This window comes from Silene latifolia, chromosome 3, assembly GCF_048544455.1.
Source record: "Silene latifolia isolate original U9 population chromosome 3, ASM4854445v1, whole genome shotgun sequence".
Classification (NCBI taxonomy): domain Eukaryota; kingdom Viridiplantae; phylum Streptophyta; class Magnoliopsida; order Caryophyllales; family Caryophyllaceae; genus Silene; species Silene latifolia.
This window is the reverse complement of record NC_133528.1, coordinates 13,210,538-13,354,716: the sequence shown is the minus strand read 5'-3', so window position 1 is coordinate 13,354,716 and position 144,179 is coordinate 13,210,538. Positions and strand designations below refer to the sequence as shown.

The window sequence follows — 144,179 nt, the reverse complement described above, 5'->3', positions numbered from 1 at the left end:
CATTTTTTTACCAACCACTTTCTTATATTTTTTACTTGGTTTACTTTTAAGGCATTCCGCATCCTTAATTCTATTTCGATTTTCAAAATCTTTGTAATCTTTTCTCTCGATTTGTAAGTTTTTATAAAATAAATTCGGAATTCGATTTTAAAACCTGTAAGTTTACCTTGACTTTGCATTATATTTTTGCTCTCCCTTTTGTTTTTCATTTTCCCTTTTCTTTCTGTATTTTGAGCTGTGCGCTCACTCATAGACAGTTCTAAAGAATGATTCATGTCAGCCGACCCCAAATCATTTTGGGATTAAGGCTCTGATGTTGTTGTTGTTGTTGTTGTTGTTGTTGTTGTCGTTGTTGTTGTTGTTGTTGTTGTTGTTGTTGTTGTTGTTGTTGTTGTTGTTGTAACTCTGTAATTAATGTTCCAATTGAACGTACAAAAATTCTTGTGTACTCCGGGAGTACGGTACTCCTTACACTCAAGCTATTAAAATATTCTATTTTGTGAATTGCTTTTGAGTGTAAGGAGTACCGTACTCCCGGAGTACACAAGTATTTTTCTTGAACGTATTGCATCTTCTCAGTTTGTGTGTGTAATTGTAAACAGACACGGTTGTTTTCGATCAGTATAAAAGAGAAAAAAATTGATAGAGTAATAAAAATGAATAGAAAAGAAATGTTATTAGATCGTCAATTTATAGGCCATTTTTCATGGTAGTTAAAGTATGCGAAAAAGGCTCATTTAGAAGATATTTTATTTAGGCGGGAAAACTAAGAGAATTTTTATTCTCTTATTAGCAAGGGAGAAGGGAGATGATTTGGGATCGGTTGACATAAAATGACAACTATCCGCAAATGAAGAAGCACTCTTTATGTGCTTCAAACAACCGTGCCCGTTAATGGTCTTGGGAACGATCATCTACATCTACAGCAAACCGAACAACACATTGATACAGAGGTACAATCCTATAGGAAAGAACCAGTTCAAGTAACTAGTAAGGTCGTGACGTTTGATCAGTAATGACAGTTATAAACATTAGCATGGTAATGTACTTTCTGGTGTGGGAGCTTGCTAGTCTGTCACTTTCCTTCATGATATTTGATCCTCTTCAAGTAAATAAACACCATTTAAACAGTTTATACCACTTAAAATATGCAATTTCCAACACATTAAAAATCTAAAACTGTCAAAGAATATACGGTGTATCACGTACAGCTTCCATTTCTCAAGGACGTACGTTGGAGATAATTTTGCAATGTAAGTATGTAACAATTTTTTTCTTTTTTTTGATCAAGTAAAGAAATTAGATTGATTAAAAATCAACCTATACCATCTTTGTGGATGGAAACGGTAAAAGAAAATCAAAGATTTTCAATTTACGAGGTAGTAATCATAAAAGAAAGGGCATAAACAAGACAATAATAAATAAAAACTCAAGAAAAACTCTTCTAAAACCTGAACGGAATAATAGTAAAAATCTCTAACTGGAAACAAATAGATCAAGAGATTTTACATATCTATAGTTTACTATGTCAGATTAGTAAAATTAATGATGGACAACATCAACAATATAAAAAGCAGGAATAAAAAAACTAAATCGGGTATTGCGAGAGGATTAAACTTGGTATACCTTCTCCCATACCAGTTTTCCCATTTTCATTTCAAAAACAAATCCTTTATAGATTTCAAAGGAAATCCAAAAGGATAAAAGGTCCAAATATAATATCATAAACTTACCTTCAAATATCAACAAAGATGTGGTAAAGTCAATCAATTAGAAAATACATTCTTGAAATATTGCTCTTTGATTCTTGAATTAAACCTTCTTTAACTAAGACAAGTGACTAAAAAGAACTCTCCTGGGCTAAAATGGAGAGTAAATTAAAGTCGAGTCTTTGAAAAAGTAAAAATCAAGAAAGAAAACTGAATTTTTTTCAATTAAAACACTAAAAAAAAAAAGACAAAATCTACATAATTATGAAGATGAGGAAAGATAATTATGAAGAAACTAGTTTAATACCCGTGCGAATGCCCGGACATGTATAACTTATTTTAAATAAAATTTATCGAAAGATGTAGATAAATGAATCAGAATTATTAGCTTAATTCCGGTGCAAATGACTCCAACTCAAATTTATTAGCTATTGTTGTTTTTCTTGTAGTCATTATCTTAATTAATGTGTGAACTTGTACTATATTTTGTACTCCCTCCGTCCCAATCATTTATTATTATGAGGTTGTTATTGAATGACAAATGGACAATAGGTTGTTTGAATGGTCAAATTTCCCTTAAAAAATATTCTCAATATAAAAATATAAATAAATGAGTGAGATACGCATAAATGAAATAGATAAAAAAAATGACCGGACGAAGGGAGTTATCATTCTTCTAATCGAAAAGTAACCAATGTGTGGACTTGTGTTTTATGGCCATTCTTCTTAACAATGTATTTACTTGTTAGGTAGCTTAATACATAAAATTAGATCGGATTCTTTTTAAAAACGAATGATGTCACAATTAATTTGTAACAATTCATGGATTATACAACCAGTTATATATGTTTACGATGTAGAATATGAGTTTTGTGATAAAGTATCTGAGCTTTATGTTAAAGAATATGAGCTTTATTAGAAAGTATTGAGCTCATCCATTTACACATTAGAAACATGAACTTTGAATTAGCTCAGAAAGAATACATATAAGCTCGGATTCTTATACCTTGTTTGTACAATGCTTATGGTACAACTGGATGTATAATCCTATTTGTGAATTTGTAATGCTGCGACCATAATGGCTAGCAAGGAAATCTATATTCCATGAAAACTTAATCATGTGAGATTCGAATATATAGAATATAAGCAAATATGATAAATCTATATCTACTTCCACTTCAACATTGTAAAAATCTTCCTCGTTACACTATTCATAAACCATTCCTTCCTCTATATATAAGTTATACAAATGACATTTCCATCTTTTAGAGCCTATTTGTTTAGCTTGAGATGATATAAACGTACAATATATATGTGGCCCAAATAGAAAAAGAATATGTTTTAACGCATGCTAATATAGAGAGCTAAAAGAACTTAAGTTCGAAACTCAAACCCTTCAATTGCTTCTTTAATAATCAAAAGAACATCGGATGCAAATTACTTCTTTAGTAATACTAACGTCGTCGTTTGCAACCGCCTTCTTAAATTAGTATCTACCAAAATTTACAGGATGATATATATCATAGCACAAATCCAAATTTCATATGTATGTTAAGAATCATAAGAGATACACAAATAGCAAGGTAATATCCCAAAATTTACTCTGCTTTATGTAATACATGTCAGTAAACATCGTAAAATACTTCAAATCATCAATCATTCATCAACTACTTTCTCACGTTTGGTAGCAAAAATTATTCATGCAATAGCTTAAAAGTGAGTCAAGCATCATATTTAAATAAGCTATTACTTCAAATTAAATTTGCAATCCATAAAATTAGAATGACACGCATCATGCACTCAATTTCTCCTTTAGCTTAAATTCATGTCACAATTCAAAACTTTAGCATCATGCACTAACTGCAAATGAATTATATTTTCCGTCCAGATAAACTCATTCTCGTCAAAACATAAAACCGTCAAAAAAAGTTATAATTTTCTCTATGTTTAAAAAAGAACCATATGTAAACCATGAATCGATGAGAATATGCAGTAGAAATATGATGGTTCAAATTGTCGATAAGAAAATAGTACAAAGAACTACACTATATATGCATTGCACCATAAAAATTCCATAAACATATTCACTGATTAATTTAAAAGCCTACTAACAGTCAAACAAAAAAACATACGGAGTACATAAGAACACAAGAAACATGCATAAACATTAGTCATCCATAATTAAAGCTTGTAATAGGGAAAAAATAATTCAAAAAGATGAAAATTTAAGCAAAATAAAGAAAGATGAAACCAACATTATCATGAGAAGCAACAATATGAAGTAAAGATTGACGATCATAATTAATAACTCGGACTTAATCACATGTAAATCAATGGGTGGATAGTAAGATTAATTATCATAATTAACAATATGAGTTTGAGACCATGGAATATATTAGAGGAGGTATGACGGCTTAGGGTTTGGAATTAATAAAATTGTAGATCTATTGGACTGTATTTGTTTAGTCGGCCAACACATAGGGAATAGGAAAAATTGTGTGTAAGACGGGAGTGTTGGGTTAGGGCGGGAAAAAAAATATTTGGTGGTTTGTGTTTTATTATTTTATATAGATGGATCGAAAAAGAGAGTGGAATGCTATAGGGAAGGAGATGAAGTAAATTTTTTTTCTAGATCTCCATCCATATTCTGGAGAAAAGAGAGAGTTCCTCTCTCTTCTTTCTCTCTCATTAAAGTCACAAACAAGTAAGAAAGCCAAAGTCAAGTATATGTGCACATAAATAGACTCGCTTTATATTCATCATTTCGATCATACATAGTACTTCCTTCGACTTCAATAAGCTGCCTCCATGGAAGTTTTAAGTAGGTCCTTCTGCAACAAAAACAAAGAAGATACTCCTGCATAGTTTGATTTAGCCACAATGCATTGGGAAGGGCAGTGTTACACTATCAACAATATCAAGATTATCAGATCCACGGCACAAATTCTAAACATCTATATAGCCACAATGCCACATACATTTGACAGATTCAATGCAACTTACCTATACTCTTGCATACTGTCAAAGGAAAAAAAATACCTTTCAAGCATACAAAACAGGTGCACATTCTCGCCAATTCTACCATTTTCGTATCTCATCTTGCATACTGTTAATCACGCTCTGAACGCAGAGCTATTGGTTCATCAACCACACGTTGTTTCCTGCCTCTGTAGATCTCAAAGATACAGAGGTACGAGCCTAAAGAACAGATCCTGTTCAAGTAAGATCGTGCCATTTGTTCATTGATGGACATCTATAAACATGAGCAATAATACTTAATTTGCTGATGTGGGAGCTTGCTACTCTGTGTCACTTTCCTAAGTTTATTTTAGATCCTCTTCAGGTACATAAACAGCATTTAAACATTTTATACCACATAAAATATGCAATTTGCAACCCATTAAAAGTCTAAAACCCTCAAAACAATGTACGGTGTATCAACATGTTCATATTCGTTTGAACTTAGCAAATGAATCCACCATGATTCAACAAGACACAATTAACCAGCTATAAAAGACGGAACATATGGAAGTAGTTTCCGGCAAAGATTCTCTGAAAGGTAGAGCCGATATAATTCCAATAACTAAGCATACTACATATATAGGGCAAGGCGGTTGATCACGGCTTCCATTTCACAAGGATGCACGTTGGAGAGATAATAACTCCGACATTGATAAAAGTAGGGGTCTGCATACTAGGATTATATGGACTCTTTTTCAAATGAACTCAATTAACTTTTATAAAAAAGTATTACTGTCTACTCGTATAAGAGCCTAAACACTTAACGGAAGTCGGAAACCGGAGTCTTGAAGGTTACATAATTTCTCCTTAGTATGTTAAGGAAGCTATAGGCAAAAATTTAGGCAGCCAACAGAATGACTGCATTTAAACTTTTAAAGATGTAATTTTATCTGCGTGATTTGCTTAATAAATCAGGAAAACTTTCCATCTTGATTTTACCTGTTAACTTCTATTAACCACATCCCATATCCCTCCAATGTGAAAAGTGTATTATTAGGGGAAACGAAGACTGGGAGACTCCTAAGGAAGGAAGACAAGCAATTCTTTAGCAGAAACAAGTACCTCATGCTCCAAGTAGCCAAGACAAAATCTCTGTCGGTATTAAAACCCTGCATATAAGTGCCGTCAGACGAAATCAAAATTAAACATACAGTAGGTCGTGTTTCATAAATTCTCAGACTAATATAACGAAAAATTTCAGGCTCATGCAAAAGTATTCATTACTCCGTAGTCCATACTTTCTAACAACATGACGGTCCTACATAATCTGCTAATGTCACTGACCACAAACGGCTTTTACTCCCCTTTTTTCACCATTTTCCAACTCATTTCATAGTTAAGTATCTAATCTCCGTGGCAAGATTATGTTACTTCGACACTTCATATGAGCTCGCATACCCGTGTCCAACATTTGACACTTGGACATTGGTATGACACTCCGACACTTCACTTTAGACCAAATTCTTGAAATTTTTTCATAAAATAGGCGATCCTGGCTCTTAGGTACTCATTCGTGTCCAACCCGTCAAACAATGTCTTTGTAATATAGGTGGACTTGGGAGATACACAGTATGTCCCAAACATTTATGTAATCACTGGTAAACATGAATAAACATTTATCAGATATGCTAATTAATCTGACTCAGCCTATATGACACTGATATTAGGACTAGTTGAGAATTCTGATAGGTGAGAATGAGGTTGTGACTGCATAGGTATAATGACAATTATGATAGGTGGGTGTGCAGACTGTATTTCCCAATCAGTTCATTTTATAATCCTAAATTTAGACAATTTATCCCGAATTTTACTTGTAGTCTGATGATGTCAAGATAACTGGTCCAAGCAAGATAGTTTATCAGCTCTAGAGTTGGGAGCCATTTGTAAATAGAAGCTTTACATTAACTGATAGCCCTGCACATGACTGCGCAGGAAAGGGCAGGGTTATACTATCTACAAAATCAAGATTATAAGACACAACATATATTCTAAACAGCAAGTAAGCACGTTCTCAACAACTTCATGACTGTAAAGTAGTTCAAGAAATGTGCAACCTAGTACCAAATTCGCAATGATATGGGAATTACAAGGGCATTAATACAGGCTTTTAGCAGGAAATGTGTACCTTTTATATATTTTTCAATACAAAGGAGGGTTGCTCTAAGAAAGGTACAAGCAATTGCGTATTCTTGAGTACAACTCCGTACCTGATTAACAAAGACGGTGTCAATTAGGTCATAAATATTTGCTAGTACACATCATAAGAGTAGACAATAGAAAAAGCTGGGGAGTTCAATATGAACAGCTGAACATTCACTTCCATGACTATGATGGTAATAACTAAGACAGTTCTGAAAATAGCATTTGCTTTGCAAGCAAAAATCATATATAATCACATACATATGGCATATTCAATGCAAAGCCAAGAGCGACAGGCGATAATATAATAATACCATTTTACCACGAAATTTTATGGTTGGATCCTCAAAGAGACAGTCGCCAGCATAATTGAAGAGGAAAATGTTCCTGAATCAACCAACACAAAGTAATCAGTTCACATTTGGGATTTTTCGAGTGTGTGTTGTGCAGGAACGCATTCAAGTGTGTACGTTTTAAGGAAATGAGTATGTCCAACAGGAGCACCACAAAAACCGACAGCGTATAGTCGCATACGCATGGAGATGAAGAAAGCACAATGGCAAAATATATCGCCCACAAAAATGGCAAATGGAGTTAAATGAAAGAAAATGGACGGAGCTTGTCGTAAAGAAGAAAATGATCACCTGTAAAGAAATAAGCATTGTCATAATCTGACTTGAAAATGCCCAAAAAATAAGCATAAATAAAAAGGAAAATAAAAGAGAGTGTGTGTCAGACAGCTGTGCGACCATCCCAGGCCCAGTAATGGACTAGGGAACGATCCTCTACAGCAAACCGAGCAATCTACTGATGGCTGGCAGCCGCTAATCACGCTCTGATCGCACAGCTATTGGTTCATCAACCACACGTTGTTTCCTGCCTCTGTAGATCTCAAGGATACAGAGGTACGAGCCTATAGAACAGATCCTGTTCAAGTAAGGTCGTGCCAATTATTCATTGATGGACATCTATAAACATGAGCTATGATACTTAATTTGCTGATGTGGGAGCTTGCTACTCTATGTCATTTCCCTAAATTTATTTTAGATCCTATTCAAGTAAATAAACAGCATTAAAACCTTTTATACTCCTTAAAATATGCAATTTGCAACCCATTAAAAGTCTAAGCTCTCAAAGAATATACACGGAGTATCAACACGCTCATATTCATTTGAACTTTGAACTAAGCAAACGAATCCACCGTGATTCAACATGACACACTTAACCAGCTATAAAAGACAGAACATATGAAAGCAGTTTCCGGCAAAGATTCTCTGAAAGGTAGAGCCGGTATAATTCCAACTACTAAGCATACTAGATATATAGGGCAAGGCGGTCGATCACGGATTCCATTTCTCAAAGCGTAAGTTGGAGCCAATTTTGCAATGTCAAAACATTTTTTGGAGTCACATGAACAAAACACCAAGTAAAAAGTGGAGTGAAAATCTAAAAGAAGAAGAAGAATAAATGCTACCTTCCTGCATATCCTGTAACCTGCTTCAAAATAGCCAGAGCAATTGTCTCAGCTTCTTGGAAGAGTAAATCCTGGGAATAAAATCAAGTGGTCATTGAATATCTCCAGAACGTTGAAGAAGTGCCTCATGTGATTATACTCCGCTTCAATAAGCTCAGAGATAGCATACATCATCTGAGTTCATGCTAGAAAAACACTCCTGAGGGGCATAGTGTTAATGTGTTTTTTACTCTATATAACGCCCCACACAAACCGATATTTCGGCCACCTTAAGCGTTGATAGTGTATTAGTGTCATTAGTTTACCGACATTTCCACAATTAAAATTGGGTATGCATTGAGAAGAAGAGGTCAAAAGAGTTAGGAAATAAGCTACAAGCATGAAAAGTAACTCAAATATAACATGACAAAAAGAAGTGACGATCTGGCGCATTCGGCAGATATTATCAAATTTTGCCCTTTCAAAATTTTCCCCATATGATAAAGCCCAATCTGAATGCAATCTAGATCCAAGGTCCAAAGATTGATTCAACAGGATCCAATCCAAATCTGAACATCCCTACTTGGAGGTCTGATCATGATCACCAAATTGATGGTGCCATCATCATCGTTATCACCATCACTATCACTAGCATTATAATAATCATAATCTTAAATTTTCGCTAACCTGAATTCAGAGAGCAGGGGTTTCTTCCATGACATGCTTCTTCATCAGATTAAGGATTCAAGGTGATCGAGAACAAGGCTTTGTCATATGATTTGGTGAGCGAGGTGGTGAATGACAGAGAGAGATTACGGATATGTTCAGTCATAATTTTCCTATAGATGAAGGTCTGGGACGAGTTTGCAGATGTAACCCTTTACAAGACAAACAGTAACCTGAGTAATCTTTAGATATACAATTTACAGAAAGAACATTCAAGCAGCCATCTGCAGTAGTATCTTATTTACTCCGATGATCTTCTAGAACCAGGAGTGAATATTTGGCCAACAGCTTCAAGTGCAGAAATATTCCAGCTCTCTGCATGTCTGACAATCTGTTGCAAGGATCACAGAATATCATATTGGAGAGCACAACCCTCATTCTGCTCATGAAATCTAAAGTCAAGTATATGTACACATAAATAGACTCACTTTATATTCGTCATTTAGATCATAGATAGTACTTCCTTCGACTGCAATGAGAGGCCTCCATGGAAGTTTTAAGTAGGTCCTTCCGGAACGAAAAAACAAAGAAGAATGTCAAGCATATTTCGAGTTTTGTATTGGTACAAATGCATGTTTGACAATCAAGTATTTCTTGATTTGTGATGTGTAAATCAAGAGAAAATACATACCCGTCAACTTAACGTTACAAAATTGACTTCTAAGGTATTGAGGTTTTCCCAAGGGTGTGCGAGGCATCGTCCCACATCAGTAAAAGTAGGGGTGTTGCATACTAGGGTTATATGGACTAAATTTTCAGATGAGACCTCAATTGACTTGTTGTCATCTGACTCCCTCACTTGCAAGTACTACTCATATAAGAGCTTAAACCCTCAACGGAAGGCACATTCTTGAAGGTTACATAATTACTCGGTACTATTCTAATCTATTGGCAAAAATTTAGGCAGCCCAAGGAATGATTGCATTTAAAGAAATAATTTTATCTACATTGTTTGCTTACGAAATCACGGAAATTTTCTGTCTTGAATGTACCTGTTTGCTCAAGAGTATTATTACAGGAACCTGGGACTGGGAAACTCTAAGGAAGGAATAGTTCTTTAGCAGAAACAAGTACCTCAGGCTCCAAGTAGCCAAGACAAAATCTCTGTCCGAATTAACTCCCTGCATATGTGTGCCAACAGAACAAATCAGAATTAAACACACAGTAGGTAGTGTTTGATGAAAGCTTAAACTATTGAAGGGGAAAAATCAAGCTCAAACTATTGAAGTGGAAATGAACAAGGTTGTGAATGCATGAGTGTAATGATTAGAGTCGCACAAATGAAGTCAACACTTCTCGTATTTTTGCTGACTATATTTCAATGTCACATTTCATTTTATAATCCTAGATTTAGACAATTTATCCTGAATTTTACTCGTAGTCTGATGATGCCAAGATAACTGGCCCAAGCCCGACCAGTTTATCAGCTCTAGAGTCTGGAGACATCTACAAATACGAGCTTTACATTTAGTGATAGCACTGCGCATGACTGAGCTTGCAAGGACAGTGTTACACTGTCAACAAAATCAAGATTATAAGACGCCACGAAAATTCTGCCAGCAGGTAAGCACGTTCTCACTACTTCATGACCGTAAAGGGTAGTAGACTAGTAGTTCAAGAAATGTGCAACCCAGTACGAAATTCGCAATGATATGAGAATTACAAGGGTATTAATACAATCTCTTAGCAGGAAATTCGTACCTTGTCTATATTTTTCAATACAATAGAGGGTTGCTCAAAGAAAGGTACAAGCAATTGTATGTTCCGTGAGTACAACTCTGTACCTGATTAGCTAAGACGGTGTTAATAGGATCCTAAATATTTGCTAGTACACATCATAACTCATAAAAGTAGACAATGTAAAGCTGGGAAGTTCCATATGAACAACACCCACTTCCAAGGACAAAGATGGTAATAAAACAGATTCAATGCAAAGCCAAAAGTGACTGAGTTATAATATAATATTACCGCGAAATTTTATTGTTGGATCCTCAAAGAGACAATCACCATCATAAATTGAAGAGGAAAATGTCCCTGAATTAACCAACACAAAGTAATCAGCACACATGCAAGTGTTTATGTTTAAAGGAAATGATGAGCATGTCATTCAATCCTATACTGTCCAACAGGAGCACCAAAAAACTGACAGCGTATAGTCGTATATACTGTCCAACAATGCATATCGCCCACAAGCATGACAACTGGGGTTAAACGGAAGAAAAGCCGGAGCATATGGTAAAGAAGAAGATATTATGAAGCAAATAGCTGTTGCCAGCCATATCAAAAGAGCCGTTGGCTCAACTACAATTACGGCAACAAGATTATTCACTTTATCATCTTTGTGTAAATAGTTTATATCTTTCCTTGTTTATATTATTCTTTGCAATGTATATATAGCCTAGTTAATAGCATTGTAAAAACCAAGTCATTCAGTCAAATACAATCACATCTTTACATATCTTATTCATTCTAATATGGTATCAGTGAAATAAATCTTTCTGCTCTGCCGTCTCTGTCTCTTTTGTTTTCAATCTCAAAGTCTAAATTCTCATGACGAATCCCGATAATTCTCAACTCGTGGGGTCTTCAAAACCCACGTCTGTCTCCGTTGTTCATGTTGAACAAACGGGTACCAGCATCACTCCGATTACTTTTAATGGCAATAATTACGATGAATGGTCCCGTTCGTTTCAACTAGCTCTCATGGCTAAAGGGAAGCTCGGTTATATTGATGGATCCATCTCCAAACCGGACAGCACCACTGCCACTTTCGAGTCTTGGCAATCGACCAATGCATTGGTCACTATGTGGATTTATAACACTATGGAATCGTCTCTGCGCAGGCAAATCTCGTTACGTCCCGAGGCGAAACAGGTATGGCTCGATATAAAGAATCGATTTTGTCAAACCAATGAACCGCGTATCTATCAATTGCAGGCCGACTTATTGGCCTGCCGCCAAGCACCGTCTGAATCTCTGGTGGCCTATTATGGCCGCTTGACAACAATATGGGATGCTCTTGCAGAACATGATACTTTACCGTCCTGTTCGTGCAACCCGTGTGTCTGTAATTGGTTGACTATCATTCAAGCACAGCGGGAGAAGAAGAAGGTAAGGGATTTTCTGCTCGGTCTTGATGACCGTTTTGCGAATATTCGATCACAAATCATCGGTATTACTCCTCTTCCTTCTTTGGACCTTATTTATAATCGTTTATTACAAGACGAGGGAGTTAGGAATCTATCCGTATCTAAGTCTGACACTACACCTGACGCAATGGCATTCGCTGCCCGCGTCCACCAGGGGTCCCGACAGTCAGGAGGGGGGCGTGAGGTTCGTAGTGATCGTCGCAATTCATCTGAGCCGTCTAAATATTTCTGTATTGCCTGTCAAAAAACGGGTCACAGTCTAAAATTTTGCTTTCAAGTTACGGGTAATTTTCCCGATTGGTGGGGCGATCGTCCCCGTCATCGTATTTATGTTGACCCAAATGCTACTGACCTTAGTAAAGCCGTCTTTGTCCCGGACCCACGTGGTAAAACACAGTCTGACCGCAGCAAACAGACTGTCCCTAAAGTGCATATGGCATCTGCTCAATTGTCTATGTCGAATGCTACTGCTCCTGGGAATGCAGGTGCTTCTGGGAATGCAGGTGCTTCGTCCTCAAGCACTTCCCTCAAGCAATTTGATAAAATAGATCTTAATTCCTTGAGTGCTCAAGAATTAGAGCAACTAAGTATAATGTTGCAGGCACGTAAAGGTGAATCGTCCAATGATCGTCTTAATGGTAATATCTCATCTTCTTCTTGGATTGTTGATACGGGCGCGTCTCACCACATGTCGGGATGTCTTTCTCATTTTTTAAATCTTAAAACGATCCCACCTTTGTCCGTTGGATTACCCAACGGTGATCTAACATTGGCCACTCAAAGTGGCGACATACAATTATCTTCCCGACTTGTGTTGAGAAATGTCTTATATGCCTCTAATTTACATTGTAATTTAATATCTGTCTCTAGTCTTTTAATGGATACAACTCTCACTATTCAATTTTCTCATAATTTATGTCTTATTCAGGACCGTATCTCGAAGACGGTGATTGGGGCATGTGAGCAGCACGAGGGGTTATACTACCTAACCGTGTGTCCTAATGACCAAGCTCGTGCGTGTATGACTAAATCAGTTGACTCAGCTGAAATTTGGCATCGAAGGTTGGGGCATCCCTCTTCCAATATTTCCCGTTTTTTACCATTTCTTAATAAAACTTCTCGGACTCATAATGTTTTTCATAGCAAAAATTGTGATATTTGTTTACGCGCAAAACAAACTCGTGGACATTTTAATTTAAGTACTAGCCATGCTATTTCTCCATTTGATCTCATACATTGTGATTTATGGGGACCTTATTCTGAAAACGCATCTTGTGGCTCACGTTATTTTTTAACCATTGTTGACGATTTTTCTCGCTCAACATGGGTTTATCTTTTACGACATAAAAACGATACTAAACAAACTTTGTTAAATTTTTTCGCTATGATAGAACGTCAATTTGAAAAGAAAATCAAAGTTTTACGCACCGACAATGGTACCGAATTTCGACCCTTAATATCTTTTTTTAAAGAAAATGGCATACTTTTCCAAACGTCTAACGTAGATACCCCCCAACAAAATGGTCGGGTAGAACGTAAGCATCGTCACATTTTAAATGTTGCTCGCGCTCTTCTTTTTCAAGCTCATTTACCTTTATATTTTTGGGGAGAATGTGTCTTAAGTGCAGTTTACTTAATAAATCGCACTCCGACTCAACTTCTACATGGAAAAACTCCGTATGAAACTCTATTTAAAAAATCACCTCCTTTTGAAAATATTAAAACCTTTGGGTGCCTCGCATATGCCAAAAGTCTAAATCGCTCACACGATAAGTTTGCTTCCCGAAGTCGTAAATGCATTTTCGTTGGATATCCATTTGGTAAAAAGGGTTGGCGTCTTTTCGACTTAGACACGGGGTCTTACTTTGCGTCACGCGATGTCATATTTATCGAAACTGAATTCCCGTTTAAAAATCTACACATTCATGACGATACCAATGGCCCTGACTCGTTTCTCATCGATAATTTTACTCCTGTTGACCACACCATATTCGTGTCTACCTCACCTACCTCGCCATCTGTCACCACTACTCCATCAGCTACTCCAACACCCACCAACACCGCTGACCAGCCCCCTACTTCAACTAGTGAACCCTCCTCTACCACGACTGACTCTACTCGGCTCTCCCACACACGGCACAAGACCCGCCTCCTACCTCCTCTACCTCGTCTGAGTTAGGACGGGGACATCGAAAAAAAATACCCAACTCTAACTTAAATGGTTATGTCTTATCCAACCTTCGCCCCTCGTTGCACGCTCTCACGGCCAAATCATCCTCTTCAGGTACCGCATTTCCTATTTCACACTATCTTAATTATGCTAAGTTTTCTCCTAACCATAAAGCTTTCTTGTCGGCCGTGACTAAACATCACGAGCCTAGTCTTTTCAAAGATGCTATGCAGGTCCCCGAATGGCGCGAAGCCATGCGTCTCGAGATCGACGCTCTTGAAAAAAATCAAACATGGACACTCGAGGATCTACCGCCCAACAAAAAGGCTATTGGCTCCAAATGGGTTTACAAAATTAAATATAACGCAGATGGGTCTATCGAACGCTACAAAGCACGCCTAGTTGTTATGGGTAATCGTCAAATTGAAGGGGTTGACTACAATGAAACGTTCGCTCCCACGGTCAAACTTGTCACCGTTCGAACTCTTCTTGCCATCGCCGCTGCAAAACAATGGGTCCTTCATCAAATGGATGTCCATAATGCCTTTCTCCATGGCGATCTTCATGAGGAAGTCTACATGAAACCTCCACCCGGGTTCCTTGGATCCGCTAATGGGAGAGTTTGTCGCTTAAGAAAATCTTTATATGGTCTCCGTCAGGCCCCTCGATGTTGGTATGCAAAACTTGCTTCCGCTCTCACAAAGTACGGCTTTCAACAATGCCCATACGATCACTCACTCTTCTCTATATCTCGACCCAACACTGAGGTACATATTCTTGTTTACGTTGACGATTTGGTTATTTGTGGTAATGATCCCGCTTTTATTACTCAATTCAAGACATACTTGAGTCAATGCTTCTACATGAAAGATCTTGGTACACTTAAGTATTTTCTCGGCCTGGAAATAGCAAGAAATAACTCGGGAATATTTGTGTCTCAACGTAAATATGCTCTTGACATTTTAACGGAAACGGGTCTTCTTGGCACCAAACCAACGTCTACCCCCATGGAGGAAAATCATAAACTCGGTCTATCTAAAGCTCCTCTTATGTCGACCCTCGGCCGTACTGGTCGCCTTGTGGGCCGTCTTGTCTACCTTACCATTACTCGTCCCGAACTCACTTACTCCGTTCACATTTTGGCCCAATTTATGAATGCTCCTACCAAAGATCACTGGATCGCCGCTCTCAATGTCGTTCGCTATATCAAGAATTCTCCGGGCCAAGGAATCTTACTTCGCTCCGACAACGATTTATGCCTCAATGCTTATTGTGATGCCGACTACGACTCTTGTCCTACAACTCGTCGGTCTCTGTCAGCCTATCTCGTTTTTTTGGGGTCCTCTCCAATCTCTTGGAAAACTAAAAAGCAAGCCACGGTATCCCGTTCCTCCGCCGAATCCGAATATCGAGCTATGGCTTTTACCGTATGCGAACTTAAATTGCTAAAGGGCTTGCTCCAATTCCTTGGAATTAAGCACGCTCAACCGATACGGCTTCACTGTGACAATAAATCTGCGCTTCATATTGCTCGCAATCCGGTGTTCCACGAACGCACCAAACATATTGAAATCGATTGTCACTTTATCCGCGACGAGATTCAAAAGGGGCTTATCGCTCCCGATTATGTCCATACAAAGGTTCAGCTCGCCGACATCCTCACCAAAGCCCTCGGACGTACTACATTCGCCACACTATTGTCCAAGTTGGGTGTCTCGACACTCCACACTCCAACTTGCGGGGGGTATTATGAAGCAAATAGCTGTTGCCAGCCATATCAAAAGAGCCGTTGGCTCAACTACAATTACGGCAACAAGATTATTCACTTTATCATCTTTGTGTAAATAGTTTATATCTTTCCTTGTTTATATTATTCTTTGCAATGTATATATAGCCTAGTTAATAGCATTGTAAAAACCAAGTCATTCAGTCAAATACAATCACATCTTTACATATCTTATTCATTCTAATAGAAGATGATCACCTGTAACAAAATAAGCATTGTCATAATCTGATTTAAGAATGTCCAAAACATCATCCACCCCGGAAACCGAGAATTCCTCTTTCTCTTTAGTCATCACCTTATCCATTCTACATATAATCAACAGCAATGCTGACCATTAATCTAAGTAAAGGGAAAATCTCGGATAACTAAAAAACAATCAATCAATTTATATTGCAACCAGTCATACGCGAGAGTCTTTGAGATATTCGTAATTGAAATCATGAACAATAGAAAAGAAAATAAGAGAAGTACCCATTATTATTGCCAGAAGAGAAAATTCTGAGGACTTCTGTGACAGTAGAGACTGCGAATTTAAGAAGCGACGGCGTTTGATTCTTTGAATTATTAGTTGGCGGGTTCGAACATGATCGAATTGTATTAATCCTCTGCAAAATTGGAGATGTAAAGTGGGTTTTGTTAGGTTTTGGAAAATTAGGGGAAATGAAATGAGTGAAATTGTTAACCTTATAGTTTGAAGTTGAAGAAACTGCTATGTAGCAAGAAATTCCCGCCATTGTAGGATGCTCTGAGCTTGTGAAGGACTCTCGAGTTCCAACTGCCAAGTTCAACTGACAACTGGGGTTGATCAAGCCTTCCTTAATAATATGGGTCTCCGTCTCATTTTCCGTTATGATATTTACACATTTATTTTTAAAGTTTAATACTTTTGTGCCCTTTATACACCTATGCTTTACGGGTATCCGAGAATGACCATTTCCAAGAAGAATGATAGCCAAAGGGATGAATCTCCAAGACAAAAAAAAAAAAAAACAAAAAATACTTTTGTGTTCAATAAAAAATGCTCGCCCACAAAATAAGATAGAGAATTCATAATTGCTTAATAGCTAAAATACGAGGGACAGCTACCTCAAATATGTATTCACGAAAACCAGAAGGTGGATAATCGAGAAGGATGAGAACGATACTTTGAGTTTACCCGTGATTAGCTAGCCAATCACTAGCTCGATTTGCTTCTAGATATGAATGTTGCAACTTAGAGTTTACCCGTGATTAGTCATCCATGATTAGCTCCTTACATTTTTTAACCAGAAATTTAAAATTATTGCTTACCAACTAATCTTCTTTAACCAACCGAATGCAAGATTGATTGTCTATATGAATGATGAACTCACGTATGCGGAGTTCTTTTGCACGCTCCAAACCGGCTAGTAAAGCCAATAGCTCGACTTTCATGAAGGAGCAAACCCCGCCCGAGAAATAGAATGCTGACAAAAAAAATTACCTGAGTCATCTCTAAATATTTCTCCGCTCCCGAGAAAAAGGATTACGCATCTGAGGTAGTACCTCAAACCTTGTAGTTTTTGAGCATATACACATTTTTTCTAAGCATATTACCATTTATAAATATAGTTTTTGAGCAATATTTTATTATTTTAGTGTATGTTTTAGTAAATGTGCTCAAAAACTTTATATTAAAACAGAACTCAAAAACTTTAAAATAAAACTCAGAAAATAAACAATAAGAGGTACTACCTCAGATGTATAGTCTATGAACTGCTCCGCTCCCTGCTGCTCCGAGATTACCTTTCGATGCCCCGTGAGTATTAAGGAGGGTCCAATCGTGTGTAGGAGGGGTCCACCTTATAAAAAGTTCTCTCGAAGCAGTTGTTGGAATGGGGGAAAAAAATCGAGAACCTATCAAAAGCTCTCTTCGTCAAGTCGTACTGATTGAATAAAAAAGCACGAGGATCCAACGAAATTTCACCATCAGGACCAAAAAACCACATAATTACTACCAAAACACCTCAATTATAATAAATATCGTTCTATCATCGAAGCAGTTCGTGCTCGTGACACGCCAATCTTCTTTGAGGCGTTACACGAAAAACTCTCATCCAACAAGAACTCCGTCTAAAAAATGAACCCACATCCTCTACCTTTAACCCGTCTACCCATGCCGCCAATTACCGCTCCAATAACCGTATCAACTATCAGACTCGTGGCTCCAACTATACCCCTAAAACTCCTAACCCTACCACCACGCAATCTGCCTCCTCCAAGCCCTTTAAAGGTTGTTGCCAATACTGTGACACCGTGGGTCACGTGGCCTCCGACTGCCCTTATCTACAATCTAAATACCCGACCTCCGTTGCCATTAATATAGCAATACATGCAATGTGAATAGAATAACAACCTATTGACAATATACCTAAAATACAAAGATAATGGCTTGATTTTAGGAGAAATATATGGGATAGAATTATAGAATAATTCTTCCCTTAATAATAGTCTGACTATGAGATATTCTTGATACGCTCCCGCAAGATGGACGGTCGAAGAGTGAGTCCGGTCTTGGATGTAAGTAGTGAATGGCGTGGCTTAGGAAGTGATTTAGTTAACGAGTCAGCCAATTGGTCATCACTATTAATATGTTGAACTCGAATTGTACCCAGTTGAACTTGTTCCCGGACAAAATGAAAAGCAAATGCTAGATGTTTCATTTTTGAGTGAAAAATAGGATTGACGTAGTAATTGGTAGCACCTAAGTTGTCACAAAATATCACTGGAGTAACTGTAGAACGGATTGTAAGTTCGGACAATAACGACTTTAACCAAAGTACTTCGGCTGTTGTGTCGGCTATGGCACAAAATTCTGCTTCGGTTGAAGAGCGAGATAGGGCTTGTTGTTTCTTGGAAGACCAGGATATCGGGTTTTTGCCAAGGAATACTATGTAACCTTAGCAACAAGTCTTGCTTTATGTTGCTTTAGGCTGTCATCCGGATTGTATTTAATCTGATAAACCCATTTGCATCCAATTGTATTCAGGATGGAGTCGGGGGGAACAAGGGACCAGGTTTGGTTGCGGGTCAAGGCGTCATATTCAACTTGCATTGCGGCACGCCAAAGTGGGTCAACAAGGGCTTGCTTGACGGTATTTGGGGTGATGTATGGAGTTGGGACGATGGCTAATTTAGCATATCTGGGGTTTTGTTTCCTAATATTATTGGAGAGGCGAGTTATATATCGGGGAGGTGGGAGGTGGGGGTTGCTGGGGCGGTGGAGAGGGAGAGGATGAAGGTTGTGGGGAATTTCGGTGTTGAGTTTGAAAGGTACGTGTAGGGGATGAGGCATCAGTGGGTGAGGTGGCGGGAGTCGTGTGATCTTGGTATACAGCGGCAGGAGTATCGGTTGCAGAGGAGGGAGTAGTGGTGTTGACAGAGGAGGTCGAGGGTAGGAGTGGTATGTGTTGAGTTTATGGATTCAAGTACCTAAGAGGGGGAGGGGGTGAATTAGGTACTATTTAAAAAATTGAACTTCAACTTTATTGAATTAAAGTGAGTTAAGAGAACAAAAGAAATGAAACAATACTTCGAATAATATTGAAAGACTAAACGAGTATTAAGATGAATGTTTGCTGAAGTATGAAAGTAACAACTGTTCTGACTGTAGCTATTTGTCTCAGTTTATAGAATACGGACTGCAGACCAAATGTGACAGTATGATGAACTGTTACTTCGAAGGTTAAGCAAAGCAAAACAAACACAATAAAATGCAGCAGAATAAAGTAAAAGAATAAACACGGGATTTTTGAATTGGTTCGGCAAGAAACTCAAGTGCCTACGTCCAATCTACTTTTTATTGATTTCTTTTAGCGATCTACTCCGACTACTAAAAGACCCGTACAATAAAAGTAACAACCTACTCCAGTTGTGTTACAAGTCCAAGAACTACTCCGTTCTTGTGACAAGCCAAATCGCAACCTACTCCGGTTGCCAAGAGTTAAAGACTACTCCGTCCTAAACTCTACTAACACACTTAGAATGTTATAGGATCAAGTTTCCACTAACATATTCTTAGCAAAGAATAGAGATGGACAACTTTTACAAGATCAACAATTCTTGAGCAAGAGAGTTTAGTATGTTAAAGTAACAGTAGCCACGACTGTAACAACTTGAAGACTCTTTAGAAGATTTGCAAAGGACTCACGGTTTTTAAAGCTTTGAAAAACAAATTTGCAAACTTGAAAATAATTTCAGAAAGAAGTCTTGGGATTTTATGAAGGAGATGGCTCGCCTTTTATAGAGGGAAAGGGTGAGGTGGTTGCTAGGATTTTGAAGGGTCAAAGACCACACATGTGAAGAGCTTTAGCAACCACTCAAACCTTTCACCAAAGAAGGTTCTTTTGCAAAGACAAGAATAGAGAAAGAGTGTTTGAAAGATATCCTTAAAAGCTCATGCAAATTCAGAAAACAAAGAGAGAAAAGACAAGTCACATGATGACAAGTTAACACTAAAATGGCAAAAAGCATTTCTTGTTTTCTTAAAGGACCAAAGGGTCAAATTTGCATAAAGAGGAAATATTTTGAAATTAATAATAATTCAAACCACTCTTTATTGAAGGCCAACTCCTATTAAAAATCTGAAGTTTATCTTTGAAAAATGAGAGACACGTGAAGGTTTTTCGAAAGATAAAAGAGCTTCAAGTGTTACGAATTGTGGCAACAATCCAAGCAGCTGTTTACTAATGAAAGCAACAGTCGTCTTGACTGTTTCTATTACTCTAAGATACTCTACTTTCTTGCTTGTACATTAGATGACACTAAGACTCAATATAATGGGATGATTAACAACTTCAACACTTTTTAATCCATGCTTGATTAAATCATTAATCCTGAAAAGGTAAACTAAGATAACACAAATCAAATGGGCATGTTATCATCAATATAAGGAACCCAACAAATTCCCCCTTTGATGATGACAAGCCCTAAACGAATGTATAAGCAATGTAAACACCTTAATTCAAGATTTTAAACAAGCAAGATCAAATGAGAGAAGGGACAATATTACCTTACCTAAGGCAAGAGCTAAAATCAAACTAGCCATGACAATTTTACATTGCCCCAAAACAAGATTCAAAACTAAGAAGGTTAGACAAGACATTAGTTAATCAATATGCAAAGAGATTAAGAGCATGAGTTTACCTTTTCCCCCTCTTGACATCATCAAACGGATAGGGATGTCAAAGGCATTAGAGTGCAAATAACCACAAGAAAACACAAAAAGACACATATAACCGTGACAAGGTAACAAAGTCAACATAAACATACGGATTAAACATAAGTTCACCATAGTTCACCATGGCTAAATAAAGTTTAAAATACACCACCAAACATCAAAATAACGAGTAAAGAAAAATAGTCTTAGGAGGACACAACAAGGTGGGACAAAATGAAAAAGGCACGGGTAAAGTCAAGGGGGCCGAGAAGGAAGGGATAGGTTAAGGGGAGGAAGCTTGTTCACCATCCGAGCCACTACCCAAGGGATCATCATCCAATGGAGCATCATCACCATGTTCCTTTGTTGAGACAAGAGTGGATATAATGTCCACTTCTCCACGAATGAGGTCCACGGTGGAGGCAAGGGCCGAGATCGGCAAATTCTTTTGATGAGCATCGTGCTTAATCCAAGCACTCAATTCAGCCACGGCTTGAAGAACTTACCGCATACTACCCGTATTCACTTGACTAGACGACCCAACCTCAGGATCCGTCTTAATTGTCACAGAAATCAATTCATCATTTTCCACTTTGATAATCATTTTCCCCATTTGACCATTACTCATAATGTCACACATGTCTAATGACCCCAAGCTAGTACTCACTAATACCCCATGTGCCTTGAGCACAACCGACAACCACATTCCATAAGGTAAGTGTAGCATGCTAGAAGAGGGTCTACGGAGTTTGGTCGAAATAAGATGAAAACGCTTAAACATTAACCCAATCAAGTTCACCTTTTTGTGAGTTGCAATGTGATAGATTAGATATTGTTGGGCTATTGTGAGTTTTCCCCGATCACCCGAGGGATAAATTGACCGACACAACATGTTAAAGATGATTCGAAGAGGAGGGGGTATTTGGGTGTTGCTTACGGGACCACAAGAGACTGCTCTAGGACACACAACTTGAGCGACACTAAGGGGTGAGGCGTAAGGTAAAGCAACCCAGGTTTCGGAGGGGAGTTTGTCATAACCTCCGGTTGGGATATCAAGGGCGGTAGCAAAATCAGATTGAGTAAGTTTCAGAGGCTTACCATTCACCTTAGCCGTGAGGAATTCACCCGATTTGTCAACTCGGACGGATGCAAAGAATTGAATCACCTCACTCACAAAGACCGGTTCACGCATTTCCAACAATTTTTCCCAACCTTGAGCCAAGATCATGTCACGGACAGTGTGAAAGGCGGGAGGCTCAAACCAAGATTGGTTGTAAACCCGAGAAGAATGGATGGCTTTGGGATTCATCAACCTCTCACAGTTTTTGTAGATGGAGGTAGGAAGATCTAGACTTTCAAGGTGATCCCAAACAAGAGCCAAATCCCATTTAGAGGTTAGGGAAACCGAATCTGTGGGAGAAAGGTACACTAATTTATTCTTTGAAGGTTTCGATTTTTTCAATGGTGGTTCACTTGGTGTTTCAACAGGAGGATTGATAGTGGGGTTTTCAATGTTGCTTTGCTCGACACTTTCAGAAATGGGGGGTAATTGGGATGAAGAAGCTTTATCTTTCCTTTTGTTGTTCTTCTTTGCCGGAATCGGATCAGATTCGGCGGAATTGGTTGGATTTTCATTCAAATCGAATTCAGTTTCTTCAATATCCTCAACATTCACCGTAACCGGTTCAGAGGAAGAGCTAGGGACAGCGGTACTTTTCTTCCGACCTCCTCGAGTACGACGCCCTACCATGGTGGAGATGGGGATGTCGTCGGATGATGGTGGAACAGTGGAGAGAGGGGTTGGATGAGGGGTTGGTAGATCTGGGTTCGGTGATGGGGTTGGAGTCGTGTTTGAGGTTTGTGGAGGAAAGGCATGGGAGATTTTTTGTGAGGGCATGGTTTGAGTTGTTGTTGTCGGTGAGTTAGATGTGACAGGTGGGGATGTCATGTTTACTGGTTTGACGGGTATAGGGGTATTGAAAGAGGTCTTGACCATGGTGGGTTAAGGGTAGGTGAGATTTGAGGGAGTTTGTGGATTTGGGAGATGAAGGGATAATTGGACAGTGGGAGTTCGGTGGGTTGTTTGAAGAAAGTGGCCCAAATAATAAATGTGGTAAGTGAGATAGTTGGCCCAACTAATTAATTTCAATCACTCGAAATAAAAACGCAAGCTAGTATATTATAAACGTAAATTTAGATATGAGGTTGAGTGATTACCGACTCACGAATACGGTGTCAATTTTTGGTCTAAAAATGATGTCAATGCACTTAGAATACTTAATAACATATATCCAATTTTAATTTAATCAATTAAGAAAATTTGTAAAACTCATACTAAAAATCACAAGCAATTAATTAACCCAATTTCTAGTCTAAATTTCTCAAAATGTTCTCTTGCAAGTGGCTTAGTGAAAATATCGGCAATTTGATTTTCGGTTTTGCAAAAGATAAGTTTAATATGTCCTTTTTCCACATGATCACGAATAAAATGGTGACGAATATCAATATGTTTGGTTTTAGAGTGTTGAATAGGATTTTTGGAAATATTTATTGCACTCGTATTATCACACATTAAGGGAATGGAGTAAAAAATAATACCAAAATCCAAGAGTTGTTGTTTTACCCAAAGGAGTTGAGAACAACAATGTGCCGCACTAACATACTCACTTTCGACCGTAGAAAGAGCTACGGTGTTTTGTTTCTTTGAGCCCCAAGAAATCAAGCAAGGACCCAAGAACGTTGCAATTCCGGAGGTACTCTTTCTATCCACCGTGCATCCCGCATAGTCCGCATCCGAAAAACCTATGAGATCAAAAGGATAATGTAAGGGATACCATAAGTAAAGATTTTGTGTTCCAATCAAAAACCGAAGAATTCGTTTAACGGCTTTAAAATGTGATTCTTTCGAATTTGCTTGGAATCTAGCACATAAACAAACACTAAAGAGAATGTCGGGACGACTTGCGGTCAAGTAGAGAAGTGACCCTATCATACCTCTATACACCTTGTCACTAATATTCTTACCGAGTTCATCTTTGTCCAATTTGGACCCGGCTACCATAGGTGTATCATGAGGCTTACCATTAGTCATCCCAAATTTCTTAAGCATTTCCTTAATATACTTTTGTTGATGGATCATGATTCCATCCTTTGATTGCTTAATTTGGAGCCCAAGGAAAAATCCCAGCTCACCCATCATGCTCATTTCAAACTCCGATTTCATTAGTTCCGAAAAATATAAGTAAAGGAGTTCATTTATTGCACCAAATATAATGTCATCAACATATACTTGTACAACCAACAGTTCTTCTGACTGTGACTTTAAGAACAATGTTTTGTCAACAGAGCCTCTTTTAAAACCATTTTCAATAAGAAACTTAGACAATCTATCATACCAACACCTTGGTGCTTGTTTTTAAACCATAAAGAGCTTTGTCTAATTTGAAAACATGGTTAGGCAAGTCATTGTTCTCAAAACCCGGTGGTTGCTCTACAAAGACATCTTCTTCCAAATATCCATTTAAGAAAGCGGTTTTAACATCCATTTGGAAGAGTTTAATGTCTTTGTGAGCCGCAAAAGCTATAAGCAATCGTATGGCCTCAAGTCTAGCTACCGGTGCATAGGTTTCATCGTAATCAATACCCTCTTGTTGGTTATAACCTTGCACCACTAGTCTAGCCTTGTTCCTTACAATTTCTCTCGAGTCATCAAGCTTATTGCGAAAGACCCACCTAGTACCAATGACGGTACAATTAGGCGGTCTAGGGACTAAGTGCCATACCTCGTTTCTTTTGAATTGATTGAGTTCTTCTTACATAGCAAGCAACCAGTCTGCATCAGTCAAGACGACTGTTACATTTGAAGGTTCAATTTGAGAAAGGAAGGCATTGTGGGCACAATACTCATTGAGATGAGCGAGATTGTTGAGGGATGATCTTGTTCGAATTCCCGAGTTGAGATCACTTGTGAGATTAGTAAGTGGATGAGAGCTTTGATGTTTCCACTTCTTTGGAACAATGGTTTCTTGTTCCCCCTCGGAAGATCGATCCACGTGGATTGTTTCTTCGGCCTGGAGTGATCTTCATCATTCTTGTTTTGGGTTGCTTGATTACGGAGGTGGAGGCAACGATCGTTGGGTCTGTTGCTTCCAGAGAAGAAACAAAGAGAGATGTGCTACGTGTTCCCCCTGAGTTGCTGATATCCTTTGAAGGTGACAATCTCTGTGTCTGTTGCAATTCAGCGTTGGGAGTTTCTTCATCCTCGAACACGAAGTCCTTTCGAACAAGACCAATCTCAAACTCATCATCCTCATCCTCATCATCACCATCCACGTTTTGTACCTGTCCAAGCACACTAGATTCATCAAAAATGACATGGATGCTTTCTTCAATTAACAAGGTTCGTTTATTGTAAACTTTATAGGCCTTGCTATGATCGGAGTACCCAATAAATACTCCTTCATCACTACGTGGATCGAACTTACCCAAATTGTTTTTACCATTGTTATGAACAAAACATTTGCTTCCAAAACATCTAAAATATGAAATGTTGGGTTTTCTTCCACGTAGCGATTCATAGGGAGTTTTATTCAATATACTCCTTATCATGACACGATTATGAATGTAGCAAGCGGTATTTACCGCTTCGGCCCAAAAGTTCTTAGGCAACTTACTTGTTAATAACATTGTTCTAGTCATTCCTTCAAGGGTTCTACATCATTGTCATCACAATAAGCACCAAATGATGAGTTTTCGAATTCGGTTCCGTGATCGGTTCTCATTGAAACAAGTTTTAAGCCAAGTTTATTTTGAATCTTTCTTAACCAAATTAGAAACTCATCAAATGTCTCATCCTTAGAGCTTAGGAAGAGTGCCCAAACGAACCTAGAGTAATCATCAACAATGACACACACATAACGACTACCACCTCTACTTCTAGTTCTCATTGGTCCACACAAGTCGATATGTAAAAGTTGCAAAGGTTGAGATGTACTCATAATTATTTTGGATTTAAAGGAACTTCTAACATGTTTGCCTCTAGCACATTCATCACATACTTTATCAAAATCAAACTTCATATTAGGAATGCCTTCAACTAAGTCAAGTCTTTTAAGGGTATTAAGAGTTTTTGTACTAACATGACCAAACCTTTTATGCCATAACCAAGGATCATTGTTCATTACACTCATGCAAGACATGGTGTGACCAAATAGAGAGTTCAAATTAGTTAAGTAAACATCTTTGACACGTCTTCCTTCGAGTATTAGTTCATTAGTAGTGGCATCAAATATTCGACACATATTAGCACTAAATTCTACAAAATTACCCTTATCACAAAGTTGAGAAATGCTAAGGAGATTATGTTTCAAACCTTTGACAAGCCGCACATTGTCGACACAAAGTAATGGTGACTTACCAACTTTTCCAATGCCAATTACTTCACCTTTCTTGTTGTCACCAAACCTTACCGTGCCACCATTGTATGCTTTAAGTGAGAGGAATTGGCTTCTATCACCCGTCATGTGACGAGAGCATCCACTATCCAAGTACCAATTGCGGCCGCCTCTCACCAAGCCCTACACAAAATTAGATTTTGAGTTTAGGAACCCAAATGAATTTGGGTCCCTTTTTGTGATCAACATATCTTGTGGTGTCTTTCTTAATGCACATTTGCTTTATTGTTTTGGTATTCTTGTTAATGTCATCAAATCGTTTTGTACATCCATTGAAAACATGACCATTGTCACCACAATAATTGCAAATGATGTATTCGGGAAGACCCACGTATTTCCTTCTTCTAAAATCAGTTTTAGGCTTCTGGATGCAACAGTCACTCTGACTGTTCCATTTGAAGCCCAAACCAGCAACTTTGTCACATTTCTCGGTTTGATTCGTGAGGAAGTTTAACACGGTTGGACTTCCTTCCCATTTTTCAGTGATGTTTTTAGCATTAACAAGTTCATTGGTCAAGTCTTTAACCCTAGAGAGGAGATGCAAATTCTTTTCTTTTTCCCTCTTGAGTTCATCATTGTTAACACTTTCTATGGACAATCTTTTCTCAACAATGAAGTCATGGGTGTGGTTATTGAGTTTAGACATGAGATATATGATTCTTTCTTTGGACTCTTCATATTTAGATGTCATCTCGTCAAGTCTTTTGTTTAGATCAACGACTTCATCGGATCTATGATGAGGAGAAGACCTAGAAGTGTTACATTCGGACATACCTTTTTGAAAGAAAGTAAGCCTATCATGGAGAACTTCTATTTCATTCTTGATACAAACAACCTCACCCTTAAGACACTCGTTTTCATTTTCCAAACATTCAATCTTTTCTTTAGACTTGTCTAAATCTTTGTCAGAAGCAACAGTCTTAGACACTGTTTCTCTTAAGTCTACAACTTCAACTACAAAGTCATAGATCTCATTCTCAAGAGCATCTTTGTCCTTCAAAAGATCATCACGTTCCCTGGTTAGAGAGGAAACTTGCATCACCAAGGTAGTGTTGACATTTTCAAGGTCAGAGACGTCCGTGGGGGTCAACCTAAGACGCTCTAGTTCTTTAGTCAAATGTTTGTTTAACTTGTTGACTCTTTTAACTTCATCATAGGCCTCAGAGGTGACAGTGACGCTGTCTGTTGCTTTTAGTTCATTTTTAAGATTAAAGTTCTCTTGAGCAATTTCCTCAATCTCATTTTGCATTACCTCAAGCTTATCATTTTGAAACTAACACTTATCAAAATGTTGGTCAAGAAGCTTACATACTTTCTCTTTGGAGTAAGTTCTAGCCTTGGCCTTTAGATGATTTAACTCGTTGTCGGAATCGGAGTCGTCGGGGTTAGCCATGAGGCATCTTAAGTGTTCAAGTTTTGAGGTTTTTGAGACTTTTTCTTTACCATGATTTGTAAGACACATTTTAGCCTCTAGTTCCTCCTCGATGAGTTCCTCATCTTCCTCGGAGTCGGACATTCCCCAAATAGCACTCATGACTCTATGTTTATAGTCCTTTTTGACCTTTTCTCTTCTTTCCTTTGATTTGATTTCATCTCACTTGGGACATTCTTTAATTTGATGAGTTTTATCACCACATTTAAAGCATCCCACGGTGGAGTTAGGTCGTTTCTTAGGAAAGCGTTTTTTTGAGTAATTATTAGTGAACCTTTTGTTTCCTTGTCCATTGACCAACCCGGCTAGATTCCTTGTGAACATAGCAAACTCGTCTTCCTCCTCATCTTCTCCATCACTTGGAGAGGATGTGAGGGCGAGACTCTTTCCCTTTGAGGACTCACTAGAATGCTTATCGAGGTTAAACTCGTGAGCCATTAGTGATCCCATTAGTTCATGAAGAGATAGGGTTGACAAGTCTTTAGCTTCCTCTATGGCGGTGACTTTGGGTTGCCATTTAGGGGTTAGACAACGAAGGATTTTTCGAATGATGTCCTCTGACTCGAAATTCCTTCCTAGACTTTTAAACTCATTAATAATACAAGAAAAACGTGAAGAGAAACTATTTAAGGACTCGTCTTTTGACATTCTAAACATCTCATATTGTTGCATGAGAAGGTCAATACGGTGTTTTCTTACTTGGGACGTCCCTTCATAGGCAAGTACAAGGGAATCCCAAATAGATTTTGCCGTAGGACATCCGGAGATCCGACTAACTTCCCCCTCACCAACACAACGTTGAAGAATCGACATTGCTTTGGAATTCTTTTCGGCGAGTTTGAAGTCATTTTCATTGTAATTTCTTTCCTCTTTTGTCTTGGTGAAACCGTTTAAGATATCGGTTTCCTCAATGGCAAGAGGTCCATTTTGGATGATGTTCCAACATTGATAATCGATACTTTTGATGTAATGTTCCATTTTGAGTTTCCACCATCCAAAATTCGAACCGGTAAAGACCGGAATCTTGGAGTGTTTCTCGGAATCCATTACCCACGAATCAAACTCTAAGGCGATTAGCCTCGATCAAGAGCACGAGGCTCTGATACCAATTGTTGAGTTTATGGATTCAAGTACCTAAGAGGGAGAGGGGGTGAATTAGGTACTATTTAAAAAATTTAACTTCAACTTTATTGAATTAAAGTGAGTTAAGAGAACAAAAGAAATGAAACAATACTTCGAATAATATTGAAAGACTAAACGAGTATTAAGATGAATGTTTGCTGAAGTATGAAAGTAACAACTGTTCTGACTGTAGCTATTTGTCTCAGTTTATAGAATACGGACTGCAGACCAAATGTGACAGTATGATGAACTGTTACTTCGAAGGTTAAGCAAAGCAAAACAAACACAATAAAATGCAGCAGAATAAAGTAAAAGAATAAACACGGGATTTTTGAATTGGTTCGGCAAGAAACTCAAGTGCCTACGTCCAATCTACTTTTTATTGATTTCTTTTAGCGATCTACTCCGATTGTGTTACAAGTCCAAGAACTACTCCGTTCTTGTGACAAGCCAAATCGCAACCTACTCCGGTTGCCAAGAGTTAAAGACCACTCCGTCCTAAACTCTACTAACACACTTAGAATGTTATAGGATCAAGTTTCCACTAACATATTTTTAGCAAAGAATAGAGATGGACAACTTTTACAAGATCAACAATTCTTGAGCAAGAGAGTTTAGTATGTTAAAGTAACAATAGCCACGACTGTAACAACTTGAAGACTCTTTAGAAGATTTGCAAAGGACTCACGGTTTTTAAAGCTTTGAAAAACAAATTTGCAAACTTGAAAATAATTTCAGAAAGAAGTCTTGGGATTTTATGAAGGAGATGGCTCGCCTTTTATAGAGGGAAAGGGTGAGGTGGTTGCTAGGATTTTGAAGGGTCAAAGACCACACATGTGAAGAGCTTTAGCAACCACTCAAACCTTTCACCAAAGAAGGTTCTTTTGCAAAGACAAGAATAGAGAAAGAGTGTTTGAAAGATATCCTTAAAAGCTCATGCAAATTCAGAAAACAAAGAGAGAAAAGACAAGTCACATGATGACAAGTTAACACTAAAATGGCAAAAAGCATTTCTTGTTTTCTTAAAGGACCAAAGGGTCAAATTTGCATAAAGAGGAAATATTTTGAAATTAATAATAATTCAAACCACTCTTTATTGAAGGCCAACTCCTATTAAAAATCTGAAGTTTATCTTTAAAAAATGAGAGACACGTGAAGGTTTTTCGAAAGATAAAAGAGCTTCAAGTGTTACGAATTGTGGCAACAATCCAAGCAGCTGTTTACTAATGAAAGCAACAGTCGTCTTGACTGTTTCTATTACTCTAAGATACTCTACTTTCTTGCTTGTACATTAGATGACACTAAGACTCAATACAATGGGATGATTAACAACTTCAACACTTCTTAATCCATGCTTGATTAAATCATTAATCCTGAAAAGGTAAACTAAGATAACACAAATCAAATGGGCATGTTATCATCAATATAAGGAACCCAACAGTATGGAAAATTGACACCAGTCCGTGAGTGTCATAGAGGAGGGGGTAAAGGCGAGTTGTAGTAGTCATGTATAAGGGAAATCGTCTTCAATAAATTTAACATGTCGGGATGTATAGACACGGGAAGTAATATGATCAAGACAAAGGTAGGCACTTTGGGTGGGAGAATATCCGACAAACACACATTCTATGGAACGGTGTTGAAGCGTGTGCGTGTTATAGGGACGTAACCATGGGAAGCAAAGACAACCAAAGTTATGTAGCTTGAGATAATTCGGTTCTTGATTGAATAGTTTAAAATATGGGGACTGATTTGCAAGAGACGGAGTGGGTAAACGATTGATGAGATAGGCAGCGGTGAAGAAGGCATAAGGCCATAAGGAGAGGGGAAGACGAGCATGGGTAAGCAAGTAAAGACCAATTTCAACAATATGTCGATGCCGCCGTTCAGCGAACCCGTTGTGTTCGGGTGTATGAGGTGGTGAGGTGAGATTAAGGATGGTAGTGTCACCCTGACCTTGTGGATATCCATCCACCCGAAATTAAATGGGTGGGATATGGATGGCGATTTGTTTTTGAATTTAGGATGGGATATGGATATGGGTAAATTTAGGGTGGGATATGGATTATAGTCTATCACCCGCTTAATCACCCGGTGAATATCCTAAATTAATTTTTATGATAAATTAATAATAAGTTTTTAAAAATATTAAAAAGAATTTTGATATGTGTTTCAAAATAATATGTTAACTGATACGTGAGCTAGAAGTTGAAAATTGAGATATGGTTATAAAATATAAACCTCGTTAGCCTGAGTTTAACTATAGGCTTGTGACTTGTCAATGTTTTTCACTTATTATCTAGTTGCTTTACATTACCTATATGAATTAATCTTATTTCAAGGGGCCTGAGTCTAACTTACGCGGTTACGCCTTTTAATTTTATCGTCTTAATTTTTTTTTTACGCTATATACTCTTTAAATTTTATAAGCGTGAAAATATCTAACGGGTGCCCGCTTCACCCGGTGGATATGAATATGGATATGGATGGATGAAAATATATTAAATGGATAAGGGTGGGATATGGATGACCATAAATTAAATGGATATGGATATGGATATGGATATGGATATGGATATGGATATGGATATGGATATGGATATGGTTTCACCCCATCCATATCCCACTCATTGCCATCCCTAGGTGAGATGTGTGATGTCATCTATCTTCTAAAGTTTTACAATTTATTCGTTAATAGGCTGTTATTCTATTCACATTGTATGTATTGCTATATATTGTACTCTCCTGATTGTAACATTCATTAATTATGGATGGCGATAGGGCGCCACCCGGTGGCACCGAATTTCGGCGCCACCATAATTAAATAAAAAGAAAAATTAAAAGATTAAATGTCGGTTTTCGTTTTTGCGCCAAAATCTTAAGGGTAAGTATGTAATTTTCATATATACAATTAATATAAAATTATAACTAAAACTTATCTAATTTAAAGAAATAACCTAATTTACACAGCAATAATTGTTCTTCATCATCGTATACATTCTTCACCTACTTCAATTTGTGGATTATTCATCTGCAACTCAGGAAAAATATAATACAATTACTTCAGAGAAGAAGACAATTTGATTTCATGTTTAACTATTTGGTCATTCCAGGAAATCGTAGTTTAATTTCTGCATATTAATAATCAACCATATGCAAATTGGTATACAAATATGATGGTCGTTCCAGTAAACCTTCATGTTTTCATTGTCAAAGGTTTGGGTACGTAAGTACGTAACCATGGAAATTATGAATGGACTTCTGATTCGTGGTTCAAAAACATTACTTTTCGGTTATATTCTGGCAAATTGGCAATTTATCCATTGATCTTGCTTATCAGAGAAAAGTAAAGTTAAGTTAATGATGATGGTGAAATCATCAATTGTTATACAAACATGGTGATGAAATCTATAACCAAATTTACTAATTTATACGGAGTATATCAAAGAACTTGATATACAATGTCCTCTTAATATACAATTAGTGATCTTTTATCTCGTTTGTTGTAACAGTCCACCATAATAGGCAAATTTTGCTGATTTTTTGTTATTTATAATTAATTATGTAATTTAAGTAGTTCCTAAACTACCCTTTTCTACTACAACTAGTTTAAAATTCAAATTTTAGTGAAATTAATTGAAAATAGCTATGTAATTTACTATTATACCCTCGGTGACGCCCAATTTCAATGCCATCCGGTGGCGCCATATCATTTTCCATTATCAATTACATCAATTCTTCACATCTCATCCCAGACATGCCGAGACATGGGACATAACCTGAGCAAGTGATCATAGTTTCTTCCTCCAAATGACATCTGAGACATTATGGATCATCACCCATATTTCTTCGGACACAATTTACATTAACCATCATGCGAAATCATGGAGATAATAATTGATGACATACTAAACTTCAATATAGTAGTCATAAATCAATCAATTAGGATGCTTTCATTCATGGAAGGTATATTTTTGGTGTAAATTCTTTTTACAACGATCTAACGGTCCAATGACGTACAAAACTTTGATATAGTAGTGAAAAATCAATCAATTAGGGATGGCTCTCCATTCATGGAAAGTGCATTTTCTCTCAATGATGTAGATTTCTTCTTACAACGATTTAACTATCCGCAATGAAAATGTAGATAAAAAGGTACTCCTTATGTGCTTCTGACAACCGTGCGAACATCCAAAGCCCAATAATGGTCTTGGGAATGATTGCTGTAAGCCAGTTATAAACATTAGCATACTACTGTACTTTTCTGGTGTGGGAGCTTCCTACTCTCTGTCACTTTCCTTCGTGATATTAGATCCTCTTCAAGTAAATAAACAGCATTTGAACATTTTATACCACTTAAAATATGCAATTTGCAACACATTAAAAATCTAAAACTCTCAAAGAATATACGGTGTATCAACATGTTCATATTCGTTTGAACTAACGAATCCACCATGATTCAATAAGACACAATTAACATACTACTATACTAGATATATGATGCAAGGCGGTTGATCACGTACGGCTTCCATTTCTCAAGGACACAGTTGATCACGTACTACTACACTGAGGATGGACTGCAGAGAAACAGTTATTTAGCAGAAGAAGTACCTCAGGCTCCAACTAGCCAAGACAAAATCTCTGTTGGGGTAACACCCTGCATACGAGATCCACCAGAAGAAATCGGAGATTAAACATAGTGCAAGCATCTAATCTTTGTTGGTAAGCAAGAAAAAACACTGATCACATCTGCAGATTTATCCGACAGCCCTATTACAAGGTTGTAAATGCACGAGTATAACTATTTGAGTCGAATAAATGAACTTAACACACTCGTATTTTTGCTGTCTATACACGTCATTTTATAGTATAACCTAGACTTACAACAATAAATTTTACTTGTAGTCCGATGAATCAAGATAACAAGCCCAAGCACGACCAGTTTATCAGCTCTAGAATCTGGAACCATTTACAAATAAAAGCTTTACATTTAGTGATAGCGCTGCGCATGACTGTGCTGGGAAGGGCAGCGTTACACTATCAACAAAATCAAGATTATAGCCACATACGTATGACCGTCACTGCAACTTGCATATACTATTGCATACTGTGAAAGGAAAAGAAATACGGAGTACATTTCAATACTATTACATTGTCAAGCATACAAAACAGGTGTGCAGAATTGCCATTCTAATCTCCCAAAATATCCCAGTCAAGGAAAAAAAAAGAGAAGTGTGTCAGACAGCTGTGCGACCATCGCAGGCCCAGTAATGGGCAAGGGAACGATCCTCTACAGCAAACCGAGCAATCTAAGCGATTGCCGGCAGCCATTAATCACGCTCTGACCGCACAGCTATTGGTTCATCAACCACACGTTGTTTCCTGCCTCTGCAGATCTCAAGGATACAGAGGTACGAGCCTATAGAACAGATCCTGTTCAAGTAAGGTCGTGTCAATTCTTCACCAATGGACTACTATAAATATGAGCAATGGTACTTACTTTGCTGATGTGGGAGCTTACTACTCTCTGTCACTTTCCTTGGTTTATATTAGATCCTATTGAAGTAAATAAACAGCATTTAAACATTTTATACCACTTAAAATATGCAAGTTGCAACCCACTAACAGTCTAAAACTCTCAGAATATACGAACCCACTAAAAGTCTAAAACTCTCAGAATATACGGAGTATCAACTATCAACATGCTCATATTTGTTTGAACTAAGCAAACGAATCCACCGTGATTCAACAAGACACAATTAAACAGCTATAAAAGACGGAACATACGAAAGCAGTTTCCGACAAAGATTCTCTGAAAGCTAGAGCGGATATAATTCCAATAGGCAATAACTAAGCATACTAGATATATAGGGCAAGGCGGTTGACCACGCCTTCCATTTCTCAAGGACGTACATTGGAGATAATTTTGCAATGTCCACACATTTTTTGGTCTCACATAAACAAAACACCAAACAAAAATTAGAGTGAAAATCTAAAAGAAGACAAACAAGAAGAAGAAATGCTACCATTCTGCATATCCTGTAACCTGCTTCAAAATAGCGAGAGCAATTGTCTCAGACTCTCAGGCCTCAGCTTCTTGGATGATTAAATCCTGAGAACAAAATCAAGTGGTCATTGAATATCCCCAAAGTCACAAACAAGTAAGAAAGTTGAAGAAGTGCCTCATGTGATTATACTCCGCTTCAATAAGCTCAGAAATAGCGTAAATCATACGAGTTCATGCTAGCAAAAACACTCCTCAGTAGCATGGTGTTAAAGTGTTATTTTCCTCGATATAACCCCCTAAATTCGGCCGCCTCAACCGATGATAGTGTATAAGTGTCATTAGTTTACCGACATATTCATCATTAAAAATGGGGCATGCATTTGTGAAGAAGAGGTCAAAAGAGTTAGGAGATAGCTAAAAACATGAAAAGTAACTCAAATATAACATGTTAAAAAGAAGTGAAGATCTGGCGCATTCAGCAAATATTTTCAATATTTGCCCAATATTGATCTTCATGGAATTTAGATACAAGGTCAACATTAGCGGTCCAAATCTTGATTCAACAAGATCCAATCCAAATCCGAACATCCCTACTTGCAGGTCTGATCATGATCACCAAATTGATGGTGCCATCATCATCGTTGTATCATCATTACCAGGCACCAGCATATCAATATCATTAAGAACCCAAAAAAATTATAATCTTAAGTTTTCGCTAACCTGAATCCAGAGACCGGGGTTTCTTCTATGCCATATGCTTCATCATCAGATTAAGGATTCAAGGTGATCGACAACGAGAACAAGGCTTAATCATATTATTTGGAGGGAGGGGTGGTGAATGAAAGAAAGAAAGATTACGGATATGTTAATTCAAAATTTTCATGTAGATGAAGGTCTAAGACGATCTTGCAGATGTAACCCTTTACAAGACAAACAGTAACCTGAGTAAACTTCAGAGATACAATTTCTAGAGAGAAGCTTAAAGCAGCCATCTGTAGTAATTTCTTATTTATTCTGATGGTCTTCTAGAACCAGCAGTGAATATTTGGCCAACAGCTTCAAGTGCAGATATATTCCAGCTCTCTGCATGTCTGACAATCTGTTACAGGGAGCACGGAATATCATATTGAAGAGCACAACCTTCACTCTGCCTATTAAATCTAAAGTCAAGTATATGTACACATAAGTAGACTCACTTTGTATTCGTCATTTAGATCATAGATAGTACTTCCTTCGATTGCAATGAGAGGCCTCCATGGAAGTTTTAAGTAGGTCCTTACGGAACAAAAAAACAAAGAAGATCGTCAAGCATAGTTCGATTTTCGAAAAGATACCACAATTGAAAAAGCAATAAAATAGTGGTGGTTTGTCTATTTAAAGTATTTCTTAATTTGTGATGTGTTAATCAAGAGAAAATTTAGGCAGCCAAAGGAATGATTGCGTTTAAAGATGTAATTTTATCTACATGCTTTGCTTAAGAAATCGGGGAAACTTTTTATTAATGAGAATTTGTGTTACAGAAAACAGCATTACAAGTAGTGATACCACTGCGCTGGGAAGGACGGTGTTACACTATCAACAAAAATAAAATTACAAGAAGTGACAAATTCTAAACAGCAAATAAGCATGTTCTATAGAATGCCATGTTAAGAAACACGAAGTCCAGTAAGAGATTTGCAATGATGGGAATTACATGGGTATTAATTCAAGCTCTTAGCAGGAAATGTGTACCTTTTCTATACTTTTCAATACAAGAGAGGGTTGCTCAAAGAAAGGTACAAACAATTGTATGTTCCGTGAGTACAACTCTGTACCTGATTAGCTAAGACGGTGTCAATGTTGAGAATCACAAGGAGAAGAATTAGGAACTAATTATTCTCCTAGTCAAACCTTATCATATTGTTAATATTGTGTATACTGTTCCTTGATTTCCTCCTCTAATCATGTACCTAATTAGTCTCTAACAACCCTTGTAATCTCCCTATATAAACACATGTAATTCTAGTCTTTATCATCAATTGAAATTATATCAATTATCATGGTATCAGGTTTAAGTATCGATCCTCTCCCTCATTCATAAACAAAAACACAACCCAAAACAAACAACCAAAACTCTTCACTCGCCTCCTTGCCTTCGTCCCCATGTCGAGTGCAACCATTCCAAACACAGCCGAGCCCCTTAAGCCGCTCGTGCTCCTAAATGTCCACTCCGTCACCAAGTTTGATGGCACCAATTATCGCCAGTGGCGTCTCCAATTAGAGTCGCTTCTCCAAGGCTATGGGCTATCACCCTTCATTGACGGAAGTGCACCCCCTTCAAAAACAATTACCAATGCTGATAAAACAATCGTCCCCAATCCGGCTCATGAAACGTGGTTCAGACAAGACAAGTTGCTATTCGGTACTGTGGCTAGTACTCTATCCCCTGCCGTAAGCCCCCTCCTAAACCGTACCTCCACTACCCAAGAAGCATGGGATGTCCTTGCGGCCTCCTATGCGAAACCCTCACGTGGCCACATCAAACAATTACGTCACAAACTAAAACACACTTCCAAAGGCTCTTTGTCCGTCTCTGACTACATGACCAAAATTAAATCCACCGTCGATGAATTAGCTCTTCTTGGCACGGTCATCTCCCAAGAGGATGTGACTGATCAAGTTCTTGAAGGGCTCGACTCGTCGTACCAACCCGTCATTGATGCTATTAATGCCCGTGATACATCCATCACCTTCCCTGAACTCCTTGAAAAGCTCATTCACTGTGAGCTGCTCCTTGAACAGACCCAACCTCGCCCAACCACTACCTTCCCAGCCGTTGCCCATCCCACATATGCCCGTCATTCCTCCACCCCGGCCGCTCCCAAAAGCCCCTCCCAACCCGCCACCCCTACCCCTAATCAGAACCCTAATAACCCCTTCAAAGGCAAATGTCAATGGTGTCACACCCAAGGTCACACCCTTTACTACTGCCCGATCTTTAAAGCCCTTTACCCCGACATCCGAGTACCCAAATACACCCGCTCACCCACACCTACTGCTCAGGCTAATACCACTGACCTTGCCCCTCAATCGCTGCCCTCCCCATGGCTGTTGGACAGTGGTGCTTCGCATCATGTCACTGCCGACCTTGACAATCTCAGCCTTCACTCTCCTTATGACGGTACTGATGAAATCGTTATAGGCGATGGAACGGGTCTTCCAATTCTTAACACTGGTTCCACACTTCTCTCCTCCTCTTTTAAATTAAATAATGTCTTTCATGTTCCCTTAATGCGTAAAAACATTATTTCCGTCTCCAAATTTTGTGTTGACAATAACGTGTCTATTGACTTCACTTCATCTTCTTTTCATGTCAAGGATCTTAAATCTGGCGCCCTCCTATACACGGGACCTGCTAAGGATGGTGTCTACTATTGGCCGATGATGTCTCCTCCGCAAGCCCACGTGACAGCCACCGCTCATGTCGACCTCCATCATCGATTTGGGCATCCTCATTTGAACGTTTTAAAGCAAATTGTTTCCTGTTTCGATTGCAAAATTTCCAATTCTCATTTGTCTAATAATAATACTTGTCACGCATGCCAAATTTATAAGAGTCACAAGTTACCCTTCGATGTGTCGTCTCTTTGCTCGGAATTTCCACTTGACATTATATTTAGCGATGTTTGGTCTTCCCCGGTCTCCTCAATTGATCAGTTCAAATACTACGTTCTATTTGTGGACCATTACACTAAATTCACTTGGTTATTTCCGCTTAAGAAAAAGTCCGACACTCAATCAACCTTTTTAACGTTCAAAGCTCTAGTTGAGAAACAATTTTCCCGACCCATAAAAACCTTTTATTCTGATAATGGAGGAGAATTTGAGAAATTAAAATCCGATTTTGCAAAATTTGGAATTCAACATCTCACTTCCCCTCCTCACACACCCGAGCACAATGGCTTCGCGGAAAGACGTCATCGACATATTGTTGACACCGGCCTCGCACTCCTCTCTCATGCTTCTATGCCCCTTGTATATTGGACCTATGCCTTCCAGACTGCCGTCTATCTCATAAACCGAATGCCAACCTCCACTCTCAAAAATGAATCTCCTTACTCTCGCCTCTTTAATAAGCCCCCAAACTATAAAAATTTTCACAATTTTGGTAGTCTCTGCTACCCGTGGCTTCGCCCCTACTCTAAGCATAAACTTGAAGCCCGCTCCGTCGCTTGTGTTTTCATCGGATATTCACCTTCCCAACACTCGTACCTATGTCTTGACCCAACAACCAAACGTATCTATAGCTCCCGACATGTCCGCTTCATAGAAAATTCCTACCCATTCGCTTCCGCCGCCACCTCGTCCCAACCCCTTCCCTCCTCGGTGGAATGGTGTCAATTCACCATCCCACTACTCACCAGCCCTGACCAACCACCCGCCTCCCCACGCCCCCCTCAAATACCCCCAACTACCTCACCCAATCCTCCTGACCGTGAACCCGTCACCCCACCAACTCGCACCCCTCGCCCCATAACCAATGTCTACTCCCGCCGTCCCCCTACTCAACCCGAGCCCGCCTCTACCCCTACTTCACCCATCTCCCCAGCCACCACAACTCACTCCTCACCACCAGTAACCACGCCTCCCCCTCCTCCTCCCCCGCCTCCTTCCCGCCCTGCCACTCGTGCCTCGCACAACATCTACAAACCAATCGACAAACTCAACCTCAATGCCCAACTTCAACCCACCGAACCCAAAACTATAAAGCAAGCTCTTGTTGACCCTGTGTGGAGAGCTGCAATGGAAAAGCAGTTCTCTGCTCTCCAAGCCAACGCCACTTGGGACCTTGTACCCCCGTCCGAAGCCCAAAACATTGTTGGTTGTAAGTGGGTCTTCCGCACCAAGTACAACCCCGATGGTACGATTGACAAACATAAGGCCCGTCTAGTCGCGAAAGGCTTCCATCAACGAGCTGGACTCGATTATACGGAAACCTTTAGCCCTGTAATTAAGCCCGCCACAGTCCGCTTACTTCTCAGTCTTGCTGTCACGAATCAATGGCCGCTCCGACAATTGGATATCAACGACGCCTTTCTTCAAGGCACCCTCACCGACACTGTCTTCATGGCCCAACCACCGGGTTTTGTGGATCCTGAGAAACCGTCTCATGTTTGTCGTCTCCGCAAAGCGCTCTACGGGCTCAAACAAGCCCCGCGAGCGTGGTACAATGAACTTCGATCCTACCTCCTTGCCTCTGGATTCACAAACTCTGCCACTGATACCTCTCTTTTTTCGAACCATGCTACTGACCCATTGTTTGTGCTTGTTTATGTGGATGATATAATTGTCACAGGTGCCTCTCCCTCGTGTGTCAACTCCTTCATTCAAGCACTGGCAACTCGGTTTTCTCTCAAAGATCTAGGCGCTCTCTCGTACTTTCTTGGCGTTGAGGTTCAACCGTGTTCCCAAGGTCTCTTTCTCAATCAGCACAGGTACACCTTGGATCTTCTTGCCCGAGCCAACATGTCTGATGCTAAACCATCGCACACACCCATGGATTCCGTTGAAAAGCTCAGCCTTCAAGACGGTCCAGCCTATGCTAATCCACAAGACTATCGCACCCTTGTTGGTAGTCTTCAATACCTATCTCTTACTCGCCCAGACATTGCGTTCCCGGTCAACAAACTGTCCCAGTTTATGCATGCTCCGACCGTGTGTCACTGGAATGCTCTCAAGAGGTTACTTCGTTACCTGCAAGGTACCTCCTCTCACGGGATTACCATCCACAAACAGTCCCCTCCGAGTCTTCACGCCTACTCTGATTCCTCTTGGGGTAAAAATGAAGATGATCTCACCTCCACAGGTGCTTACATGGTGTATCTTGGAAAGAACCCCATCTCATGGAGCTCAAAAAAACAACGAACAGTAGCTCGCTCGTCCACTGAAGCCGAGTATCGCTCGGTTGCCAATACTGCCGCTGAACTGATATGGATTGGTCACTTGCTTACTGAACTCCGTGTCACTCTCCCTTCTCCACCCGTGATATATTGTGACAATCTCGGTGCTACGAACCTTAGTGCTAATCCGGTTTTTCACTCAAGAATGAAACATGTGGCTCTCGACTATCACTTCATCCGTGAAAAGGTTCAAGCCGGGTCCCTTCGTGTCGTGCCTATTGCTAATGATGATCAACTCGCCGACGCTCTCACCAAGCCACTAGCTCGTCCCCGGTTTCTCATGCTCATGTCCAAGATTGGTCTCTCTAAACGGCCGTCCATCTTGCGGGGGGATGTTGAGAATCACAAGGAGAAGAATTAGGAACTAATTATTCTCCTAGTCAAACCTTATCATATTGTTAATATTGTGTATACTGTTCCTTGATTTCCTCCTCTAATCATGTACCTAATTAGTCTCTAACAACCCTTGTAATCTCCCTATATAAACACATGTAATTCTAGTCTTTATCATCAATTGAAATTATATCAATTATCAGTCAATAGGGTCCTAAATATTTGCTAGTACACATCATAACTCATAAGAGTCGACAATGTAAAGCTGGGAAGTTCCATATGAACAACACCCACTTCCAAGGACAAAGATGGTAATAAAACAGATTCAATGCAAAGCCAAAAGCGACGAGTTATAATATAATATTACCGCGAAATTTTATTGTTGGATCCTCAAAGAGACAATCACCAGCATAAATTGAAGAGGAAAATGTTCCTGAATTAACCAACACAAAGTTATCAGTTCACATTTGCGATCTTTTGAGTGTGTGCTGTACAAGGACACATCCAAGTGTTTATGTTTAAAGGAAATGATGAGCATGTCATTCAATCCTATACTGTCCAACAGGAGCACCAAAAAACTGACAGCGTATAGTCGTATATGCAGGAGGTGAAAAGAGCACAGCGACAACTGGGGTTAAACGGAAGAAAAAGCCGGAGCATACGTAAAGAAGAAGATGATCACCTGTAACAAAATAAGCATTGTCATAATCTGATTTGAGAATGTCCAAAACATCATCCACCCCGGAAACCGACAATTCCTCTTTCTCTTTAGTCATCACCTTATCCATTCTACATATAATCAACAGCAATGCTGACCATTAATTTAAGTAAAGGGCAAGTCTCGGATAACTAAAAAAACAATCAATCAATTTATATTGCAACCGGTTCTGTAACCTGCCATAGGCGAGAGTCTTTGAGATATTCGTAACTGAAATCAGGAACAATAGAAAGAGAAATGTACCCATTATTATTGCCAGAAGAGAAAATTCTGAGTATTTCTGTGACACCAGACACGGCGAATTTAAGAAGCGACGGCGTTTGATTCTTTGAATTATTAGTTGGCGGGTTCGAACATGATCGAATTGTATTAATCCTCTGCAAAATTGGAGATTATAGATCAAAATTAATTTGAATTGAGTGATGAAAAGTCGGTTTTGTTAGGTTTTGGAAAATTAGGGGAAATGAAATGAGTGAAATTGTTAACCTTATAGTTTGATGTTGAAGAAACTGTTATGTAGCAAGATATTCCCGCCACTGTAGCCTTGTAGGAGACTCTGAGCTTGAAGGACTCTCGGGTTCCAACTTCCAACTGCTAAGTTAACTGCTAACTGGGTTTGATCAACCTCCGTTTGTCGCGATACTTAAAAGGTAGTTTATTTGACCAAAATTTTTAGTTACCTAATTTTTTTATAAGTGTTTGAAATGAAATGCTACCTGAGGTAGCATTTGTTATTTGAGAAATCATGTACCTAAATAACTTATTTTTTATTTTTTACCCTGTTAATCTATAATATTAAATTTTTAATTTTTTAGAATATTATTTATACATTTTAAATCGACACTTCAATAATATTTAATATTTCACTGAGTTGTATTTTGATATGAAACAAAAAAAACCGAAATGTAAAACTAAACAAAGAGAATTGAGTAAAGTTATGAAATGTGAATTTTTATGAAAATACTTTTTTTAACCACAAAACTGCAAATTTCATTTTATAAATTTTTTCTAACTATTTTATTGAATATTTCTTGTCACGAAACTAATAGTATGTGTCAAGTTATTATTTAAAGTAATAATTCTTGCATTATGACAATTTTGCAACGTATAATGTATAGTTTAATGCCAATTTTATTTTATTATAGTGTATAGGTTTATGCCAATCATTTTGGGATTAAGGCTCTGATGTTGTTGTTGTTGTTGTTTGTATAGTTTTATGCCAATTTTATTTTATTATAGTGAAAAAAAATTATAATTTTGAATTTAATTAAAAGATGATATTTTAAGAAGACAATATTTTATTAGATGAAAGTTTCACTTGTTTCCTTATTGAGGTATGTGCATTTTAGAGGAAAAACTAAGAGAATTTTTATTCTCTTAGTAGTAAGGGAATGCTCTGACACAAAATGAGACAGAGAATCCATAATCGCTTATGATAGATTAATAGCTATAATACGAGGCGTAGTTACTCCAAATATTATTCACGAAAATCAGGAGGTGGATAATTCATAAGGATGGGAACGATAGTAGAGTTTACCCGTGATTAGCTAGCCAATCACTAACTCGATTTGTTTCCAGATATGAATGTTCCAGCGTGATAAACCTTGAGTCATCCTTGATTAGCTCCTTGCATTTTTTAACCAGAAATTTAAGATTATTGCTTACCAACTTATCTTCTTTAAGCAACCGAGATTGATTGTCCATATGAATGATAAACTTACGTATACGGAGTTCTTTTGCACGCTCCAAACCGGCAAGTAAATCCAATAGCTCGGCTTTCATGGAGGAGCAAACTCCACACCCGAGAAATAAAATGTTGGCAAAAAAATTACCCGACTCATCTCTAAATATTCCTCCGCCTTCCTGTTGCTCTGGGATTACCTTTTGATGCGCCATCAATATTAAGGAGGATTCAATTGTGTCAAGGAGGGGGCTACTTTATAAAAACTTCTCTCGAAGCGGTTGCTGGAATATGGGGAAATCGAGAACCTATCAAAAGCTCTCTTGGTCGACTCGCACTGATCGAATAAAAAAACACGAGGATCCAACCGATTTTCACCATCACGCCCAGAAAACCACATAATTACGACAACGCCACAACCACAGCAGGTAATAGCAAAAACACCGGCCAATCAACTAAACCTTCTCGAAAATTATTACTAGATTATTAGTAATCCAATCTGAAAACGAGAATAGGTAAAACGAGGGATCAGAAATACGATCACTTATCTAATCCCAGACATGCCGAGACAAGGGACACAGAGCAAGTAATCACAGTTTCTCCCTCCAAATGACATCTCTTACATAAAGGATCATCACGCATATTTCTTCGGACACAATTTACATTAACCATCATGCGTTAAATCATGTAGATATGGAGTAATTGATATGACATACAAAACTTCGATATAGTAGTCATAACTCATAAATCATCAATTAGGATGCTCTCCATTCATGGAGGGTGCATTTTCTTTCAATGGTTAACCATCATGTAGATATGGAGTAATTGATATGACATACAAAACTTCAATATAGTAGTCATAACTCATAAATCATCAATTAGGATGCTCACCATTCATGGAGGGTGCATTTTCTTTCAATAGTGTAGATTTCTTTTTATAACTATCTAACTATCCAACTTTTATCACGGAAAATAAGGGAAAATGAGCATGAAATGACAATATAATGCGACACGTGGCAAACTTGAGTTAATTTCTAGTGGTTAATTAAGAGTTAGATTAGTAATTTTTCATATGTAGTTAAGTTGTAAACTCCGGTCAACTCTAATGGTCAATGGCGGCGGTTCATTGTCGGTCAACGGTGGTCGGCGTCGGGTCAACGATGGTCAACATCCACCAGTGGTTAACGACGATTCAACCTTTAGGTTGAAGGTCAAATGTAGTTGGTGTGGTTTGAACCATAACCTTTTGGTTAATGTGCACTTGCTATTACCACTGTGACACGTTCATCTTGTTGCCATTTGTGTATTTCTTTTGATATATAGCTTTATTAAGATTTGAGTTAATAAATACTCCCTCCATTCAACTCCACTTTGCAACTTTGGTTTTTACACGGATATTAAAGAGCGGATTAAAAAAGTATTAAAAGTACATGGGAAAAGAGAAAGAAGAGGTTAAAAATATTAAAAAAACATAAAGGTGGGGTTTTATGGTGGGTTAGTGTGGAGTTTGGGTGGCATTTTTTTTGTAAATAAAGATTTTCAATAAGGATAGAATTGTCATTTTTTTAGCCAAATAAGGAAACCTGTAAAGTGGAGTTGAATGGACGGAAATGAAATACATGTAAAGTGGAGTTGAATGGAGGGAGTAAGGTTAATAAATAATTGTAGGGAACATAATATGTACCTATAGTTATTACAAATTGTACATTTACTAGTTTTAATCCCGTGCACGAAATGCACGGGTTGTCTTTTTAAATATGTTGTTGAATTTATAGTAGTCGATCCTTTTATAGTTAGCCGTAATTTTTTACTAAAATTTGAATGACACTTTTAATAAAATCGATATATATCGTGTTAAAGTTTCAAATTTGTGCAAATATAATTGCACATGATAAATTGTTCAATTGTTGAACTAAATAAATAGGTATTCAAGAGTTTCGTGATAGTGAATATTAGTCGTTTAAATATATTACAAATACTCAAATATTTATTTGTAAATAAGATTTCCTTGTTGCTTATTTCGATAATAAATTTGAATTATAATATGCGTAGTATATTACTCTGTTTGTCTTAATTGTTTGTTTGTCTCTTTTATTCTTTGTGAGAGGTATTTTAAGCAAATGCAAAAACTGAAGCGGAGGGAGTATAAAATTTTAGTGTCACGTCATTGTTTTATGATTAACTTTTCTATAATTATTTTTATAAAAGATTAAATTAACGAAACTGAAGACTCAATTTGTAAAACGAGTTAATGGTCTAGCCTCGTAACTAATCAACCCAAATGCCAGTACCGTATCCGCAAAATACCTACGCCTCGTAACTAAATCAGCCGAAATGCTAGTATCGTATCCGCTAAATACCAACCAAATAAAACAAAATCATCACAAATAGAGTTAATGAGTATAAAATTTATCTGAACCGATGAATAAAAAGACATAATCCTTTGAGTAAGTCTCCCTTAAAATGGATACATCGTTTAATTATTAAAACAGGATCATCCTACTTGTGTATATAAGACGCATTTAACCTTATTCCATATGCACTCTATTTTTGTTTTATTCTAACTATACTTAACTAGTTTTAAGATTAAAACGAATATAAACCGTTTTTAATAATTTTTTTCACTTTTTATTTAATATTTTTTTGCATATATTTCGATTATTAATATTTTAATATCATTATAATTATTTTTTTCTGCAGGAGTTTACAGATATGCCATTTAATTTATTATTTTTAAATCTACTATTCAAGTTAAAGACGGTATAAATTTTGTTTTTTTCTACAATTTTTAAATTCTTGGTCTTAATTTTTACTTTTTTTTACGATTTTTCTGGCAAGGAATGCTATTTTTTTTTTATGTTTTCTACCGATTTTATCAACCAAAAAATAAAATTATTTCGATAATATTTTTTTAATACTTTGTTCAAATTAGATTGGTAATATTTAGGAAATGTAATTGTATTAGCTTTGATTTTACATAGTTGGTATGTGATTATATAATCTATAGTTTTGTATAATTCCTATAAATTAGGAATCACTAAAATATAATATAAGATCATAAGATAAATTAGCAGATTATGCATTATTTATTACTCCGTAATAATTTATATTTACATACAAAACATAAACGTAAAGATTTTTTTAATGTACCTCTTAAAAAAATTAAGGTATCTGGTGATTTGTTGAAACGTGGGTAAATAATTCAAATACACTTAAATACTTTGATATAGTTAATTACAATATTTATTATAAGATGTACATATATAATTGTTCCGGGTGTAATTCAAGAGCAGTTATTTGTTACCACCCTGCTTGTAGAATGACGTCTTTGATTGAATCCTCCTTTCGGTCTCCTGAAACAATGAACAAACTGAGGGCTCGGCTTTGCATCGAGCGAACTCACTCCGACGCTCAAGTCAGTAAACTTAAGAGATAAGTCGTTGTTACTTGGTGAAGTATATTTTGTAGAGAGATAAGGAAGATATTACCAGATGAATAATGATTCTTAGGTTAAATTGTGGATCCTTTCCTCAATGAGGGTTGAGGAGTATTTATAGACTTTCACCTTTTGTCACGTAGTTGCCAAGTGGCCAAGTGGCTAACAGGTGGAAAGATTGATCTACCCTCGGCCGAGGGACCCATGGCAGGCCGGCGGGCCCTGTTGACTCACCGCCGAGGGGTCTTGGATATGAGTTCGCGGATGTGTGCCCCGGCTGGCTAGTTGTCCCAGTAAGAGACCCAGTGACAGACAGCCGACAGTGCGTCGGTTAGGGTCTGTCTAAGTCGTTGACTTGCTTGTGGATATCTTTGACCTTGCTCAATATGTTGACTCGGTCAGCGGGTGCAGAATATGCCCCATCAATTTGCCCCCAGCGTAGTCTATGCCGTGGTATGGGCTCCGATGTGTGTTGAGCGTATATTCTGCGTAAGACCAAATTTTCTGCCCCGACTTCTTCTACCTCGGCTTGGTTCTGCTTAGGCCGTACCATATCCCCCCTCCACATGGATGTGTAAAGGGCATCCGATGTGGAAAAGAAAGTGACGCTGGCCGAGACCCAGGTTGAGAGTGCTTGGCTGTTTTGATTGCCCCGGCCGGTGCTACCTAGCTTGGTTGATCATGTGGCCGGCGGAGAACAGATACTTTAGGAATTTGTTGAGGAAGATGAATAGGCAGAGAAATATGAAGGGGCGTGTTGAAGACGCTTGGTCATTGTTGCATTGATTGACGTTCAACTGTTGCAACGATTGACATTCCGTGGTTGCATGTCTGACACGTGTCCGTTCGATTGGTCGACGTTTCATGGGTCAGTGCCCCGATTGGTCCTTCTTCATGGGCTTTCCCCTATAAATAGGGCAGTTAGTCCCTGAAATTGGCCACCAATTTTCATTTTCTCTAAAATTTTCTTCTCTCTAAACTTTCAAGGGCTTCTTTCTCTTCTAATCTTCAGAGTCGTTACTTCGGCTAGTGCTTTTCTTCAAGGTAAACAAACAAATTTTTCTCACTCTTATTTTGTTAAGTAATTGTTGCTACCATGTCTTCTGCTGATGCCGGACCTAGTAACCGTGCGCCGGGGGGTTCCCCGTCGCGTCTTGATGAGGAGGAGATACTAGACGCCATCCCGATAAGGTCTGGGGGCCCTAGGTCTCCTTCTCCCGAAGTTGATCCAAAAGCTTTGGAGGGTTGGGAGGATGATGATGATGTTGATGATGACGATGATGATGCTGAAAGGGCTCGTCCTAATGAGGGGAGGCAGTACATCATGGATCACGGCGACGCTTGTAAGGTCTGCCCTGACTAGGGCAGAGCAAAAAATCCGATTATCCAAACTGATCCGATATCCGATCCGAATCTGATCCGAATGTTTGGATATCTGATCCGAAAGTTAAGTTTGGTTTGGATATCTGATCCGAAATCTTTGGTTTTGGTTTGGATATGGATATTAGAATTAAAACATTTGGATATCCGATCCGATCCAAAACTATAGTTTTCTAGTATAATTTCGAGAAAATAAAATTTTATTTGACACAACAACTTAATTAATGTTTAAAATATTAGAGAAATATCTAGGTGGTACTTAAATTTTATGCCGAGAACATTAGAATAAGAATACTAAAGAAAATCATCATGTAAGACTATGAATATAATCGTGTTTCAAACTAAATTTTAAAGTAAATTCTAAAGTATGGATATCCGATGGATATCCGCATCCGATCCGATTGTTTTGGATACCCGAACATTGGATATCCGAAACATTTGGTTTGGATATTGGATATCTAACTTCAGGATTTTTAATATGGATATCCGATCCGAACTAGCACTTTGGATCAAATACCCGATCCGTACTCTGCCCTAGCCCTGACCGTGCTTGGACCCATAAGTTCGCCAGCTGTTCCGGCGAAACACTTTTCGAGGGCCATTTCTACTTCGGTAGGGGGTACAAAATTGTTATCCCTGAGGAGGGTCAGGCCGTCTGTTGCCCTCCACTGGGTTGCACCGGCGTATACATCCGGCACATGGAGTACGGGCTCCGGTTTCCGCTGAATGATTACGTTATGGCCATCATTAGAGCCATGAACGTCGCCGTGGCCCAGCTGCACCCGTTGGCTATTAGGACCATAGTCGGCTTTGTCTGGCTCTGTCTCTTCAAGGGGGAGGTCCCAACGGTTAATTTATTCCGTCGGCTTCACCACCTTCGGCCGTCATTTCCTGGTTGCGTCGGATGGTACAGCGTGCAAATGGAGCCGGGTTACGTCTCCGTCGATAAGCTTTCCTCCTGCAAGGACTGGAAAGATCGGTGGGTGTACGTTGAGGTGCCGGATGACTATCCGCTGCCCCGGTCCTTCCAAAGACCAAGTTAATTTGCGGTGCGAGAGTAAGGCGAGCGTGAGAAATGGGTCACCGGAGTAAGCTTAAGATGGACGCCGACAAGGTCCCTCTTAATGCGGATGAGAAGTCAGCGATGAGGTCTGTTTGAGGCGGAGAAGAATGGGGTGCCGAAGAGATGGATTCCTCCGACGCAGATCATTCTTCAGGATGAGCTGCTCTGCCATGTCGGCCTCATACCGGCCCTAGCACAGGGTGAGTGGGGTCGGTGTGAGGCCCATCTCTGCTCTCAATGTTTTTACATTTTGAACTTTGATTTATTCCTCGCTTAACTCTTGCTTTGTTTCCTTTGCAGATCATTTTGGCTCGGACCTGTCTGAGGATATTCTTAAGAGAATGGGGCTTGCCAAGGACTAGACCGTTGTTGATTTGCATCCTAAGGCTCTAGCCCGTGATCGCAGAACGTCGCCGAATGACCTTATGGACCAGCAGCTGAAGGGCTTAAACGTGGCGGTGGCCCAAGCAAAGGTTGCTGGTAACATGCCGCGCCGAACGCGGAAAACAAAGCCTTCGGCGGCGACGACGTCGACATCAGTTCCACCTCCAATCCCCGCTGTCCAAAAGGAGGCTGTGGAGGTAGTCGATATTACCGCCGATGAGGAGGTCACCGCGGAAGAGGAGTCTTCTCTCTTTCGTAAGAGAAAGGAGCCTACTGCTGCCGCTGTTGTTGCCGAGGGCGGCAAGGAAATGGGTCCTCCGACCAAGAAGTCCAAGCCTGGTATAGATCTATCCTATGGCTCAGACTTAGCCGGTTCATTGGGCGTTCCTGATGACAGGCTCTCTGGTTTGTCCATGAATGTTGACATGGATGATTTGATTGAATTTTTTGTAGATCAACCGCTGCCGTCCACCGGACACAATGTTGAACGGCGTGCTGAGAGGAAGACTTTGCAGACAAGTGGTCAAGATACCACCGTCGTCACCTCCTTCCCGAAGCCTACCCCCTCCGTATTAAGTCGGAGGGCCTAAGTTTGACCAGGTTCTTTGTCGAAGTGGGGCGATACGGCCGGTGCTCTTATTCGAGCAAGAGAAGACTATTCTTGAAGCCGCCCCACAGCTCGAGCGGCTCAGTTCGAACTCGACGCCGCGAACAAGGAAGCCGAGAGGGCCAAGGCCGAGGCCGAGGAGGCGTCCGTCTTGAGAGAAAACTCGGGGAGGACGCCGAAAAGGAGGTCCTTCTTTGAGAGAGCCAAGGCCGAGGCTGCGGCGGCTGAAGCTGCTAAGCTGCTGGAGGGGCGTGACCTCGTTCAGAAGCACGCCGACCTTTATGCTAAGCAGAGGGACGAATGGAGGGGCATGTTTCAGGCCCAGGGGAAGGTGGTTCGGAACAAGGATGCTATCATCGCCCAAAGGGAGGAGGACATTGAGACGCTCCAAACCGTTATCCTCCCTAACATGTGCGCCCAATACCGGGACCTGGCCGAGGAAGCCGCCAGGGAAGTGATTGGGGAGCTTTTCCCTCTTGATGGCTCCTTTCCGTGGGACAAATTTAACGAGCTGCTTGATGACAAGCTCGAAGCTAAGGAGAAAGCCGCGGAGGAGAAGGCCAAGGAGGAGGTAAGGGTGAAGAAGGAGGAAGAGGTGGCCGCGGAGAAGGCAGCCCTTGCTGAGAAGACTAAGGCGGCCAAGGAGGAAGCCGAGAAGATGAAGGCGGTGAGGCCGCCGAGGTGAGGCCGCCAAGAAAGCCGAGGCCGAGGCCGCCGAGAAAGCCGAGACGCCAAGACAGCTTTTCGGGTCGCCCATCGAAGACGATCTTTGCTAACGCCGCGATGGCAAGCATCAACAGCATAGGGAGACAAAGCGGTCGTCACCAGCTCACCCGGCGTCTCGGATAGCTTCACTGTCGGGGCCAATTATTAAGTCTTTCCTCCCTGCCATCTTTTGGCGCTTCAAATGATATGTCTGTAACCTTTTGCTTTTCTTTTCCTTGTATTTTGTACAACTTTGGTAGGTTGTGTTTTGGCTTATCCCTATGGGGACGGCCGTCGTCTGTATTCTCCTTGCAATCATTTTTAATAAAGCTTGTTTATTGGCCCTCGGCTTGGCCGGGGCTTTGATCACCATTCTTCACTTGTCTTCTTACGTTATATTGAGCGCCTTTTCGTTTTTACCTTCGGCCTGGCCGAGGCAGTTAGAATGTGTATCTCAACTGTGTTTAACGTTCCTAAGGCATGTTGATCGCTTTTGCGAGTATCAACTACGCTGGTAGTGACTGCCGTGGCGTCTGCTTTTTGATAGTGACTGCCGTATGTGGACAGCGGGCCGCCCACGGGGGCGCTTGGTGAGAAACGAGACAAGCGTTTGCATTTTGTATGGAGTCGCCACCAATTTTTATGGGAAATTGGAACCGTTCGAGTACCTCGTGTCATGTCAAGACACAAAGTAGTGACATGAACACTAAGCAATCGTTACCCTTAGCATTCTATGTCTAGAATGACTCTCGTGGATGCCAATGAACACGGGTGTTCACAGATATCTGGAGTAAGGGGTGAGGGTACGTATTAGGAAGCTCTTTTGATCGAACACCTAATCCCGCCCGCCTCGATAGCGGCCTCTACTAATGATTAGGGAAGTTATTCGTACTTGATATATCGTCGGCTATATGCATGCAATGCAACATCCATAGATTAATCCTAACATGTGAGAATTAACTAAGTCGGTGAACACGAAATTAGCATACAATCACTACTACAATTTTAGGCTACGAGAACGCCCCTTCAAGAACGGTTGATAGCGGAACTGGTCTCTTTTTAATTTTTAGTTTGGGCGGGCATATAGGGTTCCAATAGAGAACGGTTTCTTGTTCAAACCGTTCTCGTAGATTAACAAAGAGAACGGTTAGGTTTGACCAACCGTCCTAAAAGATCAAATAGAACGGTTAATATAGAAAACCGTTCTCTTTGAAAAAACAATGAGCACGGTTTGTATCACCACCGTTCTCTTCTAAATATCCCTAGAAAACTATTCATTCATATGACTTGCCGTCTACCATTCTACGGAGCAGTGGCGGATCTGCGGGGGAAAGTGAGGGCACGTGCCTCACGTGAGAAGAAGAAAAAAAAAAAACTAAAAATCTTGAAAATTGAAAAAAGAAGGAAGGCGCCATAGAAGTATAGAACCACATAAACCTAAACACTCTACACAAAACAAAACCAAAGATCCCAAAATCCAACCACCCCACCGCCGGCCACCTCCTCACCTCCGGCCTTCCACCTGCCATAGTGCCGCCCTGGATAATGGGTATTGGGTAAGTAATTTTTTCTCCAAATTCAATTCTTAAGCATTTGATTGATTAATTTGTTAATTGTTCTTATTGGTTTGTTAATCTATTTAAATATAACTAAAAATTTGATCGCTTTCAACATGGATTAGTGTAGAATAACTGTTGTAAGAATCATAATTATACTTCGGATCCATAGAATGGTCAGGATCGGAAGGTATAATCGGATAATCGGTTAACTTAAGGAGTAGATAATATAAACCAGGAGGATGAGACTGTTGGGATTTCCTGGATTGTTTGGAACCTGAATTTGTGAGGGGTAAACATGTGAAAAATATGATCAAAGTGTCTGACTTTTTCTTTGTTGTGTTATGCTAATTAAATTGTTTTGAATAGTTCTTCAATTGCTATTATGTACTCCGTAGTTACTAAGAAATGAAGAAAGGATTGTACTCTTAGATGCAATGGATATCTTATAAATATATAACCCAGTAAAATTCACAGTCTCGCAGAGAGCCCGAACAGAACCCAATGTTTACCACATTAGAGCGAAGGCAGATGGCTCAAAGCTTAGGCTAGATTGCCAAGCTCATCAGCTCATGTATCAATATGAGTAGAAAGACGAATAAAATAAGTCAGCATATCAATCATCATCTTAGACTCATTTAAGGATGGATTCAAGACATTGTTCATCCTCTATTAACATGGCATGGATACATATGGCGGTGGAGCATTGAGCTAAAGGTATATCATTCTAGTTTCTTGGCAATTTCTCGAATGATTTTTAGGTCAGGCCTTAGTAAACCTTGTCCTGGGGTGCAGCAAATGTGATTTATTTCAAGTTTTGTTTTGCTTGAATTTGCTTAATTTTGATTGTGTGAGTTAATTAATTGGTCATAAGAGGTGAGCTAATTGATTGGTAATAAGTTCTAATTGAAAAGCTGAAGTTTTCATTATGTGAGACGAGTTGATTTTAGCTCGTATGAGTCTATGAAACAACATTATTGTACAAGCCAGTGTGTAATGAATGATGCTGTCAGTTTTGTGAAAATGGGTGATTATAAGCAATAAAAGAAATTGTAGCATTAGACCACTCTTTATGTTCCATATGAATTGCAGCAAGGTTGGGAATGAAATACGTCTATTTTTTGAGCCATTTGGATGATTATATTTATGTATGAACGATGTTAGAATTTTAATGTATAAATGTTGTCCGCATTTTTTTTGGGGGGTGTGCCAATGTATAAATGTTGTCCGCATTTTTTTTTTGGGGGTGTGCCACCCCTTTACTCAAATCCTGCATCCGCCCCTGCTACGGAGTATTTCTTTCAAACACAACAATCATAGCTTTCATCACTACGCCCTAATCACCAACGCTTTGCTCACCATCGCGCTTTAATAACCCACCATCGCTGAGCCTTCTCCTTAGTCGCCATCTGTCCATCGCAACCTCCATCATCTTTTCCGCCTTAGCACGGTGTGGTTTCCCTATACTTGTGTCATCCCTTGTTGTCCCCGGTTACCCTTGGTTGTCGCTGGTCGCTCGTACTCCGGCCACCACCTCACGTTGCTTCTGGTTGTGCACACCTTAGTAGTGGCGGATCGTTCTTGCCGCTGGTTCTGTTGGTAAGACCATATTTCTTTAACTCTTAAATATGATAATTAAACAGTGGAGCTCATATTGTGACGGTACCTTTGGGCGTGTCCTCAATGTTGGCGGTTTCAGTTCCACATCTCTCCCGCCAAACATCATGCCACCAGGGTTTCCACACTTCAATTTCAACCCCTCTTTCATGTTTTCTCTTCAATTTTACTTTATATTAATATGCTCAAATATTAATATATATAATTTACGTTTTTATTTCGAGCCGAATCCTGGATAATGATGGTAAAATCTCTGTTTGGCCTTGATATAAGAGCTTAATCAATTTTTATTTTGTCGATTTGGTTTTGAAATCCTGCATTGAGAAGCATGAAATTTGACTTGGTAGTTTACTTGTGTTATGAAGAAGTCTTATATAGCTTTGGTTTTTTTTAGTTGATAGTAGTATATATTGATTCTGTGGCATTTACTGTTAATGTACTTTTATAGTGATTGAGCTCTGGATGTTGAACTTCTTGAATTTGTCACATGTAGTGGCTGAGATGCAGATGATCAGGACCCCCAATTTATTTGGCTTGCTGAGTTTTTTGCCTTGCCTGCAACGATTAATTGTTAGCTTAAACCAATACTACTTGGGACTCAATTTATTTTATTAGTGCAGATGCTGGGGAAGTAAATAAGATGAGTATTACTCCTTAGAAAACAAGTAAAGACCAAGAGAAGACCTGTATTTAATCACTAATGCTATTTGCAACGCAGTTAACACTCTTATAACCAAGTACTGCCATAGTAATCTTAGCTAAAGGTTCGTTCCTCTTACTCTATATTATTGAATTTTAACCGGAGTAGAGCCAGGATTCTGAATATGTGATTTATTTGATATCTGAAGTTGGCAGTGAACTATAGAATGTATGTGACCAGTTCGAAGTTGCTTCTTCTTATTTTAGAGTATTTGCTTTGTAGTTTGAATTTGCTACTGACTTTAGCCTTTATGTTTAATTATTGCATAAAATTTCCGAGCATTGTGCACTGGCAAGTTTGCAATCTCGTCCTCTGATTTATACTGTTGTTTTCATTTCCAAACTTTTAAATAGCGGTGGATAGAATGGTCTTAAGCTTATACACTAGATGGCTAGAGAAAATATGTTGGCTGTTTTTAGGCTGCTATCGTGTTTCTATTACTGAAATGCTGCGCTATTTAAATAAATGAGGACGGCGTAAGCATTTTTGTTGGTCTTTCGTGTAATACTGTTTCACCGACTCACTGTTCATTAAAAGGGTGGGGGGTTCTGCTGCTCTCTGTCATGGCCAATGAGTTATCACCCTATTTGTGAAAAAATGAGTTTTGAACATTGGTTTGTTGCTTATTTCAGGAGAGAAAGGTATTGGCAAATCTGGGAAACTGCTGCACTACAAGGGAAGCAAATTCCACAGGATTATTCCAAGCTTCATGCTTCAGGGAGGTGATTTCACTCTCGGGGATGGAAGAGGTGGAGAATCAATCTACGGAGAGAAGTTTCCCGATGATATCTTCAAGCTGAAACATACTGGACCCGGTACTTAACTACTTTTGTTGTCTTATTAGTGATTATTATGTGAAAGGTTGTTGTGTGTTTAGAATCAAGACATGAGAGTTATGTTGGTGAAATAATACCTAACTAGAAGGGTTATAACAACTTGTTGAATTGAAAAATGTTCGTTGAAGATTATAGTTTTTTGGGCAACGGATATTTATCCTTGTCTTCTTTCAATGTGTAGGCCTTCTCTCTATGGCTAATGTAGGTCCCGACACCAATGGGTCTCAATTCTTCATTACAACTGTAACAACCAGCTCGTGAGTGAACTATGCATTTAACAATGGAATTTTGTACTGCTAAGAGCTAGTGAATGATCTGGTATAGTTGAGGGCTTTCTATTTATTTATTCCTGGCTAATTATGTGAAAATATTCTCATTGTTCGCTTTTTTATATTGAAGTGTTTTGAATTATGTGTGAAGTGATTACATATTTTAGTTAAATAAAATATAGGGCGCTCGAGAAAAGAAATGCTATCGATCCACTTGCCAGGTTCGAGGAGAAACCACTTACTTGGAAATTAATTGAGGTATTATATATTCTCAATTGTTCAGACTAGCTATTATCTCTGTTAGTATCCTAGCATTCGTCCTATGAAGCATATGGACACTAACCAAATATTGAATTCTCTTTTCCTGCACGTTCCCACGAAATACTCTATTGTTTCTGTCTTGGCATGACAAATAGTGTAAAACCGTAGCAACAAGGTAGTGGTTACACCAGTTATATTTCTAGTGTTTCTTTTTTGCATTTCTTATGAGATGACCAGTGAACCTCCCTCCAAAGCAAGGAAGTAGATATAATATTTTTGTCATAGGGAACGAAATACTCTATTGTTTCTGTCTTGGCATGACAAATATTTTTGTCCTATAATATATAATAAGCTGCCCATAAGCTGAATTTACCACCCTTAATAATTGTTTTTGTCATAGGGAGTAGATATAATATGTATATCTCATCATAGGTTTCTATTTTAGTGTCCTCGGCAGCCCGTGTTGGGAGCGTATTATGCGGATATTATGTTTGCCGATATATGTTCGAGATTATCAAAGGAAGATATATTAATATTCTCCCAAATGTATGTTTTTTTTCTTTATTTGAATCATTTGCATCACTTTTTTTTTGCATTTCCATCTTAGGTAATTATTTTACTTTTCACATCATATATACTATATTAACTATATTTTTTAGGTGTCGTGTGTATAATAGTTCGTGTTTAACGCCCCAAAGACATACATCGTTAGCAAATTGACGAGGTGTGGAATATTTGGGCTGAATTCGCACTCCAATTTAAGCCTGAAAGCAATGATGGATGAAGATGATGATTATAATTTTTGGAAGATGCATATGGATGCGGCTAAGCGATGAGGATATAAGAATTTTAATTTATGTTTAGCAGAAGGTAGCGTATCTTTGATATTTGTAGCCTCTTAAAAATATGATAAGACTTTGTATATTTGCTCAAGGATTTTTCCTTATGGATTCAAATTAACTTTGAAAGTTATTTGTTGCGTAAAACTTGCTGAAGTTTCTGAATTGTAACAGGTTTAATTTTTATGAGCTATACGGTTGAATCGTGTAGGAGTTACGATAAAATTAGAAATATTAAAAAAAAAATGTAAGAATCAAAGGGAACGGTTGTATCATCCCCCGTTCTCTTTGAAAAGATTCAACAATGGCGCCAAACACCTCTGTCAAAGAGAACGCCTTAACAAAGAGCCCGGTCCCCTTTTACACCCGTGCTGTTTGAAATATCAATGAGAGCGGTTCCCATTAGCAACCGTGCTATTTGAAATAACAACGAGCACGGGTTGACCATTTACCAACCGTTCTCATATGTCAAAGAGAACGCTTGGCCACATGCCGGTTGAAAGATGCATTTAGAACGGTGCTTGACCGTTCTCCTTAATGGTTATTGTAGTAGTGAATTGGGTCGAAGTAGGATTTAATGTTGATTCACATGTGAAAGCATACAAACAACAAAAGAAATACAATAATGAAAATTACAATAATGGAAATTACAATAATTACATGGGAATAGGCGATTTATGTCGAAAATACCTTTAAAACGGATAATTTGGAAAAAAGGAATAAAGGAAACAAAAAGAATTAACGAACAGGAATTAGTGATATTACGGATATTAGTTAGTAAATACGTAAACTAATTAATCTATGCCAAGGCAGAAAAGGAGTTCGAGGACGAACCCATCTCGAACAAAGCAAGAGATCGCGCCCTCTGGAAGAGGCGCGGCGATTCTTCGCGTCATTCCCAAGGGTGAGTTCTGGCTGTGAAGCCGGAACTGCAAATCGTTAATGTCGATTGGTAAATTTAAGGATTGATTATATTATTTACTCGGATGGAAGTGATTAATAGGTTAATTACATGTGAATGACGGTCATAAAGCAATAAACATGAATGAGACGGATGTGAACGAATTAATTACATGAGACAATGAAAATATTAATGAGTCCTCTATTGAAATAAGTCAATTAGGCTAAATATGACGGACATACAACGAATATGTGACGAACATGCGACTAAACAGATTAAACTATATCAATGACAAATTCCAGAAACTCAATATGAACAAATTGAATCTCTAAAATCCGGGTTCGAATTTAATGACGAAAACCCGTAAATATGGATTATTTAGGATTTAAGTCGGATTTATGACGATTAAACATGCTAATGAATGATGAATTTTATGATGCAATATACATGTGAATTACATACTATTACGACGAAGAATTAACGGACGAACAAATAACAAATAAAAAGAAGCGAATTACAGAGGACGAGGAAGAAGAAAAGAAGCAGGAACTGCGGCAGCCTCACGAAGAGGCGCAGCAGGAACTGCGCTCCTTCGAAGAGGCGCGGCGATTCTTTGCGTCTTTTCTCGACGTCTGTCTACTGGAAATCCGCAAAAACAGAGTTTTAAAGCACGGTTTTAGAAATCGGTTTTAATGGTGTTTTCGACATAAACCTTACAATGGTGATACGATAAATAAAATACAATAAATAAATAAGGATTATACACCCTCAGACTTACATGTTGACGAAACGAGATGAACTAAGATATCGACTAGTGAATGCTCGACGCGAATGCAAAGAGAGTGCCCTCGTAAGAGGAAAACGATTGATTAATTAAAGTTGATTGAGTGTAGTTGGTCAAATTGGTCGGTCATGCAACGGAGAGGCTGGTACCCGGAAAGATCCGAGCTTACGTGGTCGGAAGTCCAAGCACGTAGGCGCCAATTAGTAAGAACGAAGTCTAGAATGAAAAGGGAGAAGAGAAGGGCGGACACTCGCGTGAGAAATATGAGGAGCGAAGGCTCCTATTTATACTAATCACACGACGTAATAGGGTTTCGGAGACTCTTTGGAAGTGAATCTCGGAAAGATATGAAAAAGATACGTAAAGCATGCAAAGAAGGGCCTGGGAAAAGGCGCAGCAGCCACTGCGTCTCTTGGAAGAGGCGCAGCACCTGCTGCGTCTATTCCCAGGAGGTTTCCTCCTGTTGAAGAAAGATTTCCGCGTTTGAGTTATGGTAGGACGGAAATAATTCGATTATCTTATGAATATTACGGGATATTATTTGCCAAAAGATAAAATTTGTGAAATATGGAATAGAAATATCCGGAACATTCCAGAACATTCCGACTCGGAATTTAACAGTTATCAGAAAATGAAGACGGTTTTTGACCCGGACTCCGAATGTACTCTAATTACTGCCAAAATGACCGTATCGGGACGTAGATGACAACTAAGAGGTCGACATTAATATTTGAGCAATCACCTGACGATAATCTTACGAACTGTCACAAATCGTTCCGCGTATCAAACATGCGGCCCAATCATCACCGGGTGGTTTGCGGGAGGTGCGAAATGAGGTATCTCTGAGCCCCCACTTTGACCGAGGCTTGGACAAGGCGAAAGTCAAAGTATAGCCATCAGTCAATCGAAGATTACAACCTGACGACTATGGCGACGCGAGGCGGCTCAAAGGGTCTGAACCAAGGACCTGTCGTCGGGAACATTTTAGAGTCTGTCGACTATCGGGGAGGGTCGTTTAAAGTCCATTAGACTACGTAAGGAAGCTCGCCAGCCATAAGGAGAAACCATACCTGAGATACCCCTGGGTGAAACGGGACTGAAGACGCTTCGGCAAAACCCTTTGGTCTGAAGATAACTTGATGTGTGAAGGCATTAGGGGTCACAAGGAACCTGAAGGAACTTCTTTCTCGAGATGCCTACGGAGAATGACACCCTTGTCGAACTCCGTGAAGAATAAATATCGAAAGCAGCAGGACGTTGGTAGAAACTGCTGGGGAATCCGCTTGCGTCGGTCTCAAGCGAACTCTTGCAAAACTTGAGGTTGAATCTGCTTGCGTTGGTCTCAAGCGAACTCTTGTTGGGGAATATATTGACGATTAGGAACATCTTGATCGTCGTGGACGAAATCTTGAGTGAGCGATACTGCAAAATACCGCTGCGCTGGATAAATATTTTGACGACTAGGAACATCTTGATCGTCATGGGCGAAATCTTGAATGAGCAATACTGCAAAATATTGCTGTGCTGGGGACAGATAAATAACGATATGCAACAGCCCGCTGCTGGCTGGTGAAATGCGGGCCGGAACGAAAGAAAATCGTCGAATGGGCCAAAAGAGTAAAATAGCATCGAGGAAGAGGCGCACCAAAGATGGGCCCACAAATAACGAATTTACAACGAATTTTTGAAAATCCGTATGGAGGGAACACAAAGGAAGAGGCGCAGCAAGAGCTGCGTCTCTTGGAAGAGGCGCAGCGCCTGCTGCGTCTTTTCCCCAATTTGGCTTTTCTGCGTAAAAACGCGAAATCAGAAGGGATTGTGTTTCATTATTTCGAAACACAATTCTTGCCATTTCTCTCTCAAATCTTCACCATTTCCGTCAAGGTTTGATTCAAAAGCTTGCTTTAAACATGACTAATCGAGGTATGTGTCTTAATCTTGCATTAATCTTCTTCATTTGTCGAATTTTGAGCCGCGAAAATTAGGGTTTTCGACCCTTTTGATCGAAAATTTGGGGCTTTTCCCCCAAATGGATTTGCCATGCCAAATTGATGCTAGAAATGGATATTAGGTAATGTTAGGAACATAACCATGTATTTACTTCGAATTTTCATCAAGTTTTGAGCCTTTGAATGAATTTTGAGACGGTTTCACAGCTAGACCGTAATTTGCTTCGAAAATAGCCCTAGGATTGCCCATTTGCGATGAAATTTGATATTTGGGATCCTTGGATGATGGGTAAACTTCCTACCATCTCGGAATTTTGGTTTGTGACAACTTTTTCAGGACACTTTTTTAGGGCATAATCGCCGTTATAACGAAATGCTGCCGAATTTTCGACTCGAACCTAGAACTAGGCTTTGAACTGGACTTGACTTGACCCAATTTATCACATGAGTGATTGGGTTGGCGGGAACGTGGCCAAGGATGGCACGAGAGGAGTAGTTCCCGAGCTTTGAAGGCTCGAAAATCCCTTAACAAAGGCTCGTCGTCATGTGACGCGGCCTGAATTTACTTTAATGTTGCAGGTGATGAGGCCTCTACTTCTGGGAGGACTCCCATGGAGATAGACGCCAGTACTGTTGAGGAGGCTTTAGAGCAGGCCTTCACTGCTGCGGTGATGGCCACTGGAGACGAGGCTCACGAGGAGGAGGCCGTCGAGGAGGAGGAGGCCCCGAGACGGGCCAACGTCGGGCGAGAAGGTCGTCAGCTGAGAGGAGCTCCTGCGTGGGATGAGACTTGAGAGAGTAGGCACCTCGTGTGGGCTGCAGAGGGTCACCTGTCCTACAGGACGGTGAAGAGCTTGGTAAATAAGAATTCACTACTCATTATTCATCCTCTTTCGTTCTTTTTGTCCAAATTTCTTTCAAATTTCAGTCAAAACTAAAGATAGCTTTGTTTCAAATCATAATAGGAGGCCGGGAACATCAGGTCGTTCTCGGGTTACACGACAGCGATGGAGCACTACGAGCACCGGTGTCGGCGGAGGAGAGGGCCATGATCGAGCGTGGAGCGTTCGGTCCTCTGGTTCAGGTCTGGAGGGATATCGTGAAGAGGAAGTTGCGGGCTAACCTTAGCCTGTTCCGCGCTTTCTTGGATCGATTTTGGGATACGACTTCCACGTTTCACCTGCCTTTCGGTGAGGTGGGAGTCACTTTGGAGGATTACGGCATGATTTCTGGTCTGCCGTGCGGGACCGAGGAGATGGTGTGGCCGGAGACTGCTATGAGGGCGGATTCGGCCGAGGCGAGGAGATTGATCGGCTGGAACTTGTCGCCGAAGGCTGTTGCAGTGCCGGGTTTGGTACCCAATACTTATGTCCGAGACTACTTTGCGGGGAAGACCCCGGCGCTGGTGACGATTGATGGGAGGGAGACGACTCCTCCTCCCTGTACAACTGAGCAGAGGGCTCGTCTGTGGCTTTGGTGGTTCCTGTCTTCGATTTACCTCGGAGACAAGGGCGAGAGGCTATCGACGAAACTCCTTCCCTTTCTTTCTGACCTGAGTTCCCTAGAGCGCTGGGACTGGGTCACTGCTGGTTTTGCGGTCCTCATCCGCTTTATGAGGGCCATGGTTCGTCCGGAGTTGATGGAGAAGGGGACTTCTCCTGGCGCTGTCGGACCTGGACTACTGTTGGAGGTATGAACCTTCCTTTTTCATATTAATAGCAAATTCCTTTCTTTATTAAATCACGAAAGATCGTCATTGATTATTCTGCTTTACAGGCGTGGGTGTACTCTTACTTCCCGAGTCTCGCGCCCAAGAGGACGGAGCCGTTGGAGAGGGCCTATCCCGTGGTGAGGGATTGGGTCATGTGCCGGACGAAGAGCAAGCGTTCTTCTCACAACGTCTACCGGCGGGATGTGAACGCCCTTCAGCTGAGCAGCGTGAGTATCCCACTTACTCTTTTTATACTTTGCTTTTAATTGATCATAGGAATGATTTTTGACTTCGTATTGTCGCAGTGGGTGCCCAGACCTTGGGCGGAGTACGCTAGAGCGCCTCCTTTTGTCGCTGAGGTCCTTCGACCTAGGAGCCCGAGTCGGCTGCTGTTGTGGACGTCGATGGGTCCTGTGTGGTATCTGGGCGAGCGTTTGGCTCGTCAGTGCTCTCGGGACGCGTTGACGGTTCCCGTTGATCCTCCCAGGACGATGTTTAGGGAGCCTTCTGAGGCTGAGAGGGAGGCGGACTTGGCTGGTGCCAGTGGCGACGACCTTCTTCTCCCTGGCGAGGACTACTCGGCGTTCCTCTACGGGAGGTTGGCGTACTGGCCGGTAGTGGTGAGTATCTTTTACTTTTTTGCTTGATTTGACTTCGAGAATTGCGACGAAAGATCATCGATTAACGAGAGCTATTTGTCTTTGCAGGAGGTTGAGGCGGCGGGCATCGAGCCCCAGAGTACCCCGAGACCCTTGAGTACACTGACGCGACCGGGAGGACGACGATCTCCGAGTTGCGTGACTTTGACGTAGCTATGACGGATGCTGGCCTAGACGACTGGCAGCATCTGATTCGGAGGGTAAGCCTTTTGTTTATATAACTTTTGTGTAAGAACACATTTGATTGAACTTGTTCAATTTGCTGAGAATCTCTTTTGAAAATGCAGGTTGCGCCGTCCCGGTTCGTGGCACTATGGAGGGTGGCCAGCCGGCTGCGAGCTACTGCCATCGAGGCACTCGTCGGTGGTCGAGGTCGTCAGGTATGAACCTCATTTGATTTCTTTTGATTTTTTTTATTTCCGATTTTTGATCTTGCTTGAACTGATTGACATGAGCCAATTTCTTGTTTACAGGGTGACCGCGAGCTGGAGCGAGAGTTGGCCCAGTCCCGGGAGGAGACCGCTCGCTTGCTGAGGGAGCTCGAGTTTCGAGACGCCGAGAATGCCGTTCTTGCGGCCAGAGTTGCCGAGTTGGAGGGCGCCCAACAGTAGTTTCGTGTAGTTTTGTAGACTTGTACATTTTGAACATTTGATTTTGAAACATTTTTGGACTCTGTTTAGGGCGCAAGCCCCCAGTTGCTTGGACTTTTGGACTTTGTTCGGGGCGCAAGCCCCCAGTTTCCTTGTACATTTGTATATACGATGGCCTGAGTGCCTTTGCTGCTGGGTTGTGTTGCTTGTACCTGCAGGTTAGTTCTTGAACAGGTTTGGTAGACAACGGTTTATGCCGTCATGCTGCCGAAATTTACATGGAAATTACGCAAAACATATATTTTATATACAGGCCTTTAATCAGCGCTAAATGAGACTCAAACGAGCACAAGGAAATGACCGGACGGTAGGGAGGGTTACCCCCTAAAAAAAAAAAAAAAGAAAAAGAAAAAAGGAAATTTGTAAGTTAGAGATGTGGAAATGTTGAAAGTCGTTAAAAATGAAAACAAAAGAAAATTATTTCCTAAAAAAAGAAAATGAAATTTATTTCCTAAAAATAAATAAATGAAAATAATGATAAAAAAAAAGAATTAAGTGTGATGAAAATGGCGAAGGTGTCGATGTCGCCTCGAAATGCGTGCCCGCGAATTTAGGAAACTTGAAACATGGTAAACTGCTCGTATTTACCAAAATAAAATCCCGTAGGAATAGGAAATTATTCGTTATAGAATTAGGAAAGATCCAAACGCGGAAATCACAGAAAGTGAGCACTGGGAAGAGGCGCAAGATGAGTCGCGTCCTTTTTGAATAGGCGCAGCAGTCTTTGCGCCTATTCCTGCCTGGCCCTGTTCGGCGGATTTTTGGAAACAGCAATTAGTATAAATAGAAGCGTCGACGAAGCTTTAAATCATATAATTCTTCCGTCTCTTCCTCGTCTATTCACATAAAATTCTCAAAATAAATTTTCAAGAGAAAATTTGTCACCATGAATACTTTGGAGATCCGCTTGAAGGAATGGACCAACGAGTTTTCGAATATGGAGAAGCACGATATGGGTGCTTATAACCTTGGGTCTTTATTGAGTTTGAAACTCATTAAGATAGTAAAACCGTTCTTGGATGCTTGCCTTGACTATTGGGACCCGAATTATCATGTTTTCGCGTTCACGGGAGGCGATATTTGCCCATTTCCTGAAGAAATTGCTGCTATTGGTGGGTGGGACCCCGAACATTTACCTGCCATTCCTTCCACTTCACAAGGGTATAAGAGCAAATTCAGAGACCTGCTTGGACTGACTAGACTTGAGGTGGATCGCTTAGTTACCCCGAAAGGCGTGAGAATGTTGGACTTTGTAGACCGATTCATTAACAGGGTCGACCCTACTGTTTCCCATGTTGCCAGGAGGAGGGCATTTGGTTTTTGTTTGCTGCACGTGTATGTCTTCCAAGGACACGTTGATGAAGATTTGCGAGGTGATCCCCGTCTTTTGGGTCTTATTGAGCAAATGGAGCTGCGCAGGAGCCCAGCTTGTTTATGCTTAGGGGAGATTATCTTGGGTTTGGATAATAGGAAATCCAACCGCGATCTGCCGTTTTTGGGGAGTCCCATCATTTTGCAGGTAAAAGACATCATCTTTTTTTTTCTTTTCTTTCTTTTGGTTTTTTTTCCTTCTTCTTTTTCGTTTTTTTTTTTTTTTTTTTCGTTTTTTTTTTCTTCGTTTTTTTTTTGTCTTCTAATACCTGCTTTTGGTAGGTTTGGCTTATGGAACGGCTCCGACTGCTCGAGCCCCCAGTTCATGCACTTTCCTATCATTCCCGTATGATTGCGATGAGGACGCGGTTGTACATGGTGGACTTCTCCCGGGTCTGTGACTATTGGAAGAACAAACTGAAGGATGATGATGGTCCGTTGATTAGGTGGGTCGTACCGTGGTGGCACCTCAAGTCTGTCACTGGAGTGTCTTCTTTGGATCCTACTAGGTCCGTGCGCATTCCGGGACTGGAGTTCATGGTATGCATCTTTCCGGAAAGATTGATGAGGCAAGTTGGGTTGAAGCGGACGATCCCTAGGCTTGATACCGTCCCCGCAGATCGCCGTGGCGCTTACTACAGAGAGCCGAAGAGAGTGGGCTATCAAATGGGCCCAAAGAAACATGTGGTTCTTGAGCTTCTCCGCCAATGCTTTGTGGGTGTCGGACTCTTATCTGAGGTGGAGAAAGGCTGCAACTCCGGAAGAGCGCGAGAGACTGAGGAAACGCGAGCCTGTTGATTACAAGGTGCGCGAGGGAGAGAAAGAGAAGGAGAAGCATCTGACAGAGGGAGAAGAAGAAGCTGGATTTCAGGTCCTTCATCCTTCGAAGAAATCAAAGACTACTCCTGTTGCGGAAATGGTGGTTGGCAAGAACGGAAGAGTCAGGCCTCGAGAAAGACCGTTGGTGATTAGGTCTGAAGTGGTGCAAGAGCGCCCGGCTCGGGAAATATGACAAGAATGACAAGGGCAAGGGGAAGATGGAGGAATAGCCCGAGTCTCTATTTATTATTTAATTATTATTATTATTTATTGTTGTAATAAAAAGGAGGGATTTTTAGAATCCTAGCCTATTCTATTTTTATTATGTAACGTACTACTATTATTAGAAAGTGAATGAAATAAAAAAGGTTAAATGGTTATGAAATCGTTGAGATTTTCTACTTATTATTCTTGTCGAATTTCAAATGCAATGCAAATGTCCTTCTATTTACATTTTTTTATTTTTAGATATAATGGGTTGAATCCCGTGAAGGATTGCCTACGTATTCACTTAAAAAAGCGAAATCAAACCCTTGCGCGTAGTTCAAGTAAATGTAAAAGAATAATTGTTCGAAGCAAGAGCTTGTGATGAACGTAGAAAGTAAGCACGAGCTTTTGCTTACTCTGAAGGTGCGAATTTAGTTTATTTGATGATAGGAGGATGATAAACTTGTTAAAATGCAAGAGCACAGTGACATTTAGCTTATTTTAGCTTGGCCAGGGGCCGTTTATTTAGTGCCACAAGAGCGACACATGGGTTTACGCGAGGCGCGTTTTTGTCCTATTCTAGGCATAGTACCGTTTCAATTGGTCGAGGTTTGTGAGGTTTGAAAACTCATTCCCATCTAAGTCTGTGATTCTAACCGCACCCCCTGGGAGTATGGATTTGACTAGATATGGTCCGGCCCAGTTAAGTTTGAATTTTCCTCGTGGGTCGACAGGTAAAAGAGCTCTAACCGATTTGAGGACTAAGTCTCCTTCTTTGATGTTTCTTGGCCTAACCCTTTTGTTGAAAGCTCGTTTGATACGGGCTTGATATGTTTGGACATTATGTAAGGCGCGTAGCCTACGTTCATCCAGGAGGATGAGTTCTTCATATCTCCCCTCTTCCAATCGGCCTCCGGATTTGACTTTCTAGCGAATACGCAAGGATGGTATTTCTAGCTCGATTGGTTGTACGGCCTCCATGCCGTAGGTCAAATAGAAAGGAGTAGCCCCGGTGGGCGTCCCGACGATGTACGGTACCCAAAAGCAAAGGGTATCTTGCTTGGCCAGTCTCTATAGTTGTCAGTCATTTTCTTGAGAATTGTGACAACGTTCTTGTTTGCCGCTTCTACCGCGCCGTTAGTCTGTGGTCTATATGGCGAAGAGTGGTGATGCTTAATCTTGTATTTGGCTAGCAATTGCTCTGTTTCAGCTTGGAAATGTGACCCATTATCGCTAATGATCTCATGTGGGCAACCATATCGACAGATGATGTTGTTTTGTATGAATTTGGCCACATTTTTAGCCGTAAGACCAGTGTAGGAAGCCGCTTCTACCCACTTGGTGAAATAGTCAATCGCCACTAGGATGAAACAGTGACCTCCTGTTCCGGCCGGGGTTATCTTCCCGATTATGTCGATTCCCCATGCAGAGAATGGCCAAGGAGATGTCATTGTGTATAGCAACGAAGGAGGGACATGTTGTACATTCCCGAAGATTTGGCAATTGTGGCAATGTCTCACGTATTTGATGCAATCGGATTCCATTGTGGTCCAATAATACCCTAAACGTGTGATTTTCTTTGCCATCATGGGCCCACTCATGTGAGGACCGCATTCTCCGTCGTGGACTTCTTCCATCACCTTTCGTGCCTGTGAATGATCGAGGCAACGTAGGACTACACCAAGAGGTGTTCTTTTGTATAATTCTCCTTGCATCAGAATGTATTGGGAAGCTAATAGGCGTATAGCGTGTTGTCCCCTTTTGTCCATATCCGGCGGATAGGTACCATTAAGCTTAAAATTCAGGATTGCTTGGAACCAGGGTTCCTGTGCGATTTCCTCTTCATCGGTGATTTGATGGACATAAGCCGGCTCTGACCGTCGTTCGATACATAAAGGCATTTCCATCATGTGATCTGGCATATTTATCAAAGATGCGAGTTTCGCAAGAGCGTCTGCAAATTGATTTTCCTCCCGAGGTAGGTGTAGGTATGTTACGTGATCAAAGAATTGAGCGACTTGGTCTATCCTAGCCTGATAGGGTGCGAGGCTTTCACTTCGGATTTTTCAGGATCCTGTAACTTGGTTGATGATCAGTGATGAATCCCCATGTACTCGGAGGTTTTTGATGCCTAAGCTTACTGCCGCTTGCAGCCCAATGAGACAAGCTTCGTATTCTGCAGCATTGTTTGTCACCTCGAAGTCGAGTTTGACAGCAATCGGTGTATGCTCACCTTCAGGAGAAATGAGCAACACTCCTATTCCGAATCCTCTTAAGTTTGATGCTCCATCAAAGTATAGGTCCCAGGAGTCTACGTCTGTTTGAAGTATATCCTCGTCGGGAAATGACCAAGTATCTATGGTTTGTGCGTCGTTGATGGGATTTTCTGCGAAGAATTCGGCGACGGCGCGACCTTTTATAACTTTCAGTGGCACATATTTGAGGTCGAATTCTGAGAGCATCAGAGTCCATCTTGCCAGACGTCCGTTGAGGACGGGTTTCTCGAAGAGGTATTTGACTGGATCCATTTTGGAGTATATCTTGACGGAGTAGCTAAGCATGTAGTGACGTAGCTTCTTCGTTGCCCACACAAGAGCGAGGCATGTCTTTTCGAGTTGCGAGTATTTGCACTCATATTCCAAGAACTTCTTACTTAGATAGTAAATAGCTCTCTCTTCGCTTCCTACAGTTTGAGCCAACATGGCACCCATGGCGGTTTCAGTTACTGTGAGATATAAACCAAGAGGTTGATCTCGTTGTGGCGGCATGAGCACTGGCGGTTTAGCCAATATCTCCTTGATTCGGTCAAACGTCTTTTGACAATCATCATCCCACATGGTGTGGTCTGTTTTCTTGAGCTTCTTGAAGATAGGCTCGCAAATCATCGTGAGTTTCGATATGAATCGACTTATGTATTGTACTTTTCCCAGGAATCCTCTGACTTCTTTTTCTGTTTGAGGTTGTGGCATTTCAATCAGAGCTTTGATTTTTGAAGGATCTATTTCTATGCCTCTTTGACTAACGACATATCCCAGGAGTTTGCCGGATGTTACCCCGAATGTGCATTTCTGAGGGTTGAGCCTCATGTTGTACTTTCGTAGCCTTGCGAAGAACTTGCGAAGATTTGCAATATGTCCCTCTCTTTCCTTGGACTTGACGATCATGTCATCTACATATACCTCAACTTCTTTGTGCATCATGTCGTGTAGGAGTGTAGTTGCGGTTCGTTGGTATGTAGCTCCGGCGTTAATCAATCCGAATGGCATTACCGTGTAGCAATATGTTCCCCATTGGGTGACGAATGCGGTCTTATGCATATCTTCCATGGCCATCTTGATTTGATTATAACCCGCATATCCGTCCATGAAGGATAGTAATGCGTGGTCTGCGGTATTGTCTACCAATATGTCAATGTGAGGTAGAGGGAAGTCATCTTTCGGACTTGCTTTGTTCAAGTCCCTAAAGTCAACACAAACACGGATTCTCCCATCCTTTTTGGGCACGGGTACTATGTTAGCTACCCAGTCAGAATACTCGGAAACTTTGATGAACCCGGCTTTGAATTGTTTGTCCACTTCTTCCTTAATCTTTAGAGCCCATTCTGTTCTCATTCGTCGAAGCTTCTGTTTCACAGGTTTGAAACCTGGCTTAATTGGAATCCTATGTTCGGCGATATCCCTGTCGATCCCTGGCATGTCTTTGTAGGACCAAGCGAAAACGTCTTTGAATTCATTTAGGAGGTCTATGAAATCGGCCCTTTCGGTTGAGCTCAAGGTAGTCCCTATCCTAAGTTCTTTGGGTTCTAGTTCGGTTCCAACGTTGATGGGTTCGGTGTCCTCTATTACAGGTCCCCCTTCCCCTTCTTGTAGTATTTCTTTGGCCACGTAGGGAGATATTTCGGTCAAGTCTGGGTCTTGGTCATCCTCGGTATCATCGTAAACAGAATTGCACTCAAGATAACACAAAGAGTAAGCAGAACCTGATTTATTCATATTAAGATTTGAGTAAAGTTGAAACAAAGAAGCCAACCGATCCATGGTCGGTGGCGGCAAAGGGACGATAATGGGGCATTTCCCGAACTACCGTGACTACTCGAGGCTAAGCTAGGAGAAAATGAAGGGAGTGGGGATGACAACAGAGTAGATTCTCTAATGACTCCTCTGACTCGACTCGACTCCGACTCCGACTCTGACTCGAACTCGTCGTCTTCTGGTTCTCCTTTGAACATCTCTCCTTCTCCAGTAGTGAGCTTGAAGAGTCTTCCTTGGTTGTTGGTCCATTTGATAGATTTTCTCCACCCTTTCTGCTTCTTTGTGTCGATTTCTGTGATCAACGCGGTGGGGTTGAAGCGATCGTCCTGAAGTATCATAGTAATGATCTCATCCTGCGTGGCCCTAATGAACCGATCTTCTCCAAACAATAGGCTAACAACTTGTTCGTCGAAGCAAGGTGCTTGACGGGTTTTGACGGTAGGAACCGTTTCTGGAGGGATGAAGTAGCAATCGTGAAAGATCTCGATTCCGGCTAACTTCCTCTCAAGATAATGCCAAGGTTCGGGAAATCCGTGAAAGAGTTCTGAACTTCCTTCTTGAACGAAGTACCCATTTAGAGTGGGGAGATATGGCCTCATTTGGACTCCCACGTGCTTGCGATTTTGGACTTGGGCGAGCATTTCAAGGACTTCTTCTTTTGTGGGTTTGTACCCTAGTCCAAGTGGTATCCTTGTCGAGTTACCTTCCTTGTATGGTGCGAAGGTGTTCTTCCGAATTGGGTTTAAAGGCATTCCGGGGAAGTATCCCTGGGATTTGAGTATGTGGTTGACCACCAAGTTAGAGTAGGGATTATAGTATAAGGGTGCCAACTCACTTTCTATGACATTTATACTTTGGAAGCCCCCAAGTTCGTATATGGGATCCGCAAGGACTTGATTGTTTAATTGCTTCTCGATTATTGCCTTGATGGGTGACGAAGTGATCGTCACTACTTTGCCATTTAGTGGAATCTTGATCTTTTGATGAAGGGTGGATGTTACCGCTTTGGAAGCATGAATCCAAGGCCTTCCCAGAAGTATGTTGAACGAAGCTTCGATGTCCACTATTTGGAAGTTAACCTTTCGTTCAATCGGCCCCGTGGCTATGGTTAGGTTAACAAGTCCTACCACTTTTCGTCGCGTACCGTCATATGCACGAACACCTTGATTTGTAGGGGTCCAATCCGACTCTTTCATGCCTAGTTTGTATGCCGTTTTGAGGGGTATGACGTTGACCGCGGAACCATCATCTACCAAGGTCATTGGCACATTTTTCTTTAGACAAATGACAGTGATGTATAGAGCAAGGTTGTGACTAGCGCCAAAAGGTGGCAAGTCTTCATCCGAGAAAGTAATAGGATTACTTAGCTTAGGTGATTCTTGGAAGGCCAAGTTGACTACATCTTCAGGGGTGGAGTTATGTGCCACATTCAATTTGGCCAAGGCTTGCAGTAAAGCTTGGCGATGTGGAAATGAGCTTGCCACTAGTTGCCAGACTGAAAGATCAGCCTTGGTTTTTTGTAATTGCTTGAGCAAATGATCAGTGGGGTCATCTTCGTTGTCATTTGGTGTGATGACGTTGGTTGGACCGTTTTGAGTAGTGCTTTGATATGGGCGACCCGAACGAGTTAGGTGATCCACATCTTGGTCTTCACCATTTTGGACTATTTCCTTGACTAAGGAGTTTTCAATGAGATATTCGTCTTCATCGTCATCGGCCCAAACCCCATTAATTGCGGCTAGTTCCCTCATTCTCATGATATCACCTTCTAGCCGTATGATTTGATCGACTAGTTTATCAACCACGGTGACTACTTCTTGCATAGTGGCATTTTGAGAGAAGATTAATGGTACGCGTTCTTTAGGTATTGCATTGGGATTGCGCAAGGCCGTTACCATGTTTTCTAGTTCCCACACTTGTCTATCTACACTCCTTGCCCATGTGATGAAGTCGGAAATGGTAGGGGAGATAGTGGAGTAGAGCCTTTCTTTCTCAATTGCATGAATTTCATTTTCGGTGGGAGAAATGAGGTGTGAGCAATCTAAGGTAGATTCGTCACTTGTAATCACTAGAACTCCAAGAGGATTCTGAGTGTTGTTGGGCTTACCTCCTGGTGGAATTGGAAGTCGACCATCTTCAATCATATCTTGAAGCACGTGTTTCAACTTGTAGCATTTTTCTGTGTCGTGCCCTTTGCCCCTGTGGTATTCACAGTATGAATTTTCATCCCAAAACTTGGACTTCTTTTCGGGTTCGGGAGTAGGTCCAATGGGTTGGAGTTTACCTTGCTTCATTAACCTTTTTAGAGCGTTGGAGTACGTATCCCCAAGGTTTGTGAATTTCCTTGGTGGAGTAGTTTTCTTAGATGGCTCAAGAAGGTTAACTTCGTCGGTCTTGCTAGTAGAGCCGTATGAACGACTTGTGGACCCTTGATATCCTCGACCTACCGTTTTGGACAAGAGTCCTTTACGGATGTCATCTTCAATTCGCGTCCCTAGTACGGTTAAGTCCTTGAAAGTCTTGATGTTTTGATATCTCAAATGGTTGGCATATATGGGCTTGAGATTATCCACAAACTTTTCTACGAGAGTAGCCTCATCCGGGCGTTCAACTAGTTGAGTACTAGTCTTCCTCCACCTACTTAGGAAGTTGGTGAATCCTTCTTTGTCATTTTGGGTAAGAACCTCTAGAGTACGCATGTTGACTTGGATCTCGGCATTATCCGCGTATTGTTTCGAGAACTCGATTGCGGCGTCTTCCCAAGTAGCGACCTTCTTGTTATCCAAAGTGTAGAACCATTGCTTCGGGATGGTGTCCAGAGATGAAGGAAAGATCCTTAAGAACATCTCGGGTTTGATGCCTTTGATAGACATGTAATCCTTGAAGGCACGGATGTGGTTCAAAGGGTTCTCGTGTCCTTTAAACTTAGGGATATCCGTCATGCTAAAGTTAGTTGGCAATTTGGAATTGACGGCTTCATACTTGCGATTGTTTTCCCTATAAATGTCATCCCCCTTAAGGTACATCAATTGCTCCTCTAGGTATTGGAGCCTTTTCTCAGCTGCGGTTGTCCCTATGATAGGATTCTCGTCTTTAGACTCGTCATCGGAAAAACGTAGTACTTCACTTTTAAGGGGAGGCAATCTTCCCTCTACATCAAAGATACGGCCTTCGATGAGCTCAAGGCGGTCATAGGTTTGGTTTTGGGTAATTTGCATTTGGGCTATCGCGGCTAGGATTCGATCATTACTATCTTGAATTTGTTGGAGATTCGTTTCTTCACTTGATCCGGGCATCTTGGAAACTGGATAAGAGATCGGCGGCGAATCAAAACACGATCGACCATTCTATCACACTTGCTAAAAGAGGAAAAGTTTTGACTCGTGAAGTGGGTGTGTGCCACTTGTGTTGAGTGAATTTTGAAGAAAGACAAGGTCTTTGAAAATGTGTGTCCTAGTCAACTGTAGTGTAGTTGTAGGAGTGGGCTCGAAGTGAGGTTTGAAATGGGCTTGTGGCCCGAATTTTGACACGACAAACGGACAGAGTTTTGACCGGACTTTGCGCTAATTGAAGGCCTCTTTCGAAATTTTATTTTGAAATTGGGTTTTGATTTTTGAAAATTCGTCATGACTTGTTTAGAAATGGTGATCACGTAAGGTTTACACATTTATACAAGCATTATAACGGGATGCTGAGTGCATTTAAAAGGGTTTTGGTTTAAAGGGTGGGTTGCCATACCGAACCATCAAACCCGAAGTCTGTGGAGAGGCTCGTGCCAAACAAGAGTAAGGCCGATTCCTAGTCCATTTCCTCAAGTAGTGAAGGCCCTTGATACAAACAAGAGTAAGCATCATGGTATGGATGACGTCAATCGCTATCCATCCTTAGGCCCAAATAAGAATTAGGACCGTTTAGACGGGACGATTGGTCGAATGGGTTGGGTTGGGCCTAAGAAGGCCGAATAAACGATCTAGGAAGACCGAGTTATGAAAACCAACAATTGTCTTGTACAAATTATTCCCTAACCTTGTTCAAGTTTCACCCTTGGCTACACGTAAGTGTATTATCCCAATGAGTCGCCAAACCGTGGAGAGACGGGCCGCCACGGGGCGTTTGGTGAGAAACGAGACAAGCGTTTGCATTTTGTATGGAGTCGCCACCAATTTTTATGGGAAATTGGAACCGTTCGAGTACCTCGTGTCATGTCAAGACACAAAGTAGTGACATGAACACTAAGCAATCGTTACCCTTAGCATTCTATGTCTAGAATGACTCTCGTGGATGCCAATGAACACGGGTGTTCACAGATATCTGGAGTAAGGGGTGAGGGTACGTATTAGGAAGCTCTTTTGATCGAACACCTAATCCCGCCCGCCTCGATAGCGGCCTCTACTAATGATTAGGGAAGTTATTCGTACTTGATATATCGTCGGCTATATGCATGCAATGCAACATCCATAGATTAATCCTAACATGTGAGAATTAACTAAGTCGGTGAACACGAAATTATCATACAATTGGGTCGAAGTAGGATTTAATGTTGATTCACATGTGAAAGCATACAAACAACAAAAGAAATACAATAATGAAAATTACAATAATGGAAATTACAATAATTACATGGGAATAGGCGATTTATGTCGAAAATACCTTTAAAACGGATAATTTGGAAAAAAGGAATAAAGGAAACAAAAAGAATTAACGAACATGAATTAGTGATATTACGGATATTAGTTAGTAAATACGTAAACTAATTAATCTATGCCAAGGCAGAAAAGGAGTTTAGGGACAGAACCCATCTCGAACAGCGCAGAGATCGCCCTGCTGGAAGAGGCGCAGGCGATTCTTTGCGTCTGTTCCAAGGGTGAGTTCTGGCTGTGAAGCCGGAACTGCAAATCGTTAATGTCGATTGGTAAATTTAAGGATTGATTATATTATTTACTCGGATGGAAGTGATTAATAGGTTAATTACATGTGAATGACGGTCATAAAGCAATAAACATGAATGAGACGGATGTGAACGAATTAATTACATGAGACAATGAAAATATTAATGAGTCCTCTATTGAAATAAGTCAATTAGGCTAAATATGACGGACATACAACGAATATGTGACGAACATGCGACTAAACAGATTAAACTATATCAATGACAAATTCCAGAAACTCAATATGAACAAATTGAATCTCTAAAATCCGGGTTCGAATTTAATGACGAAAACCCGTAAATATGGATTATTTAGGATTTAAGTCGGATTTATGACGATTAAACATGCTAATGAATGATGAATTTTATGATGCAATATACATGTGAATTACATACTATTACGACGAAGAATTAACGGACGAACAAATAACAAATAAAAAGAAGCGAATTACAGAGGACGAGGAAGAAGAAAAGAAGCAGAATCGCGGCCTCACGAAGAGGCGCGGCGAGCAGAATCGCGCTCCTCCTTCAAGAGGCGCAGCAGCGATTCTTTGCGTCTTTTCTCGACGTCTCTCTTCATCGGAAATCCGCAAAAACGAGTTTTAAAGCACGGTTTTAGAAATCGGTTTTAATGGTGTTTTCGACATAAACCTTACAATGGTGATACGATAATTAAAATACAATAAATAAATAAGGATTATACACCCTCAGACTTACATGTTGACGAAACGAGATGAACTAAGATATCGACTAGTGAATGCTCGACGCGAATGCAAAGAGAGTGCCCTCGTAAGAGGAAAACGATTGATTAATTAAAGTTGATTGAGTGTAGTTGGTCAAATTGGTCGGTCATGCAACGGAGAGGCCGGTACCGGAAGATCCGAGCTTACGTGGTCGGAAGTCCAAGCACGTAGGCGCCAATTAGTAAGAACGAAGTCTAGAATGAAAAGGGAGAAGAGAAGGGCGGACACTCGCGTGAGAAATATGAGGAGCGAAGGCTCCTATTTATACTAATCACACGACGTAATAGGGTTTCGGAGACTCTTTGGAAGTGAATCTCGGAAAGATATGAAAAAGATACGTAAAGCATGCAAAGAAGGGCACGGGAAAAGGCGCAGCAGCCCATCGTCTCTTGGAAGAGGCGCAAAGACTGCTGCGTCTATTCCCAGGAGGTTTCCTCCTGTTGAAGAAAGATTTCCGCGTTTGAGTTATGGTAGGACGGAAATAATTCGATTATCTTATGAATATTACGGGATATTATTTGCCAAAAGATAAAATTTGTGAAATATGGAATAGAAATATCCGGAACATTCCAGAACATTCCGACTCGGAATTTAACGATTATCGAAAAAATGAAGACGGTTTTTGACCCGGACTCCGAATGTACTCTAATTACTGCCAAAACGACCGTATCGGGACGTAGATGACAACTAAGAGGTCGACATTAATATTTGAGCAATCACCTGACGATAATCTTACGAACTGTCACAAATCGTTCCGCGTATCAAACATGCGGCCCAATCATCAACGGGTGGTTTGCGGGAGGTGCAGAAATGAGGTATCTACACCGTAGCGTCTACCTCTTGGGGTGACTGCTGTGGCGTCTACTTCTTGATAGTGACTGCCGTGGCGTCTACCTCTTGGGGTGACTGCCGTGACGTCTATTTCTTGATAGTGACTGCCGTGGCGTCTACCTCTTGGGGTGACTGCCGTGGCGTTCTCTTCTTGATAGTGACTGCCGTGGCGTCTACCTCTTGGGGTGACTGCCGTGGCGTCTACTTCTTGATAGTGATCGCCGTGGCGTCTACCTCTTGGGGTGATCGCTAGTGGCGTCTACTTCTTGATAGTGATCGCTGCGTGGCGTCTACCTCTTGGGGTGACCGCCGTGACGTCTACTTCTTGATAGTGATAGCCGTGGCGTCTACCTCTTGGGGTGGCTCGCCGTGGCGTCCTCTTCTTGATAGTGATCTAGTGGCGTCTACCTCTTGGGGTGATCGCTAGTGGCGTCTATTTCTTGATAGTGATTTGCCGTGGCGTCTACCTCTTGGGGTGATCGCTAGTGGCGTCTACTTCTTGATAGTGACTATGGGGGGAAATGAACACTTTGATGGAAAACTTGGACGATTCTTCATTAGATATAACATGTGTCGGGGTGCCCACGATTTGTCTTGGGCACCTCCGCCGCTATACAAAGTATTTCCCGAGATTGTCGGTGTTCCAATGGCTCATTAAAGGCACACCCTCCATGTCCGTCACCGGTGTGTACCCGCCTTATTTCTTCAACCACTTTGTAGGGACCTTCCCGATTAGCCGTCGATTGCATCCATGAGGTCGCCCTCCCGTTGTAAGGATGGGCTTTTCCCCTTCTCCGACTTCTTTGCCACTTTGAGGGATTGCATGTTGCATCCTCCGCGGATATCCGGACGTTGACCACCTCGTCCTTCTCGTCCTTGGAGACGAGCTTATGCGCTTCCCTCCGGTCCGAGACATACATCAGTGTCAGGGCCCGGATGGACATCACCGCGTCGGCCTCGCTCAGAGTGACTCGGCCTATGAGAACGTTGTAGGGGACGAGCCGTCAATGACCACGAACTCGATAGGACATTCTTAGCCGCATTCCCTCGCCGAACATCACCGTGATCCCGATTGACCCCGGGGTACCAGGCCGGCCCCGGAAAAAAGTCGTACGATGGGACGGTGCGGGGGCTCAAGTCCCCGACTTTCGGGCCGAGGTTGAGAAAGCACTCCCGAACATGATGTTCGTGTAGGCGCTGTGTCAATCGTGCACCTCTTGACCAGGTGGTTGGATATGTCCAAGTGGACTACGAGTGGGTCGATGTGAGGGGCGATGACTCCCTCGTAGTCCTTCCTTCCAATAGTCATATCGGGGATGTTGGAAGCGGGGATCGCTTGTTTTGGGCACAAAGTTGATGGCCCGATACGGCTCGTTCAGTGCCGTTTGTGCCCATGAGCGGACCCACCGTTCTCGTTGCCCCCGATGACAACATGGATCACTCCTATCCGTTCAAAGACGGATTTCTTATTTGAACCGCCGGCATCAATCTTTTGGCCTTTGGCGACATATTTGCCGAGGCTCCCCTTCCGGATCAGCTCTTCGATGGCATTTTTCAGATGCCGGCAGTTGTCACTAAGGTGACCGGTGTGGCCGTGATACTCACGATCGGCTCGTGTCACCGTCCCCCTTCGGCACAGGGGGCCTTTCCCACTTCGGCCCTCGTTCTTGCTCGGGCGAAGACCTCGGCGACGACACGACCGGGGGGTGTGATCATTGTACCGCTTCGGTAGTACGTTTAGAACTCCCCGCGCCCACCGAGTTCTCGTTTCCCGGCGGACTGTCGACCGTGACCTATTATTGTCACGGCGTCTTTCATCCGGGTTGTCCTCCCGCGCTCTTACTCTCGAGTGCCGGCCTCGCCGGGCCTACCCAGTTTCGTGGTAGTCCTCCACCTTAACGGCTTGATCGGCCATCTTCCCGGCGGAGTCTAAGTTCAGCCGCCGCACTTGATGAGCTCATTTTTAAGTCTCCTCTCGGGAGGCCTTTCATCGATGCGAAGGCCGCCAGATTCATTGTTCGGCTCACGAATCCGCTGAACCTTGGCGTCGAACCTCTTCACATAACTTCGGAGAGACTCGCCCCCCTCCTGTCTGATAGTCAGGAGGTCCGATGTCTCGACGGCCCTCCTCTTATTGCAAGAATATTGGGCTAAAAATACGTCCCTTAGGTCGGCGTAACAGTACACCGACCCATCGGGTAGCCCCTTGTACCAACTTTGTGCCATCCCATGCATTGTCGTTGGGAAGACTCGGCACCAAACATCATCGGGTTGCTCCCATACCGACATGTAAGACTCGAAAGCCTCGGCGTGGTCGGTTGGGTCGCCTTCTCCTTTGTATGCTATGGGTGGCAACTTCACTTAGTCGGCAAGACCGGGGTCTCTAGGACGTGGGCGCCGAGGGGTCGTCCGACCACGTGTCGAACGACACGCGGCGATCGGCTCCTCACATCCCTAGTCCCGGCTCCTCTCCCCGTGGTGGCGGGAAGGGCTTCTTCTCCGACTCGGTGAGTCGGGCTTCTTCTCCGACTCGGTGAGTCGGACTTCTTTCACTCCTCCGGGCGTGCCTCGTCGGTCTTTGCGGCGGCGACGCCGTCCTCCCGCGAGTGCGGGAAGGACTCAGGTCTACCACTAGCACTCTGGGCTCCCCGGCGTCTTGACAGGCCGGCTTCTTCCAAAGTGCTCGTTCAAGTTTCTCGAGTCACATTTTGGGCTCTGGTCTCCTGGACCGGGTTCCGCCGCTCTTGTCGGTGTGACAAAGTGTGAGTCGGCGTACTACCAATTAGGTCCGGAGTAGCTTCGCTTTCTTTGCATCAACCACATGTCCCATGATGGTGACCTGGTCGGCGGGGCGGCGTAGATCTCGTATTATTGGCATCCCGTACTCCGGTTGAATTACTCGGCGGTGGAGGGTCGCGCAACCCCGTAATGTGGACGGTATCATCCGGCGCAGAATCGGTTTCGTCGGTCACGAATACTTCTTGTTGTTTCGACATCTTCTTAGCTTTTTGGGTGGGTTTTTGTTTTGGTTTGGGAATGAATGTGACTAGCTTCTAGTATCTATTCCCACAGACGGCGCCAATTGTTCCGGGTGTAATTACAGAGCAGTTATTTGTTACCACCCGTGCTTGTAGAATGACGTCTTTGATTGAATCCTCCTTTCGGTCTCCTGAAACAATGAACAAACTGAGGGCTCGGCTTTGCACCGAGCGAACTCACTCCGACGCTCAAGTCAGTAAACTTAAGAGATAAGTCGTTGTTACTTGGTGAAGTATATTTTGTAGAGAGATAAGGAAGATATTACCAGATGAATAGTGATTCTTAGGTTAAATTGTGGATTCTTTCCTCAATGAGGGTTGAGGAGTATTTATAGACTTTCACCTTTTGTCACGTAGTGGCCAAGTGGCTAGCAGGTGGAAAGACTGATCTACCCTCGGCCGAGGGACCCATGGCAGGCCGGCGGGCCCCGTTGACTCGCCGAGGGGTCTTGGATATGAGTTCGCGGATGTGTGCCCCCGGTAGGCTAGTTGTCCCAGTAGAGACCCGTGTGACAGTGACAGCCGAGTCGTCGGTTAGGGGCATCTAAGTCGTTGACTTGCTTGTGGATATCTTTGACCTTGCTCAATATGTTGACTCGGTCAGCGGGTGCAGAATATGCCCCATCAATTTGCCCCTCATTCCTCTTGTGAAATCTAGAGTCATGTATATGTACACAGACACATACTCACTTTATATTCATCGTGTTTTAGATCATAGATAGTATTTCCTTCAACAACAATGAGAGGTGTCCGGGGAAGTTTTAAGTAGGTCCTTCCCTTAGTTTGAAGAGGCGCTAAGGGGCTCAGGCGATGAAGCGCAAGGCGCGCACCTTTTACACGCGAGGCGCCTTATTTTTTTAGCTGTATTTTATTTACCAAATAATTTTTTTGGCAACAATACTCCATTTAGGAGTTTTCAAGTTGTCTAACATCTAAAGGAGTAAAGTTTCGGAATAATGGTATAAAGAAAAGGCATAGTTAAAAATTGAGAAGTGCTAATGAACCTCGCTAAGTGAGCCATGTCTAAAAGACGCACCTAAAGTGCACCAAGCGTTTTGGATAGTGCCTCATCCAAGGCGCGCCTTTTCAAAATAAGGTCCTTCCGCAACAAAAAAAACGAAGAAGATCGCCAAGCATAGTTTGATTTTTGAATAGATACTACACTTGAAAAAGCACGGATGTAGTAGCTCTTTCTCTAATTAAAGTACTTAATTCTTAGAGGTTACATAATTATTATTACTTTTCCGATTACTGGTTGCTTATCCCAAGGAAGGAGTGAATTTTAAGATGTAAACTTTTTCTACTTAAGAAACAGGGATACTTTCTACTCTCTTGCCCAAATCATTTGTTTACTTTGGATTAAAACACCTTTCACAAAGAATATAAAATGAAAACAATTGACTCGTCCCGTGGATCATTTGCGTACCTTGGATTAAATATCTTTGTGAAAGAATTAAAAGGTAAACAATTGAAACCACATCCCTGATCCCACCATATGCAACGAGTATTATTACAAGAAACGGAGACTGGGAAACTCTACGGAAGGAATACAAACAAATAGTTACCAGAAACAAGTACCTCAGGCTCCAAGTAGCCAAGACAAAATGTCAGTCGGAATTTACACCCTGCATATAAGTGCCGCCAGAAGAAATCGAAAATTAACCTACATTAGGTCTTGTTTGAAGAAAACTCAAACTAGTTGAAGAGAAAATTTCAGGTTCATGCAAAAGGTACTCATTATTTTATAGAAACTCTAGGGAATGATACCAAGCTGAGCAACATAGCAAATAAAAAGGAAGAAAAAGAAAAAGAGAAGTGTGTCAGACAGCTGTGCGACCATCCCAGGCCCAGTAATGGGCAAGGGAACGATCCTCTACAGCAAACCGAGCAATCTACTGATTGCCGGCAGCCGTTAATCACGCTCTGATCGCACAACTATTGGTTCATCAACCACACATTGTTTCCTGCCTCTGTAGATCTCAAGGATACAGAGGTACGAGCCTATAGAACAGATCCTGTTCAAGTAAGGTCGTGCCATAGATTCATTGATAGACATCTATAAACATGAGCAATTATACTTACTTTGCTGATGTGGGAGCTTGCTACTCTCTGTCACTTCCCTAAGTTTATTTTAGATCCTCTTCAAGTAAATAAAACAGCATTTAAACATTTTGCATTTAAAGATTCTCTGAAAGGTAGAGCCAAGATAATTCCAATAACTAAGCATACTAGATATATAGGGCAAGGCGGTTGATAATGGCTTCCTTTTCTCAAGGACGTACATTGGAGATAATTTTGCAATGTCAACATTGTTTGGAGCTACCTGAACGAAACACCAAAATAAAATGGAGTGGAAAAATAAAAGAAGAATAAATGCTACCTTCCTGCATAACCTGTAGCCTGCTTCAAAATAGCCAGAGCAATTGTATCAGCTTCTTGTGGTCATTGAATATCCCACAAAGGCACAAAGTCACAAACAAGTAAGAAAGCTCAAGAAGTGCCTCTTGTGATTATCCGCATCAATAAGCTCAGAAATAACCTGCTTCATGCAAGAAAAAACACTCCTCGGTGGCATGGTGTTAATGTGTTTATTTTCCTCTATATAACGCCCCACACAAAAAGGCTGATATTTCGGCTGCCTCAACTACTGATATATCAGCTAGAAACAGTAACTCAAATATCAGATGTATTAAAAAACAAGTGAAGACTTGGCACATTTGGAAAATATTCTCAAACTCTGGATACAATGGGTACGACCCAACCTGAATGGAAACTAGATCCTTAAGTGCAGAAATATTCCAAATCTTCCAGCTCTCAGCATGTCTAACAATCAAGGATCCAAATCTTTTATTCAACAAGATCCTTAAGTGCAGAAATATTCCAGCTCTCAGCATGTCTGACAATCTATTACAAGGAGCACCTTAAGTAAGCACCAACCCTCATTCCTCTTGTGAAATCTAGAGTCATGTATATGTACACAGACACATACTCACTTTATATTCATCGTGTTTTAGATCATAGATAGTATTTCCTTCAACAGCAATGAGAGGTGTCCATGGAAGTTTTAAGTAGGTCCTTCCCTTAGTTTGAAGAGGCGCAAGGCGCACCGAGGCGCTAAGGGGCTGAGCCGATGAAGCGCAAAGCGCGCACCTTTTACACGCGAGGCGCCTTATTTTTTAGCTGTATTTTATTTCCCAAATAATTTTTTTGGCAACAATACTCCATTTAGGAGTTTTCAAGTTATCTAACATCTAAAGGAGTAAAGTTTCGGAATAATGGTATAAAGAAAAGGCATAGTTAAAAATTTAGAAGTGCTAGTGAACCTCGCTAAGTGAGCCTCATCTAAAAGGCGCACCTAAAGTGCACCAAGGCGTTTTGGATAGTGCCTCATCCAAGGCGCGCCTTTTCAAAATAAGGTCCTTCCGCAACAACAAAAAACGAAGAAGATCGCCAAGCATAGTTTGATTTTTGAATAGAAACTACACTTGAAAAAGCAGGGATGTAGTAGCTCTTACACTGTTAGTAGGAATAGCAATCAGAAGGTAGATAGACTTCAAAGGTGTTGAGGTTTTGCCAAGTGTGTGCCAGGCATTGTTTGACATCAATAAAAGAGGGCGTGCAGACTAATTTATGCTCTATAGGGTAGTGAATTACTTTCCCGATCACTGATTGTTTGTCGGATGAGTTCATTTGACCTGTCACCCGTCTCGCTCACTTGCAAAGAAACTACTACTTGTATACGAATCTACACACATAAATGAAGCTGCATTCTTAGAGGTTACATAATTATTATTACTTTTCCGATTACTGGTTGCTTGTCCCAAGGAATGAGTGAATTTTAAGATGTAAACTTTATCTGCTTAAGAAACAGGGATACTTTCTACTCCCTTGTCCAAATCAGTTGTTTACTTTGGATTAAAACACCTTTCACAAAGAATATAAAATGAAAACAATTGACTCGTCCCGGGATCATTTGCGTACCTTGGATTAAATATCTTTCACGAAGAATGAAAAGGTAAACAATTGAAACCACATCCCTGATCCCACCATATGCGACGAGTATTATTACAGGAAACGGAGACTGGGAAACTCTACGGAAGGAATACAAACAAATAGTTCTTTAGCAGAAACAAGTACCTCAGGCTCCAAGTAGCCAAGACAAAAAAGAAAAAGAGTGTGTGTCAGACAGCTGTGCGACCATCCCAGGCCCAGTAATGGGTTAGGGAACGATCCTCTACAGCAAACCGAGCAATCTACTGATCACCGGCAGCCGTTAATCACGCTCTGATCGCACAGCTATTGGTTCATCAACCACACATTGTTTCCTGCCTCTGTAGATCTCAAGGATACAGAGGTACGAGCCTATAGAACAGATCCTGTTCAAGTAAGGTCGTGCCAAGAGTTCATTGATGGACATCTATAAACATGAGCAATGATACTTACTTTGCTGATGTGGGAGCTTGCTACTCTCTGTCATTTCCCTAAGTTTATTTTAGATCCTCTTCAAGTAAATAAACAGCATTTAAACATAACATATGAAAGCAAACGAATGCACCGTAATTCAACAAGACACAATTAAACAGCTACAAAAGACCTAACATATGAAAGCAGTTCCCGGCAAAGATTCTCAGAAGGACAGTGCTTGCTACTCTCTGTCATTTCCCTATATTTTAGACCCGCTTCAAGTAAATAAACAATATTTAAACCTTTTATGCCACTTAAAATATGCAATTTGCAACCCAAAAAGTCTAAAACTCGCAAAGAATATACACGGAGTATCAACACGCTCATATTCATTTGAACTAAGCAAACGAATCCACCATGATTCGACAAGACACAATATACAATCTATAAAAGACGGAACATATGAAAGTAGTTTCCGGCAAAGATTCTCTGAAAGATAGAGCCGATATAATTCCAATAACTAAGCATACTACATATATAGGGCAAGGCGGTTGATCGCGGCTTCCATTTCTCAAGGATGTACATTGGAGAGATAATAACTCTGACATCGATAAAAGTAGGGGTGTGCATACTAGGATTATATGGACTAATTTTTCAAATGAACTCAATTAACTAACTTTTAGGATCAATTAATCGTTACACCCTTATAAAATCAACTTTTCTAAACTTATACCCTTATAAAAAAATTTAATATTTTACACCCTTATAAAACACTTCTATCAAAACTTGCCCCCTTAGTCTAATTTCGGTGTAAAACATGTTGAATTTATGATATTACCTCCCTTTATTAACCCATATTCATACTCTTATTCTCTATCGTCTTTTGCCGACTTCCTTATCTTTCGCTACACTCACTCTCAACCATTCATTTTTCCTCTAATTATTATTATTATTATTAAAGAAAAAGCTTTATCTAATAAGTAGGTTTTCATATTCTTTGCACTTTTTCTAATTAGTTACAATGGGTTTCTTACTTTCTCGTGCTCTTGGAGTAACAAGTTAACAACACTAACCATGTTAATGATTATGGTGATTTTTTTTTATGTTAATTGGTAACTGCCAATTGTATTAAAGAATAGAAAACACGTTTTGCAATTAGCAACTCTGATTTTATTGAGCGTGTGAAGTGCAAGTGTACAACTTACAATTGTTGTTTCTAATATTTGATTGCAATTTTTAATGGTTGTTATTATAGAAATGGATCAAAGGCCATTTGTTGCAAATATACGTCTATATTATGGATCATTTGTATATAAAGAAGGGAAAACTGAGTACGAGGGGGAGCTTTACATATGGGTGGGATAGAAGAAAGAACACAAGGGCAGGGGTATTTTCGTCACAAAATATATATTTTGGAGGGAAATTTAAAAATTTGACCGAATATTGCATTTTTTTTTTCACCGGAATCATACTAAGGGGAAAGTTTTGATCAAAAGTGTTTTATAAGGTGTAAAATATTAAAAAAAAATTATAAGGGTGTAAGTTTAGAAAAGTTGATTTTATATGGGTGTAAAGATTAATTAATCCTAACTTTTATAAAAAAAGTACTACTGTCTACTCGTATAAGAGCCTAAACAATTAACGGAAGTCGGAAACCGGAGTCTTGAAGGTTACATAATTTCTCCTTAGTATGTTAAGGAAGCTATTGGCAAAAATTTAGGCAGCCAACAGAATGACTGCATTTAAACTTTTAAAGATGTAATTTTATCTGCGTGATTTAATTAACAAATCAGGAAAAAATTTTATCTTGATTTTTAACTTCTATTAACCACATCCCATATCCCTCCCATGTGAAAAGAGTATTATTATAGGAAACGAAGACTGGGAGACTCCTAAGGAAGGAAGACAAGCAATTCTTTAGCAGAAACAAGTACCTCATGCTCCAAGTAGCCAAGACAAAATCTCTGTCGGTATTAAAACCCTGCATATGAGTGCCGTCAGACGAAATCAAAATTAAACATACAGTAGGTCGTGTTTCATAATAAATGCTCAGACTAATATAACGACAAATTTCAGGCTCATGCAAAAGTATTCATTACTCCGTAGTCCATACTTTCTAACAACATGATGTCCTACGTAATCTGCTAATGTCACTGATCACAAACGGCTTTGACTCCCCTTTTTTCACCATTTTCCAACTCATTTCATAGTGAAGTATCTAATCTCGGTGGCAAGATTATGTTACTTCAACACTTCATATGAGCTCGCATACCCGTGTCCAACATTTGACACTTGGACATTGGTATGACACTCCGACACTTCACTTAAGACCAAATTCTTGAAATTTTTTCATAAAATAGACGATCCCGGCTCTTAGGTACTCATTTGTGTCCGACCCGTCAAACCATGTCTTTGTAATATAGGTGGGAGATACACAGTATGTCCCAAACATTTATGTAATCACTGGTAAACATGAATAAACATTTATCACATATGCTAATTAATCTGACTCAGCCTAGATGAGACTGATACTAGGACTAGTTGAGAATTCTGATAGGTGAGAATGAGGTTGTGAATGCATAAGTATAATGACAGTTATGATAGGTGGGTGTGCTGACTATATTCCCGTGTCAGTTCATTTTATAATCCTAAATTTAGACAATTTATCCTGAATTTTACTTGTAGTCTGATGATGTCAAGATAACTGGTCCAAGCAAGATAGTTTATCAGCTCTAGAGTCTGGAGCCATTTGCAAATAGAAGCTTTACATTAAGTGATAGCACTGCGCATGACTGCGCAGGGAAGGGCAGTGTTACACTATCAACAAAATCAAGATTATAAGACACAACACATATTCTAAACAGCAAGTAAGCATGTTCTCAACAACTTCATGACTGTAAAGGCGTAAAGGGTAGTAGTTCAAGAAACGTGCAACCTAGTACGAAATTCGCAATGATATGGGAATTACAAGGGCATTACTACAGGCTTTTAGCAGGAAATGTGTACCTTTTATATATTTTTCAATACAATGGAGGGTTGCTCTAAGAAAGGTACAAGCAATCGTGTGTTCTTGAGTACAACTCTGTACCTGATTCCCAAAGACAGTGTCAATTAGGTCATAAATATTTGCTAGTACACATCATAAGAATAGACAATAGAAAAAGCTGGAGAGTTCAATATGAACAGCTGAACACTCCTTCCATGGACAAAGATGGTAATAACTAAGACAATTCTGAAAGTAGCATTTGCTTTGCAAGCAAAAATCATTTATAATCACATACATATGGCATATTCAATGCAAAGCCAAGAGTGACAGGTGATAATATAATATTACCAGTTTACCACGAAATTTTATGGTTGGATCCTCAAAGAGCCAGTTGCCAGCATAATTGAAGAGGAAAATGTTCCTGAATCAACACCACAAAATAATCAGTTCAAATTTGGGATTTTTTGAGTGTGTCTTGTGCAGGAGCGCATTCAAGTGTGTATGTTTTAAGGAAATGAGTCCGTCATTCAATCCTGTTTTGTCCAGCACGAGCACCACAAAAACGGACAGCGTATAGTCGCATACGCATGGAGGTGAAGACAGCACAACGGCAAAACATATCGCCCACAAAAATGGCAAATGGGGTTAAATGAAAGAAAATGGACGGAGCTTGTCGTAAAGAAGAAAATGATCACTTGTAAAAAAATAAGCATTGTCATAATCTGACTTGAAAATACCCAAATCATTATCCACCCCCGGAAACCGACAACTCCTCTTTCTCTTTAGTCATCAACCCTATCCATTCTACATATAATCAACAGCAATGTTGATCATTAATTAAGTAAAGGGCAAGTCTTGGATAACTAAAAACAATCAATTCATATTGCAAAAATGCAAACGGTCCCCTACCCAGTAATAGGCGAAAACCTTCTCAGATATTCGTTATATGAGACGATGTAAAGGGACTAACAATCAGAATCCCCAACTAATAAACCAAGATTAAATCATGAAAAAAGAAACTACCTATTATTATTGCCAGAAGAGAAAATTCTGAGGATATTCGTGACTCCGTAGACGACAAATTTGAGAAGCGAGGCATTTAATTATTTGAATTACTAGTTGGCGGGTTCGAACAGGCATTGAATTGTATAAATCCTCTAGAAAATGGAGATTATATATCAAAATGAAATTGAACTCAGTGATGTAACAAAATAGATTTTGTTAGATTTTGGGAAAATATAGGAAATGAAATGAGTGATGAAGAAACTGCTATGTAGTAACCGATTCCCCCCATTATAAGAGGCTCCGAGATTGTGTATAAGGGATTTTAGGGAACGATACTGTACAGCAAGCTCAATAATAGTCTAGGGAATGATACTGTACAGCAAAACAAGCAAGCATAGCAAATAAAAAGTAAAAAAAAAAAAAAAAGAGAAGTGTGTCAGACAGCTGTGCGACCATCCCAGGCCCAGTAATGGGCAAGGGAACGATCCTCTACAGCAAACCGAGCAATCTAAGCGATTGCCGGCAGCCATTAATCACGCTCTGACCGCACAGCTATTGGTTCATCAACCACACGTTGTTTCCTGCCTCTGTAGATCTCAAGGATACAGAGGTACGAGCCTATAGAACAGATCCTGTTCAAGTAAGGTCGTGTCAATTCTTCACCAATGGACTACTATAAATATGAGCAATGGTACTTACTTTGCTGATGTGGGAGCTTACTACTCTCTGTCACTTTCCTTGGTTTATATTAGATCCTATTGAAGTAAATAAACAGCATTTAAACATTTTATACCACTTAAAATATGCAAGTTGCAACCCACTAACAGTCTAAAACTCTCAGAATATACGAACCCACTAAAAGTCTAAAACTCTCAGAATATACGGAGTATCAACTATCAACATGCTCATATTTGTTTGAACTAAGCAAACGAATCCACCGTGATTCAACAAGACACAATTAAACAGCTATAAAAGACGGAACATACGAAAGCAGTTTCCGACAAAGATTCTCTGAAAGCTAGAGCGGATATAATTCCAATAGGCAATAACTAAGCATACTAGATATATAGGGCAAGGCGGTTGACCACGCCTTCCATTTCTCAAGGACGTACATTGGAGATAAATTTGCAATGTCCGCACATTTTTTGGAGTCACATAAACAAAACACCAAACAAAAATTAGAGTGAAAATCTAAAAGAAGACAAACAAGAAGAAGAAATGCTACCATTCTGCATATCCTGTAACCTGCTTCAAAATAGCGAGAGCAATTGTCTCAGACTCTCAGGCCTCAGCTTCTTGGATGATTAAATCCTGAGAACAAAATCAAGTGGTCATTGAATATCCCCAAAGTCACAAACAAGTAAGAAAGTTGAAGAAGTGCCTCATGTGATTATACTCCGCTTCAATAAGCTCAGAAATAGCGTAAATCATACTAGTTCATGCTAGCAAAAACACTCCTCAGTAGCATGGTGTTAAAGTGTTATTTTCCTCGATATAACCCCCTAAATTCGGCCGCCTCAACCGATGATAGTGTATAAGTGTCATTAGTTTACCGACATATTCATCATTAAAAATGGGGCATGCATTTGTGAAGAAGAGGTCAAAAGAGTTAGGAGATAGCTAAAAACATGAAAAGTAACTCAAATATAACATGTCAAAAAGAAGTGAAGATCTGGCGCATTCAGCAAATATTTTCAATATTTGCCCAATATCGATCTTCATGGAATTTAGATACAAGGTCAACATTAGCGGTCCAAATCTTGATTCAACAAGATCCAATCCAAATCCAAACAGCCCTACTTGCAGGCTTGATCATGATCACCAAATTGATGGTGCCATCATCATTGTTGTATCATCATTACCAGGCACCAGCATATCAATATCATTAAGAACCCAAAAAAATTATAATCTTAAATTTTCGCTAACCTGAATCCAGAGAGCGGGGTTTCTTCTATGCCATATGCTTCATCATCAGATTAAGGATTCAAGGTGATCGACAACGAGAACAAGGCTTAATCATATTATTTGGAGGGAGAGGGTGAATGAAAGAGAGAGAGAGAGATTACGGATATGTTAATTCAAAATTTTCATGTAGATGAAGGTCTAAGACGATCTTGCAGATCTAACCCTTTGACAAACAGTAACCTGAGTAAACTTCAGATATACAATTTCTAGAGAGAAGCTTAAAGCAGCCATCTGTAGTAATTTCTTATTTATTCTGATGGTCTTCTAGAACCAGAAGTGAATATTTGGCCAACAGCTTCACTCTACCTATTAAATCTAAAGTCAAGTATATGTACACATAAGTAGACTCACTTTGTATTCGTCATTTAGATCATAGATAGTACTTCCTTCGACTGCAATGAGAGGCCTCCATGGAAGTTTTAAGTAGGTCCTTCCGGAACAAAATACAAAGAAGATCGTCAAGCATAGTTCGATTTTCGAAAAGATACCACAATTGAAAAAGCAATAAAATAGTGGTGGTTTGTCTATTTAAAGTATTTCTTAATTTGTGATGTGTTAATCAAGAGAAAATTTAGGCAGCCAAAGGAATGATTGCGTTTAAAGATGTAATTTGCTTAAGAAATCAGGGAAACTTTCTATCTTGAATGTACCTGTTTGCTTCATTTTACCACATCCCGGTATCCCTCTCATGTGCAAAGAGTATTATTACAGGAAACTAAGACTGGGAAACTGGAACAAAGACAGACACAAAGCTCTTTAGCAGAAACAAGTACCTCAGGCTCCAAGTAGCTAAGACAAAATCTCTGTCAGAATCAACACCCTGCATAAATGTGCCGCCAGAAGATCTGAATTAAACACATAGTAGGTAGTGTTTGATGAAAGGTCAAACTACTTGAAGGGAAAAATTCAGGCTCATGCGAAAGATATTCATTACTTCCTCCGTCTCATTCATTTGTTTACCTTTGATTAAAATACCTCTCACAAGTCACAAAGAATAAAAAAGGTAAATAAATGATTGGGACGGAGGGAGTATATTCTAACAACGTGATGGTCCTATGTAATCTGCTAATGCGAATGACCACAAAGAGTTTTCACTCTTTTTTTTTCCATTCACTTTTTTTTTTTTCCATTTTCTAAATCAGCTCATAGTGAACCTGTGAAGTACCTAATCTTTGTGGTTGATATACACACTAACACACAATATGTCCAAACATATATGCCATTACTGGTGAACAAGAATAGGCATTGATCAAATCGGCCGATTAATCTGACTCAACCTATTACACTAATAATAGGAATAGTTGATAATTCTGATAGGTGGAAATGAACAAGGTTGTGAGTGCATGAGTATACTGATCTGAGTCGAACAAAATGAACTTAACACTTTCTGTGTTTTTGCAGACTATATTTCCGCGTCAGTTTCATTTTCTAATCCTAGATTAGACGCACTATTATGAATTATACTTGTAGCCCATGACGTCAAGAAAAATAGCCCAAGCCCGACAAATTTAACAGCTTTAGAGTCTAGCGCCATTTACAGAAAACAGCATTACGAGTACTGATACCACTGCGCTGGGAAAGACGGTGTTACACTATCAACAAAAATAAAATTACAAGAAGTGACAAATTCTAAACAGGAAATAAGCATGTTCTATAGAATGCCATGTTAAGAAACGCGAAGTCCAGTAAGAGATTTGCAATGATGGGAATTACATGGGTATTAATTCAAGCTCTTAGCAGGAAATGTGTACCTTTTCTATACTTTTCAATACAATAGAGGGTTGCTCAAAGAAAGGTACAAGCAATTGTATGTTCCGTGAGTACAACTCTGTACCTGATTAGCTAAGACGGTGTCAATAGGGTCCTAAATATTTGCTAGTACACATCATAACTCATAAGAGTCGACAATAGAAAGCTGGAGAGTTCAATATGAACAGTTGAATGCCCACTTCCATGGACAAAGATGGTAATAAAACAGATTCAATGCAAAGCAAAGAGCGACGAGTTATAATATAATATTACCGCGAAATTTTATGGTTGGATCCTCAAAGAGACAATCACCAGCATAAATTGACGAGGAAAATGTTCCTGAATCGACCAACACGAAGTGATCAGTTCACATTTGGGATCTTTTGAGTTTTGAGTGTCTGTTGTGCAAGCACGCATTCAAGTGTATACTGTTTAACAGGAGTATCACAAAACTGACAGCAAACATGGCAACTGGGGTTAAATGAAAGAAAATGGCCGGATCATATCGTAAAAAAGAAGATGATCACCTGTAACAAAATAAGCATTGTCATAATCTGATTTGAGAATGCCCAAAACATCATCCACCCCGGAAACCGACAATTCCTCTTTCTCTTTAGTCATCACCTTATCCATTCTACATATAATCAACAGTAATGCTGACCATTAATTTAAGTAAAGGGCAAGTCTTAGATAACTAAAAAACAATCTATTTGTACTGCAATAGGCGAGAGTCTTTGAGATATTCAGAACGGAAAAACTAAGAGCAATCAAATGCTTCAACTACTAAACCAAGATTAAAGCATGAACAAAAAAAAAAGGAAGTACCCATTATTATTGCCAGAAGATAAAATTCTGAGGACTTCTGTGACACCAGAGACTGCGAATTTGAGAAGCGACGGCGTTTGATTCTTTGAATTATTAGTTGGCGGGTTCGAACATGATCGAATTGTATAATTCCTCTGCAAAAATGGAGATTACGGATCAAAATTGAATTAAATTGAGTGATGTAAAGTGGGTTTTGTTAGGTTTTGGAAAATTAGGGGAAATGAAATGAGTGGAATTGTTAACCTTATAGTTTGATGTTGAAGAAACTGTTATGTAGCAAGAAATTCCCGCCATTCTAGGATGCTCTGAGCTTGTGAAGGACTCTCGGGTTCCAAGTTCCAACTGCTAACTGAGGTTGATCAAGCTATATGGAATTCATGGCTATACAACCGGTTGTATATATTCTACGGCGTAAAAAAGAATATGAGTTTTATTAGAAAGTATTGAGCTCATCCATTTACACATTGAAAACATGAACTTTGAATTAGCTCGGAAAGAATACATATAAACTCGAATTCTTATACTTGTACAATCCTTATGGTGCAACTGGATGAATAATCCTATTTGTGAGCTATATGAGTGCGGATTCTCCGTCTCATTTTCTGCGATGATGTTTACTCATTTATTTTAAAGTTTAATATTTATGTGTTCAATAAAAAATGCTCTAACACATAATGAGACATATAATCTATAATGTTTAATAGCAATAATATGAGGGATAACTATTCCAAATATGTCCTCACGAAAAAAAGGATGAAGACGAGGGGTGGATAATCCAGAAGGACGGGAACAATACTTGAGTTTACCCTTATCACTAGCTCGATTTGCTTCCAGATATGAATGTTCTAGTTTGATAGACCATAAGTCATCCTTGATTAGCTCCTTCACTTTTAAACCAAAAATTTAAGACTATTACTTACCAACTGATCTTCTTTAACCAGCCAAACGCAAGATTGATTGTCCATATGAATGACGAGCTTACGTATACGGAATTCTTTTGCACACTACAAACCGGGTAGTAAAGTCAATAGCTCGTCTTTCATGGAGGAGCAAACTCCACCCGAGAAATAGAATGTTGACAAAAACATAACCCGACTCATCTCTAAATATTCCTCCGCCTCCTATTGCTCCAGGATTACCTTTTGATGCCTTATCAGAATTGAGGAGGATCCAATCATGTAGAGGAGAGGCCTACCTTATAAAAACTTCTCTCGAAGCAGTTGTTGGTATAGAGGAAAAAATCGAGAACCTATCAAAAGGTCTCTTAGTCGAGTCACACTGATCGAATAAAAAAGCACGATGGTCTAATGGAATTTCACCATCACGACCAAAAAACCACATAATTACGACAACGTCATAGCCACAACAGGTATAAAACATTGGCCAATCAACAAAACCTTCTCGAAAATTATTACTAGCGCTATTAGTAATACATCTGAAAACGAGGATAGGTAAAATGAGGGATCAGGAATACGATCACCTATCTCATCCCAGACATGCCGAGACATGTGACACGACCTGAGCAAGTGGTCAATAGTTTCTTCCTCCAAATTACATCTCATAATGGATCATAGTAAGTGGATTATACATCTATGTACTACCATTAATTGTATAGTTTATGAGTATTGTAATAAAGTTTTTGAGTTTTATTTTAAAAATTATGAGTTTTACTATAAAGTTTTCGAGTTCGTTCATTTAAGCATTAAACTCAATAAAGTGCAATAAAACTAAAAAATATTACTAATAAACTTAGTTAAATTTAAGTTTTGACAGAAAAAATTAAAACTTAATTTTTTAACTTTAATAAACTCAAAAAAAAAAATACATATATGCTCAAAAACAAATAAAATTTGAGGTAATAAGCTCCAAAAAAATATACATAGGCTTAAAAACAAGTAAAATTTGAAGTAATCCATCCAAGGTATGTTACTTTTACTCAATGGATCATCACCCATAAACCGAACAATCCATAGATTGCTGGAAGCTGTCGATCACGCTCTGGTCGCATAGGTTTCCTTTTTCTGCCTCTGTAGATCTCAAGAATACAAAGGTACAACCTATAGGAAAGATCATGTTCAAGTAAGGTCGTGATTACTCTTGGCCGATGAGTTGGTGTAAACATGAGCGTGTTGGAAATATAGTATCACTATAGGGGCGAAGATATAATTAGAGAATATTTGTTGTGTCGTGGTATGGAGGCCACTAAATGAGAAATGAAATCGCCCCGACTACGGTACAAATCGATATAGGCGTCGTCCCCCAAGGTCACACAACACTCCTAAAAGTTGTGTACTCAACTATTAGGAGTTGGAACTCATATGGTATGCTCAAAATTATCATAGAGAAGTAGTAGAGATATATGGAAGATGTGTATCTCAAATGACTACGCTTCTCATATTTATAGTGATTAATTAACATCATAATCACAAAGATAGTGACATAACTCCACCATAAACATGGCAATAAACATGGAGTTAGTGGCTATAATTATGCAAGTAGTTGTGAGATGCTTTTACGAGGTAATGGAAGACATCTCTCTAATACAATGTATTTAGACGACATTGTTAGCCTTAACATTACTTCCAACAATCCCCCACTAATGCAAATGATAGACAAAAATTCTGAGCACATTAAAAAGTATCGATACTTAAGTATTAGTGTCTTTCGACTTGAACTAACACATTAGTGAAATGGAATAATTCTTTCATCATCTAGAGAGTGAACGAAATCTTGAACTCCTAGACTCCGGAGTAAATTCCAAACACATACCTCACCTTAAGTTCCAAACGAGTTCCGTGATACAATTCAACAAATTGGCCAAATGAATCTTGGGATTCTCACGAGTGCTCTAGAGAGATATCTTAGTCTCTCATAGAAAGAGGTTAATCCTTCACACTCACGTAGGTGATTCCAACAAGTCTATCTCCATATAAACCACTCACGCATGAGTTATAGAATCATTAAGAGCTCTAAGGCTCAACCTCTCAACACAGCGGTGAATCCATCAAGTCCTTCTCAATAATTAAGACCACCCAAATAAAGGGATATAGATTCATTAAAAGCTCTAAGGCTCAACCTTTCAACATAGAGGTGAATCCATCAAGTCCTTCTCAATAAGACCATCTAAATAAAGGGATATAGATTCATTAAGAGAAATATCCCAACCTTCATCATTACGGTGATCTCATCAAGTCCGTCTCACAAGGACCGACCAATTTTGGGCTATAAGACCATTAAGAGCTATATGCTCAACCTTCCAAAATAGTGTACCTGTCATAGAAATGGGATGTGTACACAAGTATGAGTTATCTATGACTTCGTTAGACCACCCTTGCATAACAAGTTCCGGTATCCACCACAAATTCCTCAACTAATAGGCTTTTGCCCATTCCCCTTGCTAATTCTAGGACTTCTTTCTTTCTTAGTCCATTAGCTTAAATATGCTTCACTCAAATTTCACAAAGATACTAATTTGTGAGCATATTATTCTCAATCAACTTTCTCAAATCAAATCTGTATAAAATGTGTAAATCTGTAAGTCGTTATACACATTATTTTAGCATTATTAAGTTGATATTAGCATTATGCTAAAGATAAACATTAGGCAAAACTCCATGCCCCCACAATTAAGTAGTAGCTAATAATAGCTTCACAATCACCCTGCATCTTACCCTTCAAGATTAAGAGCAATATAATATGCTTACACAATAGACAAAGTTCTAATACGTTTCTCAATAGACTTAAAACAAGATCACCATTAAAGGTGAAAATGTATAGTACTCACCATAGATCTCACCTTGTCGATCGTCATTACCTTTTGGTCGATCCAATATATTTCTAGATATCAAACATAGTGCAATTATTAATATTGAACCTTAGGCACTTCACCAAATGTGAATGATAACTTTGGTAATGAATACACAAACAAAATGTACTCAACTGCATAATTAAGCTACATTGAAGCAACTATAATTATACATATTAGACTTCTCACAATAGTTAAAACATGTTCTCTTATAACTCATTAGCATCATTGTTCTAATTAAATATAGAGCTCAACTCTCATGTCGTTTAAAAGAACAAATAATCTTCTATATTATTTTATCTTTCTAATAAATTGACATAGAATAAAGCATACACGTAGTATTTGTGATTTTGCACCCAAAATCATACTTCCTCCCATCCAGACCAAAGGTTACAGTTGCTTTTTGACACTATTTATGGTCGTATGGAATCTTTGATATTATTCTTAATCTATAAGACAAAATATAGTCATGTGAGATCTTGTTTGATTTATCGTCATAAATGCTATAACAATATCAAATTTTTATAATTTTTAATAATGTGTAACTAAAGATATGCACGTTACAAAACGTGTCTCGGCAAGTGTGATAAAGCAACTGTAACCTTTGGTCTGGATGGGAGGAAGTATTATTTACTAAAAGCTCTATATACATCATCATTCTTATATTAGAAAACAACGAATCTCGATGATTGTTTCACTTATATTTACTCTTTGCAAATCCACAATATTTTACAAAGAGAATTTGACTTCTTACAAACATAAAATCAGTCATCATAATCTCATATAGTGTCACATAAATAATTGAACCTTATGCAACCATTATTATTGACATAATCATTATCCAACAAATTAATACTTCTAATTTTGGTTCAATTAGTCACGTAACGCCACAAATTAGTGACAAATATAATCGTTCAAACAAAATGTACACATTATTCATTAATAATCTCAACTTTTAGATATCAAATAATTATTGGGTTTTTTGTCAAACACCACCTAATAAAATTGTGTTTTGTGAAACACCACCTTTAATAATTTTTTTGGTTTTTTGCCACCTTTAAAAAATAATAATTGTTTAACAGTACCAAATGGCCGGAATCTGGGTAAGAATAAAAAACTCCGGCACTGACTTGTTTTATTCTTTTCATTTCTCCCCAAATTTTCCTCCATTTCTTTGCCTTTCTTTTCCCTCCATTTCATCTACACTATCTCCGCTCCTTTCTCCTATCTATTTGACGCAATAAAAAGTAGTGTATAATGGCAGTTGCGAATACAGTACCCTCGAAGTAGTAAAAAGCAGAGATTATTGTTGCCCAACATTCCTCATCCTCCACCTTATGATGAGGACATGTAGGCCTTGCAGGTATAACAGATATTGAAGAGGTACAACCCGGTTCACTCTTGCTTCATTAGCTTTTGATAGATTAAACCTAGAAGTGGACTAGTGAATTAAAAGATAAGATGAATAATCTAAATTTTATTGTATTGGCTTAAGAAATTGATGAAGATAATTAGGGAAAAAGGAAACATTAGATACCAACACAAACTCATAAGAAAAGAGAAAAAGGTGAAAACAAAGGAAGGAGGGTGAAGGAGTCTCGAGGAAGGAGGGCTGGAGGGTGATAATGGTGAGGAAGGAAAGTGAAGGAGTGAGGAGGTAGTCGAATATGAAGTCAATGCCGGAATTATTTTAATTTTAGTCAAACTCCGGCCATTTGGTACTGTTTAACAATTTTCTTTTTTTAAAGGTGGTAAAAAACCAGAAATTTTTTTGAAGGTGGTGTTTCACAAAGTGTCCTATATTAAAGGTGGTGTTTAACAAAAAACCCATAATTATTAGAGTAAATTATAAACAACTCCCTTATATAATCGACTATTTTGAAATAACTCCCTTTTATAATTTTTTGTTCAAATAACTCCCTTTTAAAACATGTTTTTATACAAATCAATGCCTCTTCACCGGAATGAGACTTATTTTTGAATTTTCCGGCTAAAAATTCATTTTATCCTTCATTTTTCACTTATATGAGATGTTAAATAACAATTGTGCCCGTTTACTCACTATTTTGTTCTATAAAATAAGACAAAACGACGAATTTATACTTGATTCTTCTTCGTTCAGAGTGCATGATTTGAGTGTTATTATATTTCCGAGAGATTTGGAATTGTTCATAGGTTATGAAAACGTAGTAACGGTGTAGGGATTATGTTATAAGAAGGGTAAATTAATCAAATTATAAAAAATAGATTTAGTTCCGGTGAAGAGGCATTGATTTGTTGAAAAACAAGTTTTATAAGGGAGTTATTTGGATAAAAAATTATAAAAGAGAGTTATTTAAAAAAAGATGATTATATAAGGGAGTTATTTGTAATTTACTCTTATTATTAACAAATAATATTCTCCAAAATCTACTTTTATAAAGCTTGACATAGCATAGTACTACTGTACCTTGGCAATGTGGGAGTTTTCTACTTTACGTCACTTTCCTTTGTTTATGGTACAACCTCTTCAAGTAATTGCAACCCACTGCATGTTTAAACTCTCAAAGAATTTACGGAGTATTCCACACATTTACATATAGATTGCGCCAAGGATTCACGTGCAATAGAGCTTGTAAATCTAAACTAAGAGGAGAAATCAACTTGAATTGTATTGGAGAATGGTTATTGATTAGTCTAAAAATAAAATTGACTCGACATAAGTCAATCAAACCTTCTACTATAGACTTCACAAAATAAACCGACCCGACCTAGGGGTGGTTAAACATTCGGGCGGACAACTCCGACCAGACTTGACCTACCCATCGGGTCGATTTTTGTCCAGCCCGGCACATTAGAAACTAGGTTCGAGCCCGAGTCGAACAACTCCAACTCAGCCCGCCCTCATCCTGTCTCTAAATTGATATTATTTGAAAATAATGCCTAGGTGATCTAGCCCACCCAGACCTGTCCTCGATCTGAAAAGATGACGTAAATTGACCAGCAATCCAAGTAGACCCCACCATATCGAATTCGACTCGATCCTTTCTTACCGCATACTAGAGGTGCAAAAACTGACCTGACCCGAGGAACCTGACCCGCCCCGCCTGAAAGCCGACCCGATAGAAACTGAAAATTGGGTGAACCGAAACCGAACCGAACGCGATAACCGATAGCAGCCTTATTTTTCCAACCAGAACCTGAACTAAATCGACCCGACCCAACCCGTAACCCGATATTGACTTAACCCGATGGATGGCCCGATAGTGAATTAGCTTAATAATGGTGTAAATAAGACCGAGTTGACATTTATCTTAATTGTGTTTCACTTAAAACTACAATTGAAATACCTATATACTCCCTCCATTCAACTCCATTTTACAAGTATTCTATTTCCGTCCATTCAACTCCACTTTACAGGTTTCCTTATTTGGACATGTAAAAGACCTTTCTATCCTTATTGAAAATCTATATTTACAAAAAATGACATTCATACCCCACACAAATCCACCATAAAACTCACCTTTATATTTTTTTAATATCTTTAACCCCACCATTCCCTTTCCCTATGTACTTTTAATAGTTTTTTTAATCCGTTTCTTAATACCCGTGTAAAAAGCATAGTTGCAAAGTGGAGTTGAATGGAGGGAGTATTGTTTAAACATAAAACTAACCATCAAAAATAAATTACATAAGTTAAAATATACGTTGATAACCTGACCCGATACTGAACTGCTAATGACCCGACCCGACTTACCACCCACTGATGACCCAACCCGACGATGACCCGACATGAACTGTAACCGACTTGACCTGTTACTAACCAACACAACTCGAACTCGATATGATCCGACCCGCATTGACCCGACCTATAACCGACCAGAATAACCCGATTACCACTTCTACTACATACAAATATACAATCCACAACTCCACAAGGGACATAAACCAAAAAACAATATCCTTGACAACGCCCAAACCAAAATAACTCGACTCAATCAACCAACTCAAATTATCAAAAACCCGAAATGACCCGAATAAACCCCTTGTCAAGTCTACTTTTGATTAACAACCTATGAACCATCTAGATTCACTAATACTACTCACATCTCACAATTAGTCAACAACCACACTCTCTGTCTCAACTCCATCCATGGCCACCGAGCCTCTAAAATTCATCGCCGGAGCCGACACCTTCGGCTGCCCACTAAAAGACGCACTAGTAACCCACCTCCGCAACCTCAACTACGACGTCGAAGATCTCGGCGAAGGTCCTTATTACACAATCGGCGAACAAGTCGGTCAGCGCGTGGCAGCCGGAGATTCCAACACGCGCGGATTAGTCTCTTGTGGTACCGGTATCGGTGTCGCTATCTTTGCTAATAAGTTTCCCGGTGTTTACGCCGCCTTGTGTCTCTCCCCTGCCGACGCCGTCAATACTCGATCAATCAATAACGCCAACGTTCTTGCCGTTGCTGGAGAGGCAACGCCCGTTGAAACCGCTATTGAGATCGTCAATACCTTCATCCATACCCCGTTCAAATCCCCCTGCCCGGCTAACGGTAATAACTAATAATCGCTCTGTCTCGCATTTCAGATTTTCAGTAGGTCTTGCTTGAGAAGGTAAACAAATGAATGAGACACCCTAAAATGAAAACGGTAAACAAATGATCGGGACGGGGGAGTAGGAAATTGTGCTGTTATTTGTGGTTAGTGTGATTTATATATAGTTCCACTTAATTCTTAGCTTCTAGTAGTATTTTATTACTTCAATTCTTAGAGTAGAAGTGATGCTATTGTTCGATTCTCGGAATTGATAAGTTGCAAATCTATGATGTGTGGTGGATTGGATGGAGATTGCCACTTGGGATTATAGCAAATACCCCCATCCCGGTCATTTGTTGTCCTTTGGTTTTGGCACAAAGTTCAAGGAAAGAGAAGAGGGTCAATTACTGAATGACAGGTGGACCAAATTGACTGTGAATGACAACGCATTTCTAAAATAGAAATGACAACAATTGACTGAGATACCCTAAAATGGAAAAAGACAACAAATGACTGGGATTCAGGACAGAGGGAGTATAATAATAAAGAAAATAGAGATGTTGAAGGAAGAAGATGAATAGATGATGACAATAGATTTCTTGTTCGACAAATTTCTTAAATGGGGGATCACTGGTGGATGAGGCTTGTATAGTTATATAGCTACTATGAAATGACAATAAATTTAATGGGAAAGGGAGTACTAATTAGTCTTTCAGCCGATAAAGCGTGTATATCATGACGGGTTTGAGCGGGCGAGGGAGTGAGTGGAAGCAGTGTGGAGGGAGATTGAGGATGGCCAGAGAGCTGTGATGCTCGGACCCTTCACTTACCCCGAAGGATCCGGTGGACACGACCCGGACACGGACCTGGACATGGATCCCTTGTCGGATCCTTCTATGAGAAATCGGATCCTTTTTGGTGTGAGTGTGTTTTGTTCTTACCCTCTATTTTGTACAACAACTCTATATCAGGAGTGATCTTGCCATGAATTTAATGCTATAATAAAGTCTTCATTCATATTAAACATGAAGAAACTATTTTTCCTTTCTTTTCTTTGATTTTTTTTAACTAATAATCAATTTTTTCATAAAAAATAAAATTAGCCGAGTCCAAAATTAATTTTGGATCCTCATATCCGAGTCCTTGTTTTTGCGATTTCAAAGATCCGACACTCGGATCCGTACCCGTGTCGGATCCTCATATCCAAGTCCGAGCATCATAGCCAGAGAGTGATGTTCATGGTTGGTCGCTGGGCAATATGGGAGGCAAGAAATTTGTTGGTGTTTGAAGGAAAGCAGTTAAGCAGGTGCGTGTGGAGGGTGTAGTTAAGAGGGTGCGGGAGGTGTTGAAGGTGATGGAGGATGTGGTGGAAAGTACCGAAGGGAGTGGGGTTGTTCAGAGGGAGGTTCAAGGGTGGACTACACCGGTAGGAGATGTGTTGGAGATAAATGTCGACGGGGAGGTGAAGGAGGGATGGGGGTGGGGCTGGGAGCCGAGACAAAGAGGGAAAGGTGAAGTGGGGGATGTCGGTGATTAGAAGAGGGGAGAACGAACCAAGGATGGGGCTTGGAAACGGTGATAGAGGGGCTGAAATGGTGAGGACAAATGGGTGCATGGAAATCGTGGTCGAAAGTGATTGTTTGAAACTCGTTGAAGCATTGAAGAACTAAAAGCAAGGAAGGAGTGAATTCTATTTACTGTTGGAGCAAATTTATGAGTTACGTTCTAGTTTCCATAGCGTCTTATGGTCTTTTGTTAGCAGAAAGTCGAATAGAGTGGCGCATGAGCTCGCTCACTTTGACAGTTGTAGGTTTGGTAGACGAAGTTGGATAGGAACGCTTCCTATGCCAATCTCCTATATTGTTCTTTCCGATTTGAATGAAATGCATCCCGCTTTGGATTTATCAAAAAAACAACAGTTGGTCTTGCTGAAGACGGGTCGGAGCAAGTGACGGGTAATGTCCCTCAAAAAACGGATAGGGGGGACAAGCTGGGGGCACCCCCATGTGCTTCCCTCTCTCCTCTATTTGGGTCATTTGTGAAAGGAAATGGTGTCCGTCACTCCAAAGTGACGGATACGTGCCGTATTCAATGAGATTTTGTGAAAAAACAAAGATTGTGTTATGTACTGTAAAAGTCTTGCATTAATTAATGGAGATGGTCTCGTAGGCGACTTAATCCTTGCATTTAGCAGAGCTTATTTTTTCCCCCTTATAAATTTTATTCTGAGAACGCAGTAATATTAGGGAATTTATTAGATTAGATGGAGTAATCAATTAGTATCATTTAGATACGACGTTCCATATATTTCTCGGTTTACATTTTATCAAAACATTTTTACCTTAAATGAGCGAGTATACATAATTAGCGTCGCATTCATGACAATACAAGTTAAATATCATCTTGCACAGGTAATAAGGAATGGCCACCGGAAACTGCCAAGTTCCTCGACGACTCGCTAGAAGAAATGAAAAAGATCGGCACCACAACGACTGCTGCAACGGACGTGAACAGCGGCTGTGCACTGTGTTGCCTGGCGAAGAACAGGGAGTTTGTGCCAGTGGAGATAATGCCAGGGGGAATGATGAAAATAGTAAGGGAAAGTCCGACATCAGCGATTGTTAAGTTTAAGGCCGGAAGCATTGAACCGGCGCATCACCATACTTTCGGGCATGATTTGTTTGTGATGAAGGGGAAGAAGACGGTGTGGAATCTGAGTAAGGGGGAGAAGTACGATTTAGGGGATGGAGATTACCTGTTTACACCAGGTGGGGATGTTCATAGAGTTAAATACGATGAGGATACTGAGTTTTTTCTTAAGTGGGAAGGTCCTTGGGATATTGTTCTTGACGAGGATTTGGAGACGGCTAAGGCTGCCATTGACAAGGAATGCTAAAATGATTTACTGGTTGTAAGTATTGTGAAGTGATTGTGGGAGTTTCATATGCTCTGTAACTCTGTAAGCTAAGATTGTAATCGTGTTTCTTTTAGTTCGATTCAAATGGGTTTCGTCTAAAGAGTTGGGTGTTAAACTTTGTGACAACTCGTGTGTTACATATCTATTGATGTTTTCGCTGGTGTCAACTCGTGTGTCATGATTCATGAATCAATTTAATGGTACTCATCTTGTGTTTTCTGTTTTAGGCGGATAGTTTGCAAACGCTTGTTTGATTGCGGATTGCCGTCTATCTTTGTGCCTTTAACAGGATCATAAAGCGGCATTTTGGTTCATGGACAATGGGATACTGATACTGATTGTATGCGAACCAAACACCCAAATGTAAGAAAAGGTTGAACATTTATGGGTGAATTCGGTGTATCAAATTTTTGTACTTCTCGTCCATTGAAAGCTCGTTCTTAAACATAGGGTCATAAACGCCGACAATAAGAAAATAAGCTAGTCTTGCTTGTGACGGGCTAATTCTGTCACAAACCTGTGACCTCTCACAAAAGGGGAGGGGGACAACGTGGGGCATCTCCCATGTGCTTCCCACTCACCTCTCAATGAGCATTTTGTGAGAAGAAACGGTATCCGTCACAAGCTTGTGACGGATATCGCCCGTCTTCAATGAGATTTTTTGAAAGAAAATAGACTCCAACGATTGACGGTCTATTAGTGTTCTTATTGATAAAACCGTCTTATAAAATAATTTATGTTTACACCTCGATCAACAAGTAAGTAGTAACCCTAATTCCAACCTTCATCTTCTCTGATTCTCTTCCCTTTTAGGCCCTCGTTTGGTTGCTCACCCAATTCATGGGAATTCTAGAATCCCATGAATTGGGATTTTTAAAGCATGTTTGGTTACCTAAAATGGGGGAGTTTAAGGATCGTTTGATTGTCACTTAGAAAACATAGGCATTGGAAAATCCCATGATTTTGAAAAACATGGGTTGTTTGGTTGCCATAAATTTTGGAAAATGTAGGAATTAGTATTCCCAGGAACTTCCAATGCCTACATGATGTGGGAAGTTGCTTACCTACTCCCCCTTTGGTCATTGGAAGTTCATGTGGAATTTAATTCCTACATGAGCAACCAAACACTTTTCCGAAATTCACCCGAATTGGATGAGGGAACTTAATTCCCATGAATTGTATTTTCCTAGGAAAATTAAGTTCCTTGATCAACCAAACAACCAAAACTCCTAGGAATTTCCAACTCCTACATAATGAGGGAATTTAACTACCTACCCCTCATGGTCATTGGAAATTCCTAGGAAAGTAAAACTCCAACATGACAACCAAACGGATTATTGTAATTCACGTGAATTTTCATGTAGGAATTAAACTCTCGTGCATTGCAAATTAACACGTCAATGTAATTCTCGTATCAACCAAACGAGGCCTTATTTTCCCCAAAAATCTGGTACGGATACCCCGACAATAAATAATCCGAATTATCGGGTTTTGAATTGGTTCGATTTTTAGATTTTAAAATTGGTTTGGAACCCAATATTATAAACATGTTGATGGATCAACCCAAACCAAATTGTATAAGGGATGATGATGAGAGTTGGAGCAATATTGTCAAGAAACATAGGACGCCGACAGATAGGAGGTGTACTCCCCCAAACTTCCGACAACAAAGTACGATGATCCTCTACTGAACCACCACAACTTCATCTCTCTGAGGGCCCACCCTTTTCCCTCTTTCTTCTGCACCTCCAATTTAATTTCTCAGGATTTTTTTTTCTTCTGCACTTTTTCTAATTTTTGTATTACACCCGTCCAAGTCTTAGGGCATGATTATTGGTCAGACTCATCAAAGTCTGATACATTAGCTTTCCACGGACTTTTATTAATGTTTTATTTTTCAGACTTTATTTAGACTCGTATCAGATTTTATACATTATTCTTAAACTCAACTCAGACCCTATTTTTCGCTTTTGTTTTTTGAGAAAACATGGATTAGGGTGATATAAATGAGAGAGCTCATATAGGTGTGTAATGTTTGTTTGTTTAGAGCAACAAGGCGCTTTCGCCCAAGATTTATGTATTTCCACAATGTTATTTACGCAGCGCTCTCTAAACTTTTACAAAGCGTCGTGCTTGTGATGGGTACATTTCGTCACAAGCTGAAAACGAGCTAAAATGTATGAGTAACCCATTTAAGACAAAAAAGTAACCATTTTAACTAAAAAGTTACGAGAACAATTTCCTAAGTTATAATAATTTGTCATTAAAATGGTCACATTTGTCGTTAAAATGGTGACATTTGGCCCGTCTTCAGCTTCTGACGAAAAAAGTCCGTCTTCGATGAGAATTGGTGAAACTTTTATGCTTTCGTTTAGGACATATGTTGTTTAATGTTTATGCAGGTTGAACAACCAAGCATAGTAAAATATCCTCTTGATAAACTAGATGAGCAACCATCTTCAGATGGTCATTGGTCTGCTTCTTCAGACGGAGAATGCTCTTCATCAGACGAAGAATTCTCTTCATCAGACGGAGAATGCACTTCTTCATACAGAGAATGGGATTCCGAAGAAGAACAGTTCGTTGGTTATGAAAAATGGACTTTAGATGAAAAAAGTCATCGGCCAGGGAGGTTTAAAACCCCTACTCGAGGTTTAGTTGTTCCCTTTGTTGGAAATAGGGGCTTGTTATGCCTTTGTAGTTTTTCCAATTTGTCCCACATTGGTAGAATGAAGTGGTTGTCATGTGTTTATATATGACCACACTTCTTACCATATCACTAGTGGGTCATGGGAGGCTTTTGTGGAAGCTTTGCGAGGTGCTTAATTCAGCTCGCACACGCGCGCGCGCGCGTGCCCGATTGTTAGAAATAGGGGCTTGTTATGCCTTTGTAGTTTTTCCAATTTGTCCCACATTGGTAGAATGAAGTGGTTGTCATGTGTTTATATATGACCACACTTCTTACCATATCACTAGTGGGTCATGGGAGGCTTTTGTGGAAGCTTTGCGAGGTGCTTAATTCAGCTCGCACACGCGCGCCCGTGCCCGGCCCGGCCCGGATTCGTGATTTGGCAATTGGCAATTGGCAATCGCCTGCGGCGGGCTGTGCCTATCTTTTTGGGCCAGAGTCTCGTGTGTTTTTTTGAATAAGTGAAGTGTCCAGGTTCATAGGAGTCTGTCCAGGTGCATGGTCAAACTGAATCGTCTGCAATTAAGAGCTGAATCTTCTGTGTTAATGGCCTCTTAATTGCGTTTGACTGAATTAATGGTGCTGTCGTTTTGGCTCCTCACCTGCAGCATTTCTCCTATAAATAGACCTGCATTCTCACTTCAGAATATACACAACAATTCTCTTCTTCTCTTCTTTCTCTATAATTTCTGGGTAAAGATAATCTCTGTCGTTCCAATGCTCTTAGTCTCGAGTGGGCGTGCCTAAGTGCAGTAGTGTAAATCATTGGGGAACTACCGGTCATTTGCTGATCGCCACCACGGTCGTACCGGAAATATAGTTTTCAAGGCAGTGGCTCTCTTACCACGTCACTACAAATTCGGTTATTTCTTCTCCTTTACATTGTTACTGCAATTTTATTACAACAATTTGAAAACTATATTTTGTTGCTGTAACAATGTCGATCATGTCTAAGAATGCTCCTGATTTGTCAAAAGTCGAACCCTTAGATGGTCAGAACTATAAACGTTGGTCTCAAAAGTTACTGATGTTTTTTGAGCAATATGAAATTGATTATGTTTTATTTTCTGACCCGCCTACCCCTGTAACCGAAATTGCTGCATCATCTGTTGAGACCACACCTCCTGCAATTTCTGTAGTCAAGTCAAATGAAGAGGCTATTAAAAAATATGATAAGGATAATAAAACAGTTAGGTTTCACCTCCTTAGTCTTATGACTAATACCCTATTTGACTTGTTTATGGTTCACAAATCTGCTAAAACCATATGGGAATTACTTGAGAAAAAATATGGGGCTGATGATGCGGGTAAAAAGAAGTATGTCGTTGGGAAATGGCTGGGGTTCCAAATGGTAGATGACAAACCTATAATGGAACAAGTACATGTCTATGAGAATTTCTGTGCTGACGTAGTTAATGAAGGGATGAAACTAGATGAGATTTTTCTAGCAAATGTGCTACTGGAAAAATTCCCCCCTTCCTGGTCTGACTATAGGAACCATCTGAAACATAAGAAAAAAGACCTTTCCCTTCAAGAATTAGTGAGTCACATGAGGACCGAGGAGGCAAATCGTCTCAAAGACAAAACCATTAGTGTGTCTGTAAATGCTTCTGTCAAGGCTAATCTGGTTGAGTCGAGTGGTCCGTCCAATGTTGAAAAATTCAAGGGTAAGGGTAAGGCCAAGGTTGGTCAGGGGAAGAACCAGGGTCCTGCTAAGAAAAATGGTCCAGGGAAGCATACCAAACCAGTGGCGAAAATTCAGAAACCAAAGGGCCAGATTGTTTGCTATGTCTGTGGAAAAGCTGGTCACAAAGCCTACCAATGCTCCGAAAAGAAATCTGCTGAAGCCAATGCTGTAACTGATGACATCATTGCTGCTGTGGTTGTGGAAGCTAATGTGGTGGGTAATGTTGCTGAATGGGTCTTGGACACTGGCGCTTCTAGACACCTCTGCGATAAGGGGTTATTTCTTTGAGTTCGAGGAGGTAGGCGATGGGGAATGCGTTTTCATGGGTAACTCTTCATCCGCACCGATCAAAGGCAAAGGCAAGATCTTTCTCAAACTCACCTCGGGGAAAACACTTGCTCTAAATAATGTTTTGTATGTACCCTCGTTACGTCGAAACCTTGTGTCAGTGCCTTATTAAACAAAGTCAGGTTGAAACTTGTTTTTGAGGCTGACAAGGTGGTAATGTCGCGTAATGGGGAATTTGTGGGCAAGGGTTATCTTTCCGGGGGTCTCTTTGTATTGAACACTGATTCAGTTTCTAATAATATTGCTTCTACTTCTGCTTATATCGCTGAGTCTATTGATGTTTGGCATGGTAGATTAGGTCATGTGAATGTTGACTATATTAAAAAACTTAGAACTATGAGTTTAATTCCAAGTTTGACGAGTCAAGAATTCTCTAAATGTGCTAGCTGTGTTGAGGCTAAATTCACAAAGAAACCTAGTAAACCAGTTACCACTAGGAAAACGAGTCTTCTTGAGTTAATTCACACCGACCTAGCTGACTTCAAAAATGTTGCAAGTAGAGGTGGTAAAAATTATTATGTCACTTTTATAGACGACTGTTCAAGGTACACCCGTGTTTATTTGCTTAAGACAAAAGATGAAGCAGAACATTCGTTTATAAGTTTTAAGAATGAGGTCGAAAACCAACTTGATAGAAAAATCAAAAGGGTAAGGTCCGACGAGGAGGCGAGTATAAATCAAACTATTTAGCCGAGTTTTGTGAGAAAAACGGTCTAATACATGAGACTAGTCCACCGTACTTACCTCAATCCAATGGAGTAGCTGAACGAAAAAATAGAACTTTGAAAGAAATGATGAATGCTATGCTTTTAAGTTCGGCCTTTACGAGGATATGTGGGGGGAAGCAATTCTATCGGCTTGTCATATTCTTAACCGTGTACCTCATAAGAAGTTAGACAAGACACCCTACGAGATATGGAAAGGCTATCCTCCTAACCTGAGCTTCCTAAGGGTATGGGGGTGTTTAGCTAAAGTGGGTTTACCTGACTTTAGAAGACCTACAGTTGGACCTAAAACCTATGATTGTGTTTTTATAGGTTATGCTCAAAATAGTTCTGCATATAGATTCATGTCTTTGAGTGATCGTTCTATATCTGAAGCTAGAGATGCTGTGTTTTTTGAGCATGTTTTTCCATTACAGAAGAATGTTGATTCATCTCCTAGTTTGCCTGTTGCATCTATTGATATCTCTTCACATGCTAGTACTAGCACTTCTATTGATCATGTTGCTGAACCTAGAAGGACTAAGAGACCTAGATGTCCTAAAAACTTTGGACCTGATTTTGTTTCAACATTGCTGTCTGAACATGGTTACACTGTTTGTTCTAGTGATGAGTTTGTTTCAGCATTTTTAATAGAAGATGATCCGAAAACATACAATGAGGCTATGAAATCCATTGATGCTAATTTTTGGAAAGATGCTATTAAAAGTGAGCTTGATTCTATTATGTCTAATCAGACGTGGGAGTTGACTGATTTACCTAAAGGTAGTAAACCCATTACGAGTAAATGGATTTTCAAAAAGAAAATGAGACCTGACGGTACAATAGAAAGATTTAAAGCTAGACTTGTGGTTAGAGGTTTTACACAAAAGAAAGATATTGATTATTTTGATACTTATTCACCCGTGACCAAAATATCGACTATTAGAACTCTTGTCGCCTTAGCTGCTATTCATAACCTTTTTATACATCAGATGGATGTCAAAACTGCTTTTTTGAATGGTGAGCTAAGGGAAGAGATTTATATGTCGCAACCTGAAGGGTTTGTGGTAGAGGGTCAAGAGAATAAGGTGTGTAAACTGAATAAATCACTATATGGTCTGAAACAAGCACCTAAACAGTGGTATGAGAAATTTAACAACACTTTGGTAAGTAATGGCTTTATGGTAAACAATTCTGATTCATGTGTTTATTCAAAAGTAATAGAATCTGATTGTGTGCTTATATGCCTTTATGTTGATGACATGTTAATACTTGGTAATAATTTAGAGGTAATAATTAAAACCAAAGAATTTTTGTCATCACAATTTGAGATGAAGGACTTAGGAGAAGCGGATGTGATCCTAGGAGTTAAGGTCATTCGAAACTCTAAAGGAATTTCTTTAAGTCAATCTCATTACGTGGAAAAAGTGTTAAAAAAGTTTAACTGCTTTGATGATGTGCCTGCTAGGACACCCTACGATGCTAGTATACACTTATGTAAGAACTTGGGTAAGAGTGTATCCCAAGAAGAGTATGCTAAAATCCTAGGTAGTGTGATGTTTCTTATGAACTGTACTCGACCAGATATTGCCTATGCAGTTAGTAGACTGAGTCGTTACACACATAACCCTAGTAGTGAACATTGGAATGCTCTTCGTCGTTTACTAAAATACCTAAAAGGAACAGTTGACCTTTGCTTGCATTATAGTAAATTTCTGTTTGTGTTAGAAGGATATTGTGATGCAAATTGGGTTTCAGGTAACGATGAGATCTGTTCTACTAGTGGTTATGTCTTCACCATGGGTGGAGGTGCTATATCGTGGAAGTCTTCTAAACAGACTTGTATTGCACGCTCTACCATGGAGTCGGAGTTCATAGCTCTTGAGTTGGCAGGTCAAGAGGCTGATTGGTTGAAAAACCTATTGGCAGATGTACCAATGTGGGGGGACAAAATATTCCGGTCTCCTTACATTGTGATTCACAAGCAGCTATTGGTGCTGCTAAGAATAGTGTCTATAATGCTAAGAAACGACACATTCGAATCAGGCACGCTGCAGTTAGACAACTCCTTGATAATGGAGTTATCGCTTTGGACTATGTGAAGTCCGAAAGCAATTTGGCTGATCCCTTTACTAAGGGATTGACTAGGAGACTAGTCGTTGAAACGTCGAGGGGAATGGGACTTAAGTCCTTAAGTCAAGAGTGACTAGGCCTAAAGTTTTCATTCCTATGGCGCTATATGATTCATAGCCTTAACTGGTGGTGCTTTTGAGACGCACTTGATGAATCATACATAAGGTTGGACTTATGTCCTTAATGGCTCATGCAAGAAGTGCTATTGAGAAGCGCTTGAGCCACCTACGTAGGTGTGTTGATCATAAAGACTATGAGAAGTCTTGTGAACACATCTATTAGTACCGAGGTAAACGCAATGCTCTAAAAGAGCGCGTTGCACTTTGAAATCGCGGAACGATCTCATTTCTGAAGGTATGATATGTGTTGTGGGGGGTATCGACCGAAGCTCAGCTAGGAATTCAAATCGCAAGATATTCTCTCGCTGTAAGTAAGTTGTTTCCTCATCTCACTAAAGTGTCAATTCAAATCGAAAGATATTGATACCTAAGTATCCAATCCTTCCTTTACCCAGGAATTTCTTTCTCTTTCTCTGTCGCCCCTAGTGGGGGATTGTTGGAAATAGGGGCTTGTTATGCCTTTGTAGTTTTTCCAATTTGTCCCACATTGGTAGAATGAAGTGGTTGTCATGTGTTTATATATGACCACACTTCTTACCATATCACTAGTGGGTCATGGGAGGCTTTTGTGGAAGCTTTGCGAGGTGCTTAATTCAGCTCGCACACGCGCGCGCGCGCGCGCGCGTGCCCGTGCCCGAGCCCGGCCCGGATCCGGATCCGGATCCGGATCCGGATTTGGGATTTGGCAATCGCCTGCGGCGGGCTGTGCCTATCTTTTTGGGCCAATAAGTGAAGTGTCCAGGTTCATAGGAGTCTGTCCAGGTGCATGGTCAAACTGAATCGTCTGCAATTAAGAGCTGAATCTTCTGTGTTAATGGCCTCTTAATTGCGTTTGACTGAATTAATGGTGCTGTCGTTTTGGCTCCTCACCTGCAGCATTTCTCCTATAAATAGACCTGCATTCTCACTTCAGAATATACACAACAATTCTCTTCCTCTCTTCTTTCTCTATAATTTCTGGGTAAAGATAATCTCTGTCGTTCCAATGCTCTTAGTCTCGAGTGGGCGTGCCTAAGTGCAGTAGTGTAAATCCTTGGGGAACTACCGGTCATTTGCTGATCGCCACCACGGTCGTACCGGAAATATAGTTTTCAAGGCAGTGGCTCTCTTACCACGTCACTACAAATTCGGTTATTTCTTCTCCTTTACATTGTTACTGCAATTTTATTACAACAATTTGAAAACTATATTTTGTTGCTGTAACAATGTCGATCATGTCTAAGAATGCTCCTGATTTGTCAAAAGTCGAACCCTTAGATGGTCAGAACTATAAACGTTGGTCTCAAAAGTTACTGATGTTTTTTGAGCAATATGAAATTGATTATGTTTTATTTTCTGACCCGCCTACCCCTGTAACCGAAATTGCTGCATCATCTGTTGAGACCACACCTCCTGCAATTTCTGTAGTCAAGTCAAATGAAGAGGCTATTAAAAAATATGATAAGGATAATAAAACAGTTAGGTTTCACCTCCTTAGTCTTATGACTAATACCCTATTTGACTTGTTTATGGTTCACAAATCTGCTAAAACCATATGGGAATTACTTGAGAAAAAAGATAATTCCCGGTGTGCATTGCTTCGCAGTTGTTTACTATGCAAAATTCTTGTATGCAGTTCGTGCGGTTATAAAAGTTGCAATATTTAGTAAGCGTGACACAACTAGCCCTTCTGTTGATGTCTATGGAGACATTGCGGTGGGATATCCCAATGCTAGACAATATTGCAACAACGATGACGAAGTGAGGCATATGAAGTGTACTCTTTTTAGCAAGCCATTTGATGATCCTGAACGGGTTATGGTTGGGACGACTATGAAGTTATCTAGATATGTGGTGGCAATGCCCATATATTCCTCACTTGTCATTGATGCAGACATCTCAGATTCCCATGGCCGATTAGCGTCTGGCTCTTTAGAGTTCCAGATCGGTGGCCAATGCAAAAAGTTAATTGATGATGAATTTGGTACTATCATAGTGATTGAGGTTGGAAACCCCTTATAGAGAATTTATACCGGAAGTTGATATTAGACAAAAAGATGTTGGAGAAAATACAGAAGATTCACAGGTTGGAGTGAGCAGTGATCAGAAAAAGAACCTAGTAATTTACTTCAATGAGTTTCATTTCTATCATGTTTACTTCAATATTTGATGCAAAACTACCTTAGCACTTAATATCTCATACCAACTTGGGCTAGATGAATATTCTGATTTATGAGCTGAAATGCTAATACTTATTTACTGTAAAACAGGCAAAAGGGTCTACCCAGTCGGGTTTGGGTTGGGTTTGCAAGAATTCGAGTCAGTGGGTTCATTTGGAGTTCGAGTCATTTTCGAGTCTATAGGGGTCTGTTAACATTTAGAGGTTATAATGATTCGAGTCAATTTAGGTTATGGTTCATGCTCATCTCCTCAGTTGAGTCCGGAGCCGGACCCGCCTCCGACTCCGAGTCCGACTCTACTACAGAGTATGAGTAGGGTACAGGCTAGGTCATTTAGGCCTGGACAATTTTTTGAAGGTGTAATTTAAGGTCTGGAGTAGAACCTGGAACATCCGCTCCTTTCTTGTCTTATTCAAATTGAAAATGCGAGCTTAGTGTCACGGGCCGACTTCTCTCGACTCCCGCAAGCAAGCCGCACCCCGTGCGCCACCCGTCAACAGTCCGTCGTTAACGAGTCAGGCTTCCCAAATTGACTCGACCTCGAGCCTCTCCTTAGTATGCACCCACGATCCAATGATCGATGCCCGATATGCATACTCATTTGGTTATCCCTCACACTCACCTCAATGATTAAGTGTTTTGGGATGGGGGTTGGAGTGAAGAGAACTCTCAAGACATCCTTTTGAAATCTTGAATGGAATTCTCAACAACTCAAATGCAAATGTACAAGCCTTGGTCTATATATAGACCTCTTCTCCTACTTCTAATTTCCTAGAAAGTTCTATACAATTCTAATCTATACTTCCTAGAACATTCTAGACCCCATTCTAGAACACTCTACACACGACTGGAATGTACATGAACATCCATTACATACATAGGAGAAATATCTAGAACCACCTAGTTAGATACTTCTACACGCTTTTAGAACGTTCCACACAACTCTAGAATATTCTACACAATTCTAAAATACTCTACAATGTATTAGAAACTTCTAGTAGACTCTAGATAAATCTGGAAACCTCTAGAACGTCCTGGAATCTTCTAGAATTATTCACCAAATTTAGCCTATCGAACGATTTAACCCGAGCAGAGCAACGTTTTCGGATCGGTGAGTCGCCATCCGTGACATTCTCCCCCACCAAAACCGTAGACGTCCTCGTCATGGTCAATCCTCGATACTCCGGCTCGAAGATGAACTTTACGAGATCCATTCTCGTGATTGTTTGATGTGATCCCCATCACGGCAGCCAAAATTGACGGTCAACAAGTGCCCCTTGTACTTGCGTCCCGCCCCTCCATTTGTCGCTGCCACCTCACACGCGACCTCGGTAGCCTTTTTAGTCGGCTCGACTTCACAGTTTGTCATAGCATCCAGCCCCGCAGGCTCCTTGCTGACGACCCGATAGCCTTTAACTTCGGCTCGACGATTCTGGTAGCCTTTAATGTCGGCTCGACATCAAATTTTATCGCGGTAGCCAGTCCCGTCGGCTTGTCCACGACCCCATAATTGTTGAAGTAGCCGTCTCTATTGGCTCATTGGTAATGTTGTCTTGATCACAACCTTTGTGATCTAGACTCCCCAGGTAACGTCACAAAGACATTGATGGTTTGTTGCTCACGACTCCTCGTAAGATGCTCTTTTTGTCGATCACTATTCCTTCCTTAGTAATCGACCTCCAATGAACCACTTGACCACTTCCCATGTGATCGAAGTGGCTCTGATACCACCTGTCACGGGCCGACTTCTCTTGACTCCCGCAAGCAAGCCGCACCCCGTGCGCCACCCGTCAACAGTCCGTCGTTAACGAGTCAGGCTTCCCAAATTGACTCGACCTCGAGCCTCTCCTTAGTATGCACCCACGATCCAATGATCGATGTCCGATATGCATACTCATTTGGTTATCCCTCACACTCACCTCAATGATTAAGTGTTTTGGGATGGGGGTTGGAGTGAAGAGAACTCTCAAGACATCCTTTTGAAATCTTGAATGGAATTCTCAACAACTCAAATGCAAATGTACAAGCCTTGGTCTATATATAGACCTCTTCTCCTACTTCTAATTTCCTAGAAAGTTCTATACAATTCTAATCTATACTTCCTAGAACATTCTAGACCCCATTCTAGAACACTCTACACACGACTGGAATGTACATGAACATCCATTACATACATAGGAGAAATATCTAGAACCACTTAGTTAGATACTTCTACACGCTTTTAGAACGTTCCACACAACTCTAGAATATTCTACACAATTCTAAAATACTCTACAATGTATTAGAAACTTCTAGTAGACTCTAGATAAATCTGGAAACCTCTAGAACGTCCTGGAATCTTCTAGAATTATTCACCAAATTTAGCCTATCGAACGATTTAACCCGAGCAGAGCAACGTTTTCGGATCGGTGAGTCGCCATCCGTGACATTAGGCTTACCATAAGCACATAAACATAAGTCGTGCATCCGATCCGGTCGGCCTTCTAATAGAGAGAGGGGCGAAGAGGCTCGCATAAGAAATTAAGAACTAAGGAGAGGGGCTGGAGACACCTTAGCTCAAAGGAGCTTGCCACGTGCGTATTTGGCTTATGGCCCAATCTAAGGTCGTGACTTTGACCGAGCCTATATCTCGAGCTCCTAGCTCTCTTGTCTCATTATCAGCCCATCAACCCATAATAATTTGATGGATTAGGCTTGTATGTCGTGTTGAATGACAATAAGTCTCACTTGTAACGGATATATCCGTCACAAGCTTGTGACGGGCAAGTATCACCCATATGGACAGATAAGACACAAACTAGAAAGCATAGGGAATCACAAATGATTTGTCTTTATCCTCCATGTAGGTTTTATTTGACCTGTCAGTCTGTCACAAGCTTGTGACAGATATCGACCGTCACAAATGAGAATTTGTGTTTGAATGATTGTTTTTGTCTAGAATTCAAGTCGAGTTTATTTTAGATTTAGAAAAATAATATTGAAAATACTCGTAGATTAACACCTTTTCTATAATTTTTTGTTTTTTTTTGTTTTTGCAATAATTAGTCCGAATGACGTCCCTCATATACTTGTACTTATTATAATTTAGTACTAAATCATAATTCAGTCTTTATATTATCGTTATTGTTTTAAATTTTGAACAATATACACTCTTACGATAATTTAGCTACCTTATTTTTTTTCAATTGTTTTGCAAATAGCTTATTTAACCAAATAAGTTACGTGAAATGAACCACTACCTAGGATAACATTTGAGAAATAAGGTGTCTAATTTTATTTATCTTCCTTTTTTACGTCTTCAACCTATAATACTTAATAAGTATTATATTTTTTTATGTCATTTCACCAAAAATCAACAATTTTTTCGGCTAGTTTGCCAAACAATTTTTTACATTATTTGTTACCTTATCGGCTCTTAATTTTTAGCTACCTTTTTAAGTTTCAGTTTTCAGCTAGTTTTTTTTTTTTTTACCAAATAAAGCTTTAATCGCTCTCTTTAAAAAGTAGGTTTACTGATAGTGTGTTAAAGTTAAAAGTTAAAACTAATTTATACATGGATATAGTTGTGTAAGGCATGAACATCACATCTCTAGTTGTAGTTTTTCTACCCCTCTTGATCCACCACAATCTCTGATGTCGCGTTAATTGTATGTAGATGCCGTTATTTGTCTTTTCCTTTTTTTGTAGGGTGTCATAATTGACTCGATATCTTTATTTTGGTCAGGTTGTTTCTCATCAACAAAATTTACCGTCATCACCATTGGGGTAGGACTCAACAAATTCAAAGTCTTATATGAGACGATCTCTTAAAAGACTTATATTCTTGTCTTTTTAATTAACATTAACATATCAATGGCAGTTTTTCCCCTCCAAAATGTGGCTCTAACTTCTCTATTCAATAGGACACGTCATATTTCAAGCACGAGTTGCACCATCAGAGTCCAGGATAGATTGGTGTTCAAAGCTATGTTGGCGGAGTTATTTTCTGTATATGTTGGCGGAACTGACCTTGAGGTTGCCGTTTGTGGAAAGATATCTGTTGAAGATTCTTATACCCCTCATGAATGGAATATGTTTGAAAGTGACCTGGATACTCCAGAGTTAGTTGTTCCCACAGGGGAAGGGTTTTGTTACAATAAAAGGCGAATATCCAATCGACTGTAATTATGCATTCGACATTCATCTCTATTTCGTAGACCCCATAAGTACCAAGGAGTTATGCAACAGAACAATTACCTACGCTTACATGCAAATCACTCAGCGCTATGGTGTTCCGACTAATACTGATGTTCCGCCTGATAAAAGACTCTGCTCAGTTTTCAAACTAGGTAATGGTTATGTTCTGTTGCATTACATTATCTTCGAGAGTGCATTTCAAGCCACTGTGGAAATCAAGTTTGTTTCGGACCATCCTTCATCTCTACCGGTTAAAATTTTTGGATCCGTCATTGCTAGCTATAGCAATCACAACTACTCCACAATGTACGAGAAGAAGTATTACAGAAGTCGACTTTTTGATAAGCCACAGACGGAGTTTGTACAACTAGACAGTGATTTGAGTCTCCCATTATCAAAGTCATTGGTCGTAGTTCCGGAAGGCGCCGGTCTTGTTATTGAGGTAGACTTGGAAACATTGTCATCTGGCAATCTAAAAGATGTAGTGTTTAACAAAAAAGAGCTGAGGATCAATTTTTCGAAGACAGTGTGCGAGGAAATAATCGGAAAATATTTTCGCGTTCAAATTTCTGCAAAGTTCAAGGTTTGTTCATAAAAAAAGTGATTTCCTTCCGGGATTGGCATCATATATCACAGTTCATAGACTATACATCTGAGGTAGTACCTTTTATTGTTTATTTCTCAGTTTTATTTTAAAGTTTTTGACTTCTGCTTTAATATAAAGTTTTTGAGTACACTTACTAAAACATTACACTAAAAAAATATAATATTGCTCAAAAACTATATTTATAAATGATAATATGCTCAGAAAAAAATGTGTATGCTCAAAAACTACAAGGTTTGAGGTACTGAGCTCAAACCGGCTGATTGAATATATTTCACAATAATTAAGGGTGTAATCAAGATGATTTGATACTGAGCTCGCCTATGCTCGAAATCGGCTTGTATGATATAGCTTGAACTCGAGCTCTCAGTGAGAGCCGGATTCAAAGCTCGTGGTCGCCTCGTATGATACTTTAGTTTACAAGCCCAAGGGTAGTCTCTCTATTTATAATACTTTGTAGTAAACATGGCTATTCACACTCTTTATTCCAGCACCACACTACAACACCAACATACCAAATATACCAAACCTATAACCTCTAATCCTCCCTTGTATTGACATAGCACTAACATTAACAATCACGTGAAAATCATCAGCTAAGATAGATGCATGGAAAGAGAGAACTTTTTGATACAGAACCAACAAATTTGATGGGTGTTCAACTACCCAGAATTATCTCTTTGCAGTAGGCCTTCATCCAACTACTGCAATTCAGGAGTGAACAACTACCTCTTGTATGAACCCAAAATAAGCCAAATCTTTTTCATTAAACTTGATTAACCAACCAATTAAAAATTAATGATTTACCCTAGGGAAACACGAGAAGGCATAAAATCCAAGATTTTGTATACATGTTACCAAAATCAGCGAATTGAATCTCAAGTTTTGTGAATTTAAATTGAAAAGGTCAGTGAATCATATCAAAAGCAGGCCAGGTCCCAAGAAAGAAGAAAAAAAATTTGTGGCAGGAGACTTTGTGTGGATCCATCTCACGAAGGAGAGGTTCCCAGTTAAGAGAAAGAACAAGTCAAGACTGAGGGTCCTTTTGAAATCACTGAAAAGATTGGTCCAAATGCATACAAGGTTGATCTTCCTGGTGAGTATGATGTTCATGGAACCTTTAATGTTGGTGATCTAAGTCCATACTATGGTGAAACTGATGATGAGGAGGAGTCAAGCTTGAGGTCAAGCTCTTATCAACCTGGGGAGGCTGCAACAGGAGCTGAACCTAGGGTTCACAGCCCAAGCCAGAGCTCGGACCAGGCTTAACCAAGCACTACTGCACCCACCCAAGTGCAGGCTAAAAGGTTTACAAGGTCGAGCTACCAGCTCCTTATATGGCTAGTTGGAGCTAATCTAAACTAAGACCAAGGAAAGTCCAACATCCAGGCCAAGGAAGGTCCAACAGCCAGGCCAAAAACAAGGAGAACTCGGTCCAAAAATCAGATCAGGAAATCGAGCAAGAAGCAAGTCACATGTGTGCAAACTCTTGATAAAGCATAAAATAAACTTTCCATTTCTAGCCATACAATGTAAATATGTCCATTTAAAGCCTTGATCAAGATTCTTCCAAAAGAAAGCCACAACAGAACAAGGGGCATTGACTTGGATCAGCTAAGCAACAGAAACCTGCACACATCAGACGAACAACGGACTGACCTTGCTTTATTTTCAGTCTAGTTGTACCCTCTCTAACTTTAATTTTACCATTTCTTTTACAATTTCAAATTTGTAAGATATTAGTCATTATTTGTACTTTTCCTGGATATGAAACACTCGATTTGTAACTCAAGCCAAGGCCTATATAAGGACTTATGTCTCATCTGTTGAGAGGCAGACTTTTGATATGGAAAACTAATCAAAATAATTAAGTAAAGTCATAAAATCTGTATTTTAATGAATTTTTTTTACTACGCAACAAAAGATTTCAATTTATAAATTATCTCAAATAGTTTTAAATTATTTTTTGTCACAAAATTAATAATGTCAGTTCATAATTTTTTTTTTTAATACAGATTAAGTACTGTCAAGTTTTTTTTATACGAATCTAATAATATTAATTTATAGTTTTTCGTATATGAATTTTTAGATTCCTACCAGTTTTGTTTTATTTTAATTAAAAGATTATAATTTAGTTTAAAAAAAGATTAATTAAAAGAAAATAATTTAATCAAAATAAAGTTTTGTTTCCTTATTTAAACATATTCCTTTTGGAGGGAAAACAATTGAGAATTTTTATTCTCTTAGTAGTATGGGGGATTGTATAAATTTTATAAACTACGCTTGTATTGAGGTACTGGTGAACGATATTTGACTATATATCTGATTCGATAAACCGTAAATATTAGGGCCTAAAAACCTGATCTAGCCCATTTGTGTCAGGCTTAGGCTCTTAAATCCACCACAACCTGCATAAACAAGCTGTTTTTTTTGTCTTAGCCCGACCCAAGCCCGCATGAGCCTAGCCGCATCTCTTTAAAACATAAATTCTCATTTGAAACAAACATTATCCATCTTAAGCTTAACACCAAGTGGTAGAATTTGACCCATTTCAAGATTTAAAATCAAAAGTCTATCTTAAGCAAGACATTGGGAAAAAAAATTCAATTGCAAAGTATATGAAAGTTGGCGCGATAATTTTAGTGACTATAAAAACAGGCCCAACAAAAAAAGGCCGGCCAAGTAAATACGAAAAAACTTTCTATAAACCATTGACATCGCATCAGTCCGTTATAAATCCGAAGACAAAATTACCGCGTTGTTGCGTTCATATAATTACCTTTCTTAATTTCCCACTTTCCTAATTTCAATCATCTTTCACTTGAATTTGTTTACACCTTGATCAACAAGTAAGTAGTAACCCTAATTTCCTACCTTCATCTTCTCTGATTCTCTTCCCTTTAATTTTCCCCAAATCCCATCTTCATTACAATTCATTATTACTCGAGTTATTATCACCACAATGACGAAATCAGCTGCCAAGTCAAAAGCCGGGTACATTGCTTACATCCCTGGGGAGCCTCTAAGAAAGGTTGCTCACCGCTCTGTTTCCTCCTCCATGACGGTACTTCCACTCAAACGCTGCCGTGCTGTTGCAAGGAAATCTATACCGCCCAGAAGACTCACTCTTAAGAAGAAACCAGCAGCAAGATGGTCTTCCAATTACTGTGTTTCGCTTTCTGTCCCTGACGAAGATCAATCCTCTGATTCTGAGTCGGGTTCAAGTCCGATGAGTTGCTGTTCGTCAGAGGCTTCTAATGTTCCTAATTGGTCTTCCGGTTATTCTGTTTCAGTTTCGGACGAAGAATATCACAATTATCAATGCTCTTCTCCTTTGTTTGAGCAACCAACTGTCTATGTCCTCTGCAAACTTGTTAACGGTGTTCTTGTTAGGGTTTAATTAATTTCTTGGATATTACTGTATTATACATTTATGTAAATTGCTGAATTATGCCCTAATTGAATTGGATTATGCCCTAATTGTTTGGGTTTACCCTTGTTGTTTTTACGATTTATGCCCTAATTATTTAGGTTTAAGCCCTAATTTTGTATGCGTATGCAATCTAGTGTAATAGCATCCTAATTGTGATTATTGTTATTGCTACACACTGAAATTAAATTCCATTTACTTTAATTGGGTGTTATCCATGTTGATCCTGATTTTGTATTAATTAATTGTCTGAATTGTATGATCATTTAATTTGTTGCTAATTGAAATGTAATTGAACTCATAATTAATCTGTATTTTATTGATGTTCGCCTAAATAATCTTAGTCTAATTAAAACAATACAATCAATAATTGCATTAGAATTTGAAAGAAATAATTTTAACATGAATTGCAAATCAGAAGCATACATTACATAAAATTAACCATAAAATTAACACATCACCCTTGTTTAGCACCCTTATGAACAACTCTGGTTTGATGTGATGAAACCCACGTACATAGTACCCTCCATGACCGTGAATACCTCTGTGGCACGAGGGTGAGTGTGGGGTGACATGAGCCCGTATGGTGCAAACTCGAGCCTAGCAATGGATATGTATGCCGAGAGTGTTGAGTAGTCTTCCACTTTCTAAATGCCATTAAAGGCTTGAGTGTATTCCATGTTAGATTTTTTTTTAACTTTTTTAATTTACATTTACGCGTACTTGATAATAAAATAAAATACTCGTAGTCAATATACGTAACTTGATTTTGTATAGTGTTGTTAGTGTACAATAGTGTTGCCATTACTCCCTTTTATAAACCTCTTTTCTAAAATAATTCCCTTATGAAAACTTTTTAATAATTTACTCCCATAAAATGTACTCAGGTCAAAAATTGCACCCCATTTGAAAATTCCGGTGAAAATCATCTTTTGTGACCGTTTTGCCCCTGCCTTTTCCATTCTTCTTTTCTTTTCTTCAAATTGAGCTCTCAAACATGCAGAGCTTCCCACAATCACTCACCATTTTCGGTCCAATTTTGAACCAAATCAACCCGCATCTTGCTCCACCACACTCGACAACCTCTTGCTCAATCACCAATTCGAGCTAACCACCATCAACGAACCTAAAGCCATCCCTGCATCTCGCCTTAAATCAATGCCATTCACGTCACCACCTACTAATTCAAAGCAAAATCGCAAAGGCAAATGGAGACCAAATTCGCCAAAAGCGCAATCAATTTCTGGGTTTGAAATTAACCCCAATTTCTGGGTTTTTAATCCCAATTTTTGGGTTCATTAACCCCAATTTCTGGGTTTTTAATCCCAATTACTGGGTTCATAATTTCTGGGTTCATATATAACCCCAATTTGGTTGGTAGTCAGTGAAATCGTTCGAGTGTTTTTGGGTAGAAAAATAGAGGAGAAATCAGTTAATTTGATGTTGGTTAAGGCTCATATGAATTTCACATCTTCTTCCCCATTTGTAAAACAAGCTTCCAATTGATGATTGGGACATCGCTTTCTGGGTTCTTCCAATTGGTTGTGGTGTGTGATGATGAATGATGATGATGATAAATCAATTGAACCCAGATATAATCCAATCTATTCTTCATCCAAATAAATTCTTTGATTCAATTCATCAAAATCTTTACTCCCGTAGCTACCCCGACCCATTGTCTCCAAGGCTTCTTCTTGGTTAGCTATTGCCATTCGAGTAGTTTGCAGGTGAATGTGGAATTTTGTAAATTAATCCACCAATGACAATAGTGAGAATGCATTAATTTTTCTAATTACTGAAAATAAGATGAACAATCTTACCTTAATTGGGGAAAACTATAAGAATGAATGAATTGAATAGATGTGTATAAGGGAGAGAGAAAACTAAGTATATGAAAGAGTAATAAGGGTATTTTCGTCCAAAAATTAGACTTAAAATCAGAAAATTCAAAAATTGACGGAATCTTACACCGGAGTGTCAATTTGGGTGCAATTTTTGACCTGAGTACATTTTATGGGAGTAAATTATTAAAAAAATTTCATAAGGGAGTTATTTTAGAAATGTGGTTTATAAAAGGGAGTAATTATTAATTTACTCAAAAAATTATTGCAAGGCTGTTTTTTTTCTTTAATTTAAAATTGTTAAAAAATCGCGAAGCCGGCCCATCAACGATTTTATGTGACAGTTGACCTAACGTTTCCTATAGTTGTCGCTCACACGAAGATAGACGTGTTAAACTCATGTTAAATTGATCTACCGCACAAATTTTGCTTTTAAGAAGTTCTTAATATATCTGAATTGAACTCAAGGCACCAAAATAGCACAAAAAAAATATGGCCATTAGTGTTTAACACGTTAATGAACAGGGTTATCGCTCGTTGATGAGCGGGGATTTGGTGGGGATTGACTGCGGTCCTACACTGGCGGTGTGGATTACCTGTTGCGATGGGTAATCGATCTGGCAGGGCTACACACTTTATTAGTGTGTAGTCAGTTACTATGTGAGATCGGGAGTTGGAGGTAAACTGACCCCGATATTTGTTTTAAAAACTGTGGTGATCCATTCGGGGATGGTGAGCAGTTATTGAGCAGGTATGAGATGGTTTGCGCGAGGGATAGCTGGGATGGAGTCATCACGTGTCACTGGAGTCTTCCGCTGTGTCTTGAACTTATATTTCTTTCAGTTGGTTTGATATCTTGAAACAGATGTATTTCACTTTAAAGTTTTAGTTTTGGATATGTAATCACTTAAACTCATTTACTAAAGTATGTTTCTTTATGGTCAATTTGATATACATTGCCTCGGGTAACCGAGATGATGACAGTCTCTCGTGTTAGGGTGGTCCTGGTAAGACACCTTGGTATGTGGGGGTGTCACAGATTATACTTACACGTAATCGGTAGGATTTAGCTAATAAACGCGAAAACCCGTTAGTATAATCCGAAGACCGATAATCGATCCTAAAGGCTTTTCTTTTGTCTAATTGCATATTGTCGTCGATTTGATTAATTTTCTATGTATTCCATATGAACCCCTTAGAGAACCCGACATCCTAGTCTTTTCTCTATTATTGTTATTTGCTTTATTTCTCGCAATCACTTAGTTTTAGAAATCAAAATCAAACAAACCCCATAAATCGGATAATTTAGACCAATTTAGTAATCAGTAGTGACTTCCGTCTCCTTGTGCTCGACCTCGACTACACTAGCTTAGGTTAGACTTGTTGGGTTATTATCTTTGTTTGGTGATCCGACTTTAGCCGATCACATTACCACCACCATAAATGTAACTCCGTCCCCCGCCATCATCTCCCTTCAACCTCCCCAGTCCCCATCACTAGCCTCACTAGCCATTACACCCAGAACCGAAACTATCACCGACACCCTACCGTTTCCCCTCCCCATGCCCCTCACTACCGGTCACACCACTGGTGCACCAGCGGGTTGGCCTGCTCCCAACACAACCCTCACCTCCATTTCGAAAACTGTACCCCACCCCATAAGTACCTCATCTATGACCTTATAAACCGCCCCCGCCACTAAAGTTCAATCCCCCACCACTAAATTGGAATGAGAGAGAAATCTTCAGTGGAGTGAAGGGTTTTTTTGGGTATCAGAAGGTGGTTATGGAGGCGGGGTTTCGAAAATTAGAGAGGGTTTATCTGGGTGCAGTAGTTAGGATATCAGCAACTGGGGCATGTCGGCAGTGGTAACCGCCGCAGGTGGGGTAGCAGGTGTTCACAGGTGTTTCTGGTGGTGGGAATTAAGGGGTAGTTGTTTCGGTTAATTAATTTGGCTTATTTGTTTCCATTTAGATGTAACCAAACGACATTGTAACTTTGGGATAATCTGATTCCTTTCTCTCTCTTACCCTTTTTTTATTCCATTTCCTTTCCTTTTGATGAACTAAACGCCTCCTAAACTGTACTTAATATCCCTGAGCTGAATTTAAGGTACGAAAAACAAGAAAAATGTATACGGCGAAAAAAAAAAAACACAAAAAAAGGGAAGAAAAAAAACAAATGGCAAACTTGAGGGCCTGACTATTGGTGACTGTAAACACGGGCCCAAAAAAAAGGCCGGTCCAGTAAATAAGGGCGGCATAAGGAAAAAAAAGTTTCCATAAAACATCCATCGCATCCAACACAAAATATGCTTCTTAATAAATCCCTATAAATACACTTTCATCACTACAATACTAATCTTCCACTTTAATTTGTAGTTTATACTTTGATCACTAAGTAACCCTAATCATCCCAACTTCATTACAACAAATATTAATTCTTCAATCAATCACAAATCATAATCCTACAAGTTATTATTCCCACAATGACGAAAGCAGCCGCCAAGTCGAAAGCCGGGTATATTGTTTACTTCCCTGGGGCGCCTCTAAGAAAGGCTGCTCACCGGTCTGTTTGCGTCTCCAAAACACTGGTCCCACTCCGAGGCCGTCGAGTATTTGCAAGGAAATCTTCACCCCCGAAAAAACTCAGTCTTAAGAAGAAACCAACAGCAACATTGTCTTCCACTTATTATTCTGTTTCGCTTTCGGTCTCCAAACAAGACAACTGCAAACAATCTTCTGATTCTGACTCTGAGTATTACAGTACGGGTTCCAGTCCTAGTTGCTGTTCATCAGTAGGTTCAAATCATCCTTCTCTATTTTTTGAGACACATACATCAAGTTGGTCTTCCAATTATTCTGTTTCTGACTGCATTCAACGTTCTGATTCTGACTCATCTACGGGTTTGAGTTCGAGTTCGTGTTTGAGTTTTTACTCATCAGGGTCTTCTTCTGATGATTCTTCTCCTATGTTTGAACAACCAACTGTCTATGTCCTTTGTAAACTTGTTGATGGTCTTCTTGTTAGGGTTTAATTTTTGGATATTAAATATTATTATTATTATAATGCATTTAAGTAAATTGCTGAATTACGCTGATTGTATGGGTTTGTGACCTAATTTGTCAACGCCCTAATTGATTGATTGATTAATTAATTGGGTTTAATATGCCCTAATTTTGTTTTTGTAATAACTTGTTAATTGTGATTATTGTTATTGCTATTCATTGAAATAAAATTCGTTTTTCTTAAATTGTGTCGTATTGATGTTGATCAAGATTTTGTATTGTTCAGTTATAGAAGACAAAAATTCCTGAATTGTATGGTATCATTTAACAATTAATCAACTTGTTGGATATTGAAATAATGAATTCGTAATTACTTTTATCAATGTTGACGGAAACATTAATTTAATGAAACAATACAATCAATGACATTACAATATAAAAGAATTATAATAGCATCAACGAAAATATAGGAATCATCATCAGTGGTCGGATCGAAATTAGGATCTGCTGAAGAACTTGGACTCACTGTAGGTACTTAACAAGGCCAGCATCAAGCTGGAACGCCTTGGAAAGAACATCAACGGAAATAAGTGTGTCGGAACCAAACACCGCGTTAGGAATACTGACTACACCCGGGTTTTGGCTACTCAAATTGAACCGATATAAATATTTTAAATCCATTTAAAATGCTTAGAGTGTCTAAAATCTTGAAAATTCACTCAGAGGTAGTTTACTCAGTTAAATGATTTGTCACCAAGTTTCATGAATTTAACAGCTCATTTAGTATTTTTAGTCCTTTTCTAAAAGCTCATTGCATTTCTGAGAAGTTTCAAAAAGTCAATCCAACTAAAATTTGAGTCTTTATGTCAGCCCTAGGGTTTGACACTGCATGATCTGTATTTATAGTTTTAGATGTTAACTATTGCGGAATTAAACTGGTCGCAAAGTGATCAAAGTCGAATTTCCGTGTTAGAAAACTTATAATTTTTACTAATTAATTTTGGGACTTGCTAAATCCCGCACACCAATTTACTTAATCCTGCACATTTTTTTCCCTTATTCCGAATATACCCCTTCCATTTCTCACCCCCAAAAGACTGAAACAATAGAGAGAAACAAGAGAGAATTAAAAACCCAAAAATGAGAAACGTCAATTTAGTGAATCCCTTCATCATCTCCTAATCACGACCTCCCTCCCTGCGCACCAATACCCTCCCCTGAAACTATTTTACTGATTATAATATCATCAAACAGAGACAAACATGATAGGACCTTTCTCCTTCTCGTCTGAAACCATCACACAACCTTCATTAATGTGAAGTGCAAGCAATTTATGAACACAATTCAACGAACAGCCTGGAAAACAAAACTAAAGGATGAATCCTCTAGATATTTATTAATTAATTATCGTTATCGAAAGACGAGTATCAATCATCGCCTCTTCATTTACCGCAGCCTCCAAAGTCCAATTACACCTGCTGTAAAGCTGCCGAGAAAGTGATCGCCGTCGTCGGAAGAGGGAGGAGGAGATCGGCGGCGACGTTTGAGGGCGGCTGGAGGCAACGTAACGGGATTAGAGTTACGGTGTTAACGGAACCCATGATTTAGGGTTTTTTTTGTGGGTTAAAAATGAAAGGGGCAAAGTTGGAAAATCGGGAAAATTTGTGTAGGATTAAGTAAAAATGTGTGTAGGAAATAGCAATTAATTTTTGTTCTTTGACTATGAATTCAATTGATTTACTTATAGTAGGTAACGAGAATTTTTTGGTTAATGAGTGTTAATTAGCAAAATAATTAGATAATAAGGGTTCACTTGAAACTATTTGGGTCTATAGTGTCCACGTCATCACTTTTTATTTTTTTCCAATTTTTATATGAAACCGCTAAGAAACTTAGCGGCTTTACAAAATGTCATCGTCCAAATATTTGTATCTGTTTTATTTAAAAAAGAAAAAAAAAAATTGAAGAGCAAGGCCGCTGAGAACTTCAGCGGCTTATTACAAAGTTTCCAACAATTTTCAACTTTTTCCATTAGCTACCCTACAAAATGATAAGCCGCTAAGATTCCTAGCGGTTTTGCCTTTTATATATAAAAAAAAAAAAATAAGTGAAGCCGCTAAGTTTCTTAGCGGTTTCATATAAAAATTGGAAAAAAATAAAAAGTGATGACGTGGACACTATGGACCCAAATAGTTTCAAATGAACGCTTATTACCTAATTATTTTGCTCATTAACGCTAATTAACCAAAATATTCAGGTAACGACTATATGTCTATATATATAGTATTGGATAAAGAAATTGTGACGTAGTTAATTACGTCCAAAGTCTCCAAACACATGACTAGACTAATTCATCAACATTATTTTATTTTAGACATTGTTAGTATGGTATGAGCCTCTCTCACGGATTTGAGGACTTGTTCTACAACAAAGAGAATCCTAAATTTCTAGAATACCGAGCTAGTAAAATTACCAACTCCGGAATAATCCTTAATAATGTCGCCGACGATGTCATATTATGACTAGGTAATATCTTAGAAAGGAATCATCAGCTTAAGCATATCATCCCATTCTCCGAATATTTCTTTACCCCTACTTAATGTCAACTGTTTATCGTAACCTAAGTCAATGAGGATCCTCTCCATTTCAGAGTCTTTTAATCCCATTCTCCGAATATTTCTTTACCCCCTTCTTAATGTCAACTGTTTATCGTAACCTACCCTTCTTAATGTCAACTGTTTATCGTAACCTAAGTCAATGAGGATCCTCTCCATTTCAGAGTCTCTCAAACACATTCATTGATTACATATTTTTAATTTAAGTTCCTTATAAAATGGTATTAAACTAAAGTATTGGAAGTCTAACATTTTCTAAACATATTCATCTATAACAAAATCTTAGATAAGACCGTGTTACAAAAAACTTTGTAAAATAGATTTTTGAGCTGCTTTTTCAATTTTGTTATTATTCATCAATTGTTTGCTATAGTTAGTAAGACTCTGTTCTATTGGAACGAAACTGTCTAAACTGAATTGAACTGAACTTATTACTGGAGTCTAACTAAACTAAATCGAAACTTAATGGTTTAAATTTGAATCGAATCAAGGTGAAAGAGTTAATTTGTGAAGAGAAGAGCTGAACTGAACTGAACTGAATGAAGCTAAATTGAACTAAATAGAGCTGAACTAAATTAAAATGAGCTGAAATTAAGTCCAAAAAAACAGGACCCAAGTCGTTCAGGATATTTTATGATTTCAAATACACGCCCCACCAATATGAAAAAACTAGTATTATCAGTCCTAAGTCATTACCTGCTTAAAGATGTATTTGGTCATACAACCATCACAATTAAGGACTAATTCTACGACCAATTCAACCCTTAATTAACACGTTAACTTTATCATATCCTTAGCCTATAAAAGCCCCATTTTGTTGTGTTAAACAATCATCAAAAACCACAATTAAACCCATAATCATCTCACTAATCAAAGATATTACCATGGCATTTTCCAAGATCTTTGCACACTTAACCCTTTTGCTCATAAGCTTATCCTTGGTTTATGCCACTGATCCGACCCAGCTTCAAGATTTTTGCGTCGCCACAAACGATACCAATAACGGAAGTAAGTACTTAATTTCGAGTTATATATATAGGTCCATGTTTATCAATAAGTCGATAATGTTAGAATTAATATTAAACTGATAATTAGACTTCAACCATCTGGTTAAACTTTTGGTTGAGATGTAATAATTACTAACGTATGTACTCTGTATTATTATTGCAGTATTTGTGAATGGACTCTTTTGCAAGAACCCAATGGAGGCGACACCCGAAGATTTTCTGTTCAAAGGGCTAGACGTTCCGGCCCCATTAGGCAGTCTTGGATCGGGTGTGAAACTAGTGAGTCCAATGAACTTACCCGGACTCAACACCCTCGGCATATCAGTTGCTAGGCTAGACTTCGCGCCATATGGTCTAATTTCACCCCACACCCACCCTCGTGCCACTGAGGTTTTCACCGTCTTGGATGGAACCATATATGTTGGTTTCGTCACCTCAAACCAGGCCAATGGCAGTAACAAGTTGTTCACTAAGGTGCTTAACAAGGGTGACGTGTTTGTGTTCCCACAAGGTTTAATTCACTTTCAACTCAACATCGGCAAGACACCAGCCATTGCATTTTCGGGGTTGAGCAGCCAGAATCCCGGTGTGGTTACTGTATCCAATGCGGTCTTTGGTGCTGAGCCTCCGATCAACGTTGATGTACTATCCAAGGCTTTTCAACTTGATGCTAATGTCATCAAGATGTTGCAATCCAAGTTCTCCACAGGAAATTAAACTAAAGTGGTTACTCGCTTATATAAACTGGTCGACGCATGCGTGCGTAAGCATAAAACTACTATGTTAGCTAATGTTATACCTGTTCGTAATAATCTTGTAGTAATCCTTAATCTTGTAGTTGAAAAAGTATTTATCATTGAGATAATTATTATTATTATTTAATTTTTACCTATTATTGGTATTATTAATTAATAAAACTACAGTAACAAATTACTTTTTTCCTCTATTCCTGTAAGACTAGATTTCATACCCGGATGTTGTCCGGGTTATATCATAGTAGTGGCTTCAAAACACTTATCTTGAGGTTGGCCTTAAAAAGGCTTATATTTTGTGACAATGGCTTTTGAAAATTTAGCACGAGATTGTTGCTTTATAGCAACAATTTTCTTGTGTTTTGGTCACTTCGTGTTACAAATATTAAAGGTAATAATAGTACAAAGTAAAGGTAATAATAGTACAAAGTATATGTAAGAGGCCGAAGCGATTAAAAAATATACTCCCTCCTATTCAAGATAAACCTCCCTATTTCCATTTCCGTCTATTCACAATAACTTCCTTATTTCCTTTTTTGGTAAGTGTTTGTGTGGTCCAAATTTAATTGTATGGTGGATAATGTATTTGTGTGGTTCAAATTTATTTATATGGTGGGGTAATATGTTTTCTTAATTTTTGTGTCAAAATGAAATGAAAAGTTTATTGTGAATAGGAGGGAGTATATTTCATGTGATTGGTTTTAGGTTTAGAAGTAGTTTACTAATTAAAATGATCCTTAATAAGTGGGTTGAAATATAGATTGAGAACTCAGATAATTTTCGTAAATTAACTCAGATATTCTTCTGGATAATTTCAGCCCCCAAATTAATTATTATAATTCATAGATAATTTTTAGAAATTAACTGAGTTTTGGCATTACTAAATATCTGTTATCAAATGTAGGCATACTTCTCGACAGTGAAGTCGTCCTTCAAGAGCACATATTTTCATAGAAATTCATCAATAAATTAAAACTCGACGGGTGAAATTTTAACTAAAAAACTCAGTTCATAGCACCGCATCTTGTTCATCTGATGTATCATATGTAAAACACACTAACCTTTGTATGTAATATATTTGTTCCCTTCCAAGTAATTAAGTATTAAAAGTAGTGGCGGAGTCAGAAATTGGAACCAACGGGGGCGAAAAATTTCAGCGGAGTCGAACGGTTAATAAAGGGAATTCAATTTTTTTTTTCAAAATTTCAACTAAAACTTTTGCGATTTCCCTTCGCCAGCGGAAACGACGCCCCTGCTAGTCCCTCGAAAAAGTATTAATCTTGTAGTATTAATCTTGTCGTTGAAAAAGTATTTATCAGTGAGATAATTATTGTTATTTAATTTTTACCTATTATTGGTATTATTAATAAAACTACGGTAACAAATTACTTATTTCCTCTATTCCTGTAAGATTTACTTGTAATTAGTGTTATATATCCTTCCGTCCCACTCATTTGTTTAACTTTGATTAAAATATCTTTTATCTATATATCTATATGTAGAATGAGATAGCGACACCCGATATTACTCGATTTGAGTAACACCCGGAGACCGGGGTAAAATTGTAAAGCCCTAAAAAATAAAACTACACTTCTTGTAGAAAGAGAAAACAATTTCTTGTAGAAAAAGAAAACAATCGCTGGGAAATCTGTAGAAAGATTACCGTATATAAACTCGTGTGGCAAACAATCGTTAATAATTTTCTGTGAAGTATTTTATCAGGTAAAAACCCACCCTCTTTCTCTCCTCATCCCTCTTATTTCCGCTTCTTAATTTCTGCTTATTATTATTTGGGTTTTGTTTATCCGTTACTTTTGTGCTTTTTTTTTTTTGGTTTTAATTTTACATAAAAACTTCAGAGAGACGGTCTCTCATTAGCGTGAGTGACCTCTCACATATAGGGTGAGTAAGTTATTTGTTTTCTTTTCTCCTGTCTCCCACTAATTTACGTGATTATTTGATGCTTTTATCATTGAATATTTGTATCTCTATAAATTTGTGCAGGATCAAAACGAAATGAAACCTGCTATGCGCTTATGTGAAATGACTGTTCGGGAGTTATTTTTTTGTGGTTTAGGTGGAATAATTTTGGGTGAAACCTATTTGTCAGTATAATACTATTTCTCCCCCTCTTTGTGTTTTATTTTACCCTTCTCATGATAGTTCAGCCTCGTAACTTTTCATTTCACTAGCTATATTTATTTGCAGGAATTTCATTCATCCGCACGTCTCCCGCTTTCGTGAGAAGGAGTCGGCCAAACATGAGGAAGCCTCCCACCCATCCAACTAATGAATATTAGTTTTGTATTTTCTATTCAACATGGTTGATTGCAGTAAATTTTTTTTTTGTCGGTTCTACACATCCAAATAATGAATATTAGATTGGTGGTGAATAATGTTATCATTTATCTATATTATTTAACGAAGCTTGTTTTGAGAGATTACAGAGAGACCATCTTTCGCGAATGACTTTCGAGCAATATTAGTTTTTATTTTAAAATAAAACAATATAAAAAAGCTTGGTGATTAGAATTCCACCCATACTAATATCATTATTGACATTGTAGGACGAGATAAACTAAAATTCTATGCCACCAACATCACTGCAATGTAGAACTGATAGAACTGTAGGAGGAATCAAACTCCGAGACTCAATTTTTGTATATTGAGTATAATGTAATTTGACCACGGCCAAATCACTAGCCATATTATTCTTAGTTTTTTTTTAAACAATAAATGAATATGATATGATGTTTGCTATTACTTTGTAATGAAAGCTATTGTGAATTCGTGTCCTGTTAAATCTCGATGTGTTAGCAACTTTGAATGTATTTTTCATTTGATTTATTATTACTTGAATTTAATTAAGACGATTTTTTTGACAGGATTAACGACAATTTGATACGGTGATGATAGCTTTGAAATTATGTATCAGCCATTATTCAAAAAGATATTTGTATATATAATAATAATATGCTAAGATAAGGTCACGTAAAGTTGGGGCTTTTGCCAAAACGACCATTCTAGTAAAACTAATTACCAAAATAACCATGTTCTAAAACTATTTTCCAAACTAACCAAACTAGCATGAATTCTTACAAAAATATTCAATCATTCATCTTCTTCTAACCTTAGCAATCACGATAAATAATACTTATTAGAAATCGAAGAGAGGGGAAAGCATAGAGGAAATCGTATTATTATTGATAATCGTTCGTTCTGCTTCGATACATTGAGTCGATCATATATATAGAACCAAATACTCTACCCTAGAATATAATCTAGAATATTATATTATTCTATAATATCACATTTATTTTATATGACATATTAGTATATGTCTTATTCCTAAATTAAGATATGTCGAATATCTCGACATATCCCAACATATCTTCTAACATCCCCCCTCAAACCCATGGTAATTTGTCGAAATTTCCATGGGTTTGCAAGGTAGACAAAGAGAAACGGCTTTCTTTTCGAATCGGTTTCGTCGGGCGGGAACGTCGTCGCTTTTCGAACCCCACCAAATCGTTGAAATTTCGTTGTCAAGAACGTCGCATTTTTTCGAACTTGACAAATATCGGTGCGTAACTCGCCAGTCGATGCGTATAGGACTCGCCAGACCGAGTTTCGCAATTTTTCGAACAATTGACTTAGACAATTTGTACCACACCCAATAAATTTGGATGCCCTTCAAACAACAAGAAAGACCTTGGCTGGATGAGGCCGCCAAACCAAACTCTTCGTCGAGAAAAAGGAGACTGCTGCCAGATCAAACTTCAAGGTGCAAAGCACAAAACCAAGTACCAGCCATGAATTATCTACTAAAAGCAGAATCGAAGAAACGTTTGTATTAAATTTTTTTTTTTTTTTTTCGTCTGAAGAGAATTGTATAATCGCTAAATGGAATCCCGCCGGTGGACATATAGATTTAACGTCCACCGGCAGGTTAGCGGAAATTATTTTGGCCTCAAGAACCGAGAGGCTCTGATACCATATTAGTCAAATATACTCCCTCTGTCCCGGTCATTTGTTGTCCTTTTCCATTTTAGGGTGTCTCAGTCATTTGTTGTCCTTTCTATTTTAAGAATGAACTTGATGAGTAATTTGATCATTCACACCCAATTTGTTCCACTTGTCATTTAGCTATTGGTCCTCTCCTCTTTCATTGGTCTTTGTGCCAAAATCAAAGGACAACAAATGACCGGGACGGAGGGAGTATGTATTTTAAATGACGTAAATTTTCTATTTAAAACATATGCAGATTTTACTCATATTATTAAAATCACTGCGTGCTTTTCATTTTTTTATTCTTTAAATTTTTTACTCCGTTTAAATTGTTACCCCGTATATTGTAACAAAAATTACAAAAATAGTTATAAGCTTCAAATGCGTAAAAATAAGCATAAGTTTTTGTAATTAAACTAACAATCTTCTTTTTTTAATCTTCAACTTATTCCGGATAAAAATGTAAAATTCGTTCTATTTTAATTCTTAGTATTTTTACACATTAACAATTATAGATAATTACAAATAAAATTTAAAGTTTATTTATATATTATTATTAGCTCTAATTGTTAAGTTCTCTACACATGACATTTTAAAATACCATACATTCGCACGGGAGTATTATTTGTTTTACTTAAAATATGATTGTTTTTTGCCTTATCATCATATCGTCTCATATCCAATATTATATATAAGGTCTATCTAACGTATTAACAATGCCAATTTCAGGTACAATATGAAATTGAGTGTATTACGTATATAAGTGGTCGTTGATTTCAAGTACAATAAAAAGTTGATTGTATAACATGGTCATTGAGTTCACAACCAAACATATCGTCAAATAGTTCAACCGGAAAAGGTATATGGTCAAGAACCCATATTGTTTTACAATTGTTAAGAGTCACGGAGAAAATCTTGAGTTAACATATACTCCCTCCTATTCTACATAAACTTTCCTCTTTTCTTTTTCATCTATTCACAATACCTTCCCTATTTCCTTATTTAGTAAAGTTTTATACTTATTTTAATCACCTTACCCACAACAATATCCCACTTCACCCCACAACAATACTTATTTTAATCAACTTACCCCACAACAATACTTATTTTAATCACCTCACTCACAATAATACCCCACAATACCTTCCATCTCTCCAATTACCAAACCCCACTTCAATACTTTACCTTATTTTAATTCCTCTCCTTAATTCTAGTGCCCCCCATGAATAGGGAGGTATATCTAGAATAGGAGGGAGTATATTAATCTAACGAGGAAGAATAAAGAAACATTATCAGTTCATGCAATCTCTTGTTCTCCGATTTTGATATTCTGAAGACAAGAGTCCAACAAAACTTTGATAACCTTAAATCTCTACTGTTTTATGTTTTTATTTAAAGTGAGCATATAAAAATGCCTTTCACGTTAGTAAGGTGCACGAGGCTTTTGAAATCAGTAGGAGATATCTAGAATAGGAGGGAGTATATTAATCTAACGAGGAAGAATAAAGAAACATTATCAGTTCATGCAATCTCTTGTTCTCCGATTTTGATATTCTGAAGACAAGAGTCCAACAAAACTTTGATAACCTTAAATCTCTACTGTTTTATGTTTTTATTTAAAGTGAGCATATAAAAATGCCTTTCACGTTAGTAAGGTGCACGAGGCTTTTGAAATCAGTAGGAGAAGATCATGTATTGATACTATATAGTTATATTTTATAGCACAAATTTTCATTTGTGACGGATATATCCATCACAAGCTTGTAATGGGTCAAGTATTACTTATATAGGGTAGATAAGACAAAAACAAAATGCTTAGGAAGTAGCAAACTGTTTTGTCTTATCTACTCACATGAATATTATTTGACCCGCCGTAAGCTTGTGACGAATATCTCACAAGAGAGACTTGCTGATTTTATAGTGTTTTCATTGAAATTTGTGTGTATATAACAATGACTAATCAACTGAACGAACCCCAACTCTTGCCTACAAACATTTTCCAAACAATGAATTTATGTTTTGATTCAACTTTTGTTTATATTGTCGTGGCGAAGAACAAGTATAATAAGCTATATATTGTTGATGAAAAAATTTATAACTACACATGTTACTCTGTTGTGGGGAAGCGTGAATATCACATGTTGGGCCTGTGCTGCATCTGTGTCCACTGCTCATAATAGTACGATATTGTCCGCTTTGGGCCAAGCCCTCACGGATTTACTCTTGGGCTCCTTACAAAAGGCCTCATACTATTATATTCCCTGGACACTTATAACGATGATCTTCCATCTTTATTCTACCGATGTGGGGCATGAGTTTGAACCCTAACATACTCTTTTTGTGTACCATTGTCATCTAATAATACGATTCTTATACCATAGAATCAGGTAGCTAGGTGTTAGAGTTTGTGGCTAACAAACATGGACTTCTTCTATGATAGATAGATAACTTATACTTCTTTCGTCCTTATTATTTATTTGCCTTTGATTAAAATACTCTCTTAAAAAATAAAAAAAGCAAATAAATGATAGGAATAAAAGGACTACGAATTACTATAGCTTTTATTTCTAAATCCTACCTTTTTTTTACGCTAGGTAAACAATTAACGACAGAAATATTAATCATTGATAAACATCGATAGGAATATTATCATCTTTGTCTAACTTATGAATTGCGTGTTTGAAAGGAATAATATAGCTATAGCTATGTCTTCTCTTATTATAAAAGAGTAACTGTCACTTTTATATTCATTTACGAAAATAGCAAGTGATTTTCACCATGTATATATAAATAATATACGTATATTTGTAAATTACTCCGTAGAATATTGTTATAATGTTTTCTTTTTTGAAGGGGAAAATATTGTTATAATGTTATACATATAATTAACTCCTAAATTTATTAAAGACTATTATATAGTGTTAATCGTATACACAAAAGACTATACATAATACATACTTCATACATATAGAGATAGGAAAAGGAAAAGGTGTATACATCATTGTTACGATTGCTATTATCCTATGCAAATAAATAGTTTGTTTAACCCATCAATGTGTCAATTACATACAAGCACACTCTAAAGAAAATTACATGCACGAGCATTAAATCTAGTTAAATTATAAAGGGAAGTGTTAGAGCGACACCAGGTATTACCGAGCTTGAGTAACACCCTAATTAAATTAATAAAAATGTTGCAAAATATTCTCTCAGAACTTTATTTAGCACCAAATTTAAAAAGGGCAAGGATGTAATTGATAATTAAATTTATTTTTAGAAATGAGATAAGATCAACATATGATCAACACAAACATTAGTTTTAGGATTAGTTGCATAATTTGAAGATGTAATTGATGATTTAATATACGTAATTATTATTATTTCATCTCAAACATCATTTACATTGATTGAGTTAGTTGATCATGCCATTGGAAAAATATGGTACTCTATCTAGTTATCATATCATGTTGATACTTGTTCTTTAATGTCTCCATCTCATTATCATCATTCCATCATCTTAATGCTTCAAGCCTTCCATCCTAGCATCTTGAGCCATGGTAATATACTTCCAGACTTATATACAAGGAATACCAACTAATTATAAACATAGTATATTGCAATAATTCAAGCCTCGCATCTCATCAAAGTTATGGCTCATAACTTCATCATTAGTCACCTTCATTATCTTGTTTCACCTCTTATTTCCATTTTAAGAACAATTTTTTTTGTGCTTCCATGGTCAACGATGTTATAATATCATATAACATAAGTTGAAACCTTTCCTAAAAATATGCCACAAATTTAGTGTTAGTTATTTTTATTATTTAATTAATTAAGTAAATGTAAACTTCCTACAATACCCTTGAACTCTTTTATTATTGAAAATATTTTAAATCATGGAATATAAATGATAATGTTAGCGAATTTACTGTTATACCCGGGGTGTTACTCAAACTAAGTAACACCCGGTGTCGCAATATTATTTTTCAATTATAAATTGGTTATTATTTGCATACTCTGTATATTTTAATTATGATAAAAAGTAAAAAAAAAAAAAACGTACAAATATTAATAGATGGTATATAACTATTTCATATACAGTTTAGATCCCGTGCAATAAATGCACGGTATATTGAGTTTTTTTTAATAAATTATTTATATAATAGTGATTTCTTATTAATTGTTCATATTTCTCATCATTGTATTTTGCTTTTAGAAAAAAAAAAGTTGCAATTGACAATTAAGACTTGAGTAATGTGCTAATACCATAAAGCTAATGATATTCTCTGATTCTCTTTTTTTTTTGTAACTAAAGTAATATTAGCGATTTACAGTTTTGTTTTATACATAGTATGGGTCAAGTCATTCTCAAATAATAGCATCAATAAAAGTTTTTAACAATATATAATTTTATATAATTTTTTTTATAACCAAGATATTATAGTTTAGTGTTTAGTGAAAATAATATAAGTTGATGAAAAGATAATAATTTAATAAAATATAATATAATTATTAGTTTCTTTGGCCCTGTTTGGTAAACAGTGGGTTAATATTGGCAGAAGCAGGTTGCAAGAGCAGATTATGTGTAGCAGATAATATTAGCGGGTTTGACCAAAATATACAATTAGCAGAATTTATTAACGTGTTTGGTAATCAGTAGTTTCAGATTAACAAATTGTTTATTTTTATTGTAAAATGACTAATATGGACATGAATTAATTATAGATAACTATCAAAACATATTTTCTCAAAGATAAAAATATCAATTTAGATATTCCCTAATCTACTAATTGAATATGCTAGTACGAGCAGCATATTGTAAATTAGTAGATTGCACCTAAATCTACTATTTCAATATGTTGTCTACCAAACATCCCAAACAGCATATTGATTGGTCAAACATACTAAAAGGACTCAATATGTTAAAAACTTCTCAACCGACTGTTTACCAAACATCCCCTTAATTGTAATTAGTTTTCTTATTTAAGAAGATCCTTTTTGGAGGGAAAAATGGTTAGAACACCTATTCTTTTAGTAGATAGGGGATTGAAGTAGCAATTGTCCGTATCGGAATTTGGGCGATGTCGAACTAGATGCAAAAAAGATGGTGTATTTCTTAGGCGATGTCGAATTTGGGCGATGTCGTACATTGAAAATATAATGGAGGTATGAAGAATATATTACATATATAAATAGTAAAATTGTCTGATATTGAGAGATTATCATAAGATCAAATGAGATGATTCTATGATTTATAAATAGATATCTAAGTTCTAATGATGTCTTATATTTATAAGGGTTTTCTAACGTACGTGTGCCCTTAGGGCACACATTAATAAACCAAATATGGAAAGATTTACAACATATTCTCATGATAAATGCAATTATAAATTTAGTTTTACCATAATTACTGAGAATATCCTATGAATCTTTCCTTATTTGATTTATTAATGTGTGCCCTAAGGGGCAAGGGCACATGTACGTTAGAAAAACCCTTATAAATATGAGACATCATTGGAACTTAGATATGAACCCAAAATCTTTTGACTTTTTAAGTATTGTCTTATAGAGCTCTTAAGAGTTTGTATCATTATTTCCACAATATGATATAATTTTCTATATTACATTCAAGTGATGATGTTTATAATTTTTATTTATATAAAAACTTATACATTTCATTTGGCAAAAAAGTATCGTAAAAAAATTATGAAAATTATATAATTAGATTCGTGTTAAAAAAATGTTATCATTAGAGTACAGTGGCGTCGTCAGGGTGGGTGCGGTGGATGCACCTGAACCCCCTGAAATCTGGAAATGTATATATTTAAATTTAATATATTTATTATTATTATTATTCTTATATTTAATATTATATTTAATATTATTATATTAATAAGTTATTATATTATATTTATTATTTTATTAATATATTCATTATTATTAATATTATTAATCACATATTTATTATTATTATTATTATATTTAATATTATTATATTAATAAGTTATTATATTATACCTATTATTATTATATTATTTATTATTTATTATTATTAATATATTATATTATAATTAATCATGTTATCATTTATATTACTAATATATTATTATTATTATTACTATATTTATTATTATATTACTATTTTATTTTTTATATATCTTATTAGATTATTATTATTATTATTATTATTATTATTATTATTATTATTATTATTATTATTATTATTATTATTATTACTATTATTACTATTATTATTATTATATTACTAGTATAGATCCCGCGTACACGCGGTTTTTTAGATAGGGACATTAGAGAATTTAACAATTATTTAATTATATTTAACTTATTTTATCTCCAATTGAAATTTTAGTATAGAATAAAACTTAATATTAGTAATTTTTTGTATTAAGAGATAGAAAAAATGAAGGTTCAACATTGTTACTCTATATAAAATTGCTGAAACTATTTTGTGTGTATATGTGTTGTAATAAATATACTTATGTATCTATTAAATAAAAAAAAATTAAAAAATTAACAAAAATTTAAATGGTCGCGCTGTATAGAGTAGAAATAGATATTAAATTAAAGTGTGAGAAAAATATATATTATTAGCAAATTTTTTCGTTTTAGAAGTAAAAAGAATATATGAATGCTCTTATCTTGTAGCAGGTTAGTTATTGTATGTAATTAATCGGTATTGGCCCAGTTGTAGGTATATAAATGTGTAAATGAAATAGAATAATATGGAATTAAGCAGTTTGGCCCAATTGTAAATAGAATATAATGAAGTCCAAAGATGGAATATTCATTTAGGCGGGAAAATATTAGAGCTTTCTTATTCTTTTCATTTAGTGGGGATTATTATTAATGAATAATATTATTATAATATTTATTATTATTATTATTGGTATTGGTATTATTGTTTTTATAATATTTATTATTATTATTATTATTATTGGTATTATTATTATTAGTATAATCATTTTATTATTATTTCAGTTCAGTTCAGATCAGATCAGTTCAGCTCCATTAAGTTCAGTTCAGTTCAAACAATTTCAGTCCAAAAAAACAGAGCCTAAAAATGTATTTTTTTTAGTCATAAGAACCCGAGAAATCAAGTTGAGTTATACGGTCTATTATTGTAATCTTTACGTAATTTTAACAAAAAGATAAAGATAGTCACCGAAAAGATCAAATGGGTAAGATATTTTCGTTTGACCCCGTCATCATTCATCTTACTAATGAATAATGACACACATGGATAAAGATATGTTCGTTCGTAATGACAACATCCTTAGTCTAAAATTGTGTTGTAAATTGTATTACGTAATTTATTTTCGCAGTACATTTTTTACTCATCTCAGTACATTTTATCACTTATTTTCTATTTACATACCCTTGCCTAAAAAAACCAACGACCTTAATTCTCTCAATAATTAACCATACAATCTCTCAAATTAAACTGATTTATTCAACTATTGATGATAATTTGAGTGCATAGCATACTTTTAATTTGTTAATTACATAATTGTGAATCAAATTAATCTCTTTCTTACATTCTTTTGGACTTTTTTCTTCATTTAGGGTTTGTGATGATTAGAAATTATTGTTCATTGCTTGTCTAGTGGTGGTGGGATGATGTAGTGGGTGCAGGAACGGCATGGGGAAGGGCAGTGAGGAGAGGACAACATTGCTTTTGCCGACGACGAGGGGCGGCGGTGTCGGTAACGCCGACGAGGATAATTCAGGTGTGGTGTGGGTCTATTTTGGTCGATTTGGTGGGATAATTGTTTTCGGCATTGGTGGTCGCCGGTAGTGGGAAGGGTGGTCGCCGACATTGGGAAGGGGCAGTGGGGGTGGGTGGTAATTGTGGTGGTGGAGGGATGTGAACGGTGGGTTGTAGGGGTGTGTTTTCTTTTTGGATATTTTTTTTTCTTTTTCTTTCTCAATGTAGTACACTAAGCTTGTGAAATGGGAAGGGTAGAATTGTCAAAAGCGTACTACATTGAGTAAAATGCGTACTACGTAAATCAACACCCGTGTATTATTATGAAATGAGTTCATCTAAATTATTTTAATATTCTACCTAACCATGAAAATGAGTATGAAATTTTTAATGTCCGTGCAACTTGCACGAGTCCTAAACTAGTAAAACCGATATAACAAGTCGTCAACCTATACAAATTTGCTCTTGAAAGGCGTGAACTTTAGATTCCTTAAATTTCACCCAAGTTTTATCCATTAAACATATTTTTTTCCTTAGTTGGTCTAACTTAAGACGACCTTAACTTAAAGACCTCACACAATCTGAGTTTGTTTCCATTTTATTTTAATTATGTGTGAGAGTCGTATTAAATTAAGATCGTCTTAAATAAGAATTTGTGTTTTCTTAGAAACTCTTTAGTTAAAATGATGAATGATCTATTCTTTT

At 38.8% G+C, this 144,179-nt stretch overlaps 6 protein-coding genes, 1 long non-coding RNA gene and 5 other non-coding genes across 22 annotated transcripts; 4 read left to right on the top strand and 8 right to left on the bottom strand.

The window, feature by feature from the left end:
- Positions 1–7,595: 7,595 nt before the first annotated feature.
- LOC141650417 (small nucleolar RNA U3) lies at positions 7,596–7,814 on the bottom strand. The gene has a single exon (XR_012546453.1). It is a non-coding gene; the product is annotated as a small nucleolar RNA U3 (small nucleolar RNA).
- Positions 7,815–9,146: 1,332 nt separating this feature from the next.
- On the bottom strand, positions 9,147–17,076 carry LOC141647248 (uncharacterized). The gene is made up of 8 exons (XM_074455370.1): positions 16,837–17,076; positions 16,625–16,758; positions 16,352–16,458; positions 11,017–11,082; positions 10,750–10,832; positions 10,123–10,169; positions 9,477–9,555; positions 9,147–9,379 (listed from the first exon to the last, which is right to left on the bottom strand). Exons 1-8 carry the CDS (start codon positions 16,885–16,887, stop codon positions 9,290–9,292), a joined length of 657 nt encoding a protein of 218 aa, XP_074311471.1. The 5' UTR covers positions 16,888–17,076; the 3' UTR covers positions 9,147–9,289.
- Positions 17,077–33,664: 16,588 nt separating this feature from the next.
- Positions 33,665–93,606, bottom strand: LOC141647247 (uncharacterized). Of its 3 annotated transcripts, XM_074455368.1 has the most exons (12): positions 93,466–93,605; positions 93,223–93,356; positions 92,925–93,031; positions 92,671–92,736; positions 92,400–92,482; positions 91,422–91,468; positions 91,000–91,078; positions 89,909–89,994; positions 88,027–88,099; positions 87,699–87,780; positions 86,627–86,673; positions 33,665–33,993 (listed from the first exon to the last, which is right to left on the bottom strand). In XM_074455368.1, the coding sequence occupies exons 1-8, from the start codon at positions 93,514–93,516 to the stop codon at positions 89,965–89,967; spliced, it is 597 nt and encodes a 198-aa protein (XP_074311469.1). In that variant the 5' UTR covers positions 93,517–93,605; the 3' UTR covers positions 33,665–33,993; positions 86,627–86,673; positions 87,699–87,780; positions 88,027–88,099; positions 89,909–89,964. The 3 variants fall into 3 exon arrangements, with proteins under 3 accessions (XP_074311469.1, XP_074311468.1, XP_074311470.1); XM_074455367.1 differs by lacking the exons at positions 86,627–86,673; positions 87,699–87,780; positions 88,027–88,099; positions 89,909–89,994 and adding exons at positions 35,363–35,448; positions 36,064–36,442 and having other exon boundaries at positions 93,466–93,606; XM_074455369.1 differs by lacking the exons at positions 33,665–33,993; positions 86,627–86,673; positions 87,699–87,780; positions 88,027–88,099 and adding an exon at positions 89,106–89,438.
- Positions 34,568–34,787, bottom strand: LOC141650420 (small nucleolar RNA U3). The gene has a single exon (XR_012546456.1). It is a non-coding gene; the product is annotated as a small nucleolar RNA U3 (small nucleolar RNA).
- Positions 41,966–44,229, bottom strand: LOC141646499 (uncharacterized). Its single transcript, XM_074454373.1, has 5 exons — positions 43,999–44,229; positions 42,820–42,924; positions 42,577–42,710; positions 42,298–42,404; positions 41,966–42,048 (listed from the first exon to the last, which is right to left on the bottom strand). Exons 1-5 carry the CDS (start codon positions 44,227–44,229, stop codon positions 41,966–41,968), a joined length of 660 nt encoding a protein of 219 aa, XP_074310474.1.
- On the top strand, positions 52,948–57,816 carry LOC141647246 (peptidyl-prolyl cis-trans isomerase CYP21-2-like). 9 transcript variants are annotated; one of them, XR_012545695.1, is made up of 8 exons: positions 52,948–53,145; positions 53,623–53,862; positions 55,481–55,526; positions 56,095–56,277; positions 56,480–56,616; positions 56,750–56,825; positions 57,274–57,374; positions 57,488–57,816. XR_012545695.1 is itself a non-coding variant. In XM_074455365.1 (8 exons), the coding sequence occupies exons 4-8, from the start codon at positions 56,172–56,174 to the stop codon at positions 57,546–57,548; spliced, it is 402 nt and encodes a 133-aa protein (XP_074311466.1). In that variant the 5' UTR covers positions 52,948–53,145; positions 53,623–53,862; positions 55,383–55,526; positions 56,095–56,171; the 3' UTR covers positions 57,549–57,816. The 9 variants fall into 9 exon arrangements, 7 of the variants coding, with proteins under 7 accessions (XP_074311466.1, XP_074311467.1, XP_074311463.1 ...); XR_012545694.1 differs by having other exon boundaries at positions 55,383–55,526; XM_074455365.1 differs by having other exon boundaries at positions 55,383–55,526; positions 56,480–56,555; positions 57,506–57,816.
- On the bottom strand, positions 82,103–82,321 carry LOC141650413 (small nucleolar RNA U3). Its single transcript, XR_012546449.1, has one exon. It is a non-coding gene; the product is annotated as a small nucleolar RNA U3 (small nucleolar RNA).
- On the bottom strand, positions 84,464–84,682 carry LOC141650416 (small nucleolar RNA U3). Its single transcript, XR_012546452.1, has one exon. It is a non-coding gene; the product is annotated as a small nucleolar RNA U3 (small nucleolar RNA).
- Positions 89,114–89,333, bottom strand: LOC141650415 (small nucleolar RNA U3). The gene has a single exon (XR_012546451.1). It is a non-coding gene; the product is annotated as a small nucleolar RNA U3 (small nucleolar RNA).
- Positions 93,607–100,910: 7,304 nt separating the features above from the next.
- LOC141647245 (DNA damage-repair/toleration protein DRT102) lies at positions 100,911–104,635 on the top strand. The gene is made up of 2 exons (XM_074455359.1): positions 100,911–101,568; positions 103,963–104,635. The coding sequence occupies exons 1-2, from the start codon at positions 101,160–101,162 to the stop codon at positions 104,445–104,447; spliced, it is 894 nt and encodes a 297-aa protein (XP_074311460.1). The 5' UTR covers positions 100,911–101,159; the 3' UTR covers positions 104,448–104,635.
- A 26,143-nt stretch (positions 104,636–130,778) lies between these two features.
- LOC141645932 (germin-like protein) lies at positions 130,779–131,874 on the top strand. Its single transcript, XM_074454081.1, has 2 exons — positions 130,779–130,989; positions 131,152–131,874. The coding sequence occupies exons 1-2, from the start codon at positions 130,866–130,868 to the stop codon at positions 131,703–131,705; spliced, it is 678 nt and encodes a 225-aa protein (XP_074310182.1). The 5' UTR covers positions 130,779–130,865; the 3' UTR covers positions 131,706–131,874.
- A 1,748-nt stretch (positions 131,875–133,622) lies between these two features.
- LOC141645931 (uncharacterized) lies at positions 133,623–134,166 on the top strand. The gene is made up of 2 exons (XR_012545229.1): positions 133,623–133,845; positions 133,949–134,166. It is a non-coding gene; the product is annotated as an uncharacterized LOC141645931 (long non-coding RNA).
- The last annotated feature ends 10,013 nt before the right edge of the window (positions 134,167–144,179 follow it).

What these genes read in the sequence shown, in the direction of transcription:
- LOC141647248 (XM_074455370.1), bottom strand. Translation starts at nt 16,887, where the DNA reads ATGGCGGGAATTTCTTGCTACATAGCAGTTTCTTCAACTTCAAACTAT. An exon ending in CTTCAACTTCAAACTATAAG is followed by an intron (nt 16,759 to 16,836) that starts GTTAACAATTTC and finishes CCAATTTTGCAG; the next exon opens with AGGATTAATACAATTCGATC. An exon ending in TCTTCTGGCAATAATAATGG is followed by an intron (nt 16,459 to 16,624) that starts GTACTTCTCTTA and finishes GATTATATGTAG; the next exon opens with AATGGATAAGGTGATGACTA.
- LOC141646499 (XM_074454373.1), bottom strand. Translation starts at nt 44,229, where the DNA reads ATGGCGCATCAAAAGGTAATCCCAGAGCAACAGGAAGGCGGAGGAATA. An exon ending in TCTTCTGGCAATAATAATGG is followed by an intron (nt 42,405 to 42,576) that starts GTACATTTCTCT and finishes GATTATATGTAG; the next exon opens with AATGGATAAGGTGATGACTA. An exon ending in CAATGCTTATTTTGTTACAG is followed by an intron (nt 42,049 to 42,297) that starts GTGATCATCTTC and finishes TGGTTAATTCAG; the next exon opens with GAACATTTTCCTCTTCAATT.
- LOC141647246 (XM_074455363.1), top strand. Translation starts at nt 56,172, where the DNA reads ATGCTTCAGGGAGGTGATTTCACTCTCGGGGATGGAAGAGGTGGAGAA. An exon ending in ACAACTGTAACAACCAGCTC is followed by an intron (nt 56,556 to 56,749) that starts GTGAGTGAACTA and finishes AATAAAATATAG; the next exon opens with GGCGCTCGAGAAAAGAAATG. An exon ending in TTACTTGGAAATTAATTGAG is followed by an intron (nt 56,826 to 57,273) that starts GTATTATATATT and finishes TTTCTATTTTAG; the next exon opens with TGTCCTCGGCAGCCCGTGTT.
- LOC141647247 (XM_074455367.1), bottom strand. Translation starts at nt 93,516, where the DNA reads ATGGCGGGAATTTCTTGCTACATAACAGTTTCTTCAACATCAAACTAT. An exon ending in TCCAACCATAAAATTTCGCG is followed by an intron (nt 92,483 to 92,670) that starts GTAATATTATAT and finishes TTAGCTAATCAG; the next exon opens with GTACAGAGTTGTACTCACGG. An exon ending in TATTGAAAAGTATAGAAAAG is followed by an intron (nt 91,469 to 92,399) that starts GTACACATTTCC and finishes ACATTTATGCAG; the next exon opens with GGTGTTGATTCTGACAGAGA.
- LOC141647245 (XM_074455359.1), top strand. Translation starts at nt 101,160, where the DNA reads ATGGCCACCGAGCCTCTAAAATTCATCGCCGGAGCCGACACCTTCGGC. An exon ending in ATCCCCCTGCCCGGCTAACG is followed by an intron (nt 101,569 to 103,962) that starts GTAATAACTAAT and finishes CATCTTGCACAG; the next exon opens with GTAATAAGGAATGGCCACCG.
- LOC141645932 (XM_074454081.1), top strand. Translation starts at nt 130,866, where the DNA reads ATGGCATTTTCCAAGATCTTTGCACACTTAACCCTTTTGCTCATAAGC. An exon ending in AAACGATACCAATAACGGAA is followed by an intron (nt 130,990 to 131,151) that starts GTAAGTACTTAA and finishes TTATTATTGCAG; the next exon opens with TATTTGTGAATGGACTCTTT.